Below are 118,545 nucleotides of genomic sequence, written 5' to 3'. Positions count from 1 at the left end.
TCACATTTATCTGTGTTGAACTTCATTTGCCAATTATATGCCAATTCTGCAACTTTATTAATGTCCTCCTGTAATTTGTTGCAGTCCTCCTCAGTATTGACTATTGCCTCCCCCCCCCCCCTAATTTGGTGTCATCCGAAATTTAGAAATTGTGTTTTTGATTCCAAAGTCTAAATCATTAATATAAATTGTGACCAACAGTGGTCCCAGCACTGATCCTTGTGGAACACCACTACCCTCTCTGAATAGCTACCCTGTTCTGAAGCCAGCTAGCTATCCGTTATGCGGCTTGTCCCCGGCTTCGGATTCTCTGACCTTATTCATTAGTCTATTATGTGGTACCTTATCGAAGGCCTTTTGAAAATCTAGATAAATTACATCGACTACATTACCTCTGTTACCTCTTCAAAAAATTCAATGAGGTTGGTCAAGCAAGACTTTCCCTTCTGAAATTCATGCTGACATAAGAACATAAGAACATAAGAATTAGGAACAGGAGTAGGCCATCTAGCCCCTTGAGCCTGCTCCGCCATTCAATAAGATCATGGCTGATCTGGTCGTGGACTCAGCTCCACTGACCCGCCCTCTCCCCGTAACCCTTAATTCCCTTATTGCTTAAAAATCTATCCATCTTTGACTTGAATACATTCAATGAACCAGCCTCAACTGCTTCCTTGGGCAGAGAATTCCACAGATTCACAACCCTCTGGGAGAAGAAATTCTTTCTCAGCTCGGTTTTAAATTGGCTCCTCCGTATTTTGAGGCTGTGCCCCCTAGTTCTAGTCTCCCCCACCAATGGAAACAACCTCTCTGCCTCTATCTTGTCTATCCCTTTCATGATTTTAAATGTTTCTATAAGATCACCCCTCATCCTTCTGAACTCCAAGGAGTAAAGACCCAGTCTACTCAATCTATCATCATAAGGTAACCCCCTCATTTCTCAAATCAGCCTAGTGAATTGTCTCTGTACCCCTTCCAAAGCTAGTATATCCTTCCTTAAGTAAGGTGACCAAAACTGCACGCAGTACTCCAGGTGCGGCCTTACCAATACCTTATACAGTTGCAGCAGGACCTCCCTGCTTTTGTACTCCATCCCTTTCGCAATGAAGGCCAACATTCCATTTGCCTTCCTGATTACCTGCTGCACCTGCAAACTAACCTTTTGGACATTGTGGAGCAGTGGAGGCGTGTCCTGCTCAGTTGGAGCTGTGAGCAGTGAGAGGAGCAGCTACCAACTTTAGCTCCTGCCTGGAGAGCCCTGAGAACAGCCCAGGAAGAGAAGGAAGGAAGGGGCTTCACCACCAACTTTCACCCAGAGGGAGAGGAGGAAGCAGAAAACTTTTAAACAACATTTTACCATTCTGCAAAGAGTTGGAGAGAGGGGGAAAGACCAACAAACATCCAGTGTGGAAGGAGGGAGACTCCACCATTCAACAGGTGGGTGTATTGGTGCAGTCCCAAAAAGACTTTGTTGAATCGGTGGGGGGAGGAAAAAAGACCACTGAGGGCCGGAACATCGCGGGGGGTGTGTGTGTGTGGAAGTGTGTGTGGGGGCCTTGCTACAACTAGGCCCCACACACAACTGAACCCCCCCCCCCTCCCCAATTGCCTAGCCTGGGATAGCTGGAGCTACCAGGCTGAAGATTTTCCTTAATCACCCTATTAAACATCATTAGGAGTGTGTGCCTGGTGGCTCGAGCTGCCCCAGGTGAAGACATCTTCTCCCCTCACCTGAAGACCAACCCAAAGACTGTGTTTTTGTTTTGCCATCTGGGGATTGCACCCACCCACAGCTGCGAGGGGAAACCTGCCATCGCAGTTCCCCCCCCTTCCCACCCCCCTCTCTCTTTCTCTGTTACTCTGTTTCTCCCCTCTCTCTCTCTGAGGCCCCTTCCTCCTAATTTAAAAAAAAAACAATTGAGACAACTTAGCAGAGGGAGCAAGGCCCCTCCACAATTGCCAACTAGGGGAGAGGTGTGCCTCATTAAGGGCTCCTCTGCTCAGTCAATATACAAGAGGCCAATAAAGACCATTAAGGCCTGTGACTTTGGGGTGGGTGTAGCCCTTAAAGGGACCCCGTGATGGCGACCCCATCCACGCCGGTGGCAGGGCCAGCAAGGACATATGCGCAGGTGGCAACCGCTTCCATGGCACCTCCTGCGCCACCCGCTGCCCTGCCACCGTTCAGATTAATCACAAAAAAACACGGGGTCAAGAGCTACACTCACCCCACAATGACCATTGAGGAGTGCGTGCGGGCGATGGCTGGGGTAGTCGGCCCCTCGGCCATTGTCGCAGCCTCCAAGATGTCTGGGAAGGCCGTGTTCTTCCTGGGGTCGGAGCGGGCGGTGTCCCTGGCCCTTGAAAAGGGGCTCACGGTGGGCAGGACGCTCCTGCCGGTGGACCCTCTCGAGGCCACCGCGCAGAGGGTCATCATTTCAAACGTCCCGCCCTTTGTTCCCGCTGAGCTCCTCCTTCCTCACCTACACCAACTGGGGGAGGTAAGGTCGGGGATCAACCCCATACCGCTCGGCCTCAGGGAGAACAGCCTGCGCCACGTGTTCACCTTCCGCCGCCAGCTCTTTGTCCGGCTGGCGCGGGAGGACATGACGGAAGGGCACTTTAATGTGGTGCACGAGGGGACTGCCTACCGCGTCTTCTGGACGTCGGACGGCGTGCGGTGCCATGCCTGTAGGGAGGTGGGGCACGTTCGTAAGAACTGCCCCGCCTCCAAGGCCGCCAAACCACCGAAGGCGGCCAAGGCTGGCGCCGCCGCCACCCCTTCCCCTAGTTGCGTCCGCGTGCCGGGAGCCTGGGTGCGCGGGCATCGTCGGGGGCCTTTGTTTTCACGGCCTCCGGCGGGGGGGAGGGAGAGCGTCCGATCGAAAAGAAGGCGCGGAAGAAGACGAGACATCTAGAGGTGGGTCCCCTCAGTGCGCCGGAAAGTTTGACCACCGCGCTCAGCCCAACCCAGTCACCGGCGAGCGCGGGGTGCCCTGAGCCCGTGCCCGAGCCCTTGACCAATACCGCAGAGGGGCTCGGGCGAGGGCAAGATAAGGAAAAGGGGGGGGCGGAGCGGGAGGCCTCGGCAGACATGGAGGTCTCCCTGCCTCCGCGCACCCCCAGGAACAAAAGGAGGCACCGCCCCAATGAGGCGGAGGGAGAACAACATCCCTCCGCGGAGGAGGCGGTGCCCGCCGCGTGTCCCGCGTCCCCCACCAGCGCTCCCAAATTGCGCTGTAGGCGCGAGGAATCTGTCCCCGGGGAGGGTGAGGCAGTCGAGGCTGCCCAGCCGCTGCCTCCTGGGGATGGCGTGGAAGATCTGCCTGTCGTGGGGGGCGTGGGGCCAGCGGAAGAATGCATTGCCGCCGGGCCGGGCGTCCCGGGGACTGAGGCGGGCGGGGCCGAAAAGGCCGAACCTGAGCCCGCCCAGCAAATTCCCAACTTCCCCCGGGATTTGCTCGACTCGGCAGAAACTGAAAATTTTAATAAACATCCACATGCTGGGCCGGGGGGTGGCGGCGGGGAGGGGGAAGAACAACAACCCTCGCCCCCTATTTTGGAGCTGGGGGACTTGGTGGACCTGGAGAACTTCCTAAACCAGGTCTCTCCGTGTTCCCCAGCTCCTGGGGCGGAGGAGGAACCCCTTCCGCTGTCGCTTCCCGACCCAGCACCAATTTTAAAAGAGCCCAGTGGGGACTCCTCTGCCGACGATCCTGGGGGTGGGATCGGGGCAGAGCCAGGACCGGATGGAGCGGCCGGGCCGTTTGCCGTACCTCGTGCGGTCGACGGGCCGGCTGCTAGCGGCGACCTCCCGGAGGTGGACGGGGACTCGGTGGAGGACGCGGGTGAAGATCTCGAGTCCATCGCCAGTGAGGCGGTGGATCTGCTCACAGCCGCCACTGAGACCCTCCTCATTCCCGCAGAGGAACTCCGGGACTTTTTGGTCCAGTGCCGGGGTCGCCGCGACCAAGCCCGTCTGGCCCTGGAAAGATGGTCCGAGCCGGGGCTGCTCGTCGCGTCCGTCCGCGCCGCCGCTAAAACCATGGCCGCGGGCGGGCCCTTATCAAAGGCTCATGGCCTTGAGCTGCGCCGGCTCAAAAAGTTCCTCGCTGGGCTGCTGAAGGAGTGGAGGTCAACAAACGACTCCACTCCCCCCCCCACAATAGGTTAAGGTAGAGGTTGCACTATGCTTTTGCCATGAAGATAACCATAGCCAGCCTCAACATCAACGGCGGCAGAGGGGCACGCCGTAGATTTGACAATTTTTCGCTCCTGCGGGAGGGGAAATATGCGGTGTGCTTCCTGCAAGAAACCCACACCGTTCCGGGAGACGAAGCCACGTGGCTCCTGGAATGGCAAGGAGAGGTCCGCATGAGCCACCTCACCGCCATTTCTAGTGGGGTGGCCATCTTGCTGGGCCCGCATTTTCAGCCGGAGATCTTGGGGGTCGAGGAGCCCGTGCCAGGCCGCTTGCTGCACGTAACGGTTCGCCTGGGGGACGTGCCGCTCCATCTCGTGAACGTGTACGCCCCTCAGCCCGGCCCGCAGCAAACGCGCTTCTTTGAAGAGGTGTCCGCTCTTCTTGGCTCCGTCGACGTCGGCGACTGCATTGTCCTCGGGGGGGGATTTTAACTGCACCCTCGAGGCGAGGGACCGCTCCGGTGCCCCGCAGTGCATGACGGCGATGGAGAAGTTGAGGGACCTGGTCGGGTCCTTCGACTTGGTGGACGTCTGGCAAAATCTCCACCCCGACTCCAGCGCCTTTACTTGGGTGAGGCCTGGAGTAGGATGGTCCAGAGTCGACCGCCTTTACGTGTCTCGGGCGTACGTTTCCTGCGTCCCGGCGGCCTCCATGCGGCCGGTGCCGTGTTCGGACCACCACCTGGTGTGGGCGGAGCTCGCTTCGCTCCGCGCGAGGACGGGGTCCGCGTACTGGCACTTTAACAACCGGCTGCTGGAGGACGTGCGGTTCCAGGACTCGTTCCGTCGATTCTGGTCCGACTGGAGAAGGAAGCAGGGGGGCTTCCCCTCCTTGAGGCTATGGTGGGACGTGGGCAAGGCTCACGTCCGCGTCTTCTGTCAAGAGTACACGAGGGGGTCGACCAAGAGGCGGGCGGCCAGAGTCGTGCGCCTAGAAAAAGAGGTGCTCGACCTGGAAGCCCGTCTCGGTCAAGTCGTCCAGGACCTGGCCCTGCGGACGGTGTACGAAGCGAAGAAGGCCGCGCTGAAGGACCTGCAGCTCGTCGGGTCCCGAGGCGCGTTCGTGAGGTCGCGGATCCGGTTCCTGCGGGATCTGGACCGCGGCTCCCCCTTCTTCTACTCGCTGGAAAAAAGGCAGAGTGTCCGTAAGCAGCTCCTGACGCTGCTGGCCGACGACGGCTCTCTCGTCTCGGATCCGGAGGGCGTCAACAACAGGGCCCGTGAATATTACGGGGCTCTGTTCTCTCCGGATCTGTCCAGCGAGGAAGCGCGTAGAGTTCTGTGGGAGGACCTGCCGAAGGTCAGCCCGGAGGGCGCCGAAAATCTGGAAGCTCCGCTAAGCCTGGCGGAGCTGACCGGTGCCCTCGCCCGGCTCTCGAGGGGAAAATCCCCGGGGCTGGACGGGCTGACCGTGGAGTTCCACAGGGCGTTCTGGGACGTCCTGGGGAGCGACTACGCGCGGGTCCTGGGGGAAAGTCTGGCGACCGGGGAGATGCCCCTCTCTTGGTGCAGGGCAGTCATCGTCCTGCTGCCTAAGAAGGGCGATCTCCGCCTCCTTAAGAACTGGCGCCCGGTCTCCCTCCTCAGCACGGACTACAAAATCTTCGCCAGGGCGATGTCTGCTCGCCTTGGTGCCATGCTGGACCACATGATCCATCCCGACCAGTCCTACACGGTCCCGGGCCGGACAATCCACGATAACATCCATCTGGTCCGGGACCTCATCCATTGTTCCCAGGAGGCTGGTCTGTCGGTCGCCTTCCTATCCCTCGACCAAGAGAAGGCGTTCGACAGGGTGGATCATGACTATCTGCTCGGAACTCTGCGCGCTTTCGGGTTCGGGACGCATTTCGTCGCCCGGATCCGACTTTTGTACGCCGCCGCGGAGTGTCTGATTAAGGTTAACGGGTCCTTGACGGCGCCCCTTCGCTTTAGGAGAGGGGTGCGCCAGGGATGCCCCATGTCCGGCCAGTTATACGCCGTTTGCGTGGAGCCTTTCCTGCGCATCTTGCGGACGAGGTTGACGGGACTGGCTCTGCAAGGGCCGGGCGTGGAGGTCGTCCTCTCGGCTTACGCCGATGACGTGCTCCTCGCGGTAGAGGATCCCGCTGACCTGCGGAGGATGCGTGAGTGCCAGGAGATTTACTCGGCCGTGTCCTCCGCCAGGATCAACTGGGAGAAATGTTCCGGACTCCTGGTGGGTCAGTGGTGGGTGAACTCCCTGCCGGAGGAGCTCAGGCCTTTTGCCTGGAGCACGACCCATCTCCTCTATCTGGGAGTCTACCTTAGCCCCGACGAGGGAGCCTGGCCAGCGAACTGGCAGGAGCTGGAGGCCAAGGTCGCCGCTCGCCTCGGGCGCTGGACAGGACTGCTCTGAGTGCTGTCCTACAGGGGTCGAGCGCTAGTCATAAACCAGCTGGTGGCCGCAATGCTGTGGTACCGGCTGGTCACTTTGACCCCTCCCCCTGCGTTTGTCGCCAAGATACAGAAGAAGCTGGTGGACTTCTTCTGGAACAACAGGAAGCACTGGGTCTCTGCTGCGGTCTTGAGTCTCCCGATTGAGGAGGGCGGTCAGTCGTTGGTGTGCGTCAGCGCCCAGCTCGCGACTTTCCGTCTTCAGACCCTGCAGAGATACCTTTACGTCGAGCCCCCTCCTAGGTGGTGTGCTCTGGCGAGGTATTTCTTCCGCCAGCAGCGCGACCTCAATTATGACACGCAGCTCCTGTTTGTGAACTTGGGGGGTGTCAGGACCGCCCTCCGGGAGCTGCCTGTCTTTTACAGGGAACTCATCAGGATCTGGAACAAGTCTCCACCAAGCGCAGCTCTCCGCCGGCTGCAGTGGCGGCCGTCCTGCAGGAGCCGCTGCTCGGGAATCCGTACCTCCACGACCGAGGTTTTATGTGGCGGTCGGAAGAGAGGGCTGTGGCTGGTGAGGTGACCAGGGTCAGGGACCTGCTCGATGGCGGAGGAGCGGGCTGGATGGCGCCAGACACGCTGGCGCGGCGCCTAAATTCTGCCAACGTCCGCCACGCGGCCGATGCCATCGAGTCGCTAAAAACAGCTCTGGGCCCTGACTCCGTTAGGTGCATCGAAGAGGCTCAAGCACGTAGGGAGATCCCGTCCGAACTGACCCCCGTCCGGACGGAATTCCTCATCGGCGCCAAACCCCGGAACCTCCCTCGGGGGCCGGCGCCTCACAACTTGAGCCGCCTCGGGGAAATCCCCTCCGTGCCTTTCAGTTCCGCGCGGAGGGGTTTCCTGTACGGGCCGCTCCTGCACACTCTCAACTTTGCCATCCTCGCCGGCCGTCCGGACACGCCATGGCGTACCATCTTGCCGTCCGGAGGAGGCGGGGGTCCCCGATGGAGGGCACTCTACGCAGGGGTCCTCCCACTATTCATCGGGGACTTGGCCTGGAGGGTGGTGCACGGAGCAGTGCCGTGCAACAAATTTTTAAGCCGGTTCACGGACTCCCAGGCCGCCTGCAATTTCTGCGGTCTGGAGGAGTCCGTGTTCCATGTTTTTATTGACTGCACAAGGTTGCAGCCCCTGTTCCATTATTTGAAGGGGCTGCTCCTGAAATTCTGGCTGCACTTCAGTCCCACTCTCCTGATCTTTGGGCACCCTGTGCGGAGGGGAGGGGGTAGGTCCGAGAGCCTCCTCGTAGGACTGCTCCTGGGCACGGCCAAGGGTGCCATCAGCCGGTCCAGGCAGCGGGCGGTCGAGGGGGTCGTTCAACCTGACTGCCTGCCTCTCTTCCGCTCTTACATCCGGTCCAGGGTGTCCTTGGAGATGGAGCACGCGGTGTCCACCGGTACGCTCGCGGCCTTCCGCGAGAGGTGGGCACCGGAGGGACTGGAGTGCATCATCACGCCCGGCAACCAAATTTTAATTTGATTTTACGTTTTAAAGTTTAATTTGTTTTAATTGCCGGTGCTTTTAGTGTCCCCTTCCCTTTTATAGGGGGCACTGGAAAAATGTGATTTTAGCGCCCAAAAAAAAAAACCAAAAAAAAAAATGAAAAACACAAAAAAAAAACAAAAAAAGGAAAAAAGGGCCTTGTAAATGTCTGGTGTGTCACCCAGGTCGGGTGGCACGGTTTAATGTTTTATGTTTTTGCAGGTGAACTCCAAAAAGAGTTTCATGCACAAGGACCCCCAGGTCCCTCTGCACCACAGCATGTTGTAATTTCTCCCCATTCAAATAATATTCCCTTTTACTGTTTTTTTTCCCAAGGTGGATGACCTCACACTTTCCGACATTGTATTCCATCTGCCAAACCTTAGCCCATTCGCTTAATCTATCCAAATCTCCTTGCAGCCTCTCTGAATCCTCTACACAACCCGCTTTCCCACTAATCTTAGTGTCATCTGCAAATTTTGTTGCACTACACTCTGTCCCCTCTTCTAGGTCATCTAATTTAAGGAGCTAGGAGCTAAATTAGAAAGTAGGACCTCAAAAGTAGTAATCTCGGGATTGCTACCAGTGCCACGTGATAGTCAGAGTAGGAATCACAGGATAGCACAGATGAATACGTGGCTTGAGCAGTGGTGCAGCAGGGAGGGATTCAAATTCCTGGGGCACTGGAACCGATTCTGGGGGAGGTGGGACCTGTACAAACCGGACGGTCTGCACCTGGGCAGGACCGGAACCAATGTCCTAGGGGGAGTGTTTGCTAGTGCTGTTGGGGAGGATTTAAACTAATATGGCAGGGGGATGGGAACCAATGCAGGGAGACAGAGGGAAACAAAAAGGAGGCAAAAGCAAAAGACAGAAAGGAGATGAGGAAAAGTGGAGGGCAGAGAAACCCAAGGCAAAGAACAAAAAGGGCCACTGTACAGCAAAATTCTAAAAGGACAAAGGGTGTTAAAAAAACAAGCCTGAAGGCTTTGTGTCTTAATGCAAGGAGTATCCGCAATAAGGTGGATGAATTAACTGTGCAAATAGATGTTAACAAATATGATGTGATTGGGATTACGGAGACGTGGCTCCAGGATGATCAGGGCTGGGAACTCAACATCCAGGGGTATTCAACATTCAGGAAAGATAGAATAAAAGGAAAAGGAGGTGGGGTAGCATTGCTGGTTAAGGAGGAAATTAAGGCAATAGTTCGGAAGGACATTAGCTTGGATGATGTGGAATCTATATGGGTAGAGCTGCAGAATACCAAAGGGCAAAAAACGTTAGTGGGAGTTGTGTACAGACCTCCAAACAGTAGTAGTGATGTTGGGGAGGGCATCAAACATGAAATTATGAGTGCGTGCAATAAAGGTGCAGCAGTTATAATGGGTGACTTTAATGTGCACATAGATTGGGTTAACCAAACTGGAAGCAATACGGTGGGGAAGGATTTCCTGGAGTGCATAAGGGATGGTTTTTTAGACCAATATGTCGAGGAACCAACTAGGGGGGAGGCCATCTTAGACTGGGTGTTGTGTAATGAGAGAGGATTAATTAGCAATCTCGTTGTGCGAGACCCCTTGGGGAAGAGTGACCATAATATGGTGGAATTCTGCATTAGGATGGAGAATGAAACAGTTAATTCAGAGACCATGGTCCAGAACTTAAAGAAGGGTAACTTTGAAGGTATGAGGCGTGAATTGGCTAGGATAGATTGGCGAATGATACTGAAGGGGTTGACTGTGGATGGGCAATGGCAGACATTTAGAGACCGCATGGATGAACTACAACAATTGTACATTCCTGTCTGGCATAAAAATAAAAAAGGGAAGGTGGCTCAACCGTGGCTATCAAGGGAAATCAGGGATAGTATTAAAGCCAAGGAAGTGGCATACAAATTGGCCAGAAATAGCAGCGAACCCGGGGACTGGGAGAAATTTAGAACTCAGCAGAGGAGGACAAAGGGTTTGATTAGGGCAGGGAAAATGGAGTACGAGAAGAAGCTTGCAGGGAACATTAAGACGGATTGAAAAAGTTTCTATAGATATGTAAAGAGAAAAAGGTTAGTAAAGACAAACGTAGGTCCCCTGCAGTCAGAATCAGGGGAAGTCATAACGGGGAACAAAGAAATGGCGGACCAATTGAACAAGTACTTTGGTTCGGTATTCACTGAGGAGGACACAAACAACCTCCCGGATATAAAAGGGGTCGGAGGGTCTAGTAAGGAGGAGGAACTGAGGGAAATCCTTATTAGTCGGGAAATTGTGTTGGGGAAATTGATGGGATTGAAGGCCGATAAATCCCCAGGGCCTGATGGACTGCATCCCAGAGTACTTAAGGAGGTGGCCTTGGAAATAGTGGATGCATTGACAGTCATTTTCCAACATTCCATTGACTCTGGATCAGTTCCTATAGAGTGGAGGGTAGCCAATGTAACCCCACTTTTAAAAAAAGGAGGGAGAGAGATAACAGGGAATTATAGACCGGTCAGTCTGACATCGGTAGTGGGTAAAATGATGGAATCAATTATTAAGGATGTCATAGCAGTGCATTTGGAAAGAGGTGATATGATAGGTCCAAGTCAGCATGGATTTGTGAAAGGGAAATCATGCTTGACAAATCTTCTGGAATTTTTTGAGGATGTTTCCAGTAGAGTGGACAAGGGAGAACCAGTTGATGTGGTATATTTGGACTTTCAGAAGGCTTTCGACAAGGTCCCACACAAGAGATTAATGTGCAAAGTTAAAGCACATGGGATTGGGGGTAGTGTGCTGACATGGATTGAGAACTGGTTGTTAGACCGGAAGCAAAGAGTAGGAGTAAATGGGTACTTTTCAGAATGGCAGGCAGTGACTAGTGGGGTACCGCAAGGTTCTGTGCTGGGGCCCCAGCTGTTTACACTGTATATTAATGATTTAGACGAGGGGATTAAATGTAGTATCTCCAAATTTGCGGATGACACTAAGTTGGGTGACAGTGTGAGCTGCGAGGAGGATGCTATGAGGCTGCAGAGCGACTTGGATAGGTTAGGTGAGTGGGCAAATGCATGGCAGATGAAGTATAATGTGGATAAATGTGAGGTTATCCACTTTGGTGGTAAAAACAGAGAGACAGACTATTATCTGAATGGTGACAGATTAGGAAAAGGGGAGGTGCAACGAGACCTGGGTGTCATGGTACATCAGTCATTGAAGGTTGGCATGCAGGTACAGCAGGCGGTTAAGAAAGCAAATGGCATGTTGGCCTTCATAGCGAGGGGATTTGAGTACAGGGGCAGGGAGGTGTTGCTACAGTTGTACAGGGCCTTGGTGAGGCCACACCTGGAGTATTGTGTACAGTTTTGGTCTCCTGACCTGAGGAAGGACATTCTTGCTATTGAGGGAGTGCAGCGAAGGTTCACCAGACTGATTCCCGGGATGGCGGGACTGACCTATCAAGAAAGACTGGATCATAGAAACATAGAAACATAGAAAATAGGTGCAGGAGCAGGCCATTCAGCCCTTCTAGCCTGCACCGCCATTCAATGAGTTCATGGCTGAACATGAAACTTCAGTACCCCCTTCCTGCTTTCTCGCCATAACCCTTGATCCCCCGAGTAGTAAGGACTTCATCTAACTCCCTTTTGAATATATTTAGTGAATTGGCCTCAACTACTTTCTGTGGTAGAGAATTCCACAGGTTCACCACTCTCTGGGTGAAGAAGTTTCTCCTCATCTCGGTCCTAAATGGCTTACCCCTTATCCTCAGACTGTGACCCCTGGTTCTGGACTTCCCCAACATTGGGAACATTCTTTCTGCATCTAACCTGTCTGAACCCGTCAGAATTTTAAACGTTTCTATGAGGTCCCCTCTCATTCTTCTGAACTCCAGTGAATACAATCCCAATTGATCCAAACTGGGCTTGTTTTCACTGGAGTTCAGAAGAATGAGAGGGGACCTCATAGAAACGTTTAAAATTCTGACGGGGTTAGACAGGTTAGATGCAGGAAGAATGTTCCCAATGTTGGGGAAGTCCAGAACCAGGGGACACAGTCTAAGGATAAGGGGTAAGCCATTTAGGACCGAGATGAGGAGGAATTTCTTCACCCAGAGAGTGGTGAACCTGTGGAATTCTCTACCACAGAAAGTTGTTGAGGCCAATTCACTAAATATATTCAAAAAGGAGTTAGATGGAGTCCTTACTACTCGGGAAATCAAGGGGTATGGTGAGAAAGCAGGAATGGGGTACTGAAGTTGCATGTTCAGCCATGAACTCATTGAATGGCGGTGCAGGCTAGAAGGGCCGAATGGCCTACTCCTGCACCTATTTTCTATGTTTCTATGTATATTGTAAACAGTTGTGGTCCCAGTACTGATCCCTGTGGCACACCACTAACCACTGATTTCCAACCGGAAAAGGACCCATTTATCCCGACTCTCTGCTTTCTGTTCGCCAGCCAATTCTCTATCCATGCTAATACATTTCCTCTGACTCCGCGTACCTTTATCTTCTGCAGTAACCTTTTGTGTGGCACCTTATCGAATGCCTTTTGGAAATCTAAATACACCACATCCATCGGTACACCTCTATCCACCATGCTCGTTATATCCTCAAAGAATTCCAGTAAGTTAGTTCAACATGATTTCCCCTTCATGAATCCATGTTGCGTCTGCTTGATTGCACTATTCCTATCCAGATGTCCCGCTATTTCTTCCTTAATGATAGTTTCAAGCATTTTCCCCACTACAGATGTTAAACTAACCGGCCTATAGTTACCTGCCTTTTGCCTGCCCCCTTTTTTAAACAGAGGCGTTACATTAGCTGCTCTCCAATCCGCTGGTACCTCCCCAGAGTCCAGAGAATTTTGGTAGATTATAACAAATGCATCTGCTATAACTTCCGCCATCTCTTTTAATACCCTGGGATGCATTTCATCAGGACCAGGGGACTTGTCTACCTTCAGTCCCATTAGTCTGTCCAGCACTATCTCCCTAGTGATAGTGATTGTCTCAAGGTCCTCCCTTCCCACATTCCTATGACCAGCAATTTTTGACATGGTTTTTGTGTCTTCCACTGTGAAGACAGAAGCAAAATAATTGTTTAAGGTCTCAGCCATTTCCACATTTCCCATTTTTAAATCCCCCTTTTCATCTTCTAAGGGACCAACATTTATTTTAGTCACTCTTTTCTGTTTTATATATCTGTAAAAGCTTTTACTATCTGTTTTTATGTTTTGCGCAAGTTTACCTTCGTAATCTATCTTCCCTTTCTTTATTGTTTTTTTAGTCATTCTTTGCTATTGCTTAAAATTTTCCCAATCCTCTAGTTTCCCACTAACCTTGGCCACCTTAATGACTAATCATTATTATATTTTTGGTTGGGATTGGACTATAAGAGTAAAGAAGTCTCACTGCAATTTTATAGGGCATTGGCGAGACTACACCTTGAGTACTGTTTTGGTCTCCTTACTTAAGCAAGGTTTACTAGACTGATTCTTGGGGTGATGGGTTTGTCCTATGCGGAGAGATTGAGTCGACTCAGTCTATACTCTCTAGAGTGTCGAAGAAAGAAAGGTGATCTCATTGAAACATGTAAAATTCTTAAAGGGCTTGACCACTTAGATGCTGGGAGGATGTTTCCCCTGGCTAGAACTAGTGGTCACAGTCTCAGAATAAGGGGTCGGCGATTTAGGACTGAGATGAGGAGAAATTTCTTCACTCATAGGATTGTGAATCTTTGGAATTCTCTAGCCCAGAGAGCTGTGGCTGATCAGTCATTGAGTATATTCAGGAAAAAGATTGATCTATATTTGAATACGAAGAGAATCAAGGGATATGGAGATAGCGTGGGAAGTTGGAGTTGAGAAAGAAGATCAGCCATAATCATTTGTAGTAGTGGCACTGTTCGACCAGCTTGGTTCAGTGGTGGCATGTTTGCTAACTAAGTTCGAAGGTTCTGGTGTCAACAACATGAGCACGCAATCTCAGTCGGTGCTTCAGTGCAGTATTCACTGCTGCGTTGTTGGTGGTGCTGGCTTTGATTTCAGATAGAAAAGAAATAAAGAAGCTGCATTTATATAGCACATTTAACAACATTAGGACATTACCAATGCGCTTTACAGCTAAATAATTACTTTTGAAATGTAGTCACTGTTGTAACGTAGAAATTGCGGCAGCCAATTTGCACACAGTAAGGTCCCACAAGCAACAACAAAATAAATAATTGGATCATCTGTTTTAGTGATGTTGGTTGAAGTATAAATATTGGCCAGGACACCAGGGAGAATTCCCTTGCTCTTCTTCGAAATAGTGCCATGTGATTTTTTTTTATGTCTGCCTAAGAGGGCAGACAGGGTCCCGGTTAAACATTTCATCTGAAAGACAGCACCTCCGATAGTGCAGCACTCCCTCAGTACTGCACTGGAGTGTCAGCTTAGATTATCTAGAGGTTCTATATAAGTGCATGTTCTTTCTATGTAGGTAACAGGGAATCCAAAGAGAGGAGAGCTCAGAGCAGCACTTATCGTAGAATTATTGATAACATGGAGAGAGAAAGGTTGAAAGCAAGGGGTGAGATGGGAATCATCCAGCAGATGCCAATCTTCTTGTACTCAATCCAAGGAGAGAAGTATGACAAAAGTCTCCCCAAACAGGAATGAGGGCTGAATAAAGAGTTATGGGTTATTAGGGAAGATGGGAAAATAAATATTTGCCATGAGTTTCTTGGAGGAATACAAAAGATAGATTAATGTTTTAAGTTAGGACCGTTCATATCAAGCCATTTTCTCTTCCCCAGCGCAGGTACACCTCACTTACCAAATCTCTTCCTAAAGCTTTTAGGATCATCACAACAGCCAATTTTACGGTGAATGAATAAGTGAAATTCTGTTTTTATTGCATGGGATTTGGCATTTTTAATAGTATTTGGGGATCGTAATCCGTTCATTTACAATTATTCCCACTGATTTGGTTTAAGGTGACTGATTCAAGTCAAGCTATATATTTATTACATGGGATCACAGGATTTTCCATTGGGTGTTTTGGGATCTGATTCCATATTTAACTATTTTTCTGTGAATGCCATCAACAGAAGAAAAGAAGACTTTTGCAAGGCTATGGGCAAAGAGCGAAGGAGTGGGACTAATTGGACAGCTCTTTCAATTAGTCAATTGGTCGAATGGCCTTCTTCTGTTCTGTATGATTCTATGAACAGTGTTATTGATTATTGCCTTTCATTCCTCAATGATGAATGACGAGATTCAACACCAGTGCACCAGTGCAGCCTTCGGTCACCTGAGGAAAAGAGTGTTTGAAGACCAGGCCCTCAAATCTGCCACCAAGCTCATGGTCTACAGGGCTGTAGTAATACCTGCCCTCCTATATGGCTCAGAGACATGGACCATGTACAGTAGACACCTCAAGTCGTTGGAGAAATACCACCAACGATGTCTCCGCAAGATCCTACAAATTCCCTGGGAGGACAGACGCACCAACATTAGCGTCCTCGACCAGGCCAACATCCCCAGCATTGAAGCACTGACCACACTTGATCAGCTCCGCTGGGCAGGCCACATTGTTCACATGCCAGACACGAGACTCCCAAATCAAGCGCTCTACTCGGAACTCTTTCACGGCAAACGAGCCAAAGGTGGGTAGAGAAAACGTTATGAGGACACCCTCAAAGCCTCCCTGATAAAGTGCAACATCCACACCAACACCGGGGAGTCCCTGGCCAAAGACTGCCCTAAGTGGAGGAAGTGCATCTGGGAGGGCGCTGAGCAATTGAATTCACATTACCTGGTCATTTGCAGGATATCGCTAGATATCAACGTAATTAGATAGCTATTCCCCAAACTTAATACATGTTTCATTATTAATCAAAAAGAATGCTGAGTTTTCAATTTCTGCAAATTCATCTGGTCCAGTTTTCATTTATTCCATGTATCATCACCATTTGCATGTCTCTGTGGGTAGTTGTGATATTAACACCAGTGTAGAATTTTCAAGCATCACATATCAAATTTAAATCCCTAGTCTCATTATTTTCCACATATCTGAAGTTACTAACAGATCTTGGGAGTTTTGATTTAAGAGAAAGACTTGTATTTATATAGGACCTTTCGCGACCTCAGAGCATCTCAAAACGCTTTAAAGCCAATGGTGCACTTTTGAATTGTGGTTACTGTTGTAATGTAGGAAACACAGCAACCAATTTGCACACAGCAAAGTTCCACAAACAACGATGAGATTAATGACTAGATAATCTGTTGTTGGTTGAGGAATAAATATTGGCCAAGATGTCAGGGAGAACTCCGCTGCTCTTCTTTGAACTATTGCCATGGGACCTTTTACATCCACCTGAGAGAGCAGACAGGGCCTCTGTTTAATGTCTCATTCGAAAACTTTTGGATCTCCTGGTCATTCTCATCAAACCAGTCCTAGTGTTTCCTGGTTGAGTGACCGAGCATCTCTTCACAGGCACTGGTTATGGTGGCCTGGAGGGTAGACCCAGCGCTGTGGGCATTCTGAGTCTCGGGGTCATCAAGGGTCTCCAGGTTAGCAGTGAAGGCGCTGACTGTATAGGGCTCTCTTAGCTGGGTCTTTGAGTGCCCTGGCAGTGATTTTTCTGCGGCACTGCTTCTGCTGCTGTCGCCGCTTTGGGGTTATATTGATGTTGATGACGGAACAGATTAGGCGGTGGTCCGTCCAGCAGTTGTCAGCTCCTGTCATAGCACGGGTGATGTGCACATTGCAAGCACGGGGCATTTCTGAACCTAAAACAACAACCCAACTCGGGAGCAGCTAAGCTGCTTTACAGATGGCTTAAGGCCGAGGTCCAACAAAAAACCCACGACCTAAAGAATAGATGGTGGGTGGAGAAAGCTCAGGAGATTCAGCAGCTGGCCGACAGCTATGATGGGCGAAGATTCTTCACCGCCGTCAAGTCCGCATATGGCCCAAGCACCCAAGGCCCCACACGAATGATGGCCAAGAACAGGGAGAAACTCATCAAGGACACCGAGGACACCATATACAGTAGACACCTCAAAGCACTGGAGAAGTACCACCAGCGCTGCTTTAGCAAGATTCTGAAAATCCACTGGGAGGATAGACGCACCAACGTCAGTGTTCTCGATTAGGCCAACATCCCCAGCATCGAAGCACTGACCACACTAGACCAGCTCCATTGGGCGGGCCACATTGTCTGCTTGCCAGACACGAGACTCCCAAAGCAAGCGCTCTACTCGGAACTGCTACACAGCAAGCGAGCCCCAGGTGGGCAGAGGACACCCTCAAAGCCTCCTTGATAAAGTGCAACATCCCCACCAGCACCTGGGAATCCCTGGCCAAAGAGCGGCCACAGTGGAGGAAGAGCATCCGGGAGGGCGCTGAGCACCTCGAGTCTCACCGCCGAGAGCATGCAGAAACCAAACGCAGACAGCGGAAGGAGCGAGCTGAAAACCAGACACCCCACCCACCCTTTCTTTCAACGACTGTCTGTTCCACCTGTGGCAGAGACTGTAATTCCCATATTGGACTGTACAGTCACCTGAGCACTACTTCTAGAGTGGAAGCAAGTCTTCCTTGATTTCGAGGGACTGCCTATGATTATGATGATTCTCACCTGACATTCACACATAACATGCATGTGCTCACACTAGACAGAGGGTAGTGAGCAGAAGTGAGAACATAGGTACAGGAGTATGCCATTCAGTCTCTCGAGCCTCAACCAACAACAGATTATCTAGTCGTTAATCTCATTGCCATTCGATGAGATCATGACTGATCTGCATCTACTTGGCTCCATTTCCCTTAATACCCTTGGCTAGCAAAAATCTATCGATCTTGATTTAAAATGATTAATTATTAATCTCCTGCTTTTTGTGGGAGAGAGTTCCACACTTCTACCACCCTTTGTCTGAAGAAGTGTTTCCTAACTTCTCTCCCGAGTGGCCTGGCTCTGATTTGAAGGTATTGTCCCCTTGTCTGATACTCTCCCACTAGCAGAAAACATTTATCTCTATCTACTCTATCAATTCCTTTCAAAATCCTAAAAACTTCAACCAAATCACCGCTTAACCGTTTATGTTTATGTAATCGCTCCTCATAATCTAACCCTTGGAGCCCTGGTAACATTCTGGTGAATCTGCGTTGCACTCCTTCCAAGGCCAGTATATCCTTTCCATGGTACATAGTACTATAGATGTGATCTAACCAGGCCTTTGTGTAACTGTAGCAAAACTTCCTCGGGCTAGATTTTACACTTTTGTGCAGATCGCCCAAAAATGGGCGGTATTTCTGATGTGGACGGTAAAAATGCATTTTCAGATCGCCGGCTTGTTGCCCATTCTCAAAGCCCCTAGTCTCCATTTTTGAAATTGGGCATTACCGCGAGCGATATGAAATGGGCGGTGGCGTAAATCTCTCTGATCTTCTGCTGTAAAATGTCGCCGTCCTTAGCAATGGCATGGCAACGCTCGATTCCCGCGATTCCTGCGGGTCATCATTATTGTGTTCCTAACACAGATGAGACTGCACACAGGGAGGTTAAAGTAACAGTAACTGACCTCAGTCTTTATTAAGACACTCCAGAGTGAGGAACTGGCCTTAGGGGCCAGCTTATATACACTGCTCCCAAGGGATGCTGGGATCCCTTGGGACTTCAGGGGATGCGCTCCCTGGTGGCGGAACATGGGAGTGCATGCTTTACAGATACACAATATCACTCTCCCCCCCAAAGTCAAAGTGAAAACTATTTACAAGGTGAGGCGGTCGGGAGCCTTTCTTTCCCTGGTGGACCGCCTCGGTACAAATGTCTGTTCTGGTGTGTTGGTTGTGCCCTCGCTGGGCTGGCGTGTTGTTGGCCCTGCAGGGCTGCTGGGTGAGCCTGGCCTTGCTGGGCTGTTGGGTGTGATGGGTTGGATTTCCCGGTCCGGGGTGATGTCGTTGACCCTTTGGGTGTGTGTTGTGGGCTCGAAAAAGATGGCGTCTGCTATGGGTTGTTCAGGGCAGTCTGTGAACCTCAGCCTCGTTTGGTCCAGATGCTTTCTGCAAATTTGTCCATTGACTAGTTTGACTACAAACACCCTACTCCCTTCTTTAGCTATCACCATGCCGACGATCAACTTGGGACCATGTCCATAGTTTAGCACATACACAGGGTCATTCAGATCAATTTCCCGTGACACAGTGGCGCGACCATCGTTTACATTTTGTTGCTGCCGCCTGCTCTCTACCTGATCATGCAGGTTGGGGTGAACCAGCGAGAGTCTGCTTTTAAGTGTCCTTTTCATGAGTAGCTCAGCCTGGGGCACCCCTGTGAGCGAGTAGGGTCTCGTGCGATAGCTGAGCAGTACTCGGGGCAGGCGGGTTTGGAGTGAGCCTTCTGTGACTCGTTTAAGGCTCTGTTTGATTGTTTGTACTGCCCGCTCTGCCTGCCCATTGGAGGCTGGTTTAAACGGGGACATGTTCGATCCCATTGCGGGTCATGATTTCTTTAAATTCGGCACTGGTGAAACATGGCCCGTTGTCACTGACCAGTATGTCAGGCAGGCCATGGGTGGCAAACATGGCCCTCAGGCTTTCAATGGTGGCGGTGGCGGTGCTTCCCGACATTATTTCACATTCAATCCATTTTGAAAAAGCATCCACCACCACCAGAAACATTTTACCGAGAAACGGGCCCGCATAGTCGACATGGATCCTCGACCATGGTCTGGAGGGCCAGGACCACAAACTTAGCGGTACCTCTCTGGGCACGTTGCTCAACTGAGCACACACACTGCATTGCCATACACAGGACTCTAAGTCAGAGTCGATACCGGGCCACCACACTTGGGATCTGGCTATCGCTTTCATCATTACTATACCTGGGTGTGTGCTGTTGAGATCCGAGATGAACGTCTCCCTGCCCTTTTTGGGTAGCATAATGCGGTTACCCCACAACAGGCAGTCTGCCTGATTGGATAGCTCCTTTCGCTGCTGGAACGGCTTGATTAGCTCCTGCATTTCAACAGGGATGCTGGCCCAGCTCCCATGCAGTATACAGTTTTTTTACTAGGGACAACAGAGGATCTTGGCTGGTCCAAGTCCTAATCCGGTGGGCCGTGACAGGTGATTTATCATTTTCAAACGCTTCCATGACCATCAACAAGTCTGTGGGCTGCGCCACCATCAACAAGTTTGCAGGCTGCGCCATTTCCACCCCCGTGGTGGGCAATGGTAGCTGACTGAGAGCATCCGCACAGTTCTTGGTGCCTGGCCTGTGGCGGATGGTAGAGTTATACGCTGATAGCGCGAGAGCCTACCTTTGTATGTGGGCTGAGGCACTCGTATTTATCCCCTTGTTTTCAGCAAACAGGGATATAAGGGGCTTGTGATCGGTTTCCAGCTCAAATTTAAGGCCAAACAAGTACTGATGCATTTTCTTTACCCCGAACACACACGCTAATGCCTCTTTCTCAATCATGCTGTAGGCCCTCTCGGCCTTAGACAAGCTCCTGGAGGCATAGGCGACAGGTTGCAACTTCCCTGCAACATTAGCTTGTTGTAATACACACCCGACTCTGTACGACGACGCATCACATGCTAGCACAAGTCTTTTACACAGGTTATACAATACAAGCAGCTTGTTGGAGCATAAAATGTTTCTGGCTTTCTCAAAAGCAATTACTTGTTTTTTTCCCCATACCCAGTTCTCACCTTTACGCAATAACACATGTAGGGGCTCTAAGAGGGTGCTTAACCCCGGTAGGAAGTTACCAAAATAGTTGAGGAGTCCCAGGAACGACCACAGCTCCGTGACATTTTGTGGCCTGAGCGCATTCCTGATAGCCTCCGTCTTGGCGTCTGTGGGCCGAATGCCGTCCGCCGCGATCTTTCTCCCCAAAAACTCCACTTCTGTTGCCATGAAGATGCATTTCGACCTCTTCAGCCGCAGCGCTATGCGATCCAGTCGCTGGAGGACCTCCTCCAGATTTTGTAGGTGCTCGATGGTGTCCCGACCCATGACCAATATGTCGTCCTGAAAAACCACCGTGCATGGTACCGACTTGAGTAGGCTCTCCATGTTTCTCTGGAAGATTGCTGCAGCCGACCGAATTCCGAATAGGCATCTGTTGTAGATGAACAGTCCCTTGTGCGTGTTGATGCAGGTGAAGCCATTCGAAGACTCCTCCAGCTCCTGCGTCATGTCGGCCGAAGTCAGGTCGAGCTTGGTGAATGTCTTGCCTCCTGCCAGCGTCGCAAATAAGTCGTCTGCCTTAGGTAGCGGGTATTGGTCCTGTAGCGAGAAACAATTAATAGTTACTTTATAATCGCCGCAAATCCTGACCGTGCCATCACTTTTGAGTACTGGAACAATCGGGCTGGCCCACTCGCTGAATTCCACTGGGGAGATGATGCCCTCGCGTTGCAGCCTGTCCAGCTCGATTTCCACTCTCTCCCTCATCATGTGAGGTACCACTCGCGCCTTGTGGTGAACGGGTCGTGCCTCTGGGACCAAGTGGATCCACACCTTCGCCCTGGAAAAGTTTCCAATGCCTGGCTCAAAAAGGGAAGGAAATTTGTTAAGAACCTGAGTACATGAGGCCTCATTGAAATGTGATAGCGCTCGGATGTCATCTCAGTTCCAGCGGATTTTGCCCAGCCAGCTCCTTCCAAGCAGTGTGGGCCATCGCCCGGGACAATCCAGAGTGGCAGTTCATGTACCGTGCCCTCGTAGGTGACCTCGACCATAGCGCTGCCCAGGACAGTGATAAGCTCTTTGGTGTATGTTCTCAGTTTCGTGTGGATGAGGCTGAAGGTTGGTCTGAGTGCCTTGTTGCACCACAGTATCTCAAACATCTTTTTACTCATGATGGATTGGCTAGCGCCAGTGTCCAGTTCCATGGCTACGGGTAAGCCATTCAATTTTACATTTAGCATTATAGGTGGACATTTCATCAAAAATGTGTGCACCCCATGTACTTCAGCATCTGCCTCCTCTCTCTGAGGCTCGAAATTGCTTTGATCCACCATGGACCGATCTTCCTCTGCCACGTGGTGGTTAGCAGGTTTAGCAGGAGGTGCCCCATTGTTCCACAGCTCTTGCAAACATACCCTTTGAAGCGGCATGAATAGGCTGAATGGAAGCCTCCACAACACCAACAAGGTGTGAATTGCCTTGCATTCATCCTTTGTTGCGGACTCTGAGTCATCTGGGTCACCTGAGGCCTGCTGGCAGTTGCAGACTCGTGGTTTCTGCCCTGTACATTTCTGCTCGCAAACACAGTTCCAGTTAATTTATGAACATTGCGAGCACTTGTGTGCTGAGAGATTTGTTTGGTGTTATCACTGGTGGACATGGACGTCTGTGCTATCGCAGTGGCCTTACTGAGGGTCGGTGTCTCTACAGTCAAAAGTTTTCGTAGGATGGTCTCGTGGCCAATGCCCAGTATGAAAAAGTCTCTGAGCATTTGCTCCAGGTAGCCATCAAACTCACATTGTCCTGCAAGTCGCCTTAGCTCGGCGACGTAGCTCGCCACTTCCTGACCTTCAGACCGCTGGCACATGTAGAACCGATACCTCGCCATCAGCACGCTCTCCCTCGGGTTAAGATACTCCCGAACCAGTGTACACAGCTCCTCATATGACTTATCTGTGGATTTCACCGGAGCCAGAAGATTCTTCATGAGACTGTAGGTCGGTGCCCCGCAGACCGTGAGGAGGACCGCTCTCCTTTTTGCAGCGCTTCCTTCTCCATCCAGCCGTTCGACATAGGTTTCCCAGTCCTCACCCTCTGAGAACTTCTCCAGGATGCCCACAGTTTGCTGCATCTTTGCATTGGATTCGTATACTCGTCGCCAGTTATTGTGTTCCTAACGCAGATGAGACTGCACAAATGGAACGTTAAAGTAACAGTGACCTCAGTCTTTATTAAGACACTCCAGAGTGAGAAACAGGCCTTAGGGGCCGGCTTATATACAGTGCTCCCAAGGGATGCTGGAATCCCTTGGAACTTCAGGGGATGCGTTCCTTGGTGGCGGAAGATGGGAGTGCATGCTTTACAGATACACAACAATCATGACATGCACAGAAGAGGAGACAGATAAAGAGGGAGCTGAGAGTGACTGAAGGCATGTGTGGGTGTGCTGAAGAAGGAGGGAGAGTTTCGAGCTTTAGAGCAAATAGGGAAACAAAAATTAGCTTTTACCAGCCAGATATTTGCCAGAATTTGGCCTATAATGGAGGGAGAGGACGAGGTGTCACAGCACGCTGTGGACACTGACACTGGCAAGTGTAGTGAAATGGGAGAGGAGCACATTGGAGGACGCAAAAGAGTGAGGAGGTTCTCGGACGAAGCAAATGCCTCCCTCCTGCAGGAGGTTGAGTCATGCTGGGGTGATTTGACCTAGGAAGGGCGTGGGAAGCCCATCCCAAAGGCCTACCAGAAGATATGGGCCGAGATAGCAGAGGTGGTCTCGTCGGCGACCAACGAGGTGCTTGAGGGCAACCAATGGCGCAAACAATGGAACGACCTTGTGGGTTCCGCAAGAGTAAGTATTACATTTATTTACATGTACTTATGTATTTGTATAATTTGATTTGTAACAGTCATGAGTGACTATCAGCAGATGTGAGGTCTTTCACTTTTACCATGAATGTTGTAGTCAAAGCCTGCAGTTACAGTGCACGTCTTTAGGTAAAGAATGATAATTATCATAATAATCATGATTACATCTGTCGGTTATGTGTTGTGTATCAGTCTCTGTGACAGTACCTAGCAATGTACCGGGGTCAAACAGGGCTGCATCATTGCTCCAACCCGATTCTCAATTTTCCTCGCTGCCTTGCTTCACCTCACAGTCAACAAGCTCCTCACTGGAGTGGAACTAAACTACAGAACCAGTGGGAAGCTGTTTAACCTACGCCGCCTCCAGGCCAGGTCCAAGACCGCCCCAACCTCTGTCATTGAGCTTCAGTACGTGGACAACGCCTGCGTCTGCACACATTCTGAGACTGAACTCCAGGATATAGTCGATGTATTCACCGAGGCATATGAAAGCATGGGCCTTACGCTTAACATCCTCCACCAGCTTGTCCTTGCTGCACAGCATTGCCCCCCCCCCACCCCCCAGTCATCAAGATTCACGGCACGGCCCTCGACAACATGGACCACTTCCCATACCTCGGGAGCCTCTTATCAATGAAAGTAGACATTGATGCAGAGATTCAACATCGCCTCCAGTGCGCTAGTGCAGCCTTTGGCCGCCTGAGAAAAAGAGTGTTCGAAGACCAGGCCCTCAAATCTATCACCAAACTCATGGTCTACAAGGCTGTAGTAATACCCGGCCTCATGTTTGGATCAGAGGCATGGACGATGTACAGAAGACACCTCAAGTCGCTGCAGATATATCACCAACGATGTCTCCGCAAGATCCTGTAAATCCTCTGGGAGGACAGGTGCACCAACATCAGTGTCCTCGCCCAGGCTAACATCTCCAGCATTGAAGCACTGACCACACTCGTTCAGCTTCACTGGACAAGCCACATAGTTCGCATGCCAGATACGAGACTCTCTAAACAATTGCTCTATGCGGAGCTCCTTCACGGCAAACAAGCCAAAGGTGGGCAGCGGAAACGTTACAAGGACACCCTCAAAGCCTCCCTGGTGAAGTGCGACATCACCACTGACACCTGGGAGTCCCTGGCCGAAGACCGACCAAGGTGGAGAAAGTGCATCCGGGAGGGCGCAGGCAGTGGAATGAGCGTGTGGTAAATCAGTCCCACCCACCCCTTCCCCCTTATTGGACTGTTCAGCCACCAAAGAACTCCCTTCAGGAGTGGAAGCAAGTCTTCCTCGATTCCGAAGGACTGCCTATGATGGCATAGCAATGATATCTTGCAACGATCTCATGCCATGTCGTCCTGTCACCTTTTACAGAAGAAGCTATCGACGATGAGGTCCAAGCAGAGGCGAACGGGTGGGGGGCCACCAGTCATCAGCAACATCACTGAGATGGAGGAGCGGGTGTTCACTCTCGTGGGGAAGCATCCCCGGATGGCCATGCAAGCATCTGCAAACCCTGAAGTGATGCGACGTGAGTAAAGTTTACACCATTACGTGATGTAAAGTCAATGGATGTCTCACCCACTCATATCCGAACAATTATATATGATAGATGATTTCTAAAATTGTCCTATAAATAATACTGACCACTGAAAATCATTGCAATGCAGAATGTGTTTGTTAATGGTCATAAATTGTGATGTCTGCGATGATTTTGATAGTGGTGGTGCTTTTGTCGTGCATATGCTGTGTGTAGCGCTGGAATCACCTTGTGACCCTAGCATCCCCTTCTCCTCTAATAACCTCATTTGTGTTTTGCAGCTCAGCCAGCAGCACGGCCCCAGGCAAGACCACAGAGGCCAGAAGGCAGGGCCGGACTAGCCAGACGATCCTGCATCTGGTGCTGCGGAGCTCTGATTCTCACCCGTCAATCCACTGGGTCTGTTCTGTACGGATGAGAGCACGGACTTCAAGAAACCTGCATTGCCACGCTCCAGAACCCATTCCACCCCAAGGCCATCTGGTGCTCCTCTGGTCATTCCTGCCTCCACTCTGAGGTACCGGCCCCAAGCACCTCGCCACAGGGCACCCCATTTGTCCCCAGGACGGCGCCGACCCTACGGAGATTTCGTGGACGCGGCAGGTCTGGTCGAGAAGCGCGACATGAGAGTGGAGAGATGGTACAATTGTCCAGGAGGACTGTAAACATTGGTGACCAGATCATTGATGCATTGCGGGGCATATCCCTACAGCCGGCCACCATGACCGAGTACATTCTGCGGATGGCGGAGGCCCTGGAGGCGATAGCCAGGAACACTGCTGGCGCAGGTCTCCCAGTGATCCCGGAGCGCAGCACTCCACCCATAAGTTCCGCATCACCACTGCGAACGACAGATGAGAGGTAGGACCAAGATCCTGCTTCTGGATCAGAGAATGTTCCCCCTCGGCACCCCCACTCCCGTACCCGTCCAACCACTGCCTCTGCCTTCATCACCCCCCAATGAGGCACCGCCGAAGGAGCTTCTCGGCCAGGCGCCGTGGAGCGAGGAGGGGAAGGGGTAGAGGTGGTGAGAAGAAGGGGAGGGGGGAAGGAAAGTGAGGTGCATGTCCGCAGGTGATGGCTGTGTTATATCTCCATCTGGGTGAATGCAATTTGTTGTATTGCATTGGGGGAGGGGGTCACCCTCCTGCTTTGCCTTTGTATTCTGTGTTGCTGGACATGTTGACCATTTGATTGATATCAATGGTCGAAAAAGTGGGGTGTGGGCGGGGTTGGGGTGTTTTTGGATGTGATACTTATGATTTCAGACCAATGTTGGTATAAAAATGTTTTTATTCAACATAACCTTGTTGTGCATTGTCTCAGATAGCTGACCTGGTAATTTCTTAACATGAAAGGGTTAAGTAAAACTTAAACCAACGTAAACTTTAACTGGCACCAAGGTGATGGCCACCATTGATGTCTGAGCTGCACACATACAGCAGTGTGTCAGCGTTGTCACTCACAGCAACGTTCTTTCAGACAAATCGTTCAGATATCAGCTCCTGACGCAAGAGTCTTGCAGCTATGTAGCCACCATGGATCCTTTCCTGTGGTCTGGAGGGGGGCATGGGCATAGTTGCATAGCCAGCCTGATTGTCTGGCCCTAGGTCAGCCTCCAGCCCCTTGTCGTCCTCTTCCTCTCTCTCCAGGTGGCGCATCAGTCCCTGCTGGCAATTCTTGCCCCCCCCCAGGTTGTGCAGCATGGAGCACACGACCATAAATTTAGCTACTTGCTCAGGGTTGTATTGTAGCTCCCCTCCTGAGTGGTCCAGGCATCTGAAGCGCTGCTTAAGCACAGTTATTGTTTTCTGGACCACATTGCGTGTGTCTCTGTGGCTCTGGTTGTATCACTTCTCGGCCTCAGTGTGGGTGTCATGCAGGGGGGTCATCAGCCAGGTGGCTAGGCCATATCGGTTGTCACCAAGCATCCAGCATTGTTCTTGTGGCTGACTCCTAAAGATGACAGAGACAGCGCTCTCACGCAGGATGTGAGCCTCAATGAAGCTGCCCGGACATTTGGCATTCACTGCCATTATGATCTGGTTGTGGTCGACAACTAGTTGGACCTTCAGGGAGTGAAATCCTTTTCTGTTACGAAAAAGCTCTGGGTCCTGAGAAGGTTGCCACATGGCTATGTGAGTGCACTGTATAGTTCCCTGCAGCCTGGGGAACTTAGCAATGCGGTAGAATGCTCCAGCCCTGTCAGTCTGAGCCTCTGTGGTCATGGGGAAGCTGATAAAGTCCATCCTTCACGCGTACAGGGCCTCTGTGACCTGTCTAATGCAGCAATGGGTGGCATGGTGAGACAGAGGGGAAATCTCAATCGCGGAGGCCCGAAAGGAACCAGACGCGAAGAAAGTCAGTGCCGCGGTGATCTTGACCTCGACCGACACTGATGTCCTGATGGCAGGCTGCATATGTGGCCTGATGAGCTCACATATTTCATTGATCACCACCTTGTGGAATGCAGTCTCCGAAGGCAGGTGTGGTCGGACACGTCGAGGTAAGACCTCTATTCCTTGTAAGTGCGGAGTGTATACGGTCTGGACCTCCTCCTCATTCTGGCATGTCTTAAATTGGGGACATAATGATGTGCATCACACATTGAGCCATTTGCACTCTGCAGCATCTGCGTATTAATCGATGCAGGCTGAGAAATGGTTGGCCCCATTGCAATGAAAGTATAATAGCGATTGATCAGAAGCAATAACTTCCTCACTAAAATATACCAACAGTAAACCCCAATAGTCCAGAGTCTGAAAATATGTCTGTTGAGATGGTCACTTCACCTGAGAAGAACTCCAGAGTCAATCCAAACTCCCCCAAAGTTGAAGCAGCCTTTTGAATGAAGCAACCTGCGATTTTAAAAATGGCTCCCACACCGCTGGCTTTAGTTCAGAACAGTTCCACTTTTTCAGAGCGGTGTTTTGGGCGAGCGATATTGTGGGCGAGATGACGTGTGAACGTGACGTAGGGCGATCTCCTGGGTGTCAGTTTCGGCAATTGCGATCTTTATGACAAAAAAAAGTGGACGGTCGGTATTATTGAATCTCGCCGTTAATTACGTGCAGAAACTAACGCTGGGCGATATTATAGGCATTGATTTCACCCATTCTGATGATTCCGCCCAAAAAATGTGGGCGGGCGGTATTATTTTTTCCTGGCATTACGCACATGCGGAAAGTAACGCTCAGCAATAAGTGTCCGAAAAATGGGCGTCAGCTTCCATTTTGTGGCTAAATGTGCGATATCTGGGCGTTATACATCATTTCAGCGTTAAAATGGACATTAAGTGGGCATTATGCATGCAAAAATAATGGAAAATCTAGCCCGTGTCCTTTTGTATTCTAGTCCTTTAGTTATAAATGCTAAAGGAATCATGGCTGGTTATTCTGCTCCCCATGGGCCACATGCAGTCAATTTATTGAACCCCAAAACCTGGGACATTCTGGTCAGTTTGGCTTCATGCTACACCAGGTGGTGCAGTAACTCATTGGGCCATCGGAGAGCTGCCAATGGTGTTTAGGGCTGTCACCTGGCCAGCTAATTATCACACATCAATTAATTATATCTGCACAACAACTCGTATTTAACATCGGGCCAGATTTTGATGAAAGGATAACGGTGTCTGAATGATGCTCGCCTTTATTCATGCACAAATTGGGCAGCAACTTGCAGTGAGGAAGAGATACCCCGTGAATTGCGAATCGCCGCAAGTTGCTGGACGATTTGCTCTGCTCTCCTGTCAGTGTCACCCTCAACCTCCCCGTATCATGAAGCTGCTGCATCTGTGCATCCATTGTTCATTAAACTTGCCACGGAAAGTTACGTCTAGTAACAGCACAAGTACTCTTTTAACGATGTGATAATTATTAATGATTGCCAATCAACCTTTCTGGCACCGAAAATTAACTAACACAAATGTTGAGTCTTATTCCTTCAGTTTGTGAATTGTTTAACGATATTTAAAAAATGTCAAATTTTAAGTTTCATTTTTTTTCAGCTCCTCAAGCCTGTTCCACCATTCAATTAGACCATGGCTGATCTGTATCTTAACCATCTAGACTCCTTGTGAAATATAGCTTCCCCTGGGTAGTAAATTGGTAAAGAAGACATATGAGCCAATTTTGATGAACTGCCACCGCCATTCCTCTGCTCAAACTGCCCAGTGCCACTTTCTACGTGGCCTTGAGTGGGCGGGAGGGGAGAGCTGCCGGGAAGCACCCGCCGACTTCAGCGGACGGCCGATGCGCGTAAGTGACCTCCCGACCGCTGAGATGCCAGGTTGGTGCAGGCGGGAGTCGGCTGGTGTCGGCGGCAGGACGGTGGTGGACCATTGTGTGGAGGCTGGTCTGTCCTGAATGGTGGGTGTGAAGATCCTGTAAAAAAGATAACTGGAATGTTTTGTTCATTATTTCTTTACAGGTACTTACCTGGATGGGGGTCCCCTGAAGGTCCTCAGATGTTTTTTTCTTTTGGTGATGATTTTTATTTTGACCTCTTCGGCCCTCCGTGGGCTCGATCCATCCTCGGTGGCACTTGGGCAGCAAGCGCCTCTGCCGCCGAGAATGAGACCTTCCGCCCGCTGCCACCCAGATTAGCGGCGTACATCGTTGATTTGCCACCCGCTGACCTTCGAGGGACCTCAGCGATGAAAACCCCGCTAAAAGTACCGTCCGGTACCTCAGCAGCCATCGGCAGCACTTTGGCCGGCACTTGGGCGGGTGGAGGCCTTGACCAAATTCGGCCCCATAGACTCAAGCTTAGCACTAAAAGAACAAAGAGGGAAATTAGAAGAAATGTTTTCACACAGAAGGTTGATAGAACATGGAATATTTTAGCACAAGTGGCTATTGCGGCAGAGACTCGAACATCGTTCAAAAGGGAATTGGATGTGCTTTACAAAGCAAAATATAAAATGATGCAGGGCATAGGCAGGGGAATGGAACTAAATTACTAGCATTGGTTAAAGAATTGGCCGATGTGCCAAATGGCCTCCTGGCATGCTGTAAATTCTATCAGTCCAAGAAAACGCACACCAAGCAGTATTGCAAGATTTAGGAAAAGTGGCCAAAGGCATGATGGTTAACTAGGTTTTAAGAAGACTTTCAAAGGTGGTGAGAGGGGTGGTGAGGCAGAGGTGTTGAGGGACAGAGTTCCAGAGAATATGGCCAAGAGATTTGCAGGCTCTTCTGGCTTCTTAGACATTACTGACTTCCTTCACCATTTCATTGTGGCCGTGCCTTCAGATACCTAGATTGTAAGGTCTGGAAATCCCTCCCTAAAGCACCTGCTTCTGCAGCTCCTCCTTTAAAGAGTGCATTTCTATAGCACCTTTCACAGCCTCAGGACATTCCAAAGTGCTTTTCAGCAAAAAAAAGTACCTTTGAAGTGTTGTCACTGTTATAATGTAGGAAACTGTTGAAATTTAAGACACTCCTTAAAACCAATCCCTTTGACCAAACTTTTGGTCACCTGTTCTAATGTTTCCTTATTTGGCTCAGTGTCAATTTTTGTCTGATCAGGTTCCTGTCAAGTGCCTTGGGACATTTTACTACATTAAAGGCACCAGATAAATACAATTTTTTGTTATAACCACCAGGAACTGGGCCAAGGCTGCCCGAACTCATTTCACATTGGGCCCTTACAGTCAGCAGGCAGAGAAAACTTTTAACCCCTCATTTCTGCCTGGACGTCAGAGCGAAACGAGAGGGATCTACCCCATTTCATTGCCTAGTTCCCCCTCTAAGTGCATAACTTTAAACCTTCTCAGGTTACATAACAATTAATGCTGACAAATTAAAAAAGTAGCAATAAGAGTACTACAAATGGTCTCACTGTCCCTGTGGTAGGGAGAGTGGTTAGAGAGAACAAAATAAAACCTAGGGGTCCTGTTCCTGCTCATTACCCGGTGACCACCCTGTTGGAAAGTATGAGTGCGTGACACTTTAAACAAAGACAGGACGACGCTCCAGCTTGACTTTGATACACCAATAATTGAATAACCTACTGACATTCATTGTCCAAGGTCACAGGTGACATGCTGGATGGCTGCTGGCCATGGGGTCAAACAGCCCAACAGGAACAGTGAGAACCTTCAAATGAGAATGGGGAAGGAAAAATAATTCAAAGAGAGCTACAGGTATTTGACAATAAGAATGAAATATTCATAGCAACAGCAACTTGCATTTATATAGCACCTTTACATAGTATTCTATGATTCTATCTCACCCAAAAGAGAACACCTCTGACAATGCAGCACTCCCTCAGTACTGCCTAGGTTATGTGCTCAAGGTGCTTTACAGGAGCGCAATTAGACAAAATATTGATACCGAGCCAAAGAAGGAAAAATTAGGAGATGTGACTGAAAGCTTGGTCAAAAAGGTAGGGTTTACGTTTCCTACATTGCAAGTGACTATGCTTTCATTGGCTGTAAAGTGCTTTGGGACACCCTGAGGCCATGAAAGGCGCTATAGAAATGCTAGTTCTTTCTTTCTCTTTCTTAAGCAGCGTCTTAAAGGAGGTGAGATAAATGACCATGATATTGTTTAATATAGTTTTTCAATGCACTAATTATTATAAATTTGGTTTCTACTGTGTGCTTCCAATGTATCTTGATTCTTGCCCTTCATATTCTCACGGATTGTTTGGTTTCGGTAATTAACACAATTTTCAGCCTTTAAAAACGCCTATATTCTATTCCACCCATTCCTCTTGGAAGGGGCTGACTCTTGCTTGGATAGCTACACTACAGCTCTCTCCTATCATGTCCAATGACCATGAGTTACGCGGCTCAGTAACTCTTGCCTCGAGTCAGAAAATTCTTGAGCACATAACCTAGGCAGTACTGAGGGAGTGCTGCATTGTCAGAGGTGTCATCTTATGGTTGAGATAGAATCATAGAATAGTACAGCAAAGGAGGCCATTTGGCCTATCAAGTCTGCACCGGGCTTTTTCGAAGAGCAATCCAGTTCGTCCCACTCCCTTTCCCCATATCACTGAATTTTTTTTTCATTCAAATATTTATCCAATTCCCTTTTGAAGGCTACTATTGAATTTGTGTCCCGCACCCTATCTGGCAGTGCATTCCAAATCCTAACCACTCGTTGCATAAAAATGTTTTTCCTCATGTCGCCTCCGGTTCTTTTGCCAATCCTTCATGATTTTAAATACCTCTTAGCCTTCCCTGCTCCAGGGAGAACCACCTCAGCTTCTCTCGTCTATCCACGTAACAGTATTCCCTCATTCCTAGAGCCATTCTAGTAAATCTCTTCTGTACCCACTCCAAAGCCTTCATGTCCTTCCTATATTGTAGTGCCCAGAATTGGACACAATACTCCAGCAAGGACCGGCCCACTGTTTCATGTAGGTTTAGCACAACTTCCTGTTTTTTGTACTCTATGCCTCTAGTTATAAAGCCCAGGATCCCATATGCTTTAATTGCTTTGTTAACCTATCCTGCCATCTTCAAAGATTTGTGCACAAGCAACCCCAGGTCTCTCGGTTTTTGCACTCCCTTTAAAATTGTATCATTTCGGATGTCTGGTCTCTCCTCATTCTTCCCACCAAAATGTATCACCGAAATTGAAGTCCATGGGACAACAGGGGCAATAACAGCATGGATACAAAATTGGCTAAGAGATAGGAAACAGAGTCATGGTAAATGACTGTTTTTCGGACTGGGGGGAGGTATATAGTGACGCTCCCCAAAGTTCAGTACTAGGACCATCATCATCATCATAGGCGGTCCCTCGAACGAGGATGACTTGCTTCCACACCAAAAGGGACTAATTCACAGATGTTTCAGTGAAGGATCCGATATTCCAGTCCTGAGCTCCAATCGAAGGGATGGAAGATGCCTGTGCGTGGATTTTTTAAACGTGTGGTGACCTGTGCGTGGATTTTTTTTTAAACGTGTGGTGACCGTTGCACATCAGCCACCACACGGACTTGACAGAGCTAGGCCTTTATCCAGTGGCAAGGGTTAACCAGGACGACTGGAGACCTGCTCTGCTGCACATAGAAACATAGTAAATAGGAGTAGTAGGCCATTCGGCCCTTCGAGTCTGCACCGCCATTCAACATGATCATGACTAATGTTCTATCTCAACACCATATTCCTGCTTTTTCCCCATACCCCTTGATGCCTTTTGTTTCTAGAAATCTATCTATCACCCTCTTAAATATATTCAGTGACTTGGCCTCTATAGCCTTCTGTGGTAGAGAATTCCACAGGTTCACCACCCTCTGAGTGAAAACATTTCTCCTCATCTCGCTCCTAAATTTCCTACCCCGTATCCTGAGACTGTGACCCATTGTTCTAGACTTCCCAGCCAGGGGGAACATCCTCCTCGCATCCAATCTATCCAACCCAGTCAGAATTGTATACGTTTCAATGAGATCCCCTCTCACTCTAGTGAATACAGGCCTAGTCGACCCAATCTCTCCTCATATGACAGTCCTGCCATTCCAGGAATCAGTCTGGTGAACCTTTGCTGCACTCCCTCTATGGCAAGTATATTCTTTCTTGGGTAAGGAGACTGAAACTGCACGGAGTTAGTGCACACGCATATCGCAGTGGGGGCTGGCCCATGCTGCCCCGCACCCTCATTTGCTGCACTTCCGCCCCAACCTTCCCGTTCCTCTGCTGTACTTAGGCCCCGCCGATATTCCTGCCCACGCTCCAAACAGCGACCTGGGTCATGGCTGTACCATATCACAAACATCTCACACACAACTCACTGTATAAATAAATAACTCCAAGGACATTACATTCAACATGGAGGGATACTCGCTCACATAAAAATACACATCATCCACTGATAACCACAACGGAAGATAATATGCTGATTATGCTCAAACTCATCTGCTTGTAAATTTGCTAGGGTAAATTAACTCTGTTAAGTACAGTACAATAAATCATATGACATACACCTGAAAAGAGACAGCATTAGCTTCAGTTCAGGTCTAAGGAGGAGAGCAATGCTACACTCCCATGTTCACATTGCCATTTGGTTCCAGTCTCCAGATCAGCCTGCTGAAGACAGATTTTGAAATCCAAAAATGTGCTGAACCTGTAGGTGGTAACCATTAGCATAACGTTGTGACGAATTGGAAACAATAAGGCATCACCTACGTTGTGTGACAGATGAAACGATACCTTGAATGAATTCTCAATATAAGTAAAGAAAGTGGCAACATAGATGCTGTCAACAGGAGCCTGTTGTAATCACCGCTGACCAAGTCTTCAGCCCGTGCTGTGGTGGACATTGGCTGGAAGGACACGTCTAAGCAGGCAGCAATTATGTTAGACAGCAAAACGCTGGAGAGGGGAAATGCCAGCATTTTATTATAACAAGCGCAGAAAATCCTGCATCTTTCTCAACCAAGCCCCTCCCCTCCCAAGCTGAGCAAGAATTGTGCACCCACCTGCCAGCTACCATTCCTTAGTCTCCAAATCACCACAGGCCAAAGGATGGCAGCTGGGCAAGTTCCTCTTCAGAAGCTATCGCTATTAAACACTTTTTAACCACCAGATAAAAGCACGAGTTTCCAAAGTGCTGCCCCAAGCCTTGGCGTGACAAATTACTCTTTGATCTTGATCTATAACTTAAGTTTACTGCAATTCATGGGGAGCAGACGCTCAAACCCTCCATACGGCAGCACTCGCCCTGGTGTACTCTATACCGCAGTACTGCTCTCCGGCACGGCTATCGAATTTGCATGCCAAATCCGTTGATGTCCAGCTGAATTCTACTTTGAGAATTATCACAGGTACGCTTTTATCAACACCAACACCTTGGCTGCCCGTGCTTGCAAACATCGCACCACTACAGCTACAAGAATATGTATTCGCCAGAGAATACAACCGCTATACCAGCAAAGATATGCCGATCCAGACCGACATGAACAACTTACCACCAACCCATCTCAAATCTAGAATGCCATTTTAGACCGTCACCGAAGCCCTTCAGCAATCTCCCCTCAGCCTCGATGGCCGATGACAAAATACTTGGAAGAACTCGTAACATACGGAATGGATTCCTTATGGAGGACCCACAATACAACCTGAAGGATCAAACCTTCCTCACAAACAGTGGACAATCATCAACCACATCAGAACCGGTCATGGTAGGTGCTGCCACCTTCTCCATAGATAAAGCATCCCCATCATGTGACTGTGGAGCTCCTAATCTGACCCTGGAGCATATCATTCAGCACTGCCCTCAGAGGAAATTCGCAGACAGCCTACAAGATATCCACGCTGTTACACCAGACGCTTTGGCCTGGATATTGGACTTATTGACATTTGATTTGCTACTACCATAAGAAAGACAACGACTACAATTCAGCCTTTGAAGTCCAAATAACCCTCTATATACATTTACACATTTTCAGTTATGTCACGAAAATTTTGTGGGGCTGAAGGTTTCAAGAGGTGCTTTATAGCACTGTGGTCTCATTGGTGGATAAATCCGAAATCAGAACACCAAGATCTATTGGCATTAGCAAGCCAAGATACATGCAAATTGATGGGACTGTGGATTTAAGCTGTACACGTGGCCCGCAAGACTCCATGGTGCATAACTACGTGGAACACCAAGTCCAAAAGCTTGGAGTCACCTGCAGAAAAATTGACAACATTCACTTGCAGCAGAAGTAGCCAATGTGGATTCTAATGAAAGGTCATCAACCTGAAATGTCAACTCTATTTCTCTCTCAACAGGTGCTGCCTGAGTCGCTGAGTATTTCCAGCATTTTCCGTTTTTATGACCAATATGAATTTACCCGAAAGCACAGTCCGTTGCTGTTGGTCAATTCAGCTCCTGAAAGGTGCTCATGTTTAGTTCATTCGTTATTGGGGAAAAAATGTGGTTGGTATCATATGGGAGCGCGAGAGATCGAGGTGGGGCTTTCGAGTTCTGCTATAATTAAAGGGTTAAGAATGGGTCTTGGGACTAAAAAGAGCTAAATAGGCTTTTGTAGTGGTCAATTTTCGAAGTTGCTTAACAGGCAGAAGAGATGACGCTAAAAATAACATCAGAATGATTAACTGTTGCAAGCTGTGTAACTCGAGGGCAATTGCAAATAGCCAAACTGTTGAACCACCGGAGGTCCAGAGAGGCAGTTAAACAGAGCAAGGGGTCAGAAGTAACACATTGGAGAAACTCCATCTGGTATGAAACATAGGCGAATGATTGCGTGACACGAAAGGGAATTAGTCAATCAGCAACTGTGCACGCAGGCTTTGGGCCAATTAAATGGCGTGGGGGGGCCGTGCACGAGGCTGACATGCATCATTAAGTGTATAAAAGACTGCTTAGAACTTTGTATCATCGGAGAAGCCTGGCTACAGACATCATCATAGTACTCGAAATCGAGTACCACTGCTGTTTATGAAATACATTGATTGGACTTGGAGGTAGAGGGCACAATTTTAAAATTTGATGACATGAAACTTGTAAGTGTAGTAAAGTGAGGAAGATAGTAATAGACTTCAAGAGGACATAGAGGCTTGGTGGAATGGGTGGACACATGGCAGATGAAATTCAATGCCAAGAAGTGTAGAGATGTTAAGTCAAGGTCCAGTGTGTGCCTATTCAGGTGTAAGCAAAAGATCCCAGAGCAGGAAATTCGGCCAGTGTCCTGACCAGTATTCCTCCCCCAACCAGCAAAAACATATTAACTCGTCATTCATTTCATCGCTGTTTATGGGCAATTGTTTCAAAAGTAATCAAAGGCTGTGAAGCGCTATTTAAATTCAAGTTCTTTCTTTTGTGTGCAAGCCTAGACCCCACAGGCTATTATGACCCTGAACACTAAACAGCTCAGCTTCACCAAACGTCCACATGGGTACACTTTCCAGCTAGTGCTTTCCCTAGCCCAGAGGGTCTGGTTGTAGTGACACCGACTGCAGCCGAGGCTCCGGCCAGCTTATCAGAATTTGAAATCGCTTTTGCCAATGTTAAATTAGGTTTTGAGATCTGTCTGCCAGTAACAAAAATGGCGGCAAGGTAAGGGGGATGATAAAAAAAGTATTTTCAGTCAAGACACAGAAATAAAAGTATTTGAATATTTTCATCACCTTTCTGTCACATGCATTTAATTGTTATACAGGAATGCTATGCATTTTTTGTTGGTTTAGTAAAAAAAATGTACATAGTGTGGATTCATAATAAGAAGCAAATGAAAACAATACAGGCTCACATTAAGAAACTTCTGAAAACATCATTGGAAAGGAGACACACTGAAGCTGCCCTTACACAAATGAGGCTTGTTCAAATTTTGGCAAGGATATGCAAGAGGGTTACACTTAAGAGTAAAAATACAAGTACACAGCAGGCTCCGCCAGCATCTGATGAGACAACAGGTTAACGTTTTACAAGTAAATCCTTTTTTTGTAAGTTGAAGAGAGGCCCCAAAGATGCAGACTCCCCCATTTTCATTTTTCAGATGCTGACGGATCTGCTGTGTGTTTCCAGCAATTTACTTCAGATCTACAGCATCTGCGGCTGTTTGCTTTCTAACCTGTTACACTTGTAGTGATTGACTCCTCAAACTCACCCCAAGTACCCAACGCACCATTGCCTCTGTGGCCTTTTTCTTCAGTCAGTTTTGTCACCAAACTGTTAACGATCATTAAAATGGTTTGCTTTGCTTCATGCGGCAAGAGCACCCCATCTCTTCCAGGTAAAGGAATCAAAATTGGATGCTACATTCAGACTAGGCTTAAGTAAAACTAAACCAACCCATTCTGGTGTTGGAATTGTCAGTGGTGGCTGATTTGTGGCAGTCAATTGGAAGCATGTGGGGAGGGCATTTAACCTTATATTCAATTACATCAGTGAACTCGAGCTTGCATCCTCTTTACAAGTTGTTCTGGGAAGGGGAGGGAGACAGACAATGCGAGATCACTAAAGTCAAGATGCTAACATGCTACCCAAACACCACTTCGTTGATAGCAGCTTGCAAAACAAGGCAAACTGGAGCGAATCCTGATCCACGGTTGGGAGTCCAGCTGAATAGTCGGGACACAGCACAAAGAACGCATCATAATATTGCATTCCTGCCTTTAAAAAAAAAATACTCGTGTTGAGATTCATACCTTTTACACATAACTACATTTTGGTAACAGTACATTCAGATACAGCCAAGCAAGAACTTCAATAGCTCAAGTGTTTTTTCGTTTCTTTAATTAATTTTCCTCATTTCTCTCGTCCTGCTGTTCCTCCTGGGTCACAACTTCGATGGCTTGTATCTGGGTTTCGTTGTCCGTGTCGGGCACCTTATCGTCACACTCCACTTCCGCCGCACCGTCTGGGTCAGAGTCCATCTCTGGCCCAGGGTGAATCTCGATCACAGTCTGCGATTCCTCTGTCGAATGGTCAATGCTGTGGCTTTGAACGACAGAGGCCAGGCCCGAGTCCACAGTGACCAGCTCCACGGGGCCCATGTTCATGCTGGCCATGGTCGTGATGGCGTTGCTGTCTTGAATGGCGGCCGTGCTTAGCAGGGCGAGGCTGGAGGCGGGATGAATGGTGACCGTGTCGGAGGCAGTCGTCTTGGGCGCGGTGACCACAGCGGCATACCGGGTGAAGATCTGGGACCCGCCCGACAGCGTGTGGACAGTGACGGGGCTGGACTGCTGGCCAATGGCCATGGGCATGGTTGTGACGTTGGCGACAGAAAAGTTTGTTCCCATCGGAGCGATGGCGATAGGCGAGATGACGGTGAACTGGGGCTGTTGGAGCGGTGTGGTCGGGGTCAGGATGGTAGCCGAGGCGGGTCTCTGGAGCCGGGGGCGCTTGTTGGGTTTGGGAGTAGCGATCGGCATCAGTACCACGTTTTGCAGAGTTTGGCTTTTCAGTTTCTGCTCCTTGGCTCGTCTCCTCTGCTCCTCCAGCTGACGTTCCAGTTCTGTTGTTGGGAAGAAAGAGGGTTAGAAACGGGGATTTAAAAAAAATCTGTGCATTGTTCAATATCTAACTTTAACATTACGTTGGCAATTGGGTATGTCCTTATTATACTCTGTGCTCAGTACATGTGGAATTAGAAGGAATGAAAAAAGGAATCAATATGAGAGAACCGTTACATAGTGTGTGTAATACCAATCAATACTGAATGGATCATTCAAGGAGGACAATGCAAGGAAAGGAGAGCTACTTCAAAAATAAAATACTCCCCTGATCTATGTAACCATATACAAATGTAACCAGTAGAAAGCATTTATTTTCACCATACTCATCTCTTTCCCCTCTTCCCAACCGCTTCAGAGTCCCTTGCCTCGCCCCTCTATATCTCTGCAACCTCCTCCAGGCCTATAACTTTCCGAGATCTCTGCGCTCCTCAAATTCTGGCCTCTTGCGCTCCCCTAATTTTAATCGCTCCACCATTGGTGGCCCTGCCTTAAGCTGCCTAGGCCTTAAGCTCTGGAATTCCCTCCCTAAACCTCACCGCCTCTCGAACTCTCTTTCCTTTAAGACGTTCCTTAAAACCTATCTCTTTGACCAAGCTTTTGGTTGCCTGCCCCAATATCTCATGTGGCTCGGAGTCAAATTTCATTGGATAACGCTCCTGTGAAGTGCCTTGGGATGTTTTACTATGTTAAAGGCGCTATATAAATACATGTGGTGCACCATGAAGATGTTGTGTCAACAGTTACTAAGATGTCAGAAATTCTACAAAGAAACTCCAAAATCATCAGCCAGGATCCAGTTGGATGCCAAATGGAAGATGCAGAGCTGGTGACGACTGGATATGCAACTATCAAAGTGCAGGCGCTCTCCTGTCAAAATTCCTTAACGTGATTTTTGAGTATTGCACTGAGTTTTAGAGACTGGGGCGGAAAAGTTTTATTATTAACAACAGACTTCAACATAGAGTTCTGGAGATCAACGGTATGGGACAGGGGTTTACTAACAAATAAACCCCCTACACAGCTCCCTTATTTCTACGATAGATGCTACATTTTGTGGGTCTTTGATACCATTGGGATGAAGGAGCTAGACAGTTGCCCTTTGGAGCACAGCTGATGGGAGGGCGACTGGTCTCTCTACATATTGTATAGGGTCAAAGTATCTTTAGTCAGAAGCAGCAAACAGTACATGACCTGAAGGCAGCAGGTTTCCCTCAGTAAGAGGAACTCTCGGCCTTTTGGCTAAGATCATGCGTAACTGACCTGACAGGGGAGTAACCATGACCCCAAAGTGGTTCTCCCTGGATCAGGAAGGTGGTTCTCCTATGCTTTTTGGAAATAGGAGGTGGGTGGGGTGGATTGACCCATCCACCTCCACGGAGGTATGTGGGGTTGCTGACCCATCCACCTCCATGGCACGAACCTGGTATTGCAGTACTTCCAGGAACGGTGCAGTGGCTCTCGGCCTTTTGGCTAAGAGCATTGGCGCAGAGTGATCCTTGATGTGTGCAAGGTGACTTCTGGCGTTTGTGATTTGACACAACTATTTTTTTTTAAATTCGTAGCCAATCTTTCCAATTCTTTGTCAAATCACAAACGCCAGAGGTCACCTTGCACACATCAAGGATCACTCTGCGCCAATGCTCTTAGCCAAAAGGTCGAGAGCCACTGCACCGTTCCTGGAAGTACTGCAATACCAGGTTCGTGCCATGGAGGTGGATGGGTCAGGCCCCCCACACACCTCTGTGGAGGTGGATGGGTCAATCCACCCCACCCATTTTCCTGTGCACCTGGAGTAATAAAAATGACTGATACTGACTTAATTACGAGAGTCTGGAGCCAAAGGCTAACTTTAATTGGCAATATACTTCAGTGACTGGGTTAATTGATTGGTGAGGATTGATTTGTGGGGAGGGGCTAAGTGGTGACCAGGTGCTCCCCTGGAGGGAGAGCCATCCCCTGGTCGCCCTCACGGACATCTTGCAGCAGATCTCACAGATGCCCGAGAGCAGGTGGTGTATACTTGCCCTTTTGCCCCCAGAGCAAGTGTCCCGACCAATTGTTACCTTCACTGGGCCGGGGGGCGGAGCCAACTTACCCGCAAGGTCACTGTGAATCTGTTCCTGGCTTTGATCGGTCTGACTCTTCCTGTTGTCCAAAACCTTCTTCACAGTCTCCAGGAGGCCAAAAGTGTGTGCCATGTTGTTCAGAACTGCAGCATCTGAAATCAAATCACAAACACCGCTTTAATCCAGAATAGGGATCACTGGTTATTAAAAACCTCACATAATCCATCAGCCTGCATCTCCACCCAACTATCTCTTCTTCTAAAGGCATCGACTGTTGCTGGGATAGTCCTGCAGTAGCTGGCAACCATCCAGTGCCTCAGGCAAGTGCCCATCCTTCATATGCAAAACACTGTCAATAGGTTACTCAATAATAGGTTATCACAGTTACACCTGATATCTTCACCAGATATTCATACATACCAGCAGGGAACACTGGTAGTGATAGGTAGGAACAGGAATTCTGGCCGTCTTCCACACACCACCCCCTGCCCCCCCCACCCAGAGTGCCACAACTACAGCTCCATCATTAATGAACTCAATATAGGAGCGGGGATCAAACCTGCAATATTTCTGGACACAATGCTCCACATTACATCAGACAATGGATTTCATAATGTAGCCTATCCAATAGATCTAATTTCAAAATGGGGAAAAAATTCAGGCAGTGACTCCATAATTATGGATGTTAGTTTTCTTTTCATTTGATCCTGGGATGTGGGCATTCAGCCACAACTGGGAAGGAAATAGAAAACTGCTAACAAAATTACAAGTCACTGACATTTCGATAGCACCTTTCACGTACAAAATGTTCCAAGGCGCTTCATCGAGGTATGGGGAAACGCGACATCAAGCCAGGGGAGAGATTTAGGGAGGTGGCCAAAAGTTTGGTCAAAGAAATGTGTTTTAAGGAGGATTGTAAAGGAGGAAAAGAGGAGGATGGGGTTAAGGAGAGAATTGCAGAGGCTGGGGCCTAGGCAGATGATGGTACAGCACCAGTGGTGAGGTGAAGGTAGGAGGGGAAGCACTGGAGGTGAAAGTTAAAGAACTGGAGTGTTCGGGGAGGGAGGGGTAATTATCCCTTCAATTATTTTTGGGTGCGCAGTTTTACCATTCAAATATGGTGACCGGCCTGTGCGGGACCTCCAGACAATTGCACAGCCGCACAGATTAACGGGAACATTGAAGGGGGATTGGTAGGGCTGTAGAAGGTTAGAGATGTGGGAGGGAAGCCAGAAAGGAATTAAAGGCGAGGACAAAGTTTTAAATGAGGCATTGGAGACTCCGGGAGTCAATGTAGGTCAGCGAAGATGTTGGGTGAGCTGGAGTTGTCGGATGGGATATGACCCGCAGGGTTTTACTGAAGTTTACGAAGGGCGGAGGATGGGAGTCCAGCAAAGAGAGCATTGGAGTAATCTATCTGGAGTTAAGAAAGAGAATTAACTTCTATCTATTAGAAATGTGGATTTAGTAAATTGGATGGTGGATTGGCTCCCTGTCGGTCCTTTCAGCCCGTAGTGCCTGCAGGATTCCCCCAAGTGAAAGGTTACACGCAGGCACTGGGCTGGAAGTCACCTTCACAGAAATGCCATTCGACAGTCAGCACCAGAGTACACGGTGCAGCAAAATGTTTCTCCACCTACCTGTGATCTGTAGCGGTGTCTGACCCATCCTCTGCTGAACACCTGCCAGCATCTCCATCAACTCCTTCTGAATGTTGGTGACAACCTCCCCCAGTAAACCCACGTCTGCTATTCCTTTCCAGAAGGCCAAGGTGTCCTCTGCAGCAAGAAATAAAACCACTCCAGAAATCTGATATTCTATTTGCACCACTAAGGTTCAGAGTATTTTAGAAACCTACGTTGACAATAGCTGTGAAACATAAAAATCAACCTCCACTTCCTCCGAAACAGGTTGTTATAACCTAATCTTCGGTGTCGTATTATCACCACTGGTTGCTACTCTTCTGTTTCAATGTTTGTCCCTCTTAAGTCCAGGAGTGTTCAATCCAACTGCAGCATCCCTACTACCACCCCTTCCCAGGAATCTGTTGGATCACAACACACCAGTGATTGAAGCCAAAACCTTCCTGGGCTGGGTGGATCACTGAGCCATCAGTTTTAATCACTGTTTCTACTCTTTTCAACCTTGTGGAGATACCCTTGAAAAGGCGATACTTGCAGGACTATAGGGGAAAAAGCAAGGTGGAGTGGGTCTAATTGGCTAGCGCTTTCAAACAACTGACACAGGCACAGCATGCCAAATGGCCTCCTTCTGTGCTGTATGATTCTTTGGTGTTACCTACACTGTGAGCCTTGGTCCTCCTAGTTTTCTCAACGCTTGTCCACTAAAAGTGCATTTTTCATAATTTCAAATTTAAACATCTGTGAACAATGACATGATTATGATCACTCTCTCTGTCTGCTCTCGTTTGATCATAGCTGGTGGTTGATATCTATCAGTTGCTTTGTGTTTCCAGCAGCACTGTCAATCAGAGGTGCAGAAAACGGACAACAAAATTCCCTTAAATAGAATATCCATTTATACAGTGCCCTTCGGGACCTCAGGACTCGCTAAAGCACTTCACAGCCAAATAATTACTTTTGAAGTGCAGTCACAGGCCAGAAAGTGGAAGACTGCATTACTGCCCTGTGGGGGACGAACTCAGTGCTGAGACCATGCACAGCACTGCTAGACCGACCAATTCCATGTTCCCTTCCACTCCAATACTCCCCCAAGTAGCTGTTCCTCACATGCAAGTCAAAACAGCGAGTGTTGCTGAGCTATTCCACCAAAGAAAGTGCCACAGTTGAACCTGCCCCCACATGTGCATGTACCAGCGGGGATGACTGTGGGACAGGGATCCCTGGCTGTAGAAATTACCAACATTAAATATATAAAAATCTTGGTGGTCTTTAAAGTGCTAAGCTATTTTTGATCATTGTGTTGATCATTCAATGGCCATTACTATCTAAGAAAATGATATATCTAGCACACACAGACATCACTCTGTTGCAAAACAATCTTAAATCGCTGCTGGGTGTTTGAGCTGTAGCCTGAAACAGAGGAGCACATTCCAATCTGCACAGTTCCCTTAACAATTAAACTGTTACCAGAGCCCGTCTTTAGACTTTGTGGCCTTAAAGCGACATAGCTCCACCTTCACTGAATAATACATTGTGCGCATATTGTTTAACACCTCTGTCCTTTTAAGACAACACATCATCCAATTTACCATGGAAAATCCATTAATACCGGTCAAGAATCAAACACTCAGCCACGCTTTCTCCTTCAGGGAAATATTTTGATTCTCCTTTTTCAATCATCAGTGCTCAACCATATGCCCATTCTTCATATGCAATTCTACACAGTGGTTTTGGCAGGCTATTGAACCTCAGAAGACATCACAGAAACCTGGTGTTATCTTCATCAGAAGTCCATATGGCATGAAATATGCATCCTTACATGCACTTTTCAGGCGGAGCCGAGTTGATTTGACCACTCCCTACTCGAGGCAAACTTCAGCCAGGATCAGCACAGTCTGGGGACAGAACCCAAGACCTTGCTGGTCTGTATAACTCAGTAACTCCCTAACAGCACTGAGGGAGTAGCTTCACCCCACGGACTGCAGCGATTCAAGGTGGCAGCTGATCACCACCTTCTCAAGGGATGGGCAATAAATGCTGGCCATACCAACAACGTCCATGAACAATTTTTTTTTTTTTTTTTTTTAAAAAGTACTGCACTGGGGCAGCACATTTAATTGCCACCGCATCATGGAGTTACAGTATTTTATAACTAGCAAAATATGTTCAATGATTTTTTGTGCCAACAGTTTTAATTAAAAAAAAATCCTTTTCACTCCTCCTGTGCAGGCTGCACAGGCAGTGGTCCTTGAAGTCAGCTAGAACTGTAGCACTCAGAGGTTTCAGTCTGAATGTAGCTCAAAACAGAGAGGCCCACTGAACTCACCAGAGATCTCTTCGCCGTCTTTCCTGTTTAGATCCTCTGTAGTAACTGCAACTGTGGTCATAGCTGGACTCCACTCAATGCACTCGTCAGTATTGTCTTCAGACACAGTCATGTGGACCCCATTGCCTGCAAAATGAACACAGTCTTCAGACTGTAGCTAGACTTTTGTTGTTTTGTCAGAGCAGACTAAATCTCTCTCCTCTCACCTACGTCACAGCACCATTCTTCGCCAACTACCAACTTGGAAGCAATCCCATATACAAAAATGAGGGGCAGGAAAAGACTAGCTGCTATGTGAAGCCTGCCCCGCTCATGATTCCTGGAGCATCACAAAAAGACACTTCCAACCTCCCTCTCATCCAATCAAATGAACCCAGAAAAAATCTCAGGAAAATTCCTTGCCAAACCTCTCAGGTAATACATACGTTAAATGTTAATCCACTTACCTTCTATATGATGGAATCTCTGCCCCAGGCAGGAACTGGTCTAGCTCCCTCTCGAAGGCCTGCAGAGAGTCAGCACCCACCACACCAACCGGCAATGCAATCCAGAGGCTCACTACTCTCTAGGAAAAAGGAGAACTGCCTAACATCTAACCTATTCCTACTTTTGTGCAGTTTAAGTGCATGTCCTCTGGTCCGCCCTAATCTATCAAACGGAAATGATCCATCAATGGACACGCCGTCCAGCCCTTTCATTATTTGTTATGCTTCTAGAAATAATCTAGTTCACAAAGCACTTTAGAAGCAAGAGTTCTGTATCACTGAGCCCGGAGGCCTGATGCCTAATCGAGCAGTACAAAGCTTGGCTGACAGTTGCCCAGAGACTATGCACTGGTTCATCAAGGCTCCAATTATTACAGTGACTAGGGATCCTTTTATAACACAGCAGGAGACCTGATCAATGCACTTTACAGGCAACGCTCGTTTGGAACAGGAAATTCGGGGATATTCCATCTCTTTTTAATAGGGCCACCCTAAAGCGCTCTGCTTTTTTGACAAGCAAAGGCCAAAGAATGAACGGGGTGGGGTCACTGAGCCACAAATCGCTGTGATTAAAAAAAAACAGCAGCCCTTCAGTAATTCTTGGGACACACATTCCAGCCCCCAAGACGTGCTCAGTGCACCAGACTCTTGCGCATCAGGAGTGACAAATATTTAAATGCATTGACCTCAAATTATGATGGGAGGTCGGCTCAGTGAAGGCACAGGCACGTGCAACACCCGAGGAGCTGCGATCATAGCTGCTTTGTGCTGGGACACTACAGTCGGCCCTATTGTGCAAGATGCACAACATCCGGTTGCCCTAGAGGCTCGCCATTCGCATCTTCAAACTGCCTTGCAGTGGCAAGTTTTGCACACACACTCCCACCCCAGTCGGCTGTCTGCAAATATTCATTCTCGCTATGTGGGCGGCGCTGGCAAGGCCGGCCTTAATTACCCATCTCTAGTTGCCCTTGTCTGCTTTACTAGGCCACTTCGGAGGCCAGTTAAGAGTCAACCATGCTGATGTGGGACTAGAGTCACATATAGGCCAGGCAAGGACAGCGGGCTTCCTTCTCTAAAAGGACAGTATTGAACCAGTTGGATTTGGAACGACAATCCAACAGCTTCATGGCTACTTTTACTGATTTCCAGATTTTTTTAAAAAACGGAATTCAAATTCTCAAATTACCATGGTGGGGTTCGTTCTGTGGATCATTAGTCCAGTAACAGAACCACTACATTACACTGTATGGGAGAGAGATAAAGAAAAACAGCAAATGCCAGAAATCTGAAATGCTGCAAATACACAAGTCAGTATTCCAAGAGGGTTTTCGGTGAAGGATCTCACCTGAAACATTGACCAAACTTTTTATCCCTTTCAGAGGCATTTTCTGTCCCAATCTATGCAGCCTGCAGTCATATCATGCTCAAATAAAAAGAGAAAACACACAGCAGGCCATTGGCGCATAGCACAGCCCCCTGCAGTTCTGGTGAATGCAGCATTTCCGAAATCGCAACCAATTCTTATCTCCCCACTGATGCACCCCCGCTGCCACTTCACATCACCACAAACAGCCCTCTCCCTCCACCTCTGTGCTATTGTACTCACCGTCTATGGAGGTAGAGGTCTGTATCACATTGCTCTGCTGGCTGGGAACCGGCGCCCTGGCACTGCTGATTAGAAGGTCGAACTTAGTGCTGCGGCAGGTGTTGGTGCAAACTTTATCGTGCTGATAGAAGTCCAACTGCCCAGAATCCATCATCTTCCTGCAAATAAGTGCATCCAGAGACAACCCTTTAGAGCAGTGGTACACATATTACAGCTCGGGGCCATGTGCAGCCCACCATCCCATAACCTACGGTGCTTGCAGACTGGAAGGAGCATGTGCCTCTGGGCTTCCAGTTACAGGCTACCCTGCTGTGGGATTTTGGTTGTGCTGGGATTCACTATTGTTCCCGATCTTTTTTTCCAAGAAAGGAAAGGGCGGTGGAAGTGATTCAATAGTAACTTTCAAAAGGGAGTTGTATAATTACTTGAAGGGGCAAAATTTGCAGGGCTATGGGGAAAGAGCAGGGGAGTGGGACTAATTGGATAGCTCTTTCAAAGAGCCGGCACAGACAGGATGGGCGATATGATTCTATGACAATCGGAGCCTGGGCTATCCCAGCTTCTACACATTAAATGGAAAGGTTATATTAAATAGAACTATATAATGGGGAGAGGGGTTTAAAGAAAGGATTTGCATTTATATAGCACCTTTCACGACCATAGGACGTCCCAAAGCGCTTTACAGCCAATGAAGTACTTTTGAAGTGTAGTCACCATTGTAATGCAAGAAACATGGCAGCCAATTTGCACACAGCAAGCTCCCACAATCAGCAATGAGATAACGACCAGATAATCTATTTTTTAGTGTTGGTTAAGGGATAAAGATTGGTCCCAGGGATAACTCCCCTACTCTTCTTTGAATAGTGCCATGGGATCTTTTACGTCCACTGAGGGCACAAATGGGGCCTTGGTTTAACGTCTCATCTGAAACACGGGACCTCCAACAGTGTAGCGCTCCCTCAGTACTGCACTGGAGTGTCAGTCTAGATTATGTGCTCAGGTAGGAGTTGCGGAGAGCAGGGCCCATATGATTATAAACTCTGCCACCAACGGTGAGGTGAATGAAGGGAAACCTCAGCTCATAATCAGCTCACAGAGCAGGAATCCAATCTGCAACGCTCCTGGGCTATGAGGTTCAGTAACTCATTAGAGATGGGGCAATAGACGAAAAGGATAGGTCGAGGGTATTTTTTTTTATTGTAGGGAGGTGATGACAATGGTTGAAGGGGAGCAGAAACAGGGCCAGGAGCGGTAGATGAGTGATCAGAAGTTGATGGCGTGGGGCTCAAGGGAGCTGGTTCTCAGGGCAGAGAAGCATAAGTGAAAATGAACAAAACCAAGGACTCAGACAGCATACTCCTGCATTCAAGATTACATAAGTGAAGGGGGTCAACAAAAAACAGCAATACTGGAGTAACAATACCAACCTCAACATTATGCCTCCTATTCGAATTGCTCGCTTCCAGTCTTTCAGTGTAGATTTCCCCGCAAGGTGTACAAACTGTTTTGGGCTTATGAGCTGTTCATTAAACTGAAAAAGGAAAATCAGAAGAAAGAATTCAATCAAAACTGGAAATACTGGCACCTTTGGTGACACACTATGAGGGAAAGAGGTGTCTGCATCAGTACCCGTAGACTGCGCACGCACACACATGGAAACACGCAAGCATACAGCATACACACACACACAGAAACTCGCACATATGTGCTCACACACGGAAACGGGCGCGCGCGCTCACACACGGAAACGCGCGTGGAGCTCAAGCACCTTCAGAGCAAGTGTTGAAAGTGAGGCACTGATCCATGTTGGGGTATGGGTCTGTGGCTGTCTGTAGCTCTCCATACCCTGCAAAAGGGGTCGTTTGCCATTCGTGAATCGCAACAGTATCAGGCTATTCAACCTTTAGAGGTCACACAGCTGAATCATATTTCACACACACAGAGCAGTATAAAGGTCACTGGATTAATGACCATATGTAGCAGCCCTGGATGGTTTCCTCCCCACCTCCTGAGCCCAGAGGGACTTAGACCAATTGCAGTATCTCTGTTGCTATCCCATTTGAGATTTGCCAACTCCACACTGTTCGGAAATCAAACGCGGGACTTTCCTGATTTATACAACTCAACAAGATATCGAGCAGCACATTTATCAGATATCAGAAATATCAGAATAGTTACAGCTAGAACATTTATACATTTATATCTCAATCATACCTTTACACATTTCACGTTAATACCCGGGCAAACAAACTTCTTCCACAGTAGAATGGCTTTGCTTTCCCCACAAGTAATAGGGTAAGCAATTTCAACCTCCTCGTTGATCTCATTGCAGATATCTGAAATTTTAAAAATACACATTTATATACTGCACATTTCACTGAGCTCTACAAACAATTATCACAATTTTTTTTTTTAAAAAGGGAGAAACTGAAAAAAACTTTGCGGAGATTGTGCTGGAATAAATAGGTCTGGTCAGGTGGAAACCATTGCAAAAAGAATCTGCCCTTTCCGATCCGTTTAGAGTAGAACAACCTGATTGCAGTTCTTCCAGCAGTGGTCAGATAAAAATATATAAAAAAATATATATATAGTTATATCATATAATATATATATATATTATAGAGAGAGAGAGAGAGAGAGAGAGAGATGTAGATTGATATGTAGATAGATATATAGGCCCCAAGTTTCCACACGCGGCAAAACAGGCGCCCCTCCGAGCTGGGCGCCCGTTTTCCACGCCGAAAACGGCGCCTGAAAAAAAAACGCGCTATTCTCGAGCGCTTTGTAGCTCGATGTCAGCTTGGCGCGGCGCCCAGGGGGCGGAGCCTACCACTCGTGCCGATTTTGTAAGTAGGAGGGGACGGGTACCATTTAAATGAGTTTTTTCGTGCCGGCAACCCTGCGCGTGCGCGTAGGAGCATTCGCGCACGCGCAGTGTGAAGGAAACATTGGCACTCGGCCATTTTTGTAGTTCATTTGTAGCTGTTCAATTTTTAACATTTTTTAATAAAACCACATTGCCCTTCCATGATCAACACGGAGGCTTCTTGCAGCAGTGAGAAGGCTGCAGGAAGCCTCAGAAGTTGAGGCAGCCGTTTCCCAACGGGCCCGACCGACGGCAGGGGGTCCTCCCCCCCACCCCCCGCCGTCGGGAATGGCTGCCTCAACTTCTGAGGCTTCCTGCAGCCTTCTCCCTGCCTCCCCCCCGCTGCCGTCGGTCGGGCCCTCAATGCCTCCCCCCCGCTGCCGTTGGGAACGGCTGCTGCCGTCGGTCGGGCCCTCACTGCTTCGCCTCCCCTCCCCTGCCGTCGGGAACGGCTGCTGCTGTCGGTCGGGCCCTCACTGCCTCCCCCCCCACCCCCCCCTGCCGTTGGTCAGGCCCTCACTGCCTCTCCCCATCCCCACCCCCGTCGGGAATGGCTGCCTCAACTTGAGGCTTCCTGCAGCCTTCTCCCTGCCTGAAAGGCCTGCCTGAAGCACTTTCACACAGGTAGGAACATGGTTTATTTAATCTTTTCTTTGCTTATAAATTTTTATTCAGGTTGGAATTATTTGTATAATATTTGTATAAGTATAACTAAGGATTTATTGTAGAATGTAATGACTTCCCTTCCCCCACCTCGATCCGGGCGCCTAATTTTTTAATGTTTAGACAAGGTTTTTTCAGGCCTACAAAAATCTTCACTTGCTCCATTCTAAGTTAGTTTGGAGTACGTTTTCACTGTGGAAACTTTCAAATCAGGCGCCAGTGGCCGGACACGCCCCCTTTTGAAAAAAAAATTCTGTTCAAAAGTGAAACTGTTCTACATGACTAGAACTGCAGAAAACTTAAATGTAGAGAATTGCGATTTCTAAGATACTCCGTTCTCCACCAGTTGCTCCTAAAAATCAGGAGCAAATCATGTGGAAACTTGGGGCCATAGTGCCTTTAACTTAGTAAAATGCCCAAAGCGCTTCACAGGGGCGTTATCAAACAAAATTTGACACCGAGCCACATAAGAAGGTATTAGGACAGGTGACCTGAAGCTTATTCAAAGAGATAGGTTTTAAGGAGTGACGTAAAGGTTTGAGAAGGAATTTCAGACCTTAGGGCCTAGACAGCTGAAAGCACGGCTGCCTATGATGGAGCGATGAAAATCAAGGACGTGCAAGAAAAAGAGACTTGCATTTATATAGTGCCTTTCACGACCACCGGACGTTGCAAAGCTCTTTACAGCTCATTAAGTACATTTGGAGTGTAGTCGCTGTTGTAATGTGGGAAAGGCGGCAGCCAACTTGCGCACAGCAATCTCCCACAAACAGCAATGTAATAATGACCAGATAATTGGTTATGTTGATTAGAGGGATAAATATTGGCCAAAACATCGGGGATAACTCCCCAGCGCTTCTTCGAAATAGTGCCATTGGATCTTTTATGTCCACCCGAGAGGGCAGATGTCGGTTTAATGTCTCATCCGAAAGACGGCACCTCCGACAGTGCAGCACTTCCTCAGCACTGCACTGGAGTGTCAGCCTGGATTTATGTGCTCAAGTTCCTGGAGTGGGACTTGAACCCACAACCTTCTGACTCAGGCGAGTGCGCTACACACTGACCCACAGCCGAGGCCAGAATTGGAGGAGATCAGGGATATCAGAGGGTTGTTGGGCTGGAGGAGGTGCAGAGGGTGATAGTTTAGAGCATTATTAGTAAAGGCCTGAGTCATGGGATTTTGCACAAGGGGCGAGAAGCAGGAATAAAATAAATGGCACCCAGAGTAAGCGTGAGGCACTCCCAGATACAGCATGGGTTAGCTGTAGAGCAAAGCTCCTTCTACACTGCCTCCATCAAACACACAAAGGCTTAGCCACAGCACAGGTTAGGTATATGATCTACTGGTTTCTATGATACTAGAGTACCAGTGACAGCTTGGTTTCCCACACTCGACATCCTGTGATCTCTGAGTGAGATTACAGTTTAGTGATGTGGACTGTCATCCAACCGAGTTGAAACCGTCTCAAAATCATTTTACACAAGGTCTTCATGGCTGAACAGTGATGATTCTCATCCCATCAGTCTGGTCTGAATTTGAAACGAGGTACTGGACATTGTCCATGCATATCTTAAGGATTTCTTGAAAGTTAAACTTTGCCAGAAGCAGTTGACAGCTGCCAGCACATAACCAGCACTGCAGAAAGGAGGGTTTGAATGGGCACAGTTTAAAATAACGGTTTGCTCCAACACTATTATTAGAATAAAAACTGAAAACACTGGAAATACTCAGCAGGTCAGGCAGCAGCTGTGGAAAGAACACAGAGTTAACGTTTCAGGTTGATAACCTTTCATTAGAACGTGGCTGGAAAAGGTAATGCAAGATTAGGTTGCTCTGAACTTGTGGTTAGCCAGTCAACTCCAGATAACTGCATGCCCGAGCCAAGTACTGGTTTCCAAATGTACCAAGTCACTTCTCAGAATCAAACCAGTCACTTCAGATTGTCAATCAATTATTGCATTTATGTAACAAATATTCTTACTCAGAAGAGTCCAACTTCCCCTGGAGACAGAGGTACTTGTCAGAAATGCTCAACATTAGCTGCCCCCGAATGGCTCAATCAGTAAATGCACCACCCAGTTTGGTACTTAGCCACACAGATTGGGAAGGGAGCAGGTTCAATGCCCAATCTGTGTCACCTTAGCTTAGCTGGTGGAGGCAGAGATTCGATGGGCCTCAACAAGCCAGTGTGCTCCCTGCTGATCACTATCCAGTGACTCCCTGCTGGAAAGTGCGAAATTCAGTCTCACCTGCGATGTACTCCATGGTTGGAATAGCCCCAACACAAAATCTGCATTTATAAAGCAACTCTAATGTAGTTTTTAAAAAGTCCCAAGATGCTTCACAGGAATGTCAGCAGACAAATATGACACCGAGCTACATAAAGGAGATATTTAGGACAGGCGACGAAAAGCTTAGCCAACACTCACTGTCCATAATTGTACATAAAGAATGGACATTTCAGCAAGGCAACTTCGGACATCCAGGAACTGTGGAACTTGTACCCCATCCAAGGTCAGTGCTTTCAAGAAAGCAGTGGAGAAAATTAATGGGAAAAAAAACAATGTTGTAAATGTGGTCCTATTTACAAATGCATTTTGCACTAGGTTAAAATGAAATACCGTTCAATTTCCCCATGCCATTTCTGCCACATGTACTCCCCATCACTCAGCAGAGGGGAGGACCAGGCATCCCATGCCCAGACAGCTATCTACGCTGCTCCCTTGCTCTCCACTGTCCTAACAATTTCACCCTTTATTCTCCTCGTGGGGGAAGGGACACTTTAACACAGCACTTAAGTAAAACAACCCACCCAGGACCTTGCAGCAAGCCAGTCTAAAGGGCTGCAGTTATCGCCTTTGCTGATTGGATATAAATTTCATCTACAAGCTTTAAAGTGACATTAACCACTGCAGGAGGTGCAGATAGTAATCACACCTACAAGATTAAAGGAACCAAGCACCAGAAGTTCAGAGCCATTCCAACCCAGAGGGGCTCGGGTTAACAAACACCTTTGCATTATATTCTTGCACCGCATGGCAGATACAAAAAGTTAATTCTCTTTTCTTGTCCAATTCCCGCTCATTAATCAGACTCGTATTCTAAAATTTTCCACCAGTGTTCCTTTCCAAGACTGTAGTACAGTGTAATGTGAAACACATACTTGTGGTACCTTGCTGGGTTACTGTGCCACAGGCAACAGACGCCCTCTGATACATGTTGTGAGTTTAGAGAGGGAGTGTTAGCAGGCTAGCCTACCATTGGGGCACAACAAACTGGCCCAAAGGCCATACACATACTTTCTGGTTGGAATTATTGAACGGTGATGAGCAGCGAGAACCCTGTCTGATTTTGCCTCTCTAACCTATGGGTGCCAAGACCCAACAGTAGTACCTTTACTAAACTCTCTGGCTGGAATCAGCAGAGATTGGGGATCAAACCCAGGGCCTTCAATGTGACTCAGTTCTACATTGGACAGTAATTTTACTAACCGGGCCATCGAGAGATGAGGTGTGCATTTTAAAAGTTGCAAACGTGCTTTCAGTGAGTAAGGAGTTCAAGGGAGCGTATCAAGAGCTTTAAATAAAACCAAATCAAATCAAAAACCAAGATTCACTTTAACCCTTCTAGTGGCCCAATGAAGATACAGACTGCAGGCAATACCCAACCCTGGGCGGGCAACTGGAGTTGAGGTAGGTCAGCCCTGATTTTACTGGATGGCGAAGCAAGCTCGAGGGGCTGTATGCAATTTTCCCTTTTAGCTGCGTAGCCGTGCAGCATTGCAGTTCCGGTGCAGCGGGCTCATCGGCTTTTAAATAGGAAAAAGCACACATGCGTGCTATTTTGAATGGGCCATGCACCCAAAAAGAATTGAAGGGAACATTGGCCAGATGTTAGCACTGTTGCCCTATCGGTGAATAGATCCTAAATCAGAACACCAAGATCTGTCAGTATCAGCCACTTTAGATACATACAGATTAACAGGATGATATATTCGAACTTTGAATGCACCAACAAGGTTCCACTGGATCCACCTAAGCAGCCCACAAGGACAAGTAAGGCTGGACATTCCAGACCTGAACTCTGTGCCTTAACTTCAGCACAAAGAGTACCAGGTGCCAACACTGTCTGGAAGAGAAAACCCACAGGCAACAGCAACGGGGTGTGACGCACCACTCCTGGTATTCCCGACAGAGAATCTGCATTGATTGCAGCTGAGAGACAGGGCCTGTTCTTCCTTCCCTGTTCCACCTCCTGAAGGCATTGGCTCATGCCGGGGTACATTTCCACAGACACCATCCGCCCTCCATTATCCCGCCCAAATGACCCATTCTTCTTGAGTGTTGGCAGGCTATCATTTCCATCAGAGCCAAGCTTGATCCTGTCCGCACAAGATACACTTTCCAGCAAGGGTCATTGTACAGCAATCACAAAAGGAGAACCATGGCTGATTTCCGCCCCCCCCACCCCATCTTTCCTTAGCCCATGGGGCTTTGAGCACAACCAAACAGCCCGAACTGCAGATCAACTAACCACACAAAATAGAATTGTTACCTAGCAGTTAAAGTCTGGTTTAACTGAGAGTCGCATTGTGGCGTATTGGTTTGGTCCTGATCTTGTAAAGGACTGGACTGGGCAACCCAACACTTCTCTCCAACACTGCAAATGTCTGAGAAAAAGCAGCTCAACTTCATACAGTCTACTGGTTTGCACCAACAACTTGCATTTATATAGCTCCTTTCAATGTAGGGAAACGTCCCACATCAGACAAGAGTCCCAGGGTAAAGATTATCTCTGGAACTTACCAAAAAAAGGGTTGGGATATTCTTTCACTGGAGATAGACTCTGTTGAGTTCACTTGAAGTAGGAAAGTCAGAAGAAACATGTAATTTGACAAATAAATGTCATCTTACTGTTGTTGGTGCCTCTAATAAAAGGTCTAAAAAAAATGTAAATACATTTTCAACTCAAACCAATCTCTAAATGCCCCTAATTTATTCAGTGATGTCAGGATAATGATGTGGTGATGGGAAACAAGTATGACAAGTGCTTTTATTAGCAACTCACCAAACCCACGTTCACAATCAGCTAAAGTTTCAAAGAAAGCCACACTAATGGTACATAGTCCGCATTATTTTAGCGAGTTTTGCAGGAAACTCACTCATTGCCTCATAAGAGACATTTAGATTAATAAAGTTTATTTGCATTAAAGTGTCTTTTGAGATTAGAATAATTGAAAAGCCAGTACTGCACCAGCACATAGGGCTGAATGGCCCCCCCATTGTGCTGCAAGTTCTATGATTCCCCTACTTTCCCTGCTCTTTAATGCGCAGTCTACATGTTTGACTTCCTCTCTCGTACATGTACACAATGTGTTTAAGTTTATATGTCGCTTTAAAAAATGGCTGAAATCATAAACTGTAACATCAAACATTTAGCAGGCACAACCCTTGTTAACACCTTTACCTCATATTTGTCGATGTTCGACTAGATGTGAAAACCGTAAAGCAAACAAAAAACACACAGCGGTATTCAATGTCTCTACGTTACCCATACACACAGTCCGATCTCTTACCTTCCCCATCCGCTAGCTTCTGTAAAGTGTGAGTCTCCACGGTCATGACCGAAGCATTGCAGTTCGATTCTGCGCCATCTTCACACATGCTATTGGAATAATTTCAAATGCAGTTCAGTGCAAGGTATAGGGATCAACAACTGCACAAAGATAAATGGAAAATAACCCAGTCAAAACAAGATACAGTGATGCCACTGGGGATTCAGTGAAACACACTGACTGAGCGTGATATAGTGGGCACTTCCTGTAACAGTCACATGTACTTCCTGCAACACTTTCCCCAACACATACCCTCATTGCTGTAAACATCTCCTCCAACTCCCCGTGAGCAATGGATGTATTACACACACACCTAGAGTGGAAAAAGATCCAACAATTTTGGATCCTATCCACCCAAACCTGGGGCTGTGTCTGGAGAAGCATTTTGAGCTACGTAGAACTAGTGTGTACAGTTCTGCTGGAAATCATGGAACCAATGTAAGGTGATGAGTTACAAGAAGCGCATTGGCACATTATAAGAAAGAAATGCTTGCGTTTATATAGCGTCTCAGCACATTGTGTATAGCACTGTGAGAAATTTTAACAATGAATTACTTTTGGCTGCACTCACTGTTATGCAGAAGGAACCTTGGCTGGAGCACCAAGAAAATGGCCTGTTCTTCTTTGAAACAGTGCCACGAGATCTTTAATGTCTCAACAGTTGAGACCACAGTTTCATGTCTGATCCAAAGTATGACGTTGTACTGCACTCTAGTGTCAACCTAGATTATGAGCTCAAGTCCTGGTGGAAGACTCCAATTTACAGCCTTCTGACAGACTCTGCTGCGATGGAGACAAGCTAACACACACACACACACTGTACACATTTAACGGTGATTTCCGCCCCCATAGCATGTCAACAAACTTTAGATGCCAAATGACACTCTGACCCTCAGTACTTTAAAGGAGCTGGTTGATTTTCAAGTGTTGTTTAAAGCAATCCCCTGAAATGCTCCCCTCTCTACCCCTGTAGGCTCTGAGTTTTGCTGTGATGCAAAGTACCTCATCCAAGTGCTTACTTTTCATACTTGCCAAGAGCTTTAGCAAGTTATTGGACCAATGGGAGAGAGCATCGTAGCTCAGCCCGATCCCACCCCCTTTTCCCACATCCATGCTCACTTACTTTCCAGCACTGGGTAATGGACGGTGACCAGAAGCAAGGCCCAGAGGTGCTGCAGTTTTTCCACCTCCACCTGATCAACTAAATCAGCACAGAGTAGGAATTGAGCCTGGAGACTCTCTGATCTCTGTACTGCAATAGACTTGGGCTAAATGATTAAGCAGGATATGGGATTAATACTAGACTGCATTGTAACGTCACAGCCTCAAAGTTTAATCTGGAGATATCGTTCACCTTCCTTTCTGCTGCCATTTCAGATAATAGCCTGTTAAGATGCCGGGTACTGATGGGTAGAAGGCAACAAAATTCCACCTCCACGTATTTAGATTTAAGTGGAGACATAACGGTATCTCGCTGGACTAGCGAAAAATGTGGATCACCAATAGTGTAAGGGCCATGCAGGTCCCCTGCTTTATATCAGAGAGCCCTCTCAATGGAAGCAGTAACATACACTTGCCTTCAATGTAAAAGTACCTCTGGTGCAGCCATTCACCTGCATTCCCAATGTCACATGTCCGCTGTTCTTTTGTACATTCACAGCCAACCCCGCACCAGGCAGGGGATACCCAGGAGCACTGTAACTACCCAGCTGCCCACCCCTTTTCATACAAATGACTCAGATGGGGTCGAGGACCCCACAGAGCCACACTTTGGCGACAGAAGCTCGCTGCCAGGAATCTCAGGCCCTTATTATACGTTGGTTAAAAATGGATTCTGGGCCAGAGTCACCCACCACCAATCACCTGTTAATTCTACATCATTTGAGACTTGTCGTTCTTTTTAAAAATATATTTTCACACTTGAGCAAACATTCGCCAGAAACAAAGATGTCGGAAATGAGTTCCAACCAAAAGATGTGTATAAATCAAAATGATTTAAAAAATGTATATCTGAGGCAGAGACCATAACATCAAACAACAGGAAATAGGATAACTGTTTGAAAAGGAATAAAAAAGGATGGGGGGGGGGGGGGGGGGGCGGGGAGGAGATTAGGAAATGGAAATAGATAGCTCCAATTGAAGAGCCAGCACCAAGATGGGCACAAGGGACTGAATGTCCTCCTTCTGTGCTGTCATTTGTACGATTCTTTAAGCAGACCATGGTGTCACAATAATTCTGTATCGCAACAACACAAGGCGCAAAAAATAACAGCATGATGCAGACATAGGCACTGTGGGTAACTGAAGCATCCGAGGGACTTATCAATGTTCCCTGTAAGCTGCTAGGATGCGCAGCTCTCTGAACATAAGAAGTAGGAGTAGGAGTCGGCCATTTGGCTCCTCAAACCTGCTCCACCATTTAATAAGATCATGGCTGATCTGATCTTGGGCTCAGTTTCACTTCCCTGCCCGCTCCCCATAACCCTTCACTCCCTTATCGTTCAAAAATCTGTCTATCTGCACCATAAATATATCCCAAAGCTCTCTGAGACAGAGAATTCCACAGATTTATGACCCTCAGAGAAGAAGTTCCTCCTCATCTCAGTTCTAAATGGGCGATCCCTTATTCTTAAACTAGGCCCCCTAGTTCTAGATTCCCCCACGAGTGGAAACATTCTCTCTGCATCTACCTTGTCGAGCCCCCTCATTATCTTAAATATCTCGTTAAGATCACCACTCATTCTTTTAAACTCCAATGAGTATAGGCTTAATCTGCTCAACCTTTCTTCATAAATCAATCGCTTCATCTCAGGAATCAACCTAGTGAACCTTCTCTGAACTGCCCCCAATGCAAGTATATCCCTCGTTATCACACAGCCGAGGACCAGCTTTTCCAATAGTAAATTGCACGCAAGACTGTGAATGGGCTGCGCAGCCCCTTAAAGAGGCCGCGCTTCCAAAAACAATTTAGGGGGAGCATCGCTTACGATGTACTTTATTTAAATAGATAGAAAAGAACTAGCACTCTTATGGCACCCTTCATGATCTCAGGCTGCCCCAAAACACTGTTACAGCCAATTAAGTACTTTTTTTGAAGTGTAGTCACTGTTGTAATGTAGGGAACGCGGCAACCAATTTGCGCACAAACAGCAATGAGATATTGACCAGCTAATCTGTTTTTTTGTGATTTTGATTGAAGGATAAACATTGGGCATAACGCCCCTGCACGTCTTCCAATAGTGCCATGAGATTTTATACGTCCACCTGAGGGGGCAGGCGGGACCTCGGTTTAACATCTCATCTGAAAGACGGCACCTCTGACAGTGCAGCACTGGGAGTGTCAGGCTGAATTTTGCGCTCAAGTTTCTGGAGTGGGACCCGAACCCGTAGCTTTATGAAATATAATTTTTCAAAAGTAAAATGAATTAGTAATTTTTTTGTCTGTGCAAGATTTAATTTCAAATTTTATTTTAATCATGTTTAACCTCATTAAATTCCTACTTGTAGCAATTTTAACAATTTGCCTTTTAGATATTTTAGCATTTAATTTCAGATGATTTGTATTTTGCAATTTAATATATGTATTTACTCATGTATAATGTTTCCCATTTAATGAATATATTTGAGTTTTTAAATGTAATCTATTTATCCTGTTTATTTTTAATAATTTGAATTTACACCATTTCAGTTTATATTTAAATGTAATTAATGTTTGATATTAAACTTTTATAATGCAATGCATTTATTTACATTAAAAATACATATTGCATTTACTGTATAGTTGATGTTTCATTTTTAAATTTTACATGTTTTTATTTTTATGATTTATTACATAGAATTTACAGCACAACTGGTCTATATTATGCTCCACATGACCCTGCTCCCACCCTATCAGCATCTCCTTTATTCTTTTCTCCCTCATGTACTTATCTAGTTTCCCCTTAAATGCATCTGTGCTAAATCGCCACAAGCACTCTATGTGGTAGCAAGTTCCACATTCTCACCACTCTCTGGGTAAAGAAGTTTCTCCTGAATTCCTTATTGAATTTATCAGTGACTATCTTGTATTTATGGATCCTAGTTTTGGACTTACCCCACAAGTGGAAACATATTCTCTGCATTTAATTTCTATGCATTACACCATATATTATTTACAATTTATATATATTTACACTGTTCAATTTTATATTCATCATTGTTTAATGCTTAAAATGTAATGTCTTTTAATTTTATGTATTTATTATGTAATGCATTTATAATTATGCATATTTTAATGTATTAACAGGTTTGTTTTACCATAAACTGTATTTAATGTAATGTTTATATTTTGGTGTATTTAGTTTAGTTTATATATCTGAACATATTTAAAGTTTAAAATGTATTCATTGTATAATGTATTCAGATTAGATTAAAAATGTCTTTATAGTTTAATGTTTATATTTTAATATATTCAGCTTAATATCTATAGTCTCATGTATTGTTTTAATATTTTAATGTCTTTATAGTTTAATATTTGAATATATTGAGTTTATTTTAATGTTTAGTTCGTTTTAATGTATTTAGTTTATTGCTTATAGTTTAACGTAGTTTCATATTTTAACATTTACTATTTTAATGAGTTTATTTTATTTGAATGTATTATTTTAATTTATTGAGTTTAATATTTTAATGTATTTAGAGTTTATTATATTTTAATGTATCTAGTTTATATTTAATGTATTGAGTTAGTTTGAATGTGATTGTGCAGCGCCTGGTGTTGCTGCTCCCCCAGGCTACTAGCCAGGCCGTGCTGGGGATGTATGAAGCCGGCCGGCCTGCCTCCCTCCCCGCTCCTTACCCGTGCTGGACCGGCTGCAGCTGCAGGATGACTTGGGTCTTGCTCTCCTCCGAGCTCTCGCCTTCCAGGCTCGCGGCTTCGGCCGTCACCACCACCACATCCCCGACAGGCACCGCGTTCACCTCGGCCGCGCTCGCCATTTTTCCTTTACCCCCGTCTCCCTCACTGTCTCTCGCTCCGAACGATCTCCTGCCGCCGCCTCCGAGCGAGCCTGCGGGGCCCAGAGGCCCACTCGCGGGCGTCCGTCCGCCGCTAACAACCGACAAATCGCCGAGGCCCCGCGGTCGCTGCTTTGGCGTTTTCCGTCACCAACGTCTCCCTGCCAGCGCCGGCACCGCGGAACGTCAGCACGTTGAGCGGGAGGAGCGTCGGCGGGCTGCGTCACCAACACGAGATTCGCGCCGTCTTCTGGTCAATCAGAATTGTGACTACTCTGTATGCCGCCATCTTTCATACTGGCAAGACGTTACAATTGCAATTATTAATTTGCATGAAAAAAGAAACGAAATACATTAAAATATAAATATTAAACTAAATACATTAAAATAAAATAAACACATAAAGATAAACTCAATACGTTAAAATATTAAATTATAAATACATTAAAGAAGAAAGAAAGACTTGGATTTATATGGCGTCTTTCACGACTACCGGACGTCTGAGAGTGCTTTACAGCCAATTAAGTATTCTTGGAGTGCAGTCACTGTTGTAATGTGGGAAACACAGCAGCCAATTTGCGCACAAAGCAAGCTCCCACAAACAGCAAAGTGATAATGACCAGATAATCTTTTTTTGTTATGTTGATTGCGGGATAAATATTGGCCCGGACACTGGGGATAACTCCCCTGCTCTTTTTCGAAATAGTGCCATGGGATCTTTTATGTCCACCTGAGAGAGCAGACCGAGCCTCGGTTTAATATCTCATCTGAAAGCCAGCACCTCTGACAGTGCAGTGCTCCCTCAGCACTGTACTGGAGTGTCAGCCTAGATTTTAAATAACTAAATACATTAAAATATTAAACTAAATACATAGTACCTTTCACAACCTTAGGACATCAGGACGTCCAAAAGCACATGAAGTACTTTTTTGAAGTGTAGTAATATAGGAAACTTAAGAACATAAGAACTAGCAGCAGGAATATGCCATTTGGCCCTTCGAGCCTGCTCTGCTATTTAATAAGATCATGGCTGATTTGATCATGGACTCAGCTCCACTTCCCTGCCCGCTCTCCATAGCCCTTTATTCCCTTATCGCTCAAAAATCTGTTTATCTCCACCTTAAATGTATTCAATGACCCAGCTCTCTGGGGCAGAGAATTCCATAGATTTACAACCCTCTTAAGAGAAGAAATTCCTCCTGGTCTCAGTTTTAAATGGCGGCCCCTTATTCTGAGACTATGTCCCCTAGTTTTAGTTTTCCCTATGAGTGAAAATATCCCCTCTGCATCCACCTTGTTGAGCCCCCTCATTATCTTATAAGTTTCAATAAGATCACCTCTCATTCTTCTGAACTCCAATGAGTATAGGCCCAACATACTCAACCTATCTTCATAAGTCAACCCCCTCATCTCCAGAATCAACACAGCAGCCAATTTATGCACAGCAAGCTCCCACAAACAGCAATGTGACAATGACCATATAATCAGTTTTTTCAGTTGATTGAGGAATAAATATTGGCCAAGATACCAGGGATAGCTCACCTGCTCTTCTTCAAAACAGTGAGATAGGATCTTTTACATCCACCAGAGAGAGCAGACAGTTTAATGTCTCATCCGAAAGACAGGACCTCCAACAATGCAGCACCCCCCTTCAGTATTGCACTGATGTCATGGCTTTCTCGCCCTGACTGATTCAATGTCCAAGGTACCACACTCTAATCTGGGCCACCTGTGTCAGCCTGGATTTTTATGCTAAAGTTTTTGGAGTGCAACTTGAACCCACAGCCTTCATGACTCAGAAGCGAGAGTATTACTAACCGAGCAATGACTGTCACCAATAAGGAGCAAGGGCCTCTAAACATTCTTCATCTATATCTTTTATCTATTGTTGGCTGCATTAAGGGAAATTATATGTGATGTGTTAAATGAATATGCATATATTTCAGCATATTAGAGTTGTTGTTGAATTGGAAAACCTGGCTTTTATCTGGAGTTTCTGAAATAGAATCCAGACACCAGAAGTCTGGTTTTTAAAACAGAAGTCAATTTATTTCTACTTTGATCCCGAATGACGTGAGGGCATTGGTCATGGACCTTTCCAACTAATTCATCATCAGTAAAAGGTCAAACCTCCACTTGCGGTCCACTCGCAACTCCCACCCTTTGCATAAGTTAATTTAATGCTTGCGATTCCAGCACGGAATGGAAATTCATATACTTAAGTTTCCCATGTGAATCGGGAATAGTGAAAATATCCACGAAACATGGGAAGTTTAGCAAGGCTGGCAAAGCAAGCCTGAGATCTCAAGCCGTGACGCCAACCCCTGCCCATTATCATTTTGTCTCCAATCACTCTTGGACATCATTTAGCAAAATGTGGCAGGTCGAAAAGGTGCAGATGTGTAAACTGTTTTTTCCCCATCCCATAACACTGGTGTACAACAGGGGTCACAAGTAAATTGAATCAGTACAAGGGCTCTCTCTCTCTCTCGCGCGCGCACACACACACACGCTTATTAACATCAAATGCATAATATTTCCATAAAATACACCAATTTGAGTAGCCTTGCAACCAGTTCTTTTTTTAGAAACTTGATATATTTTAATGCATTCTAATTTTAGGATGAAACGTAGAACCCTTTGCATTGAACCATAGCTCAGTGGGTAGCACTCTCTCCTCTGAGTCCCAAGGTTGTGGATTTGTCTCACTCTAGAGACATAAGCACAAAATCTGGACTGACTCTCCCAGTGTAGTACCTTGGTGTCATATTTGACCCTGAAGTGAGCTTTTGACTACATATCCACAGCATAACTAAGACCGCCTATTTCCAACTCCGTAACATTGCCCATCTCCGCCCTTGCCTCAGCTCATCCACTGCTGAAGCTCTCATACATGCCTTTGTTACCTCTGGACTTAACTATTGCAACGCACTCCTGGCTGGCCTACCACATTCTACCCTACGTAAACTAGAGGTGATCCAAAATTCGGCTGCCCATGTCCTAACTCGCACCAAGTCTGGCTCACCCATCATCCCTGTGCTCGCTGACCTACATTTGCTTCCGGTTAAGCAATGCCTCGATTTCAAAATTCTCATCATTAATTTCAATGGCCTCATCCCTCCCTATCTCTGTAATCTCCTCCAGCTCCACACGTTTCCCCCCCCGCCCCAGCCCCCAACTCGAGATGTCTGCGTTCCTCTAATTCTGCCCTCTAGAGCATCCCTGATTATAATCGCTCAACCATTGGTGGCCGTGCCTTCTGTAGCCTCGACCCCAAGCTCTCGAACTCTCTGCCTAAATCTCTCCGCCTCTCTACCTCTCTTTCCTCCTTCAAGACCCTCCATTAAACATACCTCTTTGACCAAGCTTTTGGTCACCTGTGCTAATTTCTACTTTTACGGCTAGGTGTCAAATTTTTTCTCTTGGTGCTATATAAATATAAGTTGCTATTGTGTTGGTGTGAGTGTGTGTGTTTGTGAGTGAGTGTGTGCTTGTGAGTGAGTTTGTGTGTTTGTGAGTGAGTGTGTGTGTGTGTGCTTGCTTGTGTGCATGTGAGAGAAACTGCAACATTCTGCAAATGACTGCCACATTCACCAATGCATTGAATGAATGCAGTCGGCCCCCCGGACCTTGACTGAGTTGCCATTCATAAAGTGAGAGTGCAGGAAAGCTGTTCCAATGTGGGAGGCATCACAGCTGAGCTTCATCCTGTTCTCATGCATCAACCACATACATGCACTTTCCAGCAGGGGGCAGTGGCTAATCATCAGGCTGAGTTTTGCAAACCAAGGGTTGCCAACTCTCCAGGATTGCCCTGGAGTCTCCAGGAATTAAAGATTAATCTCCAGGACACTGCTGCGAGCAGATTGCAAGAAAATCATAGCGGCATTGTTTACATTTTCTTTGAACACTTTTGTTTATTAGTTATGAAAATATTGGAGATAAAAAAAAAGGCTGTTTGACGGACAGTCAAGAATCATCCAATCAAATAACGAAGATTCTGTTTGCTTTCCAGTTGGCTGTGGGAAGGTGGGGCACTGCAAGGACGGACATGTTGAGTGACCAATGGCAGAATTATGAGGTCAGAGGTGAGATATCCTGTGAATACACCGCTTGGAATACATCCAACCAGAGTTGCCAATCTTAAAGGGTGCTGAGGCTAAGTTTACCATCCCCAGCATTGCCTCAATCAAGATCAGCTGGTCTGTATCGGCTGTAAGTATTATAACGGGTAGTGTCCTTTGCCACCTACTCAAGATGTTCAGTAACATCCATGTTGCTGAGGGGGATGGACCCACTCTAGCACGCCCATCAATGCCCTAGCTTGAGATTGGCTAACTTAGCACAGACCAGTGATCAAAACTTGGGACCTTTATGGTTTGTACAGCTCAGTGCCATGCTGGGGAGGGTGGTTTACCAATCAAACTGCTGGGGTGGCGGGGTGGTAGCATTCACGTTAAGGAATCTCTAAACGAAAGAACTCGTGTAACAAGTAAAAGAATCAACGGCTCTTCCGAGCCCTTTGTCTCCAGATTCGAACCATCTGGATCTTCAGGGTCATCCCTGCAACCATTCAACAAAGCTTCCCATGCACTTTGCATTGCAGAATGGAGAAACATAAAACTGACCATGTGCCCAGCAATCCCCTAACTCTCTAAATTCAATACTTCAATAAAAGATTAAAGATCTCAGGGGCGAAATTGCCTCTTTTTTGCACCCCCTTAGTGCCTCCGGTGGTGGGGCGCAAGGCAGTTTTCGCCCGGGGGTGGGGGGCACTACCGCCTCCATGGAAATTGCCCTGATGGTTTGGGAGGCCTGCCTTGGCAGCGCCACGGCCCACAGTTAGCACCCCGGGCTGTTGCGCAGCTGACGATGACGTCAACACCGTGGACAGAGACCCTTCACCGCCCCAAGCCGACCCCTTAACACCCTGTGAGGCTGGTGCCGGCGGATGTTAACGGCAGCTTTGTGGGTCACAAAGCGAGCGGACATCCGCTCTCGGGGTGCTGTTATAAGGGGCCATCTTTTTTCATTGGCCGACTCTCGGGTTGACTCGAGTTTTGGGTGCCGGGCTGCTGACCCGGTCTCACGGTGCCCTGGTGGTCCAGTGACGGCTACCAAAGGGCCGTGCAGAGTGCGCAGCAGCCTTCCCCTTTAATGGAAGGGGAGGGGCTTTGTAGCGCTGGACTCACCGCCACACTCTGCTTCCTTTGAGGGGCGGGAGACCCAGTCCCGCGTTGGGGACAGGATTTCCAGGCCTGGCAATAAAAGTCTCGGCCCAGGAAGGTTACCAACCCTGTGATATCTTCACAGAACACAGCACCCACAGCTCCTAACATGGCAGGCAGCTCTCTTTGAAGCCTCCGGAATCTGCCTGGTTCTGTTTATTATTACTCTGCAGTTGCAGTACACAATACGTCCACATCCATAGTGTGGAGCTACAAACATTACAAGCTTACAGATATTACACTTCTCCCTCCTAATGAAGACGTTATTATAACAAACATCATACATAACTTTCATGTTTATACATAACACAGGATATAAACTTTTTTTTCCCCATATTTACAAATTTAACTTTACCACTTGTTTTCTGTTTCGAAGAGGATACCTTCGCTCTCGAACAGAAGCTTCCAAACATGGTGTCGATTTCACACTCATTCGAGGCTCATCCTGAGGAATATTTTCCTCCACAGAATTTCCTTGATTTTCATTTGAACTCATTCCAACTTCAGGCTCTTTGTTTTCCTGACTCGGACTCAGACTTTCATTCTGATTCTCTCCTGGATTTGTTTCCAGTACATTGGATTTAGGATTTGCTACTGGTGTATCAAAACTATCTGATGAGTCAGAAATAATTGAATCATTCCCACCTTCAACTCCTTGCATGTCTGTAGGTAAAATATGATCAATATGAACAAACCTAACCTGTCCATTATCAAACATCTTTACCAAATATGTGTGAGGACCACATATCTTCACCACTCTTCCTGGTAACCACTTTAACCATTTATAGTGATGGTTCTTCACTCTCACCTTCTGGTTTAATTTCACACTTCTCTCTTTTACTCTACCTCTATCATGATTCTCTTTCTGTCTTAATTGTGTCTCTTCTACGGACTGTGCCAAATTTGGCTTTAACAACGAGAATCTGGTTCGTGGCTGTCATTTGAGAAACAACTCTGCTGGTGTTCTACTTGTAGTTGTATGAGGAGCATTTCGATAGGGAATCAAAAAATTAGCCAATTTGTGATCCAGTGACAACTGTCGTTTCCTTGGATTTGGAACTAACATTTGTTTTATGAGGGCACGTTTTACAATTTGTACAGTGCGCTCTGTTGTACCATTCGAAGCAGGATGGTATGGTGGAACCTTGGTATGTTTCACACCATTTTTGCTCGTGAATTGTGCAAATTCTTCTGAATGAAATTGTGGTCCATTATCAGAAACAATCTCTTCAGGGAGGCCAAATGAAGAAAATAATTTTCGCAAAATGTCCAATGTTTTACTTATTGTTATTTTTCACATTGGGAACACCTCAACCCACTTTGAATGGCTATCAATCACAATGAACAATTGTTGTCCTTCTAACTCAGCAAAATCAATATGTAGCCTTTGTCACACCCTGGGAGGCCATTTCCGTGGCTGTAATGGTACTGGTGGTGGTTGCTTGCTTACCGATTGACATGTCGTACACTGACTCACGATGTATTCTATATCTTTATCAAGACCTGGCCAACATAAATAACTGCATGCAAAACTCTTGGTCAAACACATTCCCAGGTGCTGGTCATGGAGGTCTCCTAATAATTTGGACCTGAATTTATTTGGTATAACCACTTTTGCACCCCACATGATACAATCTTTATCGATTGATAATTCATTCCTACGAATGAAGAATGGATGTGTATCTTCATCTGTTACCTAGTTTGGCCATCCATTTGCAATATACTCATACACCTTTGACATCACTGGGTCACGTTTGGTTGCTCTAACAATCTCTTCAGCTGTGACTGGCAGTTCATCAATGTATGAAAAATAAAACACTTCTTCCCTATCGGGTGTAACTTGTGATGGGGAAAGCAATCTAGACATTGCATCAGCATTACTGTGATCAGCTGATCGTCTGTATTCATGTATATGTATATGCTGACAAAATCAAAGCCCATCTCTGCATTCGGGCTGCAGCTAATGTTGGAACTGGGGACTTTAGATGGAGGATTGCTGTTAGGGGCTTATAGTCCATAACGATGGTAAACTTATGCCCATACAAGTATTTGTGAAACTTCTTGATCCCAAAAATTAATGCCAAAGCTTCCCTTTCAATTTGCGCATAATTACTCTCACTGGCACTGAGAGTGCGTGAAGTAAAAGCAATTGGTCTCTCCTCTCCACAATGTGATACATGAGAGATCACTGCCCCACTCCATATGGAGAGGCATCACATGCTAGCTTAATCTCCTTAGATATGTCATAGTGAACTAACATGGTGCTCTCTACCAATTTGCTTTTACACTCCTTGAATGCTGAATCGCATTCTTTTGACCACTTCCAATGGACCTGTTTTTTCAAAAGTTCATTCAGTGGATGTAATAATGTAGCCAAATTTGGTAGGAACTTCCCATAATAGTTCAAGAGACCCAAGAATGAACAAAGTTCAGTGACATTCCTGGGAGTGGGTACATTTCTAAATGCATTCAATTTTTCCATAGTTGGATGTAAACCATCTTTGTTTACTCTGTACCCTAAGTATTCCACTGGGTTTTTAAATAACTCGCACTTATGAGCAGACATTCGTACTCTGTGCTTCTCCAGTCATTTGAGGACTTCATTCAATATGTTATTATGAATTTGCCTATTTGGTGCTGAAATTAGTATGTCATCCAAATAACATACTACCCCTTCAATACCTTGCAAAATCTGGTTCATCACCCCTTGGAATATGGCAGGGGCAGAAGACACTCCAAATGGTAGCCTATTAAATTTATATAGGCCTAGATGAGTATTTATAGTCAAACATAACTTGGACTCCTCATTTAGTTCAAGCTGTAAGTAGGCATTCGTAAGATCCAGTTTTGAGAAGATCTGACCACCTATCAGTGTTGTGAACAAACCTTCTATATTCGGCAATGTACTGGGGACATTACCCTCTAGAACCTGGTTCACGGTTACTTTATAATCACCACACAATCTGAGGGAAGCAATGTCCACCGAAGGTAAGTGTGATTGTTTTTTAATTTTTTAATTTTTGAGATTCATGTGGATGTGGCGTCAGTAAAATATTGGGGAAAGTTTTTGGTGGTTTTTCTTCAGGTTGTTTTTTTCCACGGAAGCCTCTCTTAGGGCGCTCCAAGGCTGATTGTTTACCTCGGGATTTTCATTTGTTCAGCCGACCTAGCGCCCTAAAAGAGGTGTGGAATGCCTCGCTTCGCGCTCCGCTCCACACTCAAGGCCCAGCCGCCGAACTTTGTAGCTGGAGACGCAAACCGTTTCCCAGCGCAAAATTTACCACTCCGCCCGTGTTAATGCCGCAACAGAGATGCGACCAAATTTCCACCCCGGAGAGTTGACGGTATAACGTCTCATCTGAAAGTCAGCACCTCCGACAGAGCAGCGGCTCCTTCAGCACTGCACTGGAGTGTCAGCTTGCCTTTTGAGCTCAAGTCTCCGGAATGGGACTTGAACCCACAATCTGTTGACTCAGCGGTGAGAGTGCATATACTGAGCCAGGGTAGAAATAGCACACACCAGACATGTAAAATTGTTATGATTTGTATTGATAACTTAGACTGGAGTATCAGAATTAAGCTATATAATACACAGCAATGACAGTATTGTAAAGGGAACATGGATAGATTGTCAACTTAAACATCCAATTTCTCTCCGGCTGAGTTCTTGTAAAAAAAATTATGTTTACAGAGGTTAATTTCACCCTGCGGTGCTCAACAACCATGCAGGTACAGCAGGCGGTTAAGAAAGCAAATGGCATGTTGGCCTTCATAGCGAGGGGATTTGAATACAGGGGCAGGGAGGTGTTGCTACAGTTGTACAGGGCCTTGGTGAGGCCACACCTGGAGTATTGTGTACAGTTTTGGTCTCCTAACTTGAGGAAGGACATTCTTGCTATTGAGGGAGTGCAGCGAAGGTTCACCAGACTGATTCCCGGGATGGCGGGACTGACCTATCAAGAAAGATTGGATCAATTGGGCTTGTATTCACTGGAGTTCAGAAGAATGAGAGGGGACCTCATAGAAACGTTTAAAATTCTGACGGGTTTAGACAGGTTAGATGCAGAAAGAATGTTCCCAATGTTGGGGAGGTCCAGAACCAGGGGTCACAGTCTGAGGATAAGGGGTAAGCCATTTAGGACCGAGATGAGGAGAAACTTCTTCACCCAGAGAGTGGTGAACCTGTGGAATTCTCTACCACAGAAAGTAGTTGAGGCCAATTCACTAAATATATTCAAAAGGGAGTTAGATGAAGTCCTTACTACTCGGGGGATCAAGGGTTATGGCGAGAAAGCAGGAAGGGGGTACTGAAGTTTCATGTTCAGCCATGAACTCATTGAATGGCGGTGCAGGCTAGAAGGGCTGAATGGCCTGCTCCTGCACCTATTTTCTATGTTTCTATGTATTACATTAAAAAATAATACTCCCAAATGGCCGACTGTTTCTTGGTATCTTCCAGCAGTCCAACTATTTCTGCTGGTCCTGTCCAAAAAAAGCTTGCAGACTATAAATATAATGTTTCCTTTCAAGCTGAGGCTGTCAATCCATCATTAATAAAGCAACAGCACTATTTCAATATACCACAAATCTATATATTTCCTTTACATTTCTGCAAGATTAAAATACAAGGAGTACTCCATAAAATGCTAATGTGGCTAAATACACCCCACGTGCAATCTTAGCAAGCGTCTACGAATATACCACCTATTAATTACAGATTCATGGAGGATACAAATAAAATTAGGTGTCCGTAACCATTTAAAGCTGCAGTGTCCAAAATACAGATCATGGGTCACATGTTCCGCGAGAGGTGGGCACCGGAGGGACTGGAGTGCATCATCACGCCCGGCAACCAAATTTTAATTTGATTTTACGTTTTAAAGTTTTATTTGTTTTAATTGCCGGTGCTTTTAGTGTCCCCCTCCCCTTTTATAGGGGGCACTGGAAAAAGGAAAATTTGATTTTAGTGCCCAAAAAACCCTCATGGGTCACATGGTTGCAACAATAACGTCAACTTGTCTTTAGATTGCGCCTTTAATGTATTAAAACAGCACAAGGTGCTACAAGGCAGGAGCATTATCAAACAAAATTTGGCACGAGATACATAAGGAGATATTAGGGCAGGTGATCAAAAGCTTGGTCAAAGATGTAGGTTTTAAGGAGGAAAGAGAGACAGAGAGGTTTAGGGCAGGTATTCCAGAGCTTAGGGTCCGGGCAGTTGAAGGCACGGCTGCTAATGGTGGGATGATTAAAATTGGGTATGCGCGAGTGGCCAGAATCGGAGGCGCGCTGAGATCTTGGAGGGTTGTAGGCACCGGAGGTTACAGAGATAGTTACAGTATATGGAGGGATTTGAAAACAAGGATGAGAATTTTAAAATCAAGGCATTGCCAATGTAGGTCAGCGAGCACAGGGGTGATGGGTGAGCGAGATTGGCAGCAGTGCCTAGGTGTTTAATCCAAGAGAGCCCTGGAGGGTTGGGAACCCCTACCTGCAATGCCTCTTGTGCGGGTATCCTGATTTCTCTGTTCTGACCAGAACCAGCCCCGTTCCTCACAACAGGCCTGCTGGAAACACCAGCAAGGGCTATCCCACTGGAGACTGGCTAGAACCTTGTACCAAGGCATGCAAGCATTATCGAGCCAGTCTTAGACGACAAATTGTCAGCATCTGCCTTATTTCCCTTTGTCCAAGGAAGCTACTGTATTTCTTCTAAGTGGAGCCCCTTAGCCACACTTCAACAAAAAATTCTCCTCACAGGCCCTCCTGTAGACATTAACCAATGTTGCAGGACATTTCATTGCAGGTGTTAATCTATCCTCTGGTACTACACCTGGGAGTCCCTGGCCAAAGACTGCCCTAAGTGGAGGAAGTGCATCCGGGAGGGTGCTGAGCACCTCGAGTCTCATCGCCGAGAACATGCAGAAAACAAGCGCAGGCAGCAGAAAGAGCGAGCAGCAAACCAGACCCACCCACCCCTTCCCTCAACAACTGTCTGTCCCACCTGTGACAGAGACTGTGGTTCTTGTATTGGACTTATATCCGAGCCAGGGTGTCCCTGGAGATGGAGCACGCAGTGTCCACCGGTACGCTCGCGGCCTTCCGTGAGAGGTGGGCGCTGGAGGGACTGGAGTGCATCATCACCCCTGGAAACCAAATTTTAATTTGATTTTATATGTTTTAAAGTTTAATTTGTTTTATTGCCAGGTTTTAGCATTCCCACCAGTCAGGGAGCACTTGTATAATTTGCCTCTCGGTGCCCCCCAAAAAAACACAAAAAAACCACAAAAAAAAACAACCAAAAAAAAGGGCACTTGAAAAGTGTTTGGAGTGTCCCCTTCCTTTACTCAGGGGGCACCGAACTAACTGTTTATTTTGTTCACAACGAAAAGAGTTGTATTGGACTGTACAGCCACCTAAGGACTCATTTTAAGAGTGGAAGCAAGTCTTCCTCGATTCCGAGGGACTGCCTATGATGTTGATGATGACTTAATAATCTTGGCTGCAGGTTTTAATATTAGTTTGATCTGTGAAGAAACCATATAATCCATTTATCTCATCCTGCTATAATCATCGCATCTTCCCATTGTTTCTTATAACGCCCATCTGAACTCCTTACTGAAACCATAGTGATAGAATGTACTGACATCATAATGACATATTCAGTGAGCCCATAGCGATAGAATGTTCTGATTGTATTTGCTTTGAAGTAATTTGAACTAAACTGTAAAAATTTGTAAGTGTTGAAATGCAACTCTGGGTTTCATACGAAATTCCTTTGCCTGCTATTTTAACCTGTTAATTTTAGCCAGTTGAATTCTATGACTAAGTTAGCGAGTGGAATAATTGTACATTGTTGCTACATAGGCAGGAGTGATTGATATGTCTATATAAATATTTTCAGTATTTTTCCCTCCCAAAGATGCTGATGTAAAGTATTAGCTGCCCTCTGATATCTCGCTCAATGGCCCGTTCGTCCTTTGAGAGCCCCGATGGTGAGTCTCCACCAGCTATTCGACCACGAGGAGCAGCACAGCTTGTCATCCACACACTTTCCACCTGGGGGTCGCTGATAGTGATCAGATGCAGGGAGCCCTGGCTGATTGTCTCCTTAACTGAGCCCCAGGCTCCTCGAGAGCAATTATACAGCCTCTAAGCTCACACCAATTAACTGGACACAGGCAGGAATCAAGGCTGGTACTATCCCAGGTATAGCTCGGTTCCACACTGGGTGGTGCATGTTCAAACAGAGCCAGCATGGGCAGTTGAAATGGATTTTCACAATGAATCCAACAGCTTCTATATTACACACTAGTCAGGAGGGTGTGTCTTATGCTCCCAACCCTGAAAGTCAGTTTCTCTTTCTATTAGGCACTGATCACAAGACTTAGTGCATGCAAAGAACGGGGCTGCGGCAGTGGAATTCAGGAAGTCCCTGAACAAGGTTTTGTGACAAGTAATAATTTAGCCAGTGAAGTTATTGTCTGCACCCATTGGATCCGAGCAAAGATTGAAGGTAAGGAAACCATATTGAAAGTACACACGACCCCCACTGAGAGCCTTCAGCTGTGCTCTCCTACTGCACAGGTGCATCGGGTGGGAGCTGCTTTGTGTGCCGGTATCGGCCTGTGACTGCTGGGATACAAATGGGCGAGGTGTATCCTTGACAAGTCCAAAAAGCTGACGGGAGGCAAGCTTGGAGAGTGGGGGAGAGGGGGAGCAAGGGAGAGGAGGGGAGTGAGGGTGGTTGAGAGGGGGGAATATGGAGGAGGGGGTAATGGGGAAGAGTGGAAAGCGAGAGAGCAGTGGAGAGGGGGAGTGTGGAAGGGAGTGTGGAGAGGGGTGTGGGATGAAAACCTTAATAACTACCGTTTCCACATTACAAGACGCGGAAGGGGAAAATAGACTTATTTTTAGTCAAAAATAATTTTTAACGACAGGGTTTACATTTTGGACATATCTGGCCATTGCACTCCAAAACCGACTGGCCAGTCATAGAACTGACCACAATAAATGGCAGCAACCCTTTGGGTGAGATTTGTAAGGAGCGGACACTAGAATGCATTGTGTGTGGTGTGACCGAGACTGGGTATTTTGCCCGTTGCTCCCTCTATTTCAACAACAGGCCTCCCCTCTAATATAATTCACTGGTTTAAGGACAGATTCCTTTTTTGGGGGTACTGTCCCCCAACCTCCCTCCCTCTCTTTCGGGGCCCCAGTTCCACAGGCGCCCTCACTCATGTGGCTGTCCTTTCAGTGTGGGCCGTAGATCAGGAGTGACCATGGTGGGTGTTGCCACCCGATGTCCAGTCAGACGCACACGTTTTCCAGCAGAGGTCACTGGAGAGGCACAGGAACCCTGTCTGATTTATTCAACTGTCCAGCCCAGGGGTATAGGGCCAGTTTCAATTCGTCACCAGGGAGTGCTCACTCGGGGTACTCTAAGTTGGGACCCTCCACTTCGATTACTGAGTCTCACTAACGTTCTGCTGGGTCGGAGATTCAGGCTCAATAGTAGCATTAAAAAAAAAGGACTTGCATTTCTATAGCGCCTTTCACGACCTCAGGACATCCCAAAGCATTTTACTGCCAATGAAGTACTTTTGAAGTATAGTCACTGTTGTAATGAAGGAATCACGGCAGCCACTTTGCGCACAGCAAGCTCCCACAAGCAGCATGCGATAACGACCAGATAATCTGTTTGTAGTGATGTTGGTTGATGGATAAATATTGGCGAGGACATCGGGGAGAACGCCCTTGCTCTTCAAAATAGTGCCGTGGGATCTTTTACATTCACTTGAGACGGCTGCCTCAGTTTAACATCTCATCCGAAGGACCGCACCTGCTCAGTACTGGCATTCGAACGTCAGTCTAGAGTTTGTGCTGAAGTGGCTGACAATTATTTTAATTTTCACAACATTTAAGTGATAGGCTATAAATGTTACAAAAAGTATTATATTTTAAAAAGTAATATACTTAATGCTTAAGCACTTTGAAGGTGAATACAAAGATTACTTACTGTGAACAGTATTGAAGGCATTTTAAAAAAAAAGTTTTCATATCTGCTTTCCAAAACAAATTTAGACATCCTGGAGGTAATTTACAGTTTGTTCGATATTGTAAAACATTTGGGAGAGAATCGGCTGCCTGTTGTATATCTCTCCTGATTTAAATTTCCATTAAGGAGGGAAGATTGGAGAATAGAGGTTGGGAATGGGGAGTGGGGAGAGAGGGGGAATGGGGAGAGAGGGGGAATAGGGAGTGGGGAGAGAGGGGGAATGGGGAGAGAGGGGGAATAGGGAGTGGGGAGAGAGGAGGAATGGGGAATTAAGGGTTACGGGGAGCGGGCGGGTAAGTGGAGCTGAGTCCACAGCCAGATCAGCCATGATCTTGTTGAATGGCGGAGCAGGCTCGAGGGGCTAGATGTCCTACTCCTGTTCCTAATTCTTATGTTCTTGGGAGAGAGAGGGGATGGGGGGAATGGGGAGAGAGGGGGAATGGGGAGAGAGAGGGAATGGGGAGAGAGGGGGAATGGGGAGTGGGATGGGTGTGGGTACCAGTATTTTTTATTAAAGAGCTGGGAGCAACAGCAGCAGCAAGGTTTCCCCTCTGTTCCACCCTCACTTTCCCTCCCATCACCTCCTTATTCTCAGAATTTCTCATGCAACAGCTTCTGGTGCAAAACCCAACTTTTATACAATAAATGCAATAACATTTGGAGATGTTATATGATCAGATGTCATGTCATGTGATAAGGCAACGCATATCAGATGTTAGATGTTACACTGTTACACGGTCAGTTGTCAGCCATGAGTCAGAAGGTTGTGGGTTGAAATCCCACTCCAAAGCCTTGAGCCCATTATCTAGGCTGACACGCCCATTGCAGTACTGAGAGCGCTGCACGGTTGGAGGTGCCGTCCTTCGGATGAGACGTTAAACTGAGGCCCTGTCTGCCCTGTCAGGTGGACATAAAACTTCCCTCGGCACTATTTCGAAGATCAGGGGAGTTCTCCCCGTGTCCTGGCCAATATATATCCCTCGATCAGCATCACAAAAACTGATTATCTGATCATTATCACATTGCTGTTTGTGGGAGCTTGCTGTGTGCAATTGGCTGCCACATTTCCTACATTACAACAGTAACTAGACTTCTAAAGTACTTCATTGGCTGTAAAGCATTTTGGAACATCCTGAGGCCGTGAAAGACGCTATATAAATGCAAGTCTTTCTTTCTACGTCATGTGGTCAGAACCTCACATGATGAAACTTCCAGTAATGTCTCCAACCAGACTTGGCAACCCTAAGATTACAATAAGTGACTACATTTCAAAAAATTCTTCATTGGCTGTAAAGTGCTTTGGGACATCCTGCGGGGCGCTAACGGGGCGCAAAGACTTTTTGCCGGGGTGTGGCACTGCTACCGATCCCCGTGAAATTTTTGTCCATTAATGTCTAAACAGGTGTGTGTATAAGAGGAAACTAACAGCGTTTGACTTTGCTTCGGTCAAAAGCTCGGGACCTGGCAGCTGCTCCAGTAAACAGTAAACAGTCCAGTCATAAGAGCCAGCTTTAGACGTCAGTGGTGTAGCATTCCCACCTCTGAGTCAGAATGCCCCGGATTCGATCTCTGCTCCAGACAGTCCCAACAAGTGGAGTCCAGAGTTCCAGCTCAGAATTCCAGCTTGACATTCAGCGGGATACTTGCATCCGGTGGGTGTGGGTGACCCCCCTCTCATCATATGAGTTGTGGGAGCCCTTAAAATCCTACCCCCCCCCCCCCCATTGGTATAAAGAAGTCACGGCTATGGAAGGAGTGTTCATGTTGAGGTTGCCAACCCTGGTTGGAGACATTCCTGGAGGTTTGATCGCGTGACGTTCCAAACACGTGATATCTGATCATCTGACCTCTACACATGTTATTGCATTTACTTTACAAAGGTGAGGTCCTCTCTGTAGTGGAGTATCTTTGCTCGTGGTTTCGCTGCTAGGGTCAGCGCTCAGGAGCGGAATCGCCAATTTCGGCAGACTCCTGCTGTAATGTATGCACCTGTGAGTTTGTAGAGCTGCCAGGGTATCCCTGGTGATGGAAAACGCAGTGTCCTCCGGTACGCTCGTGGCCTTCTGCGAGAGGTGGGCGCAGGAGGGCCTGAAGTGCATCATCACCCCCGGCAACCAAATTTTAATGTCTTGATTTGTTTAAATTGTCGGTTTCAGTGACCACCCCCCCCCCCCTTTTAGCCAGGGGGCACTTGTATAATTTGTGTTTTAGTGCCCATAACAAAAAAAGGGGCACTTGAAAAGTGATTGGAGTGTGCCTCCCCCTTTAATCAAAGAGCACTTGATTTAATAGTTGCAGAGCTGTTGCATTATGTGTGGCTTAGCCAGTCACGTGATGTTCACAAGACTCAATAAAACCCCAGCCAGTTGGGTTCGGGGGATCCATGATGAGGCAAGGTGGTGATGAGGCAAGGTGGTTGTGAGCCTGGTGGATGAACTGATAATGTGTAGTGTGATTGTTAAACTTTTGCTAATAAACTAGTTCTTAATAGCAATGTGTTGCTATAAATTCTTAAGCAAAGAACCCATGAAGCAAATATATTACATCCGCCGAAAGCGAGAGGGCTGGCAACCCAAGCGGATTGTTTATCAGCCTCCCACTACACACTGTTCTCCAAGGGAGTAGCGTGAGGATACAAAAACAATGACAACGCCATACTGTCAGACTGTTAATCAGCCTGCGAAACCTCCACTACTTCACCCTGCTCTCCAAGGGGTGTAAAGGTACAAGAACAATGACAGTTCAGTGATAGTCACTCCACTCTGCAGCTCATTCTTAGCACCCAGTGGGGGTAAATTCCACTTTCACCAGTAAATGGTGTGCCTCTATACGGCCAATGGAATCTTTGGCGGGGGTGGGGGGAAACGGCGGTGGTACTTCCATAGCAACAAACAGCTGTGCACCACAAGCTTGTGGATAGATACCTGCTCGAAGGCTTCCTTGGTGTGTCAGCGAGCCTGCCCAGTGACTGACAGCCTTACAGACCAACGGGGCTCTCACGCCCAATCTCAGCTCTAGTGTTGAGTTAGCTGACCTCAGCCGGGATGGGTGTTGGGGGTTGACGGTGGGGGTGGGGCGCTCCGATTGGTCACAGTACCCCTGGAGTACAGAGAGTGCAATTCGGCCGTGGTTCCTGCTCCTGCCGGAACTCCACTTGTGTGGGCATTAGGGGGGCCATTGGGCTTGGCGGTGTGGACTCCCACCACTCACTGTCTAGTCTTGTGCACAAGGAACGGGAATTTGGGGAAGTACAGGAGGGTGATCAGCACCTGTGCAACTGTCCTCCAGCAAATGGGATGTGGCATTGGGAAAGGGGCAGAAATGAACAGACCAATTTGGCCAGGAAGAAACAGCCGCAATGAGAATGTTACTTTTTGAAAACAGTAGGAAAGCCACACCTTGCACCCTATGTTTCCTGGTGGCCGTACAATCCTCAAAGTGTGTGGGGGATGGACCGTAGGCTCTAACAAGCAGCAACATGGCTTAAACAGGCAAGCCCGGGCACTCGACCCATTGGACCCTCTGGTGGCTGCGCTCTTATTTGCTGCTGTGTTGGGGCTGCTGCCTCTATGTTGGTGAAAGAACCAGAGATGAGATGAGAAGAATGCTTTTTATGCAGCAAGTTGTTTTGATCTGGAACTCACTGCCTGAAAGAGCGGTGGAAGCAGATTCAATAGTAACTTTCAAAAAGGAATTGGATAAATACTTGAAGCGGAGAAAATTGCAGGGCTATGAGGAAAGAGCAGGGGAGTGGGACTATTTGGATAGCTCTTTCAAAGATGTCAGCACATGCATGATGGGCCAAAAGGCCTCCTTCTGTGCTGTAAGATTCAATGATTCTTAAATAAGAGTGAGCGAAGTGGATCTAATTGGATAAATCTTTCTAAGAGCCAGCACAGGCACGTTGGGCTGAATGGCCTCCCTCTGTGTTCTATGATTCTATGTCTTCCCTCCATTTGGTAGTGAGCTGCAGTTTGGCCCTTCATTGAGGTCCATCCGACTGAAGAGACTTTGATAACTACCAGGTAACCTGTCACATTATCTTCACTTTCCAAAGGAAGCTACAATGGCCTTCAGACAGGACCGAGCAAATTCAACAAGTGGTGAAACTCTTTATACAATTCTACATTTGCCAAGGAAATCGACGCCAGAAGAGGTCAAAGCAGCCTATAGGTAGGAACAATGGAACAGGAGGAGGCCATTCAGACCCTTGAGCCTGTTCCGCCGTTAAATTATATCAGGATTGATCTGTCTCTTTACTCCATTTACCCACCTTCATCCCATTTCCCTTGATACCCAACTACAACCTGCCAATCTCAGTTTAACATTTTCAATTGAACCCCAGCCTCAGCAGCTTTCTGGGGGAGAGAGTTCCAGATTTCCACGACTGCCAATGGTGGAGCAATCGAAATCGGGGATGCGCAAGCGGCCTGAATTGGAGGAGCGCAGAGATCTTGTAGAACTGGAGGAGGTTACAGAGAAAGGGAGCAGGCAAGGCCATGAGGGATTTGAAGAGAAGGATGGATAATTTTTAAATCGAGGCATTACCGGACCGAGAGCCAATGTAGGTCAGCGAGTGCAGGGGGTGATGGGTAAATGGGACTTGGTGCGAGTTAGGACACGGGCAGCAGAGTTCTGGATGAGTTTGTTTACAGAGGGTGGAGAGTGGGAGGCCAGCCTGCTAGAGCGTTGGAATAGTTTAAGGAGGAGAGTTGGCGCTTGTATCAAAGCGTCTTTCGGTTGCCAGTGATTCTGTGTCTGATTGCAATGCAGACGGCTGGCACTGAGATACCACCCAGACAAAAATCCGAATGACCCCTCAGCAGCCGAGATCTTCAAGGAAATAAACAGAGCCCACAGCATACTCTCCGACGAAAAGAAGAAGCACATCTACGACTCGTATGGCTCGGCCGGGCTGCACCTGACCTCCATGCTGGGGGAGGATGCGGAGAACATCATAGCCGCACAGAACAACTGCTGTGTGAAGGTGAGTCTGGTGCCGGTGCGCTGTGCCTCGCATCGCCAACCCTGGTTGGACACATTCCTGGATATAACCTCACGCCTCCAATTGCTCCGCCCTTCCACTCTCCCACCATTGGTCGCCCAACACGTCCAACCTCACGGTGCTCCGCCATCCCACACCCAATTGGAAAGCGAAAAGACTCTTGGCTATCCGATTGGATGATTCTTTACTGTCAGTCAAACAGTCTCTTTTTTTTTCTTCCCACATCTCCAATATTTTTTACTAATAAATAAAAATGTTCAAAGAAAATGAAAATAATGCACTTTTTTTTTAATGCCCCTATCATTTTTTTCTCCCGGGTTTTCCTCGCAGCAGTGTCCATCTTTAATTCCTGGAGACTCCGGGACGATGCTAGAGGGTTGGCAAGCCAAGTCCATGTCCATCTTTGTTTCAGCCGCAGTGCCAATGCGCTGTGCTGCAGCAGAGGCAGGGGGGGGGAGGGGGTGGACCTTGAATCGACTGACATACTCGTTCCCAATTTCATCTCCTTTCTCCCGCCTCTCTCCTGACGGGGTTAAGGTTCAATTGGCATTGGTTGCCCCCCCCCCCCCCCAAAGCACCTTGGCCAAGTGGCCATTTTCAACCTGCAAGGGTAAGACGGTGTGGGTTGGTAGGCTATTTGACTGTAGCAGCATCAGAGGCCAACCCAATCCTGTCCTCGGCTCGACATTGGCCGGTCGATCCTTTAAACTTTCCTCTCCCGTTCATTCTCAACTTGAAATCTGCTGTCCTACACACTCTTCCTCCCCTGCTTAGGCGTCAGCTTTAGATCAGTGGCTCCAGAGACCAGAGGATGCAATGCTGAGGGGAGGTGTACCAGGATCCCGGCCTAATTTCTGACGCTACTGACCCCCATCAGAGCTACAGCGGAGTGTTCAGGAGAGTCCCCTGATATTTCCTTTGCAGTTGATGAATGTTAATTGAAAACTTTTAGATAACTGGCAACTTCATCCCACAAGCAATAGAAGGAAAAAAATAGACTTTAAAAAAATCCCGACTTTTGATGTGCTTTTTATTAATATTTTTAACATAAACTGTGGTGCAAGCAGATACAACAGTAACTTTCAAAAGGGAATTGGATAAATACTTGAAAAGGAAACAAATAATTTCAGGATTGCACGTCCTGCTTGATGTCTTTCAAATCTGAAGATAGTTCATGAACTATCAAAGTCCTTCGAACCATCAGCGAGGGTGTTACTTTCCATCATCCTGGGCTGTATCCCTTTCAAGGTTGCTCTCGCATGCAGCCATTTATGTCTGATCAATCGCACCCTTTCCTGCCACCTTCAGCTAACCATCGTAAAGGTGTCACACCTCTCCTGCGCTCCTGTGGTATGGAAAGACCAATATGCTACAAGGTGCTGTACTCCGGCCTCTGAACTCTAAGGGCCGAAAGGCGCACCTATGAAGGTCCTACCTGGTTTTACCGCTGGAATGTCTGAGGCGACCAGAGGATCGATTTTCGGGACTTTGAAACTTTTAATAGTTCAGTCCACTGGGCCACCAGGGAGGGTTTCAGCCGGGCCAGCGGCCTGGCACCCAAGAGTTGGTGTCAGGCTGCCCATTGGCAGCACGGCCGAACCCGGGGGTACTATCTTGCCGGCCGATCGGGAAGTCGGCAAGAAAAATTAAATAGATGGCGGCAGTGGGCCCTCCCCTTGAAGGGCTGTCGCGCTGCCGGGCCGCGCACAGTACGGATACACAGGGAGCTGTCGGGCACCACGCGGTGGGGGGATTGCCGGATTTTCGTGAATTTCACGCAAATTATTTTTAAGGTGAGGGAGAGCGGCAGTGCACGTTCTGAAGACACACTTGCGGCGGTCATCAGGATCGTGGCAGAATCGGGACCAGGCTGAAAAATCCCCAACCTGAATTTGGGGCAGAGCGGCCATTTGATGACAAAGCGGCAGCCACGGAATTCCGCTGCATGGCCGCCGTAAACGGACAGTAATGGTTCTCTCTGAGACCCTGAATCTCGGCCCCAAGGACTTGTTACAATTTGGATACAGGATATATTTATATCAAAGGGATGATCAAAATGCCAGTGAGATCAGCTAAAACTGAAAAGTTACTGGACACAGTTAATACAAAGAAATTAATACAAAGAGAAATCAGTAGCAGTGAAGTACCATCCAATTAACAACTTCCTAACAAAAAGGCCCACTCAAAGATCGTCATGTCTGGTCCAAAACCGGGACAGTGGTTGGTGCCCTTACTATTGGGATTCGGGCCCATGGGTTTCGGAGGGAGAAGAATGTAAGGTCTGGCCTCAGCTCCTGTATAACTTGGTTTCTGCAACTGTGCACTCAATGGTTTGCTTGTCTTGCAGATTGTGGCCTATTTCTGTACGTTCATCACTTGCTGTTGTTGCTGTTTGTGTTGCTGCTTCTGCTGCGGCAAATGTTTGCCAAAGGATGATCAAAACACCGAGAGCTCAGAGGACTATCCCACTTGCGAAGGTGAGGAACAGTGCATGTTGACCAAACCTTAGACCTCTTCAAAAGACTTTTCCTTGTGTTCAACAACAACTTGCATTTATATAGCACCTTTAATGCAGTAAAATGTCCCAAGGTGCTTCACAGGAGCGTTATCAAACAACATTTAAAACCGAGCCACATAAGGCATAATTAGGGCAGATGACCAAGAGCTTGGTCAAAGAGGTAGGCTTTAAGGATTGCCTTAAAGGAGGAAAGAGAGATAGAGAGACAGAAAGGTTTGGAGTGGGAATTCCAGAGCTTGGGGCCTAGGCAGCTGAAGGCACGGCAGAGATTTCCAAGGGTTTTAGAGCTAGAGGAGGTTACAGAGATGGGAAGGGGGCGAGGCCATGGAGGGATTTGAATACAAGATGAGAAATTTAAAATCGAGGCACTACTCAACTGAGAACCAATGTAGGTCAGCGAGCACAGGGGTGATGGGTGAAGGGGATTTGATGCAAGTAAGGATATGGGTAGCTATTTTTGGATGAGCTTAAGTGTATGGAAGGTGGAAGGCCGGCCAGGAGTGCATTGGAATAGTCAAGTCTAGAGGTAAAAAATGCATGGATGAGGGTTTTAACAGCAGATAAGCTGAGGCAGGGCAGAGTTGGGAGCTGTTGCGGAGTTGGAGGTCGTTCATCCTTCTGGTTTTCACCCTGCCCTCCTAAAGGGACGAACTCTCCTGGGATATGGAGCATAGGAACAGAAGGAAGCCATTCAGCCTCTCGAGCCTGTTCCACATTAGATCACGGCTGATCTGAGTTTTAACTCAGTTTACCCAGCTTTGTTCTGTACCCCTTGATATCCTTACCCAACATAAGCCTATCGATCTCAGTCTGGAAAGCTCCAATAGGACCCCAACATCCACAACCTTTTTGGGGAGCGAGTTTCAGATTTCCATGACTTTTTTTGTAAAGAAGTGCTTCCTGATATCATCCCTGAATGGCCTAGCTCTAATTTTAAGATTATCCCCCTTGTTCTGGACTCCCCACCCCAGGAAATAATTTCTCCGTATCTACCCTATCGAATCCCTTTATCATTTTAAACATTCCTTGCTGTTTTAAACTTAAGGGAATACAAGCCTATGCAACCTGTCCTCATAATTTAACCCTTTAATCCCCGGTATCATTCTAGCAAATTTGCATTGCACTCTTTCCAAGCCCAATGTATCCTTCCCAAGGCATGGTGCTCAGAACTAAACGTAGTGCTCCAGCTGGGGTCTGACCAAGACTCTGTACAACTGAAGCATCACTTCCTCCCCTTTCAGATGAAGGTAAGTGTTAGAAATAACTTCTTCACGGCTATCTCTGGTCACTTTAAAGAATCAGGTTCGAGTGCAAACCAATATGATGGGTATATTGTGTTTCATCAGAGTTTAAGACAAATATAACACATTCGTTACACAGCAAAAACATACGACCATGACAAGTAGTTGACACACGTGAGCAATTCTCTTCTTCCTTTCATCTAGACCTTCCTTCTCTCTCTCTCTCTCCCATCTGTAAGCTCCTTCTCTCTCTCTCTCTCTTTTGCCTGTGAGTACAAGCTTTTGGAAGGTCGCTTTTATTCTATTTTTAGGGGTGGACCTGAACCAGAATCTTTACAAGACCTTTAGAGGTTTCCCTAAAAACTTGCTATCCAAAACTGTATCAAGTTCTTTGTTTCGATTCTGTTAAGCTAACTTCAAATCCTACCTTAGCATTATACATAAAATACATAAACAAGGTTCAAATCTTAACTTAAAAACAACAGATAATCGCTTAGCACAGGGAGGTTGTGTATAGTACAAAGAAGCCATATCATCGACAGGAAACCAAGACATTAGCATTTCTAAGCATTTATCTGGTCTGAGGAGACTTTTCATCTGCAATTCGAACATAACCATTTAAACACAGAATTTTTCGTGTCACAGTTTTAATCGCATAACTATATATAGTTTTAGGTATTTTTAGTTTCTAACATAAGTACAGGTTCCACTGACCCCAGCTGTCCTCCAATACATTATCCATTCTATATGCATCAACCTAGACAGTGTCAGCAAGCTATTCAATTATGTGTGTGTGTGTGTGGAGTACGTGCCATGGGGGGAGGAAGGTGGAGGGGGTGGGTGCGGGTATATTACAGCTGAATCGGACCTGGTCCTTACTTGCTCTCCAAGCACCTGTGCTTTCCAGCAGGGTGACTAGACACAGGGATTAGAAGTGGGAACCCTGGCTGATTTTACACTTCTCTAGCTCAGGGGTTGCTGCTGAGTCAAACTTTCAGGCAATGGACTTAGAGAGGAGAGTTAGGGTATGAGAGCAACAAGCATCGATGGGAGAGTTAGGGTACTAGAAGGACAGACTTTGATGGGAGAGTTAGAGTATTAGTGGGATGGGCTTCAATGGAAGAGTTAGGGTAGTAGAGAGATGGGCGTTGTTATATATGTATACTTGTATTTACTCTGTACAGTCACCAAAGGGCTCATCCCCTGGAGTCCCAAGGGATCCCATAATCCCTTGGGAGCACAGGTATTTAAGGAGGCTTCACAGGTTGGAGAGGCATTATGGAGACCTGCAATAAAAGACTACAGTCACACTTTACTTTGAGTTCACAGTGTTCAGTTTGACTCTCCATACACAACAACTGGCGATGAGATACAGATAGCGAACCCAAAGATGCAGAGAACAGTGGGCATCCTGGAGAAATTCTCGGAGGGAGATGATTGGGAAACTTTTGTGGAGATACTCGACCAATACTTCGTGGCCAACGAGCTAGATGGGGAAGAGAGCGATGCCAAACGAAGGGCGATTCTCCTCACCGTCTGTGGGGCACCAACATATGGCCTCATGAAGAATCTGCTCACTCCAGCGAAACCCACGGAGAAATCATACCACGATTTGTGCACACTGGTCCGAGAGCATTTGAACCCGAAGGAAAGCGTTCTGATGGCGAGGTACCAGTTCTACACTGACAAAAGGTCTGAAGGCCAGGAAGTGGCGAGTTATGTCACCGAGCTAAGATGCCTTGCAGGACATTGCGAATTTGAAGGACATTTGGAACACATGCTCAGAGACTCTTGGCCACGAAACCATACTTCGCAAACTCGTGACTGTAGAGACCCCAACCTTGAGTAATGCCATAGCGATAGCCCAGGCGTTCATTGCCACCAGTGACAATACGAAGCAAATCTCTCAGCACACAAGTGCTGCTACAAGTACTGTGAACAAAGTGATGTTATTTTCAAATCGTAACATAGAGGGTAGGTCATACATACCTGCAGCTACACATCCGCCGATGTCTGAGAGTCCATCATCAAGGGTGATGAATGCAAGGCCATTAACACCTTGTTGGTGTTGCGGTTGTGATCATAATTTCCATTCGTGCCGATTCAAAGAGTACGTTTGCAAGGGCTGTGGAACAATGGGACACCTTCAACAAGTGTGCAGGCAAGCTGCAAAGCCTGTTAAACCTGCAAACTACCATGTTGCAGAGGAGGACAGATCCACAGAAGATCACAACGAACCAGAGCCTCAGATCGAGGAGGCAGAGGTACATGGGGTGCACACATTCACCACGAATTGTCCCCCGATAATGCTGAATGTTGAACTAAATGGATTCCTGGTATCAATGGAGCTGGACACGGGCATGAGCCAGTCCATCATGGGCAAAAAGACTTTCAAACGGTTGTGGTGCAACAAGGCCTCAAGGCCAGTCTTAACTCCAGTTCGCACGAAACTAAGAACTTACACAAAAGAACTGATTCCTGTAATCGGCAGTGCTACCGTAAAGGTCTCCTTCGATGGAGCGGTGCACAAGCTACCACTCTGGGTGGTACTGGGCGATAGTCCCACGCTGCTCGGCAGGAGCTGGCTGGGAAAGATACGCTGGAACTGGGACAACGTCCGAGCGCTATCGCCCGCTAACGACACTTCGTGTGCACAGGTCTTAAACAAATTTTCTTCACTGTTCGAACCAGGCATCGGGAAATTCCAAAGTGCAGATCCACCTCATTCTGGGGCACGACCCATTCATTATAAGGCGAGAGCAGTACCGTACATGATGAGAGAAAGGGTAGAGATTGAGCTAGACCGGCTGCAAAGAGAGGGCATAATTTCCCCGATCAAGTTCAACGAGTGGGACAGTCCTATCGTCCCAGTCCTCAAGGGAGACGGCACTGTCAGAATCTGTGGCGATTACAAAGTAACTATCAATCGTTTCTCCCTGCAGGACCAATACCCACTACCAAAGGCCGATGACCTCTTTGCAACACTAGCGAGAGGAAAGACGTTCACGAAGCTGGATCAGACTTCAGCCTACATGACGCAGGAACTGGAGGAATCATCAAAAGCCCTCACCTGCATCAACACGCACAAAGGTCTTTTTACTTATAACAGTTGCCCGTTTGGAATCCGATCAGCGGCGGCAATATTCCAGAGAAACATGGAAAGTTTACTGAAGTCAGTCCCGCACACCATGCTCTTCCAGGACGACATCTTGGTCACAGGTCAGAACACAGTCGAGCATCTGCAGAACCTGGAGGAGGTTCTTAGTTGACTCAACTGCGTGGGGCTCAGGTTAAAATGCTCGAAGTACGTTTTCCTGGCACCTGAAGTGGAGTTCCTAGGAAGGAAGATTGCAGCAGATGGCATCAGGTCCACCAACACGAAGACTGAGGCAATCAAGAACGCACCGAGGCTACAGAATGTGACGGAGCTGCGGTCGTTTCTGGGACTCCCGAACTACTTTGGTAACTTCTTACTGGGTCTCAGCACACTGTTAGAACCACTGCATGTCTTACTACGAAAAGGGGATGAATGGGTTTGGGGCAAAAGCCAAGAAAATGCCTTTGTAAAAGCGAGAAAATTGTTATGCTCAAACAAATTGCTTGTGTTGTATGATCCATGTAAACGTTTGGTACTAGCATGTGATGCGTCGTCATATGGCAACAAGCTAATGATTTTGGGAAACTGCAACCGGTTGCTTATGCATCCAGGAGTCTGTCTAAGGCTCAGAGAGCCTACAGCATGATTGAGAAAGAAGCGTTAGCGTGTGTCTATGGGGTAAAGAAAATGCATCAATACCTGTTTGGGCTAAAATTCGAATTGGAAACTGACCATAAGCCACTTATATCCCTGTTCTCCGTGAGTAAAGGGACAAATACCAAGGCATCGGCCCGCATCCAGAGATGGGCGCTCACGTTATCCGCATACAACCACGCCATCCGCCAAAGGCCAGGCACAGAAAACTGCGCCGATACTCTCAGTAGGCTGCCATTGCCCACCACGAGGGTGGAAATGGCGCAGCCCGCAGATCTAGCCATGGTTATGGAAGCATTTGAGAGTGAGCAATCACCCGTCACTGCCTGGCAGATCAAAACCTGGACAAGCCAGGACCCCTTATTATCTCTAGTCAAAAGCTGTGTGCTTCACAGGAGCTGGTCCAGTGTCCCAGTGGAAATGCAGGAAGAGATAAAGCCGATCCAGCGACGCAAAGATGAAATGTCTATACAGGCAGACTGCTTTCTGTGGGGCAATCGAATTGTGGTCCCCAAGAAGGGCAGAGACACCTTCATCAATGACCTCCACAGTAACCACCCAGGCATCGTAATGATGAAAGCGATAGCCAGATCCCATGTGTGGTGGCCCGGTATCGATGCGGACTTAGAGTCCTGCATTCATAGATGTAATACACGCTCGCAGTTAAGCAATACACCTAGGGAGGCACCGCTAAGTTTATGGTCTTGGCCCTCCAAACCATGGTCTAGGGTACACGTCGACTATGCAGGCCCGTTCTTGGGTAAAATGTTCCTTGTGATTGTAGATGCGTACTCCAAGTGGATTGAATGTGAGATAATGTCGGCTAGCACGTCTGCTGCCACTACTGAAAGCCTGCGGGCCATGTTTGCCACACACGGCCTACCCGATGTCCTGGTGAGCGACAACGGGCCATATTTTACCAGTGCTGAGTTCAAAGAATTCATGACCCGCAATGGGACAAAAATGTCACATCCGCCCCGTTTAAACCAGCGTCCAATGGTCAGGTAGAGCGAGCAGTGCAAACCATCATGCAAGGCTTGAAGAGGGTAACTGAAGGTTCACTACAGACTCGCTATCCCGAGTCCTGCTTAGCTACTGCATGAGACCCCACTCACTCACTGTGATCCCACCTGCTGAACTGCTCATGAAAAGAGCACTTAAGACAAGGCTCTCGTTAGTTCACCCTGATCTACATCAACAGGTAGAGAGCAGGCGGCTTCAATAAAGTGCATACCAAGATAGCGCAACTATGTCTCACGAGATTGAAATCAATGATCCTGTATTTGTATTAAATTATGGCCAAGGTCCCAAGTGGCTTCCCGGCACTGTCATGGCCAAAGAGGGGAGCAGGGTGTTTCGGGTCAAACTTTCAAATGGATTCATTCACCGGAAACACTTGGACAAAATCAAACTCAGATTCACGGACTATCCTGAGCAACCCACCTTGGACACTATCTTTTTTGATCCCCCAACATACACACCAGTGGCAACTGGCACCACGGTTGACCACGAAGCAGAACCCATCATCCACAGCAGCCCAGCAGGGCCCAACACATCAGGCAGCCCAGCAAGGCCAGCTGCACAGCAGCCCAGTGAGGGCCCAACAAATGATTCAACAATACCAGCTTTCACACCGAGACGATCAACCAGGGCAAGAAGGGCCCCAGATCAACTCACATTGTAAATAGTTACACTATTGACTTTGGCGGGGGGGGGGGGGTGTTATATATGTATACTTGTATTTACTCGGTACAGCCACCAGAGGACTCATCCCCTGGAGTCCCAAGGGATCCCATAATCCCTTGGGAGCACAAGTATTTAAGGAGGCTTCACAGGTTGGAAAGGCACTCTGGAGACCTGCAATAAAAAACTAAGGTCACACTTTACTTTGAACTCACAGTCTGACTCTTTCTCCATACACAACAGGCTTCAATGGAAGAGTTAGGGTACTAGAGAGACAGACTTTGATGGGAGAGTTAGGGTACTAGAGGAATGGGCTACGATGGGAAAGTTAGGGTACTAGAGAGATGGGCTTCAATGGGAGAATTAGGATAGTATAGGGATGGGCTTCGATGAGTGTTGGAGGTAGGACATTTAATGAGAGAGTTCAAGCACTAGAATGATGAGTTTAATGGAAGGGTTAGGGTATTAGAGGGATGGGTTTGAATGAGAGAGTTAGAGTACTGGAGGGATGGGGTTTGATGTGAAATTTCAGGCACAAGAGGGATGGGCTTCAACGAGCCAAATGCCCTTTTCTCCTCCTTGATTTTTCTTGCATTGTGCCCCAATCGATTCCATAATTGAGACGGCACCTCCGACATTGCAGCATTCCCTCAGTGGGGCACTGGGATTGTCAGCCTGGATTTTGTGCTCAAGTCTCTGGAGTAGGACTTGAAGCCCCAACTTCTGACACAGAGACCACAGTGCTACTCTCTGAGCCACAGCTAAATTCCCGCAGAGCATAGTTCTTATTGTTTTAATACCTTTACATTGAACGTTACGTTTATTTTCTGTTTCAGAAGATTCAAGCCCTATCCTGGCTCAGCCATATACCATGAACAGAGAAAACAGCCCATTAAACCAGGAGTTTGAACCCAGCTACAACACAGATAAATAAGAAGGGAGAAATTTGCTTTTGGTGGAGATTACAACCTAATTCAACCCTTTGAAGACTTGATAGAACTTTTCAAATAAGTCATTATTCTCCATTATCTAGTATTTGATAAAGAAATCTTAAGGGCATGAAGCTCATTCCTTCCACTGTCCATGTAAAATCCACTCTATCATGGACTATGATCATCCACAGATGCAACTACAGCAGTGATGAGGGGCTTTTCCTTGGCATGGATTTTTCCATGGGGTGTCCCACTCTCCAAATCCCAGAATTGCCCTTGATGCTCCCTCCCCTAGCTCTCTCTGGTTCCACCTCTCTGTTCAACCCATTTCACCTCCCAATGAAAAAGCATCTTCTTTACACTGCAGGTAAACCAGAGCCTTACATCGTGCATTATTCATCTCCAGCCATGATCTTTCCATTGTTCTAGCAGCTCGGGAGCCATCATCTTCCACACAGTACTTGACTACGTCTATTTGTCCTTGTCCTTACAAACTTTGGTTCCATTCATGACTACTCATCCAATTCTCCCTTGTCCTTGTAGGCGAACTGAAATTGGATGTAGAGATGATCTGTTCCAAGCCAGTGCAGTGGGTGCAACATTTTACCTGGCATTAAATTGGGCCAGTCACAAGTCTGAAATTTGTTGCGCTCAGTTGGCCCTTCCCTAGTTGCCCTTGGAAGGTGGGTGCTAATAGTAAACCACCTTTTGTGGGACTGGAGTCATGCATAGGCCTGACCAGTTAGGAACGGAACATTCCCTCCCCTTTACAACGTTAAAGACGCTATATAAATGCAAGTTGGCTCCACCTAGCCGCTGCTTTTATAGCTGTATGATACTGTGGCACTGTTGCCCGTGCAAGGGGTTATCAAACCAAGCTGTCTCCACCTACCCATTCCTTTTGAAAATAGTAAAATTCCTCTTACAACCCCGCACCATTTTGCCACTTAAAAGTAGTTTAACAGCGGACATTCATTTCTAGTTATGCGTCTTTTAAAGATGGAAATTAGATGTTTTGAGTCTCCAATCTACCCATTGCCTGAACGTGTATACACTCACTGGATAAGTACAGATAAGGAAGGCCATTTTAAGGCCATTTGAGCTCACTCATTCCAGAAGGCCCACAGTCCTATGCTGACCCCACCCCTATGATGACGTCCAAAATCTTTAAATTATTCTGAGAATTTTGCTTCCACTAGAGGCTATTCCATTCGCCCTGTCTTTTGGTGTAAAATCCTTCTGACCTCCATCCTAAATGTTCTTTTATCCAGTTCGAATCTATGTGACCGTGTCCAGCTGTCATGGTTTACATAGAAACATAGAAAATAGGTGCAGGAGTAGGCCATTCGGCCATTCGAGCCGGCACCACTATCTAATATGATTATGGCTGATCATGCAACTTCAGTATCCCATTCCTGCTTTCTCTCCATACCCCTTGATCCCTTTAGCCGTAAGGGCCACATCTAACTCCCTTTTGAATATATCTAACGAACTGGCCTCAACAACTTTCTGTGGTAGAGAATTCCACAGGTTCACAATTCTCTGAGTGAAGAAGTTTCTCCTCATCTCGGTCCTAAATGGCTTACCCCTTATCCTTCGATTGTGACCCTTGGTTCTGGACTTCCCCAACATCGGGAACATTCTTCCTGCATCTAACCTGTCCAATCCCGTCAGAATTTTACATGTTTCTATGAGATCCCCTCTCATTCTTTTAAATTCCAGTAAATATAAGCCTAGTCGATCCAGTCTTTCTTCATATATCAGTCCTGCCATCCTGGGAATCAGTCTGGTGAACCTTTGCTGCACTTCCTCAAGAGCAAGAATGTCCTTCCTCAGATTAGGAGACCAAAACTGTACACAATATTCAAGGTGTGGCCTCACCAAGGCCCTGTACAACTGCAGTAAGACCTCCCTGCTCCTATACTCAAATCCTCTTGCTATGAAGGCCAACATGCCATTTACCTTCTTCACCGCCTGCTGTACCTGCATGCCAACTTTCAATGACTGATGTACCATGACACCCAGGTCTCGTTGCACCTTCCCTTTTTCTAATTAGCAGCACATTCAGCTTTTGGGGCTTATTTTATGCTGAGTTGAATACTGGAGAGGAGAAAGAAAAGGCATCTACTACTCAGCAGATCTTGGACCTCACCCTCACCTGGTGATAGAAACCCGTTGCCAATTTCAGGAAAAGGAAACCTCTAGGAAGTTCCTTGTCAATTCCCAATGGAAATCAATCAGTCAAGGGAGTATGGTTAACAGTAATACACCACTGAACACACCCTTTAACCCCGAACATATTACATAGAATTTCATAGAATCTACAGTCCAGAAACTGGCCATTCGGCCCAACTGGTCTATGCTGGTGTTTATATTCCACACGGGCCTCCTCCCACTCCAATTACCTATTCTCGCCCTGATCCATCTCCGTCTATTCCCATTTCTCTCATAGCCTTCCTTTCAATGTGTCAATCCTTCAACCACTCCATGTGGCAGCGAGTTCCACATTCTCACAACTCTGCATAAAGAAGGGTAAAAAGATAAAATTGTTGGGTGGATATCCACTGAAGCTTTAAGGGATTTAAAAATAAAATAAAATCCAGTACACAAAACATCATAACCCTCAAACTCCCCCTCCCCAATCATTGTGAGTTTGACCAATGTGCCTTTGGAGGAGTGTCTCCATTCTGCTCTTGGGAACCTTTACCACCCGTCCAGGGTCGAGCTCCAAGTCTGTGCCATTCCAGGCTCGGCCTGCAGACCGGGCCAGTTCCCAGCTGGGTGCCCCTTCAGGGAGTAACATCTGGAATAAGTGGGGACTTCCTTTGCCTTGTGAAACTCTGGATATTTTAAAAGTTAAAACAGAAAATGCACAGATATTTAGGATATATGTTAACGATTTAATATGTGGAAAACAATCATTAAAATACGAAATCTCTTTGTACAATTTGTCACCATGGAGACGTTTGGCACTAATTCTGGTGACTGGGGTCTTTATACAGCAACGCCACCCTGAACAGGATTCAATGAATAAAAAGTGCAGTATAAAATTGTGAATTTGGCAGTTTCACAGTTTGAGTCTTTAATGTAAATTTGAAATGTCTCAGTGGCTAAATGCAGGGCCCACTGTAGATGTTGGCTTTAAATTAAGCCATTCGCAAATCTGTGAACAGAAAGAAGTTAAGAAACAAATCATGCATTTACACTTCACCTTTCACATCCGCTGGGTGACACGAAGCACTTGCAGTAACCCTTGTTGTACAGGCAAATGTAGCAGCCAATTTGTGAACAGCAATGTCCCACAAACAGAAAATGAGATAAATGACCAACTAGTCTGTTTTTGGTGGGATAAATATTGACCAGGTCACCAGGGAGAACGCCCCTGCTCTTCTTCGAATAGTGCCACATGATTTTTTACATGATCTGAGAGGGCAGATGGGGCCACAGGTTAATGTCTCATCCAAAAGATGGCACCTTCCACAGTGTAGCGCCCCCTCAGTCTGGATTGTGTACTTCAATTCTGGAGTGGGGCTTGAACCCACGACCTTCAAACTGAGAAGCAAGCGAGCGCTACCCACTGTGCCACGGCTGACACAAGAAAGGCAAAACTTCTATCACTGCTCAGTGCTGAATTAGCAGATCTCACTTGGGGTGTGATAATTGGGATTGGTGAACTTAAATAGGAAGGGGTTCCCATTCCTGATCACGCTTCTGATCAAGGGAATAATGAGTATGGCACTGATATACTTGCCTTGGAAAATATTTACGCACTTGCTATGTTCTTGAAGAATATTTAAAGGAACAGTTTCATCTGGTGATCGGACAGACATTGGACGCTATATTGAAATTGGGAAGTTAGTTCTTCAGGAACTGATTGGCGGTTTTGCCACCACTCATGCTCGAGAAAATACATCTCCCCAAGTTAGTAAAGAAAGGGAAGTGGATACAGTGTGACTCAGCCAGCTCCCCATCACCCCGCTACCAAGGGGAGGAGGTGGGGCAGGGGGATGGTTTGGGGATTAAAGAAAGACTTGGATTTATATAGCGCCTTTCATGACCACCGGACGTCTCAAAGCGCTTTACAGCCAATGAAGTAGTCTGAGCCCCCCACCTCCTTTCAACCATGTAAATCAATTCCTCTCAGCTCAGTGCATTTTAGTCTAATGACAAGTGTGAAAGACATTTGAACAATCTGCCTCAGTTGTGACATTAGAGTTGATATCTCCACCATCTGCATTGCAGCATCTACTTCAACCTAATGTTCCTGGCTGATGAAATCACTTGTAGATTATTTAACCCCTGTGGTCAGCTCTGGGTCCTTTTACTTCAACACTGTGGGGTAAATGTTATGCTTCCCCGTCTCCAATGCAATGGGAGTGTAGGATCTTCTGTAGAGAATGAGATCATTTATCCTTCTTCCACATCCCCCTTTCCTTTCTGTACTTACGCAGAAGCTGCCTTGCACTGTGCACGCTAATTCATTAAAATAATTTAACAGAATGCATCCCGATTTATGTTATTATTGCTACTGCCTCTTTCTGTTAACTGTGCAACGTAATAACTGTAAGGAGTTTACAAATATCAAATAACCATGGCTCAGTGGATGGCACTCTCGCCTGAATCTGAAGGTTGAAGGTTCAAGTCCCACTCCTGGGTCTTTTGAGCACAAAGTCTAGGCCATCACTTCCCAGTGCAAGGCCGAGGAAATGCTACACTGTCGGAGATGCCGTCTTTCGGATGAGACGTCAAACTGATGCTCCATCTGCCCTCAGAGATTGATGTAAAAGATCCTATGCCACTACTTGAAGAAGACCAGGGAAGTTCTCACTGGCCAATATTTATCCCTCACTTAAAAAAAACAGATTATCTGGTCATTATCACATAGCTATCTGTGGGACCTTGCTGTGCACAAATTGGCTGCCGTGTTTCCCACATTACAACAGTGACGACACTTCAAAAAGTACATTGACTGTAAACGCTTTGGGATCTCCGGTGGTCATGAAAGGCACCAATATAAATGCAAGACTTTCCTTAGCAGAAAACCTCTGCTCCTAGTTCTCATTCTAGCCCACCTGCTTCCATTTAAATAATAAGGTAATTGCATTAATGTATTCTGATATATCTAGCTACAGATGTTTGTTAGATAAAGGTATCAAAGGATATGGATCAAAGCTGAGGTAGAGATCAGGCATGATATGGTTGAATAGTGCCATGGGATCTTTTGCGTCCACCTGAGAGTGCAGACGGGGCCTCCTTTTAACATCTTATCCAAAAGGCAGCACCTCCGTCAGTGCAGCACTCCCTCAGCACTGCACTGGGAGCATCAGTCTAGATTTTGTGATTATGTCTCGGAGTTGGGACTTGAACCCACTAACCGTCTGAATCGGAGATCGAGAGTGCTACTCACTGAGCCATGGCTGACATCTCCATGATTGGGGCTAATTATTAAACCTAGGCTACACGAACTCAGTGGAGCAGACTGTAAAAGACATAGCTATTAGTTCATAAGCGATGCGATCTGATTATAGAAACTGTTGTCAAGACAATTATATTTAAAAAAAATAATTGCTAGCTCCTCTCTGAATTATAACTCCCAGTGCCTTTTCATGGAGGCTCATCTGTGATGCCTTCATGATCGAATAGCGTGTCAGCACTCACTCTCATGCTCATGCAGAATGGCCAGTGATGTAAGGGCAGCTAGTGAGTGTGGAACCGTTCCCCGGTGAGAGTCCCTGAAACCCAGACTGTTTCTTCCTCCATTCTCCAAACTAAATCAGAAAGACTTGTATTTATATAATGCCTTTCACGATGTCCCAAAGCACTTTACATTCAATGAAATACTTATTTGGGAAGTGTAATCACTGCGATAATGTATGAAACACAGCAGATGATTTGTGCACAGCAAGCTCCCACAAACAGCAAAGTGATAATGACAAGATAATCTGTTTTCGTGATATTGGTTGAAGGAAAATAAAAATATCAGCCTGGAGCGGGGAGATCTCCCTGTGCTCTTCCTCGAATTAGTGCCGTGGGATCTTTTATGCCCACCTGAGAGGATAAACGTAGCCTCGGTTTAACATCTCATCTGAAAGACGGCACCTCTGACAGTACAGCACTCCCTCAGCACTGCGAGTGTCAGCCTCAATTTTGTGCTCAAGTCTCTGGAGTGGGGAATTGAACCCACAACCTTCTGACTCAGAGGCGCGAGTGCTGCCCACTGAGCCACGGCTGACACCTAAGAAATGGCACAGCGGCGGTGACAAAATTCTCAGGCGAAATTGGGCCAGTTGCCCTCTGCTAGCTCGCTGTGACAGATGCTGTCACGCATGCGCTGTGACGTTCAAAACAGCGGCACAGCCTCACCAAGCCAAAGGGCTCCTGGATTTGTGGCTCTATCTTTATTTTTAAAAAGGAGGGCAACAGCTGCTATAGTAACAGTGGAGTTGTCGAACTGGCTTCCAAAACGTATGAGGGCATCCTAGTCAAAGCCTATTCCTTTAAAGGGAGTTGTCTGCGTATAGCAACAGTCTTTGAGAGTGCAAAGCCTCCCAACTTAAATCTGCATATAGCCAAGGGGAGGTTATGAGCAGAGCAGATGGCTCTTTAAGATATGCTTTTTAAAAGCCACAAAGCTCTCGCAAGCTTCCTGTGCCCCCCCCCACGCCAATAGAGTGTCAGTTAGTACATGACCAACGGCAGACGGAATTGCATTAGTTCCATTTATGATTCCCCTGATTACGCATCCTGTTTAAAAACTGCCTGAGCGAGCGGTTGGACAACCAAAATCAAGGAGCGTCAAAATAATCTGCTGTCTGTTTAATGGGGTTCCCCAGCAGCTCAAAGAATTCCTTTTAGCCTTCTCTCCCCATCTCTCACAAAGACTCTGAGTCTCGCCAGGGGTCCTGTTCCGCAGGTCCTGGCCTCTCTCCACGGAACTCACGGATCGTCCCTACGTCTGGTGTGAGCTTCAGCGAGATAGTTGCTGGTGGAATTTGTTATGTCTGCATGCCTACAATCTTATGACGTACTGTAACACTGAATGTATCTTCACTCTGTATACACCTTACCTGTATACCAGAGGGGTGCTGCTGCTGGAGACCTAAGGGTCACCTTCACACTGCAGGTAACCCATTATAAAAGGGAGCTCACCTCTTGGTGTCCCCACTTTAGGAGCTGCAATAAAGGACTACAGTCTTCACAGTTTAAGTTCCATACCCCTGCTCTTTGAGTCATTAACAGAGTGCCTACATATACAATAGAATTAATTGCAGCTGGACCCAGTTGTGCATTCGCCCGACACGCACCCATAGCTACTTCCAACAGGAGTCACTGAATAGTGATCAGGAGCTGACTTTACCCACTTCTTCCTCAACTGTACCAGGGGTTCATTAGGAGCCTCCCAATTGCTACCCAATGTAATGTATTCACCTGTGAATATGCTCACAGGTTTGTAGAGCTGTCGATTTAAAGGGGCTGCTCCTCAAATTCTGGCTGCACTTCAGTCCCACACTCCTGATCTTTGGGCACCCTGTGCGGAGGGGAGTGGGTAGGTCCGAGAGCCTCCTCGTAGGACTGCTCCTGGGCACGGCCAAGGGTGCCATCAGCCGGTCCAGGCAGCGGGCAGTCGAGGGGGTTGTTCAGCCCGACTGCCTGCCTCTCTTCCGCGCCTACATCCGGGCCAGGGTGTCCTTGGAGATGGAGCACGCGATGTCCACCGGTACGCTCGCGGCCTTCCGCGAGAGGTGGGCGCCGGAGGGACTGGAGTGCATCGTTACCCCCGGCAACCAAATTTTAATTTGATTTTATATGTTTTAAAGTTTAATTTGTTTTAATTGCCGGTTTTAGTGTCCCCCTCCCCTTTTATAGGGGGCACTTGTAAATTATGGTTTTACTGCCCAAAAAACCCCCACAAAAATCACCAAAAAAAAAACAACAAAAAAAAAAGTGCACGTGAAAAGTGTTTGGAGTGTCCCCCAGATCGGGGGGCACTTGATTTAATTTATTATGGTTTTCCCCAAAAGAGTTGTAGAGCTGTCGAGGCATGGCCAAGGGAGCCATCAGCCGGTCCAGGCAGCGGGCGGTCGAGGGGGTCATTCAGCCCGACTGCCTGCCTCTCTTCCGCGCGTACATCCGCGCCAGGGTGTCCCTGGAGATGGAGCACGCGGTGTCCACCGGTACGCTCGTGGCCTTCCGTGAGAGGTGGGCACCGGAGGGACTGGAGTGCATCATCACCCCCGGCAACCAAATTTTGATTTGAATTGAGTTGGTGCCCAAAATTTAATTTGTTTATTGTGTCGGTTTTAGTGCCCCCTCCCCCTTTTAGCCAGGAGGCACTTGTATAATTTGTGTGATGGTGTCCTCAAAAAAAAAACCAAGGGGGCACTTATTTGAAAGTTTCTGTTTTAGTGCCCTCCCCCCTTTAATCAGGGGGCATTTGAGTTAATGATTTATCTTTTACAGATTACAACAAAATAGTTTTAGAGCTGTCGAAACTGGTCCAGGCAGCGGGCGGTCGAGGGGGCTGTTTAGCCCGACTGCCTGCCTCTCTTCCGCGGTTACGTTCGAGCCAGGGTGTCCCTGGAGATGGAGCACATGGTGTCCACCGGTACGCTCACAGCCTTCCGCGAGAGGTTGGCACCGGAGGGACTGGAGTGCATCATCACCCCCGGCAACCAAATTTTTATTTGATCCTTTAACGTTAAAAGTTTAATTTGTTTAATTTGTCGGTTTTAGTGCCCCTTTAATCAGGGGGACTCTTGAATTATAGTTTCACACAAAATAGTGTAGAGTTGTTGAGTTGGGAGTGGCTTAGCCAGTCACGTGATGTTCACAAGGCTCAATAAAACCTCAGCCAGTGGGTTCAGGGCATCCACGATGAGGCATGTGATTGTGAGCCTGGTGGATGAACTGGTAATGTGTAGTGTGATTGTTAAACCTTTGCTAATAAACCAACTAGTTCTTAATAGCAATGTGTTGCTATGAATTCTTAAGCAAAGAATCCATGAAACAAATACATCACACCCTCCACTTCCCAATTCAAGACTAGCACTGCTGGCAATCAGGAACTCTGAGCGTGGGGTACAGCGAGTGGTGGAGGGGGTGGGAGACACAAACACTGTTCCCTGTCACCCTACAGTTCAGCGTCTCCACACCATGACACCTTCCCATACCCCACAAGTCCAGCAGGGCCTCCCAAATAGCAATTGTCTCATTCAATAAAATCATGGAGCCGTGTACTGGTGATTTCCTGATAAGCCACCCGTTGAATATGGTGCAGTCTCCGAAAGTTTCACCCGTAACGCCAGCCAGTCGGCTGGGCTTCAAAAATAAAAGCATTGTCAAATATTAATCACTTTTAATTTAAAAAAAATCCCTACAAGGTGTAAGCCTTGGTTCAGTGGTTGCATTTTCACCTCTGAGTCAGAAGGTTGTGGGTTCAAGTCCTGCTCCAGAGACTTGAGCACATAATCTAGGCTGACACTTCAGTGCAGTGCTGAGGGAGTGCTGCTCTGTTGGAGGTGCTGTCTTTTGGATGAGACATTAAAGCCCTCTCAGGTGGATGTAAAATATCCGATGGCACTATTTTGAAGAACAGGAGAGTTCCCCCCAGTGTCTCAACCTCAACCAACATCGAAAACGCATTGTGTGGTCATTTATCTCATTGCTGGTATTGGGAGCTTGCTGTTCGAAAATTGGCTGCTGTGTTTCCGACTTTACAACAATGACTAAACTTCAAAAGTGCTTCATGTGTAAAGCTTTTTGGGATATCCTGAGGTCATGCAAGGCGCTATAGAAATGCAAGTCTTTCTTTTACAGTTACAAGATGTACTTCTTCATTACACATCAGTGGCAATTCACAATAGGAGAAGGATATCTGTGAGAAAAAGATTCGTATAGCACCTTGTTACTTCTCTCTGAAATGTCTCAAAGCAATTCAAACACAATTAATTACGTTAAAGTGCAAGCATTTTTGTTTTGTACTCCAACGTGCCCGCCATTTTGCTCATAACAAGGTCCCACAAACAGGAATGAGATGAGTCAGTTCATTGAGAGAGAAATCTTATTCAGGACACCAGGGGAACTATTCAATCATTATTGAATAATGTCAGGGATCCTGCACATCAGACAGGCACACTGGAGCTCAGATTAGTATCTGATCTGAAGGATAGCACCTCTGACAATGTAGCAGTCCTTCGGTGCTGCACTGGAATGTCAGATTAATTCATGTGCTCATTCCATGATACAGGGCTTAAACTCACAATCTTCTGACCGAGAGATGAGTGTGCAATCAACTGAGCCAAGCCAGCACAAGCTATTGGATTGTGCAGTGTATCTTTGTGCAATAAGGCGGAGATTATCATTGAGGGTACAACATGCCACTGATGTGTAATGGCTACCATGGGTGAATGTGCCCTCTGGCATGGTATTGTGCCATATTGACCAGGAAGGTCCTCGCTTCAATTTCCCATTGGCGCTAAGTTAGTCAACCTCTATAAGAGACTTTGTGGCTGCTCCTCAATTGCCTCAGTACCCCTGGAGTGGCAAGGGGATGACCAGCTCGGATACTTGCTCCTGATTGATAGCCCGTGACCTCTGCAGGAAAGTGCATGGATATGGATGTGTGAGGGGGACAGGATTGACTATGATGCCCCTCCATGGTTCAAGAGCATGTTGATATTCAACATCGAGTTGCACACATGATGATGGCCAAACGAGCGAGGTATTAAGAGTTATCATCCCTGTGCTCGCTGACCTACATTGGCTGCCGGTCCGGCAATCCCTCGATTTTAAAATTCTCATCCTTGTTTTCAAATCGTTCAATGGCCTCTCCCTCCTCCCTATCTCTGTAACCTCCTCCAGCCCCACAACCCTCCGAGATATCGGCGCTCCTCTAATTTTAATTTTAACCATTGGCAGTCGTGCCTTCAGCTGTCCAAGTCCCAAGCTCTGGAATTCCCTCTCTAAACCTCTCCGCCTCTCTACCTCTTTCTCCCCCTTTCTTTCTGCTCTCGCTGCTTAAAACCTACCTATTTGATCAAAGCTTTTGGTCACCTGTCCTAATATCTCCTTATGTGGCTTGTGCCAAATTTTATTTGATAACACTATGATAAAAGCGCTATATAAATGCAAGTTGTTGTTGTCAGAGGCTGCAAAACCACATCTTCAGTACAAGTCAGCACTTTTAAGGAGCTCACGAGGGAGAAAATAAGAGGGAAAATTGGAGCAGGAAAGAAATAAGATAGCATGGCTGCCCATGTTTAGTCGAACCTGTACCTTGGGACTGCCCTAAAAAAAACAGCCCGAAATAAATGGATCCAACTTCACTGGACTGAATACAGAAAAATATCATTGTTATTATAAGTGCCTGGGTTGTGACGAGGTAAGGCAGTGATATGGCACATTTGGTGTCTTCTTTCAACCTGCTCTCTCTTCGCCAAACTCTTCTTCGAACTGGGGCCTTTGGCTGTTTTAAATAGCGCTAACACAAATAGAGACAGTACAAAACAACAGGTGCTCCGATAGCAACCAGAGGCAAACAGTGAAACAACAGGCTCCAACACAGAGCTAGGTCATCATCACTTCATGCAACTCCCTCAGGGCTTGCGCTAAAGGGGCTTGTTTGCAGTGATTTCTACCCTAGTTTGCGCTGGCAAGTACAGCAACTTGTATTTATATAGCACCTTTAAAGTAGTAAAACATCCCAAGGTTCTTAACGGGAGCGTTATCAGACAAAATTTGACACTGAGCTGCATAAGGAATATTAGGACAGGTGCTTGGTCAAAGCGGTAGGTTTTAAGGAGCTACTTAAAGGAGGAGGAGGGAGATAGAGAGTCAGAGAGGTTTAGGGAGGGAATTCCAGAGCTTAGGGCTGAGGCAGCTGAAGGCACGGCCACCAATGATGGAACAATGAAAATTGAGCATGCACAAGAGGCTAGAATTGGAAGAGCGCAGAGATCTTGGAGGGTTGTAGGGCTGGAGGTGGTTAAGACATAGGGAGGGGCAAGGCCATGAGGGATTTGAAAAAAAAATGAAGACATGGGAAAGGAGCCTCCCTTTTCTACTAGCTGTAAGGGCATTGGGCAATTTCAATCCAATACCTAATTTGCATGGGCCAACAGCACAAAATTGCCTCCAGTTTGATAATAATTGGCACTGAACTGGCGATCTCAGTTCGAGAGGCCACAGGATGATTGCTGTAGGAAATGAGAATGCTACACTTGTAGAGTCAAGAGTGCTCTTCTGAGTTTGGGTTATGGTAAATCATTGGGCAATGTAGAGAGAGCTGTACACTGCATCTGTAACTGCTTTATCTGACCAGGAAATGCTTGATGCTGACAACGGATACAAAAAATAGAAAAGTGTTCAATTCCTTGTCACTGATATCCCTCTCATCTTGGTTAAAAAAAATGGCTTATATTTATATAGTACTTGGACTGTGGGTGGGGGGGGGGGTGGTAAGGAACTTGGGCTGGGGAGGTAAGGAACTTGAACTTGGGCTGAAGGTGTCAGGAACTTGGGATGGGGTATCAGGAACTTTGGCTGGGGGGGGGTGCAGGTAAGGAACTTTGGCTGGGGGGGTGTAAGGAACTTGGGCTGGAGGGAGGATGAACTTGGGCTGAGGGTGTCAGGAACTTCTGTTGGGGGTTAAGGAACTTGGGCTGGGGGAGCTAAGGAACTTTGGCTGGGGGGGCATAAACTTGGGCTGAGGGTGTCAGGAACTTGTGCTGGGATGGGAGAAGCGCTATTCTGTTTGGGGTCTGAAGTCATAGTGGCTCGAATTACACTTTGCAGTCACTCAGAACTTGGGCTGGGCAGTTCCAATTACACATTCCAGAGAAACTTCTGGGTGTGTCTTATCCTCCAAGGGGACCAATCAGCAATCAGGTCATGTGATTATGGAGGGCCAATCAAAGCATTTTGTAGTGCAAATAGCTGCGTCCTTAAAAAAATCATGTTTCTAAAACATTTTCTTTGCACACTTGTGTCTATTAGTTGAAAAAAATATCGGACATGGGAAAGAATGTTGTTTGACTGACAGTCAAGAATCATCCAATCGGTTAATGAAGAGCCTCTTTGCTTTCCGATTGGTCGTGGGAAGGCAGGGCACTGTGTGGATGGACATGTTGGGCGACCAATGTCGGGAGTGTGGGGGCAGGCGGTCATGTGATGAAACCTCCAGGAATATGCCCAACCAGAGTTGGCAACCCTAGTGTATATACAAATCTCTGCCTTAAAATATCACTTCAATGAATTGTAGTGGGCCTCTGACCTCTTGTGTAAATTAACAGGATTATTTACTGTACATGAATTAGTTGCAGAAGGATCTGAAGACCGGGTAAATCCAGTGTGACAATGAGCTCACAGCTTGTTCCCCGAGATTATCCGAAGCCAGCTAGAGCTTGCTACAGTTTGAAATAGCATAGACATGGCAGGCTACTGGGTGTCCCTGGGGTGAAGGCTGCCTTTCCGTGCTAGTCATCCAAGAGCTGTAAACATCACAAGGCTGAGTTTCCCCTACAGAACTGAGTGGGGGGGAGGGGTAGAGAATCTAGAAGGTAAGGAGACATTGCAATCAGCATCCCCCAGGACTCTGTGACTGACTGAGTGAGCACTAACTACCCCTGACTGAATCTTGTTTATCCATCAGGCTGTGGAGCTTCAAAGATATAAACAAGGATCCAATAGCAATAGCAAGCACCTGAGTTATGGTTGCCAAAGAAAGAAAGAAAGACTTGCATTTATATATCGCCTTTCACGACCACCGGACATCCCAAAGCACTTTACAGCTTTTTGAAGTGTGGTCACTGTTGTAATGTAGGTCATCCCTCCAGGATTCCCCTGGAGTCTCCAGGAATCCCCTGGAGTCTCCAGGAATTGAAGATTAATCCCCAAACCACTGCTGCGAGCAAAACCCGGGGGTAAAATCATTGGGGCATTAAACAAAATTGAGTTTCTTTCATTTACTTTGAGCACTTCCATTTATTAGTTATAAAAATATTGGAAATGAGGAAAGAAAGGCTGTTTGAGTGACAGTCAAGAAGCTTCCAATTGGATAACAATTTCTCCACTTTCCAATTGGCAGTGGGAAGGCAGTTCACCCGGTAGATGAACCAATGGCGGGAGTGTGGGGGCGGGCAGTTCTAGGTGGGAGGTTGTGTGATGAAACCTTCAGTAATACACCCAACCAGAGTTGGCAACCCTAACTGGAGGCAGTTTGTGGGAGAGGGTTGGAACTAGATCAAGCTTTGATAAGCAGGTGGTAGTGGTGGAGATGGGCAGAAATGTCGCCATCCCTTTTATAAAACAAACCAGCATGAAATTGAGTCAGCTGCCAATGCGAGCAGGCTGTAGTCTTCAGCGAATCCCAGCACACTTCCTTTCAGCTATGCGAGAGAAAGAAAGAAAGGCTTGCATTTATATAGCGCCTTTCACAACCACCGGCTGTCTCAAAGCCCTTTCCAGCCAAGAAGTACTTTTGAAGTGTAGCCACTGTTGTAATGTAGGAAACGCGGCAGCCAACTTGCGCACAGCAAGCTCCCACAAACAGCAATGTGATAATGACCAGATAATCAGTTTTTTTGTTATGTTGCTTGAGGTATAAATATTGGCCAGGACACCAGGGAGAACTCCCCTGCTCGTCTTCGAAATAGTGCCATGGGATTTTTTACGTCTCATCCGAAAGATGAGAGAACTGCATGTTGTCAGCTGACACCATTAGCATGTGCTTTGTCGGAATATTAGGTGCAGAGAGTGTTGAGAATGTGAAACTCACTATCACATGGAGTGATTGAGGCGAATAGCATAGTTGCTTTTAAAGGTAGATAAGCACACCAGGGAGAAAGGAATAGAAGGTTATGTTGATGGGGTTAGATAAAGTAAAGAAGGTCAAAGCTCATATGGAGCATAAACATGGACCTGTTGGGCCGAATGGACCTGTTTCTGTGTGGTGAAATTTATTTGTAGACACAGCTCCCTGTAGGTAGCTTGATTCTAATTCAGTTCCCTTGGACTGTTGGATTTAATAACTTGACTCAACTTGAACTCTTGATACTCCTGACAGGGTCATCAACTGTATAAGCAAGGATATTTTTGAAACCCAACAAAACTCATGGGATGGGGGCGGGGGGAATCAAAGTAATATTAATGGGCAAATGACTTTCTGACAACATGTTCATCAAACTGTGTTTAGTTTGGAGAGGGAGAAGACTTATGTGCTATCCTCATCCAAGAGAGCTGACATAAAATGATGAGTGACATACTTTCTCGTGATTGACATTATTGCGTTATCTATTTATAAATAAACATAGCCGTGAAGACTGTGCCCATTTAAAGCTGATTCTTCATAACACTGATATTTGTATTGTTGTGAGCTTGGCTCATTGCTGACGTTCTTGCTGCCAGGTAGGAATATAGAAGAGTAAAGGGTTAAATTATGAGAGCCGATTGCATAAACGAGGCTTATATTCCCTGGAGTGTCGAGGGAATAAAAGGTTTATCTAATAGGTGTTTAAGATGATTATAGGGTAGATATGGAAAAACTATTTCCTCTGGTGGGGGGAGTCCAGATCACAGGAGCTTAAAATTAGAGCCAGCTCATTCAGGGTTGATGTCAGGAAGTAATTCTAAACATAAAGGGCAGTGGAATCGAGAACTCTCCCCCCCAAAACGCTGTTGAAGCTGGCGGTAAATTGAAAATTTCAAAACTGAGATTGATAGATTTTTGTTCGGCAAGGGTCTTAAGGGTTACGGACCAAGGTGGGGTAGATGGAGTTAAGATTTCACATCAGCCATGATCTCATTGAACAGCGGAACAGGCTCGAGGGGCTGAATGACCAATTCTTGTCCCCATGAGAAGATTGTGGGTTTAAGCCCCACTCAGTCTGTAGCACAGCAGGCTGATAGTCCAGTGCTGCACTGTTGGAGGTGCTATCCTTCGCATTCCAGATCATAACAGCTTGCTGTACGGAAACAAATTCTCCTCATTTCCCCTCTGGTTCTTTTTTCAATGACCTTAAATCTGTGTCCTCTCATTACCAACTCTCCTGCCACTGGAAACAGTTTCTCCTTATTTACTCAATCAAAACTCTTCATAATTTTGAACACTTGCATTAAATCTCCCCTGAACCTTCTCTGCTCTAAGGTGTAATGATCTTCTGAATATCCAATCAGGTTCATTAGTATTTAGACTGGGTGTAAAGAGGAAAATATTGTTTGCAAATATGCTCCAGCGTCAGTGCTAAGATGGTGAATGACTCCCTGCCTGCACTAACCAAGGCAGAACGATTTCAAGTGTTATTATTTTACAGTCTGCCTCTGACCTCGGCTACACATCTTAAATTAGCTGAGGTTCCCATAACTGCAGCAAGTAAACTGCCTCACAAAGTCACAAACAGCTGATGTAATTGGACATGTTGAACATGTACTGTAAATAACATGGTCCGCCCCTACACACACCTTCCTAACCCACTCACACACACCTACACACGCTCACATCAATATACACACTCCCACATATGATCACACCAATATACACAGTCCCACACCAATATACACACTCCCACACACACCTACACATGCTCACACCAATATACACACTCCCACACACGATCACACCAATATACACACTCTCACACCAATATACACACTCCCACACACACCTACACACGCTCACACCAACATACACACCCCCACACACAACTACACACACACACCAATATACACAGCCCCACACACACCACAGGTACATACTCGCACACACACCACAGATACATACTCGCACACACACTACAGGTACATACTCCCACACATACCACAGGTACATACTCCCACACACACCACAGGTACATACTCCCACACACACACCATAGGTACACACTTGCACACCCACACATCACCCCTCCACACGTGAACACACACACAAATGCACACACGTACTCCATACAATCTTACCCCAGACACCTACACACACTTAGCACTCAACCACCTCACACACCGCACTACCCATACACACAGATTCTCCCACACAAACACACACACACACATACACACCACTACACACTAGGTCACTCCTCTACACAGACAGACACAAACACCCTCACACATACTAACCGTCACACATCATTACTCCCCATCCCCATACGCACACAGCCAACCCACATATGTAAATTAACTCGGGCGCACCCTCTCTCACTCATCCACCCTCAGAGACACAGATATACAAACCCACATCACACACATACCCTTCTCTCACGCAACCCCCAACAAACACCCCCACTGCCTGCCCCACACAAACACACTCCTCTCGCTGGTAATGCCTGTTACCTGTTACTGTGCATTCTTAGCTTCTGACAAACTTGCGAATGGGTATATTTTCTCCCCTCATCCCCTGGAGGTCCTGACTTGCTGGAACACAGTTCCAGGGCACCAGCCACTCTCTGGGCATCCGATCTATTTGGGGAATTCTTTATCTACCCAGACAGTGAGAAATGGCAGACCATTCCACAATGAGGGACATCACAGCCCAGCCCAATGCTGTCTGTAAGCGCATTCCAACAAGGGTTGCTGGCTGTCACCAGGAACATTGGCTGAATTTTCCTTTTGTTAACTCAGGGACACTGAGAATATCGAGAGACTTCACCACATGTATTGTATATCAGACAATGCGTTTTACTCATGGAACTTTTTCTATTTTATTTCCATTTACATTTTTTGCAGTCATTTATGTCAATAGAACAGCACGGGTTAAATACACAGTAAAGCTCTCTCTATACTGTCCCATCCAGCACTCCTAGAGCGTGTACAGCAGGGATTAGATGCAGAGTAAAGCTCCTTCTACACTGTCCCAACAAACACTCCCAGAGCAGACACAGCAGGGGTTAGATACAGAGTAAAGCTCCCTCTACACTGTTCCATCAAACACCCTATGGCAGGTACAGCACGGGATTAGATACAGAATAAAACTTGCAGATGCATTAGTTATAATTTTCAAAAGCTCTTTAGATTCAGGAATTGTGCCTTTGGAATTGAAAATTACAAATGTGACTTAAGGGAGGGCAGTGCAGTTTTGGAGGTGCCGTCCTTTGGATGAGACGTTAAACCGAGGTCCCGTCTGCTCTCTCAGGTGGATGTAAAACATTCCATGGCACTATTTCGAAGAAGAGCAAGGGAGATATCCCCGGTGTCCTGGCCAATATTTATCCTTCAATCAATATAACAAAAACAGATTATCTGGTCATTATCACATTGCTGTTTGTGGGAGCTGGCTGAGCACAAATTGGCTGCCACATTTCCCACATTACAACAGTGACTACACTCCAAAAGTACTTCATTGGCTGTAAAACGTTTTGAGACGTCTGGTGGACGCTATACAAATGCAAGTCTTTCATTCTTTTTTGGCAGGGTCCTGGTCTCTGACAATTATCCAGTGACCCCCTACTGAAAAGTGCAACTTGTGGATTTGTTTGAGAGCAGGATTGGGATCAGCTGTGATGTCTGCCTTCCCCCACTCCAAGGTTGAATAGCTTGCAAACACGGCCTCTCTAAGTTTGCCTATGATGAAATGCCACGAGGGGCGAGATGCCAGACGAGGGCTGGCAACCCATGAGATGGGTATCTCGGCAATTGTCGGAGCCTTCAGGACAGGAGAGGAGGAAAAACCAAAAGAAAAATAATCACACGGTGCTCAGAAAATCAATGGTCCCGCAAGGCAAGGGGTCAAAGGATGGTAATCTGCCAATGCCCGCCGCCTCCTCCCCCCAACCACAATCCACTTTGCCCAAGGTCCTGATTGACCAGACTGAGGTGCCTCTTGTAAAGTTGCTGTAAAATTAACCGTTGGCTCCTGGACTCTGAATCAAGCTGAGTACCCTTAGGAATGTCTAATAATAACCATCGCCATGTTATCTCTTCTCTTTAACCAGCTGACATTGCACTCGATGAGCAATGCACCCTCGCTCAGTGATTCACAGTAGGTCACAAAACAGGTTTAAGTGCTGTTTCCCGGGCACTGTAAGTGAGGTAACGGGATTAAAATTAGATTACTGCCAATCAAACATAATGGGATAGAATTCACGGGCATTTTGTTCAACCCATGAATACCTTTTTCACTTTTTGGGGCTGGGTTTTTGGGCTTGTGATGAAGGACGTTAATGCTGGGAAAGGGAATATTTTCCCATTTCCTTTGCATTCTGAGAGTTGTGGAAATCTGGAACTCACTCCCCCAAAAAGCTGTGGATGGTGGGGGGACAATTGGAGCTTTCAACAGTGTCAAGGGATATGGAGCAAATGAGGTGCAGATCAGCCATGATTGAGTTGAATGCTGGAGTAGGTTCGAGGGGCTGAATGGCATCCTCCTGTTCCTAATGTTCCGATGTTCTGATGCACAGGTAAATTGTACGGGCTCAAACATCTGCTGGTCAGTTGATCCCGGTTTAAGGGCCAGAATCCCCCTGCCCAGAACCTCATGTCAGACAAAGAGTAACCGGAGAGGAAGAGGTCGCAGTCTGGGATCTACCAAGTGGTTAGTATGCTGGGCAGGAGGAGGAGTACTGTTATGTATGTAAACTTTACCAATGTGTAAGACTTGCCACCAGGGGGCGCACCTGTGGGAGCCCCAAGGGACACCTGCACACCCTGGGCAAGCAGGTATAAAAGGCAGTCTACCATGCTGCTTCCTCACTCTGGAATTACATTAAAGAGACCAAGGTCACAACAGTTTGAGCTTACAATATACAGTCTTGTGGAGTTATTCTGAACATAACAAGTACCTGCCATGTAATCCCACCTGGGGATCCAGGCCTGGACCCCTGAAGTAACTTTGACAGCAGATCGAACCCCTCCTGGGACTTTGAGACTTTCACTCTGTGCCGGTGTTCCGAGGTTGCCGTGGGTGTCTGGTCTCCACCACTTCTCCCTTTCCTCGCCGACCCATCCAGACGATCGAAACTAATCCAGGAGATCACTCGGGCCGTATTCGATTCCCTGAAGTACTTACCATCATATTTGCGCCAGCTAACAAGAGGTTATCCAGTTTAATCCCAATTACCAGCTCTAGGTCCGTAACCCTGCAGGATTCGACACTTCAAGTGCCCATCCAATCACCTTTTAAATGTGCTGAGGATTTCTGCCTCTACCACCCTTCCAGGCAATGAGTTCCAGACCCCCACAACCCTCTGCATGAAGAAGTTTCCCCAAAGTCCCCTCTATATGAGGAGAGACTGGATCAACTGGGCCTTTATACACTGGAGTTTAGAAGGATGAGAGGGGATCTCATAGAAACGCATAAGATTCTGACGGGACGGGACAGGGTAGATGCAGGAAGAATGTTCCCGATGTTGGGGAAGTCCAGAACCAGGGGACACAGTCTTAGGATAAGGGGTAGGCCATTTAGGACTGAGATGAGGAGAAACTTCTTCACTCAGAGAGTTGTTAACCTGTGGAATTCCCTGCCACAGAGAGTTGTTGATGCCAGTTCATTGGATATATTCAAGAGGGAGTTAGATGTGACCCTTATGGCTAAAGGGATCAAGGGGTATGGAGAGAAAGCGGAAAAGGGGTACTGAGGTGAATGATCAGCCATGATCATGTTGAATGATGGTGCAGGCTCGAAGGGCCGAATGGCCTACTCCTGCACCTATTTTCTTTGTTTCTATGTTTCTAAACCTTCCACCAAACACCTTAAAACTATGCCCCCTCGTAATTGACCACTCGACTAAGGAAATACACCCTTGCTATCCACTATATCCATAGAAACATAGAAACATAGAAACATAGAAACATAGAAAATAGGTGCAGGAGCAGGCCATTCAGCCCTTCTAGCCTGCACCGCCATTCAATGAGTTCATGGCTGAACATGAAACTTCAGTACCCACTTCCTGCTTTCACGCCATACCCCTTGATCCCCCGAGTAGTAAGCACTTCATCTAACTCCCTTTTGAATATATTTAGTGAATTGGCCTCAACTACTTCCTGTGGTAGAGAATTCCACAGGTTCACCACTCTCTGGGTGAAGAAGTTTCTCCTTATCTCGGTCCTAAATGGCTTACCCCTTATCCTTAGACTGTGACCCCTGGTTCTGGACTTCCCCAACATTGGGAACATTCTTCCTGCATCCAACCTGTCCAAACCCGTCAGAATTTTAAACGTTTCTATGAGGTCCCCTCTCACTCTTCTGAACTCCAGTGAATACAAGCCCAGTTGATCCAGTCTTTCTTGATAGGTCAGTCCCACCATCCCGGGAATCAGTCTGGTGAATCTTCGCTGCACTCCCTCAATAGCAAGAATGTCCTTCCTCAAGTTAGGAGACCAAAACTGTACACAATACTCCAGGTGTGGCCTCACCAAGGCCCTGTACAACTGTAGCAACACCTCACTGCCCCTGTACTCAAATCCCCTCGCTATGAAGGCCAACATGCCATTTGCTTTCTTAACCGCCTGCTGTACCTGCATGCCAACCTTCAATGACTGATGTACCATGACACCCAGGTCTCGTTGCACCTTCCCTTTTCCTAATCTGTCACCATTCAGATAATAGTCTGTCTCTCTGTTTTTACCACCAAAGTGGATAACCTCACATTTATCCACATTATACTTCATCTGCCACGCATTTGCCCACTCACCTAACCTATCCAAGTCACTCTGTAGCCTCATAGCATCCTCCTCGCAGCTCACACTGCCACCCAACTTAGTGTCATCCGCAAATTTGGAGATACTACATTTAATCCCCTCTTCTAAATCATTAATGTACAATGTAAACAGCTGGGGCCCCAGCACAGAACCCTGCGGTACCCCACTAGTCACTGCCTGCCATTCCGAAAAGTACCCATTTACTCCTACTCTTTGCTTCCTGTCTGACAACCAGTTCTCAATCCACGTCAGCACACTACCCCCAATCCCATGTGCTTTAACTTTGCACATTAATCTCCTGTGTGGGACCTTGTCGAAAGCCTTCTGAAAGTCCAAATATACCACATCAACTGGTACTCCTTTGTCCACTTTATTGGAAACATCCTCAAAAAATTCCAGAAGATTTGTCAAGCATGATCTCCCTTTCACAAATCCATGCTGACTTGGACCTATCATGTCACCATTTTCCAAATGCGCTGCTATGACATCCTTAATAATTGATTCCATCATTTTACCCACTACTGAGGTCAGGCTGACCGGTCTATAATTCCCTGCTTTCTCTCTCCCTCATTTTTTAAAAAAGTGGGGTTACATTGGCTACCCTCCACTCTATAGGAACTGATCCAGAGTCAATGGAATGTTGGAAAATTACTGTCAATGCATCCGCTATTTCCAAGGCCACCTCCTTAAGTACTCTGGGATGCAGTCCATCAGGCCCTGGGGATTTATCGGCCTTCAATCCCATCAATTTCCCCAACACAATTTCCCGACTAATAAAGATTTCCCTCAGTTCCTCCTCCTTAATAGACCCTCTGACCACTTTTATATCCGGAAGGTTGTTTGTGTCCTCCTTAGTGAATACTGAACCAAAGTACTTGTTCAATTGGTCTGCCATTTCTTTGTTCCCCGTTATGACTTCCCCTGATTCTGACTGCAGGGGACCTACGTTTGTCTTTACTAACCTTTTTCTCTTTACATACCTATAGAAACTTTTGCAATCCGCCTTAATGTTCCCTGCAAGCTTCTTCTCGTACTCCATTTTCCCTGCCCTAATCAAACCCTTTGTTCTCCTCTGCTGAGTTCTAAATTTCTCCCAGTCCCCAGGTTCGCTGCTATTTCTGGCCAATTTGTATGCCATTTCCTTGGCTTTAATACTATCCCTGATTTCCCTAGATAGCCACGGTTGAGCCACCTTCCCTTTTTTATTTTTACGCCAGACAGGAATGTACAATTGTTGTAATTCATCCATACGGTCTCTAAATGTCTGCCATTGCCCATCCACAGTCAACCCCTTAAGTATCATTAGCCAATCTATCTTAGCCAATTCATGCCTCATACCTTCAAAGTTACCCTTCTTTAAGTGCTGGACTATGGTCTCTGAATTAACTGTTTCATTCTCCATCCTAATGCAGAATTCCACCATATTATGGTCACTCTTCCCCAAGGGGCCTCGCACAATGAGATTGCTAATTAATCCTCTCTCATTACACAACACCCAGTCTAAGATGGCCTCCCCCCTAGTTGGTTCCTCGACATATTGGTCTAGAAAACCATCCCTTATGCATTCCAGGAAATCCTCCTCCACCGTATTGCTTCCAGTTTGGCTAGCCCAATCTATGTGCATATTAAAGTCACCCATTATAACTGCTGCACCTTTATTGCATGCACTCCTAATTTCCTGTTTGATGCCCTCCCCAACATCACTACTACTGTTTGGAAGTCTGTACACAACTCCCACTAACGATTTTTGCCCTTTAGTGTTCTGCAGCTCTACCCATATAGATTCCACATCATCCAAGCTAATGTCTTTCCTAACTATTGCATTAATCTCCTCTTTAACCAGCAATGCTACCCCACCTCCTTTTCCTTTTATTCTATCCTTCCTGAATGTTGAATACCCCTGGATGTTGAGTTCCCAGCCCTGATCATCCTGGAGCCACGTCTCCGTAATCCCAATCACATCATATTTGTTAACATCTATTTGCACAGTTAATTCATCCACCTTATTGCGGATACTCCTTGCATTAAGACACAAAGCCTTCAGGCTTGCTTTTTTAACACCCTTTGTCCTTCTAGAATTTTGCTGTACAGTGACCCTTTTTGTTCTTTGCCTTGGGTTTCTCTGCCCTCCACTTTTCCTCATCTCCTTTCTGTCTTTTGCTTTTGCCTCATTTTTGTCTCCCTCTGTCTCCCTGCATAGGTTCCCATCCCCCTGCAATATTAGTTTAACTCCTCCCCAACAGCACTAGCAAACACTCCCCCTAGGACATTGGTTCCGGACCTGCCCAGGTGCAGACCGTCCGGTTTGTACTGGTCCCACCTCCCCCAGAACCGGTTCCAATGCCCCAAGAATTTGAATCCCTCCCTGCTGCACCACTGCTCAAGCCATGTATTCATCTGCGTTATCCTGCGATTCCTACTCTGACTAGCACGTGGCACTGGTAGCAATCCCGAGATTACTACTTTTGAGGTCCTACTTTTTAATTTAGCTCCTAGCTCCTTAAATTCTTTTCGTAGGACCTCATCCCTTTTTTTACCTATGTCGTTGGTACCAATGTGCACCACGACAACTGGCTGTTCTCCCTCCCATTTCAGAATGTCCTGCACCCGCTCCGAGACATCCTTGACCCTTGCACCAGGGAGGCAACATACCATCCTGGAGTCTCGGTTGCGTCCGCAGAAACGCCTATCTATTCCCCTCACCATCGAATCCCCTATCACTATCGCGCTCCCACTCTTTTTCCTGCCCTCCTTTGCAGCAGAGCCACCTATGGTGCCATGAACTTGGCTGCTGCTGCCCTCCCCTGATGAGTCATCCTCCCCAACAGTACTCAAAGCAGTGTATCTGTTTTGCAGGGGGATGACCACAGGGGACCCCTGCACTATCTTTCTTGCACTGCTCTTCCTGCTGGTCTTCCATTCCCTATCTGGCTGTGGACCCTTCTCCTGCGGTAAGACCAACTCACTACACGTGATACTCACATCATTCTCAGCATCGTGGATGCTCCAGAGTGAATCCACCCTCAGCTCCAATTCCACAATGCGGACCGTCAAGAGCTCGAGGCGGATACACTTCCCACACACGTAGCGCCCAGGGACACCGGAAGTGTCCCCGAGTTCCCACATGGTACAGGAGGAGCATATCACGTGACCGAGCTCTCCTGCCATGCCTTAACCTTAGATACACTTAAATTGGTAATAACAATGTTGCAGTTCACTTACTGATATAAAAAAGAAAAGAAAAGCTACTCACCAATCACCAGCCAATCACTTACCACATTGGCTGTGACGTCACTTTTTGATTACTTTCTACTTCTATTTTGCTTTCTCTCCCGCTGTAGCTGCACCGGCTCTCGATCTCCCGCTGGGCTTTTGATAGGTCGCTCCCCTCTCACCAACTGCTGCTGGCTCTCGATCTCCCGCTGGGCTTTTGATAGGTCGCTCCCCTCTCACCAACTGCTGCTGGCTCTCGATCTCCCGCTGGGCTTTTGATAGGTCGCTCCCCTCTCACCAACTGCTGCTGGCTCTCGATCTCCCGCTGGGCTTTTGATAGGTCGCTCCCCTCTCACCAACTGCTGCTGGCTCTCGATCTCCCGCTGGGCTTTTGATAGGTCGCTCCCCTCTCACCAACTGCTGCTGGCTCTCGATCTCCCGCTGGGCTTTTGATAGGTCGCTCCCCTCTCACCAACTGCTGCTGGCTCTCGATCTCCCGCTGGGCTTTTGATAGGTCGCTCCCCTCTCACCAACTGCCGCTGGCTCTCGATCTCCCGCTGGGCTTTTGACAGGTCGCTCCCCTCTCACCAGGCCCCTCAAAATTTTATACACTTCGATGAGGTCTCCTTTCAGCCTCCTCCGTTCCAAGGAGAACAAACCCAGCCTATCCAATCTGTCCTCATAGCCAAGATTCTCCATTCCAGACAGGATCCTCATAAATCTCCTCTGCACCCTCTCCAGTGCAATCACGTATTTCCTATTGTCATGTATTCAACCGTCATTGTAACCCATGTATAAACTGACCTAAGTTGTACACCGTGAGAACACTAGGTGGTGAACTTGTGGGAGACACTTCTAACCTGGACTTTCAGGTATAAAAGGGGAAGCTCCACTCACCTTCTTCACTTCAGTGCTGGAATAAAGATTACTGGTCACAGAGTGACCTTCTCTCAAGTATGGGCCTTGTGTGCATTTGTACTGTATAGTCAGGACATATTATTGGCGACGAGAAACTGGGATTTAAACCACACGAGCATGGCCACTAGCAGCACAGACGAGAGGTACTGTGTTGGTGATGATTGGGACAATTTTATTGAGAGACTACAGCAAAGTTTCGTCACTAAGGAATGGCTGGGACAGGATTCGGCCGACAAACGCAGGGCTCATCTCCTGACGGTTTGTGGATCCAGGATGTACTCCCTGATGAAGGACCTTCTAGCGCCAGAGAAGCCGGCAGACAAGACTTTTGCAGAGCTCAGCGAGTTGATCGTGGAACACTTTAAACCGGCAAGCAGCATGCACATGACGAGACACCGGTTTTACACGCACCAACGGCGAGAAGAGCAAAGCGTTCCAGACTTCGTGGCAGACCTCCGGCGACTGGCGAGCCTATGTAAGTTCCCAGATGCATGCAGAGCGGAGATGCTACGAGCCTTTTTTATTGAGGGCATCGGGCACGCTGGAGTTTTCAGGAAACTGATTGAGACCAAAGACTTGACCCTGGAAACGGCAGCTTTGATGGCCCAGACATTTATCTCAGGGGAGGAAGAGACCAGAATGATGTTTGACAAAAATCTTGGTTTAATTGCAGCAAATGGACAGGGAATCAACATTGTTAACGCGGCACACAGTTCTCTAGGCAGACAGGGGCAATCGGACATGCCCGAGCATGTAGTCGAACCCAAAGGGGGAATTCAACAGAGACATTGGCTAGCTGAACGGTGATTCATGCCATCGCAAGAGACAATGCGGCCAGTAATGGGGCCATCAACACCTGTCAATGGTGCGCTTAAGGACAGTTACAGAGACAGTCAGAGACAATCGACTGGTAATGGACCTTTTGTTTCCAACAACGGCTCATGTTGGAGGTGTGGAGGCAAACACACAGCCAGAGCTTGCAGGTATCAGCAATATACCTGCAGAAACTGCAACGTCAGTGGTCACTTGGCACGTATGTGCAGGAAGCCTGCAGACAGGCTGATGTACGAGGAGGACGGGCCCGATGTAAGCCCTATGAGGCCAAATGGACACTGGGGGAAATCGCTGGAAGCTGAAGTTCAGCGAGTTCATGTAGAGCACATATACAGTTCATACACCAGGACACCACCGGTAATGATGAAAGTGCTCCTCAGTGGCATCCCAGTATCAATGGAGCTAGACACAGGGGCCAGCCAGTCCTTGATGAGTATCAAACAGTTCGACAAGTTGTGGGCGTCCAAGGCCAGGAGGCCAAAATTAGTGCCGATTGACGCACAGCTACGGACATATACAAAGGAGATCATTCCGGTGCTAGCCAGCGCCACGGTAGTCATGACCCACAAAGATTCGGAGAACAGGTTGCCACTCTGGATTGTCCCGGGGGACAGTCCCGCACTGCTGGGAGGGAGTTGGCTTGCTGTCATGAACTGGAAATGGGGCGATGTCAATGCAATTTCCTCTGTGGAGCGAGTATCATGCTCACAGGTCCTGGACAAATTTGACTCACTATTTCAACCCGGCATTGGCACTTTCATGGGGACCAAGGTAGTGATTCACATAAACCCGGACACCAGGCCAGTACACCACAAGGCCAGAGCGGTGCCGTACGTGATGCGGGAAAAGATAGAAGGCGAATTGGACCGCCTGTTGATGGAAGGCATCATCTCGCCAGTCGAATTCAATGACTGGGCGAGCCCGATTGTGCCGGTGCTCAAGGCGGATGGTCGGTCAGGATATGTGGTGATTACAAGGCCACCATCAATCGGGTGTCACTCCAAGACCAGTACCCGCTACCGAGAGTGGAGGACCTCTTTGCGATGCTATCCGGTGGCAAACTTTTTTCAAAATTGGACCTGACCTCAGCTTATATGACCCAGGAGCTGGTAAGTGAGTTGAAGAAGCTGACCACCATCACGACACACAAGGGATTGTTTGAGTACAACAGATGTCTGT

General features: G+C 47.0%; 2 protein-coding genes and 1 non-coding gene across 5 annotated transcripts; 2 read left to right on the top strand and 1 right to left on the bottom strand.

The window, feature by feature from the left end:
- Positions 1 to 37,234: 37,234 nt before the first annotated feature.
- Positions 37,235 to 61,563, bottom strand: LOC139279778 (glucocorticoid modulatory element-binding protein 1-like). The gene is made up of 9 exons (XM_070898988.1): positions 61,204 to 61,563; positions 56,328 to 56,416; positions 49,437 to 49,558; positions 48,650 to 48,753; positions 47,223 to 47,380; positions 45,129 to 45,254; positions 42,800 to 42,937; positions 41,189 to 41,311; positions 37,235 to 39,092 (listed from the first exon to the last, which is right to left on the bottom strand). Exons 1-9 carry the CDS (start codon positions 61,341 to 61,343, stop codon positions 38,371 to 38,373), a joined length of 1,722 nt encoding a protein of 573 aa, XP_070755089.1. The 5' UTR covers positions 61,344 to 61,563; the 3' UTR covers positions 37,235 to 38,370.
- LOC139280409 (U2 spliceosomal RNA) lies at positions 40,316 to 40,509 on the top strand. Its single transcript, XR_011596668.1, has one exon. It is a non-coding gene; the product is annotated as a U2 spliceosomal RNA (small nuclear RNA).
- Positions 61,564 to 73,969: 12,406 nt separating the features above from the next.
- Positions 73,970 to 95,277, top strand: LOC139279779 (dnaJ homolog subfamily C member 5-like). 3 transcript variants are annotated; one of them, XM_070898991.1, is made up of 5 exons: positions 73,970 to 74,105; positions 79,705 to 79,820; positions 80,421 to 80,634; positions 83,000 to 83,129; positions 90,685 to 95,277. In XM_070898991.1, exons 2-5 carry the CDS (start codon positions 79,714 to 79,716, stop codon positions 90,777 to 90,779), a joined length of 546 nt encoding a protein of 181 aa, XP_070755092.1. In that variant the 5' UTR covers positions 73,970 to 74,105; positions 79,705 to 79,713; the 3' UTR covers positions 90,780 to 95,277. The 3 variants fall into 3 exon arrangements, with proteins under 3 accessions (XP_070755092.1, XP_070755090.1, XP_070755091.1); XM_070898989.1 differs by having other exon boundaries at positions 90,682 to 95,277; XM_070898990.1 differs by lacking the exon at positions 73,970 to 74,105 and adding an exon at positions 77,125 to 77,527 and having other exon boundaries at positions 90,682 to 95,277.
- The last annotated feature ends 23,268 nt before the right edge of the window (positions 95,278 to 118,545 follow it).

This window comes from Pristiophorus japonicus, chromosome 14 (assembly GCF_044704955.1).
Source record: "Pristiophorus japonicus isolate sPriJap1 chromosome 14, sPriJap1.hap1, whole genome shotgun sequence".
Classification (NCBI taxonomy): Eukaryota; Metazoa; Chordata; class Chondrichthyes; family Pristiophoridae; genus Pristiophorus; species Pristiophorus japonicus.
The sequence above is the reverse complement of the archived record's forward strand: the minus strand, read 5'-3'. Positions and strand labels throughout refer to the sequence as shown.

Bases quoted from the DNA above. Each gene is read 5' to 3' on its own strand.
- LOC139279779 (XM_070898989.1), top strand. From the start codon at position 79,714: ATGGCCTTCAGACAGGACCGAGCAAATTCAACAAGTGGTGAAACTCTT. The intron at 80,635-82,999 runs GTGAGTCTGGTG...CTTGTCTTGCAG, and splicing joins AGAACAACTGCTGTGTGAAG to ATTGTGGCCTATTTCTGTAC. The intron at 83,130-90,681 runs GTGAGGAACAGT...TTTCTGTTTCAG, and splicing joins GGACTATCCCACTTGCGAAG to AAGATTCAAGCCCTATCCTG.
- LOC139279778 (XM_070898988.1), bottom strand. From the start codon at position 61,343: ATGGCGAGCGCGGCCGAGGTGAACGCGGTGCCTGTCGGGGATGTGGTG. The intron at 48,754-49,436 runs GTATGATTGAGA...TTCCTTTTTCAG, and splicing joins TTAACGTGAAATGTGTAAAG to TTTAATGAACAGCTCATAAG. The intron at 42,938-45,128 runs GTGAGTTCAGTG...TTCTTGCTGCAG, and splicing joins AGACGGCGAAGAGATCTCTG to AGGACACCTTGGCCTTCTGG.